Below are 144,179 nucleotides of genomic sequence, written 5' to 3' on the forward strand. Positions count from 1 at the left end.
TCCTCAGTACCCACGTAAAGTCAGGCACACAAGATAAATGTAATAAGTAGATCCTATTCACATAAGATAATGAGTTTAAGATTTTCTAATACATCTTTTCTGAAACCAATTCCCCCCCTCTTTTAGCATCTAAAAGGATACCCTATAGAAGATAAGCTCCTTCTTTACAAGGAGGTAGGACAGAGAGACCGAGTTCTAGCCCAGAGGAAAGGAGGATTAAGGGGCAGTGAGCGTATTGTGCCATCCTTCTGGCTCCTCCTGGAACTGCTCTTGTCCTGCTCCTGGTAGTGCACCAGGGCGTGGTGGGCCTTAGCCTTCTTATGCATGTTGAGTTTCTTTGTTATGAAAATCCCCCAGCAGCTGGTGTGACAGCTTCCCTGGCAGTAACATCTACCGGTGCATATTCTATTCACACTCTGACTATCCACTTTATGGCCTGGAAGTAGCGATGTTGGTCAGCTTGGTCAACTAGGGACATGGGAACCTGGTAGAGATGCCCCTTCCCTGCCGCTGGGGGTGGGGACTAGCCCAATCCGAGGAGCACAGTTTTTCATCCTGGTGAGAGATGGTATAGAGGCTGTGTTCAGGGGTTGCTTGCTCCTCTACAGAAGGGACACGGGCATTTCTCAAATGCAGCTTCTAGAGTCTGGGTCTTGAGGGACCTGGCTAGTACTTTCCTTCATCAACATGGTAGTGGATTTACTGATTACCCTTCAATCAACACATTGCTTTTTCCTGTCACGTGTGCAGCTCTGAGGAGCTGGGTTTTCTTGAGCTTCTGCTCATATTTCCCCTCACCAGATGATAGCATCTTGGGAGGCAGAGTCTTATTGGAGGAGGTGTGTCACTTGGGGCAGGCCTTGGGATGTTTTTGCTGCTACCTTCCAGCTACTGTGGCCAGATGTGACATCCAGCCTCTGCTCTGCCACGCTTTTCCCTGCTGTAATGAAACTTCTTCTTGAGACTGCAGCTGAAATGAATGCTTTCCTCCCCTAAGCCACTTCCATTTGGGTGTTTTGTCCAAGCAATGGAAAGGTAAGTGTACTGCCACATAAACAGCTGGGTATGGCCATACACGTCTGTAACCCCAGTCTTGTGGGGTGTGGAGACTGGGACATCATGCTCTGGAATGAGTAAGAGACTCTGTGTTGAGGAAAACAGGCGTTGCAGTCCGGTTCGCATTGCTGGTAGAAATCACCCAACCAAGAGCAGCTTCTGGGAAAAAGAGGTTTATTTGGCTTACAGGCTCGAGGGGAAGCTCCACGATGGCAGGGGAAAACGATGGCATGAGCAGAGGGTGGACATCACCAACAGAAGATGGATCACAGCAACAGGAGGGTGTGCCAAACACTGGCATGGGGAAACTGGCTATAAAGCCCATAAGCCCGCCCCCAACAATACACTCCCTCCAGGAGGCATTAATTCCCAAATCTCCATCAGCTGGGGAGCTAGCATTCAGAACACCTAAGTTTATGGGGGACACCTGAATCAAACCACCACATTCCGCCCCTGACCCCCATAAACTGATATCCATACATGATGTAAAATACAATGCTTTCAGTCTGACTTTAAAAGTCCCCATAGTTTTTATCAATCTCAATGATGTTCATACATCCCCATAGTTCAAGATCTTTTAACTGAGCCATAATACCAAAATATAACCTCAAAAAACCCATAATGGCACAGAATAAATATTCACACTGCAAAAGATGGCATTGGGCATAGCAAAGAAACATTCAACCAATACAAGATTTAAAACAACCAGGACAAACATCAAACTCTGTAGCTTCAAGTCCAACAACTCTAGCCAGTGACAAATCTTCAAGTCTGATAATTCTAACCAGCAACAAGTCTCTGGCATTCCAATTCTGCCCCTCCAGCTAGGCTACTCACAGTCCTGGGAAACTTCATTGGGACCGGCAGCTCCTCAGCAGCCATCTCATGGTCCCGGCATCTCCACTGGGTCTCCACTGCAAGCCACGGTTCATCCTCATGGCCCCATGGGGTCTCCATGCAGGCAACAGCAAACCTGCTTCACACTGCCCATGGCCATTTCCAAAGCACAAAACCGTGTTGCAAACTCAATGACCCTCTTTCCAGCATTTCTTATACTCCATGATACCAGGTAGGGTGTCAATTTGTTAATCCAGGGGGGAATAAAGCAGACTTTGAAGAACAGGACACTCCTTGATCACTCAGGCCCCTTCTAAAGAGTCGACATTCTTCCTGTTGCCCCAGCGCAGGTCAGCTAGCCCAGTCTCAAAGGTTGTAATCTCTCAGTTGCAGCTGAACGGGCAGCAGTTCACCCAAAGATTTTTCTTTCTGTGCCATATCCCTCTGTTCACACCAGTTCATTTCTACGCAAAGCAACCCTGCACAACTTCTCAGGACATGGGCATAAGAGCAAGCTTCTCACACAAACTGCTAGCCCAGTCCAGGCAAAGTTCTTTCTCACCCTCATAAGCCAAACCTCACAGTCCATAGTTCTTACTGCCTTCAGGTCTTTCAGCTCTGACCAGGATAGACCATCAAGCTGTACTTACAGCACTGCAAAGCATCTCTTAGGCCATGGTTTCAAATCCTCCAACATTCCTCTTGAAAATCAGCTCCAAAAGGCCAAAGCCACACAGTCAGGTGTCTAGCAGCAACCCCACTCCCGGTACCACTTTACCGTTGCAGTCCGGTTCGCATTGCTGGTAGAAATCACCCAACCAAGAGCAGCTTCTGGGAAAAAGAGGTTTATTTGGCTTACAGGCTCGAGGGGAAGCTCCACGATGGCAGGGGAAAACGATGGCATGAGCAGAGGGTGGACATCACCCCCTGGCCAACAGAAGATGGATCACAGCAACAGGAGGGTGTGCCAAACACTGGCATGGGGAAACTGGCTATAAAGCCCATAAGCCCGCCCCCAACAATACACTCCCTCCAGGAGGCATTAATTCCCAAATCTCCATCAGCTGGGGAGCTAGCATTCAGAACACCTAAGTTTATGGGGGACACCTGAATCAAACCACCACAACAGGTATGCAAGTGATGGAGTGATGTTCTTTTCTAGCCACACAGAAGGTGAGTCCAAAGAGCACTGCAGGTGAGCACATGTCATGCAGCCATCAGCTCATACACACACACACATGCACACACAAACACACACTCACACAAATACAGGGCACCACATGGGGCATGACATCAGCACATACATGTGTACATAGCACACACACACACACATACACACACACGCATGCACACATACTACATACTGTGCACATGCCAAGAAAAGCAAAGACTTTCAATGGGTACTCATCTGTTCTTAGCAACTAGTAAGGTGGCTGTAGATCCCTCCAGTCATATCTTTGGATACAACAGGCCCTTCTTGGTGAGTCTTTCTATCTGTGTTGACATATGCATTGCCACTTTATGAATCTGATTTTATGTGGGTATTGGGGAATCAAACCTGGGTTGTTAGGCTTTGCAGAAAAGCACCTTAACCTCTGAGCCATCTCTCCAGCCCTGAACACTTTTTTTTTTCCCTGGGTGGGGTCTCACTCTAGCAGAGGATGACCTGAAACTCACTCTGTAGTCCCATGCTGGCCTTGAACTCACAGGGATCCTCCTACCTCAGCCTCCCCAGTGTTGGGATTAAAGGAGTGAGCCACCATGCCCAGCCCATCTTTTAACACTGTCACAATAGCAGTTCATTTTCAACATGGTTTTTGGAGGAGACAAACATCACATCATAGTAGGTGGGCACAAGAAGGGTCAGCTTCACAAGTACACAGCCTGTTCTCAGCAGAGCTCCATACTAGGTTTGATGCTTGGCTCTTCCCTCTTTTATATGAGTTTTTAGCTTCTCCAAATTCTGTAGGAACTTCAACATTATAATTGCTCTGGTACAAGGACCCAATTCCTTTGATACTCTTGAGCAGCTGCCTAATAATGATGCCTATTTCTGAAGATTTGAGTGTAAAATCTATCTGAAGGAAATATGGGAATTGCCATGGTGAAAATAGGTGATACTGATAAGTGCCAGAAAAGTTAGGATATTCACAGAATCTAAGACAATGTGTCTGAATATTATACATCCATTTTTCATTCTTTCAATCTACAAGTAATTATTGAGCATTTCCTGGGAACTAGGGATGCAGCTCAACGAAAAACTGGCCAGAAGTTACATGAGTTTAGAAAGGTATCCTATAGCCTTTTGGGCCGTGTGTATGTTGGATATAAGTATTATATACTTCTAGAGACTTCCTCCCAGCAGCCACTTAGCCATTTTCCCCATCCTCCACAGTGACCACCATACCTGCCTGACTCTTTCTGGGTCTCTGCCTGAGGCCAACTAATCTGTCACTTTCAGAGTTCTTAGTCTTTTCCATTGCTCTTGCCATGTTGCTTGTCAACCAGCCAATGTGTTCAGAGTTCCTGGCACTTTATGGAAAGTCACCTTTTTAGAAAACAGCAGATTTATTTTACTGTGTTCATAGTATTTTTGTTGCTTTATTCATTCATATACAGTCAACAGCACAGCACATAGTCTGAGGATGCATTTAGGCTGATTATACAGATAAATGCAAACATCTGATCACTTCATTGGTTCTGCATTTCCAGAAAATAGTATTTTGTTATAGATTATCTTTATCTCTTCTTTATGTTAACTTTACATTAACTCAATACTTACATTTATGAGCACATGATATTACTTGCCAGTTTCATTTCAGCTCAAGATAATTATAATTTTATTTCAGAATTTTTTTTTTGAGGTAGGGTTTCATTCTAGCCCAGGCTGACCTGGAATTCACTATGGAGTCTCAGGGTGGTCTTGAACTCACAGCGATTCTCCTACCTCTAACTCCTGAGTGCTGGGATTAAAGGCATGTGCTACACACACACCCGGCTCCTCATTTCAGAATTTTTATTTTATTTATTTATTTATTTATTTATTTTTATTTTTTTTTCTTTTTCAAGGTAGGGTCTCACTCTATCCCAGGGTGACCTGGAATTCACTATGGAGTCTCAGGGTGGCCTCGAACTCACCGCAATCCTCCTACCTCTGCCTCCCGAGTGCTGGGATTAAAGAAAGGCGTGCACCACCACGCCCGGCACATTTCAGAATTTTTAAAACAATTTTTATTTATTTGGAAGTAGAGAGTGAGAGAGATAAAGTGAAAAGAGACAGAGAGAGAATGGGTGCACCAGGGCCTGTAGCTACTGCAAACTAACTCCAGATGCATGTGCCCCTTGTGCATTTGGCTTATGTGGGTCCTGGGGAATCAAACCTGTGTCCTTTGGTTTCACAGACAAATGCCTTAACTGCTAAGCCATCTCTCCAGCCCTCATTTCAGAATTAAATTGTTTTAAATTAATTAGTTTTATACTTAGTGAATACAATCAAGTTGGTAGCATTGTTAGGCTCGTTCATGTCCTACCCCCTCCCCCTGGCCCCTCCTTGTTGAGGTATATGGGTCATGGATTGTGGAGTTAACCCACAGTTATGGGTAGGAGGAAATGTCTCTGCATATCATGACCCAACGTGTGGCTCTGACATTCTTTCTGCCCCCTCTTCTGCAAAATTTCCCTGAGCCATGTTGGGTTCATTTTGGGTTTGCTTCAGTGATGAGGTGTTGGGAGCCACTGTGTCTCTGGATATCTGATTTGGTAGGAGTTGATTGTTCTCTGTGTTGATCTCCTTCACCCTTGTGCTGGTACCAGGTTCACCAAGAAAACAGCACCCTTGCTTGTTTTGCCAAATATGCTTAGTTTCAGCTGGGGCCCTTTTGAGGTATGATGGGGTGGTTCTTTCCTTAGGATCTGCATCTATCTGAAAAAGAGAAGCAGATTCTCCAATGGAGAGTAAAGTTAGCACCAGATTAATGGGATAATCCTTATTATTATTTTTTTTTTAGAGAGAATTTAATAGGTGTAGACCCTCTCGTAGCCCACAATTGGTGGTAGCTTGATAATGGAGAAAGGGCTCATGTTTGGATATGGTTCTGACTTGTTTCCCAGCTCCCGCTATGGTTCCATTGAGCAGATCAGTTAGCCAAATCAAGAGCAGTTGGTTTCCCACCATGACCATGTGCCACTATTGCACTTGTGTGAGTATAATGATAGGTTATTTGTTGCTAAGTAGGTTAAACCATGAGTTTCTTGGACAGATATTGGTCATTTTCCCCCAGTCACCCATGTAGCACCTTCTGGCACTAGACATGCTGTCTGGGGACTGACTTTCTTCCAGCTTCCAGCCATGTCATTCTATTTTACATGTCAACCGCATATGGTGTCTTCAGCAGTTAGGGTCTTACCACTAACCTTTGGTGGGTCACCAAGTACTCTGAAAGAAATCTGTCTTTCTTTTAGGAAACCTTGTAGCTCTCTCTGATCAAAAGCTCATTGTGGATGATAGCCACTTGGTGGTACTGGGAGTTGCAGGTCAGTGCCCACTAAGAGAAGGAAGAAAAAGATAACTAATACAAAAGAGTTAGAGAGAAGAGAGAGAGTGAGAGGGAGCTGTAGAAGATTAAGCCAGTCTTCATGGTACCCTCTCCAGTGCCTTATGACTCAAGTGTTTCCTCTAAGGGCCTGGTGAAGGTTCAACCATTTGGCCTTTTAGGATGTAGAATTTTATGGTACCATTGCTGTTTGGGTCTAGCTTTGTGTCTCCTGCCCCCTCCATTGCCCTCTCTTCCCTCCCCATCCACCCTATTGTATAGTCCTACAGATGCTTGCTGGGTATGTGGGCATCTTGGGTAGATTCAGGTTAGGTGCTATAGATGAGTGAGACTATGCGGAGATTATCTTTCTGTGATTGGGTAAGTTCACCGAGAATGATCTGGTCCAGGTTCAACCATTTTTCTTCAGATTTCAATGTGTCATTTTTTTCTTACTGCTGTGTAGAACTCCATTGTGTAGATATACCACAGCTTAATTATCCATTCTTCTATGGTGGACATCTGGGTTGATTCCAGCTTTTAGCTATTAGGAATTGAGCAGCTATAAACATGGTTGAGCAAACCTCTCTGGAGTGAGGCTTGCAGGTTTTAGGGTACATGCCCAGTAAGGGAAAACATTTCAGAATTTTTATTAAATGAGACATCTGAAGTCTGATAGGCTGAATTCAACTAGGTTAGAATCACCATTCAATAAGATCGATTTCAACACCCACATAGGATCTACCATAAATATTTTGTTTTGTTTTGTTTTGTTTTGTTTTTCGAGATTGGGTCTCACTGTAGCCCAGGCTGACCTGGAATTCACTATGTAGTCTCAGGGTGGCCTCGAACTCACAGCAATACTCCTACCTCTGCCTCCCAAGTGCTGGGATTAAAGGCGTGCGTCACCACACCCGGCTCATAAAGATATTTTTATTATTAATAACCTTTTTTTTTTTTTTAAAAAAATATTCTTTAAGCATGTTTCGGTTGTGACATGACAGCGCTGTCGGGATCTTTCAGGGGTGGCTCCCTTGCAGGCCGCGGTCTGCCGCGCGCCTACCGGAACCCGGACGCGGTGACGCTGGTTTCCGGCGGGCTTTTTAGAGTGACGAACCGCTTGGGGGCTGAGAGACCATGAGAGGGCCGGAGCTCGGTGGCCCCGAAACTGCCATGGAGGGGGACGTGCTGGATACCCTGGAGGCCCTGGGGTGAGTGTTCTCCGGGACGTCCCACCAGCCCCCCGAAAGCGAGACGCGTCCCTGGGTCTCGGGGCCGCGGCCTGCCCCCCGCCGTGGGCGTCCCCCGGGCCCGCGCGGCCTCGGGCCCCGCTCCCGCCGCCAGCGCCGACGGAGTTCAGCGCGGGCCGAGGGGCGTTCGCGCTGCGCCCGGCCCCAGCGGGACCCCGACCCCGGGGCCGCCCCTCTCCCATGCCGCCTGCTCGGGCCGCGGGGTGCGCGCGCGCTCCGCCACGGCCCTGCCCGGGATGCTGCGCCTGGGGAGCGCGCCTTTGCACCGAGGACAGCCCGGGGGACCTTTGGGGGCGCCCCGGGGAGGAATCCCTGCAGCTTCATGGACCCGTGAAAGTGTTCGAGTTCAGAGCCTCGCCTTCCATGTGGCCATTCTTTAGGGCGGGGAGGAAAAAGACCGTTTCCCGATTTACTGTTAGCTTGCCCCGTCGTGGGAGCGATAACGAATACCCTGGCTGTCTCTTGCTGTTGGCAGTTCAGGGTGCTACGTGCTAGGAGAGTCCCTGGGGTGGAGGTGAAGTTAGTACTTTCACGGGAAGAAATCTAAATGCAAACCATGTAGCCTCCCAGCCCTCCAGCCTCATCCTGTCTCTTAGCCGTAGCCTATTACTTTAATCAAAGTAGGTAATCGTGTCCATTTATTTGTCATGGGGTGTGAACTTCATTGTTTCATTTTCTCCCTCACCCCTAAGCCAGCTCCTGGCGAACAGGTATCTTGCCTCATTTGTTCACTTGGTACATTGCTGGCAGCGTCCTAGGATGGGGTCTGTTGCAGTAAAATAACAGCTGAGTGGGTAAATGAATGAAGATAAATTCAAAGGTGGGTGCATAGGAATAAGCATGCCAGATGGTTGAGGGTCAAAGGGCTTGGCGTCACCTGCTCAGTTACTCGCCTTGCTACCTGCCAGTGTTTTCGTAGGGTAAGGTGAGTTTGTAATTCGCTTCTGAAGCTTGGAACCTTCATGTCTCACCCTTGACTGCTGTTTAGAAGCCGCATTTGCTCCTTTAGCAGTGTTTCTTTTGTTGTATCCTAACACATACTTCCCAGTTGCTGTTACTATCCACTGGTGCTGAGCCTTGCACTTAGTAGATCCTGAATAAATGGTTGGGAAGTGAAAGAATAGAGCCCGTGGCTATTTCAGGGACATTTGCAATAATTCTCCTTCAACTTGACTGAAGAACTGATCAGTACCAAAAAAAGAGTACCTTGAAGCATTTAGGATCCAGTGTGAGCTCCCAAGTATTCCAGATAAAAGTTTTGGAATTTTGTAAATCGTTTATGAAATGGAAAGACAATGCTTTTTTCCTTCTTCCATTTCTTAAATTTGTTGTTCATATTATAGTGTTTTATAAAGTGAGGTTTGCTATAATGATAATTTTTATCGATGAAAAAATGGCTTCAAATTATTTAGTATGGAAAATAAAACAGTTTGCATACTATAGAGCCAGGAACTACCTAGGACAAAGTTTTGAGGTTTGAATTTTCTTAGAGTAGTAAAATGTGAAAAAAGTTATTTACCATATATGTCTGATTTTGTCAGCAGTGGATCTCAGCCAGTAGGTCTAGTTGTACGTACACGCACTCATGTATGGAGCTGGTGGAAACTGTACCTCTGAAGATAATGAGTTGTTATCTTCAGAAGTAGCATAACCTTGCCAGTTTCACAAAGCTTTATAGTCTGGGTTGAGAACCACTATTATAGAAGGAAGTTTATTTCAAATATTGATGGAGTGGAGCACAGAAGAGTCAGTGGTGAGCCAAATAGACATGGTCTCTATCCCTATGGAGCTTGCAACTAAGGGCAGAAACAGACATGGTCATGCAGTTAAGAGCTGTAGTAAGTGCTTCAAAATGGGGGGGAGGTAGGAGGAACAGGGTACTATAAAAGTAGGCATATGAACTAGTGGTAGATTCATGAAGTAACATTTGAATTGAAGCATGAAGGATGAATAGAAATTAACAGCCTGGCGGGGCGTGGTGGTGCACGACTTTAATCCCAGTACTCGGGAGGCAGAGGTAGGAGGATCACCATGAGTCTGAGGCCACCCTGAGACTACATAGTGAATTCCAGGTCAGCCTGAGCTAGAGTGAAGCCCTACCTTGAAAAACAAAACAAAACAACAACAATAACAACAAAAAGAAATTAACAGCCTGAATGGGAAAGGCAGACAAATGTGTTCTCATAGTGAGAATGAAATATGACGACTCTGAATTAGGAAGGGGAATGCTACCGTAGAAGAATAGGAGGGAAGAGAATGTGGTTGGAATGCAGATGTGTGAGGACCAGAACAGCTCCTTTTAGGCTGTTTTGTGGATTTTATTCTTAATTTAGAACTAGGACATGATTGAAATAGTTTATTGTTACCTAATAGTGTGTTTAACAGACCACTGCTCTATAAACGATTACAGAGATAGATGTTTTGCATCGTGGCTTTTCAGTTAGAGGTTAAGAACATAGCATCTTAGAGAGATAGATTATCTGGTTCAGGACCTAGTCACTTGTTTTCCAGGATTGTGACAGTTCTAGATGAATTGTCTATCTGTCTGGTGTTCAGTTTGCTCATCTGTAAAATGAGCCCACTGGTGACATTTTCCATGCAGGGTATTGTGGGAGTTAAGTGAGGTGATGTACACACAGCATGGAGCACAGCCTAGCATGCAGTGAGCACTGTACAGATGTTAGTCATGATGATGATTGTGTTTGTTCATATTCATTCAGGTTTGTAAATGCACTTTTCTTCTTTTACTTGATGAGCTAAGATATTGAGGGTTACGATTTTTCTTCTTTACCCTGAATTCAGTGTTTTTGATGATTTCATCAGCTTTTGTTGACTTTTCAAAAACTTTTTATTGACAACTTCCATAAATACAAACAGTATGTCATGATCATAATCCCCTCCCACTCTTTTACCCCTCCAAAATCCCCCTACCATTGAATCCCTTCTTTTTTTCAACTAGTCTCTCTTCTGTTTTGATGTCATCATTTTTTCCCTCCTAGTATGCAGGTCTTGGGTAGGTAGTATCAGCTACTGTGAGGTCATGAATGTTGAATTTTATAACTGGCATTTCAATGAAAAATGACTTAGAACTACAAATATAGAGTCAATTGTTGCCTTATTGTCAAAATGAACGCAAATTGAGGGAACTAAATGTGTACTATTAAATGGAGACCTGGAGGGCAGGGTAACACAGAGGAAGCCATCCTGAGCTGGGGGTATAGAGATAGTACCAGCTGTAGGCCACATTACTATTGCAGGTGTTGACCGACAGGGTTAAGAGTTCTTGTGGAGTGTTTGATGTTAAATACTAAGGTTGTCTGTCACCTGGTTACTGATCCTTTAGTACTATAAAATTAGCATAATATCACTTCAGAGCATTGCTAGGAAAAAAATGAAGCATGCGTGTGTGTGTGTGTGTGTGTGTGTGTGTGTGAGAGAGAGAGAGAGAGAGAGAGAGGTAGAGAGAGAGGTGTGTGGTATATGCCTGTGTGTAGATAAATGTTTGTGTGCTCTGTACATTCATGTGGCTTGAGGCTAGAGGAGAACTTCTGGTGCCCTTCCCTGTTACTCACCACATACTTCCTTGAGACGGGGTCTCTCCGTCAACCTGGAGCTCTTGTTGGCAGTCAGTGAGTTCTAGCCATTCTCTGGTCTCCCTCTCTCCTCAAAGATTGGGGTTACAGGCATACATGACCATATCTGGAAGTGGGTCTGAGGAATCAAACTTGGGTGGTCTCAGATCCTCCTAGGCCCTCATGCTTATGTGGTAGGCATTCTTAACCACTGAGCCATGTCCCCAGCTCATGTCTTCACTTCCTTACCTGAAAATTAGGGATTTAAAAATATTCTTCATAGAATGTAACTCATTTTTGACTCAATAAGTAGTCAGAAATACAAAAGTTTGGCGACTTTTGTGGCTTATAAGGGAATAGATACTCTTGATATCTTGATATACAACTTCTGTAGAGAAAAATTTAATACCTAGAAAAATTACTTACTACCCTGTGATACAATAATCTCACCTCTAAGAATCAATCTGCTGTGCACAGGTTAAATTTGCCAAAGTGTGATAGAAAAATACTGGAAACAACCCCAGAAGTCCTTCATAAGAAGCTGTTTAAGGAATGGTACATCCAGACAGTGGAGTATCATACAACTTTAAAAATGATCAACTTGGGCTGGAGAGATGGCATAGCGGTTAAGCACTTGCCTGTGAAGCCTATGGACCCCGGTTCGAGGCTCGGTTCCCCAGGTCCCACGTTAGCCAGATGCACAAGGGGGCGCACGCGTCTGGAGTTCGTTTGCAGTGGCTGGAAGCCCTGGCGCGCCCATTCTCTCTCACTCTCTATCTGCCTCTTTCTCTGTCCCTCTCAAATAATCAAATAAATAAATAAAAATCTTTTTAAAAAAATAAACCTTTAAAAAAATGATCAACTCATGTCTCTGAGTACTAATATCTAGCACCAAGCATTATGGTACTTCACTGCAACCTTGGTTCTGAGCATATAGCTTGCACACTTTGCTTCATGTGTGCCATCACACCATGCAATACCAATGCACACTGCCTAAAAATACTTTGGCTCACACTGGAGACTGTTGTAAAGAACTGCAGCATCTTTACTGCACATAGAAACTTTATGCTTCTGTAGAAAAGTAGTGGCTTACTTATGGAAACCCAAGGCAAGATTTTCCTCTTGTCATGTTATTATCAAGTAAGTGTTTCTTGGGATTGCACTGTGCTAGTGTTAGACCTTAAAAATTGTCATTTGAGTTGCTGACTTGTCAGAAAAATTATTAAATTAATTTTGGCTTGGGTAAGGACAGAATTTCCAAAATTTCCCTAAGCATATGTATGCCTTTTTGTACTGCGTATTTATGTGGAGTAGCTTTCTTACCAAATCAGATATCACCTCTAAAAACATTGAAGATGCTCTGTATCCTGCAGCATCAGATATTTAGTCAGGACTTAATTCTTTCTGTAAAAATTAACAAGCACATTCCTGTTTATTATATAAATTTGCTTTTGTATTTAATAAGTAAAATTATAAATATAAGATTCTGTTAATATATAGTTTGTTATTAATAAGTATTTGGTTTGTATACCTGTTTAGCATTCGTGTGTACCAGAGGTTGTGTAAAATTTTTCCAGCAAAAAAGGGTCAGAGATATGAAAAGTTTAAGAAGCCCTACTCTGATAAAAACTAATATGTATCTACATAAGCATGTATGTGTTTAAGGAAGTTTAAGGAAGGAATAGAACAGTATGTCACAGGCTACTTTTTATCTCAAAGAGAAAAATATGTTTGTATTTATGGTAAAAACAATTGTACAGGGAAACCCTAAACTACCATGCAGGATGGGGATAGAATAGAAGAAATAAGGTAAGATTAATATTGCAAATCAGAGGTATGCAAAGCCAGCCTGAGCTACACAGTGAGACCCTGTCACAAAACCATCAAAATGAACAGTGCAAATGAGATTGTGAGAATGTACCTCATTTTGTGAAGTGGACTTCCATACTCACATTTTACATAATTATAAGGTAAAATTAAAATGAAATCAAAACAAAAGGAAACATTCCAAAAGAGTAAAAGCAAAATGAAACAAAACTATTAAGTACATTGGGTAGGTGAATTTGTTTTGCATGGGAATGAATTGTTTTTCTCTATATTCTTACTGGAATAGTGTTTTTTTGTTTTGTTTTGTTTTTTAAGGTAGGGTCTTGCTCCAGCCCAGGTTGATCTGGAATTCACTATGTCATCTCAGGCTGACCTCAAACTCACAGTGGCCCTCCTATCTCTGCATTTGTAATTATTTTGCTTATTTTTATTTATTTGAGAGCAACAGACAGAGGGAGAAAGAATGAAAGAGAAAGAATGGGAGCACCAGGGCCTTCAGCCATGGCAAACGAACTCCAGATGCATGGGCCACCTTGTGCATCTGGCTTACATGGGTCCTGGGGAATCGAGCCTTGAACCGAGGTCCTTAGGCTTCACAGGCAAGCACCTAACTGCTAAGCCATCTCGCCAGCTCCCCTCCCCCCATTTTTTAATGACAGAGAAGGTGGGAGAGAATGAGAGAGAGAGAAAGATAATTGGCACATCAGGACCTCCAGCCACTGAAATTGAACCAGACCCATGTGCCATCTGTGTATATGTGCAACCTTATGCACTTGCATCACCTTGTATATTTGGCTTATGTGGTACCTGGAGAGTTGAACATGGGTCTTTAGGTCTTGCATGCAAGTGCATTAACCACTAAGCCATCTCTCCAGCCCAAACTTGGTACCTTAATTTAGTTTTTTAGTTTTTATATTTTGGTTTTTTGAGGTATGGTTTCACTCTCGTCCAGCCTTACCTGGAACTCTGTAGTCTTAGGGTGGTCTCGAACTCACGGCAGTCTCATACTTCTGCTTCCCAAGTGCTGGGATTAGAGGCATGTGGCACTTTTATTTTAAAATGTAAAAATATGTGAAAAAGTCAAATATTAGTTATATAGAACAAGAATTAGTCATTTCTGTGACAGTCCAGGATGTTAAATTTATAGGCTTTTTTGAATGTTCTCTCTGTTACAGCTACTCACCTCAGTCATGAAAGTAGCTATGGTTGTAAATCAATATATTTACTGGCTATATTCTGATAAAACTTGATAACAAAAATGGGCAATGGACTTTTTCTTCTTTTTAAACTCTTTTTTCCTATTCTAGGTACAAGGGACCACTGTTGGAAGAAGAGGCTCTTTCCAAGGCTGCAGAGGGTGGCCTGTCTTCACCTGAATTCTCTGAACTCTGTGTTTGGTTGGGTGCTCAGATCAAGTCTTTGTGCAGTTTGGAGGAAAGCATCACTTCAGCTGGTATGCTGCTGTGCTGTCTCAACTTCCTGTGCCATGGCCCAGTGAATGACAGCTAATGAGTTTTAGTCTCATCAATAGTGTGATTACTGTAGAAAGAAAAACACTAATGTTACGAAAAACCCCAGTGTGAGTTATTAAAAAATATTTGTATTATATTTTGCTGGGTGTGATGGCACATGCCTTTAATCCCAGCACCCAGAAGCAGAGGTAGGAGGACCACTGTGAGTTCAAGGCTACCCCAGGACTACAGAGTGCATTCCAGGTCAGCTTGGACTCTGTGAGACCCTCCCTCAAAAAAACAAAAACAAACAAAAAATTTGTATTAAATTTCATATTAATCCAAAATCAATTTTATTTGCCATAAAATTGTAAACCATTATTAATTATGTGCTGTCATCACTTTTGTATTTTATGGAAAAATAATCTGAATTGGTTAATTTAAAAGTTACAATACTGAATATGACTCATTTTGAATAAAGTTTTTTTCAAATACGTGCAATCTGTAATTTAATTAATATTCTCAAGCCTATAACTGAAGACATGGATTTATATAAAAATCACTTTACGAAAAGTATCTTAGCATCTCATTTGATTCACCAGAATCTTGGTGACTGGACCTTCTGCATTTCTGATAGGATTTCACATATGATAAAGAGTGAGCAATTATTTGGCATTTGTTAGGAAATAAGTTTTCTTTTCCCAAGGCAGTCTTTTCTACCGCTTTCCTTGTCAAGCATAACAGAATTTACTTGACACCAGGTAAAGTCTCAAAAGTCAAACATGCATATCCTTCCATGGTTATATTTGACTTAAAAGGACACAATGAGGCCCATGACTGCATTTACTATCTGGATGAACAGAAACAGAACTGGATCAAGCCAATTAATAATTGTAGCTCTAATAATAAGTTTAATGTTTCAGTCACTAATACCAAACATTTTCCAGTTTATCTGACTGTGTGGAGAATCCACTGGGAGAAACTTAACAGCTTTAAATGGAAAAATATTCACAATTTCATGACTATTTATATTCTTAAATTGCTATTTGTGTTATTTATTTGTATATAGACATTGCCTAGTTGTCTTAACCTGAACTTGGCAGTTGCATATCTAGAGAATATTTAGGACTAAATATACCATATCGACTTGTAAGCTTGATTATAGTAGATTGGGTGGAAAATGCTTAGTAACTGTCATGTCTTTATCACTTAAAAGGGAAAGATGACTTGGAGAGCTTCCAGCTGGAGATCAGTGGTTTTTTGAAGGAAATGTCCTGTCCGTATGCAGCACTTGTATCAGGAGATGTTAAAGACCGTTTGAAGAAGAAGGATGACTGTCTGAAACTACTCTGTAAGTCATCTTCCCTTGGATGTTATTTTCAAATCCAAATTTATGCAATTTCAGTAATGAAATACTAGACATTTTTTATTACAAAGATTTTAGTTTTTGACTTAAGAAAGGACAAGCTGTCTTAGATATGATTGCATAAATGTAGTCTAAATTCTGTTATACCCATCAACACTTATAATAATATAGCCAATATAGAATGCTTTGCACTTGTACTTTATATAGTAGTTTATTATTGTTACCTTACCTAGTTATCTCTTACTTTATGTCTGAATACCTGAAGGTGATGATCTGCAGAGACCTATTTATCTTTAAAACTCTTTGGGAAACCAGGCTGTTAAGCAGTTCTTGAATCTTTTCAGTGACAGGCATTGGATGGTTGTTCAGAAACATTTATTTATCACTTGCTCTTGGACCAAAAACTGTCCCAAGTACTAGGACTACACCATTTAAAAACCCGCCACTACTACCATCACTAACATCAAAACCAGATGAAATCTGTGTCTTCTGGGTTCTTAGGAGTGGCCTGTTTTCATCTGGGAATATTTGTAGCATATATTAATTGTATTCAAATAACTACAATAAATAATAGATCCACTTAAAAATGTATTTATTTATTTATTTGAGAGAGAGAGTGAGAGAGAGAGAGAGAGAGAGAGAGAAAGAAAGAAAGAAAGAAAGAAAGAAAGAAAGAAAGAAAGAAAGAAAGAAAGAAAGGGCTTGCCAGGGCTTCCAACCTCTGTAAATGAACTCTAGACGCATGTGCCACCTCATGCATCTGGCTTATGTGGGTCCTGGGGAATCAAACCAGGATCCTTTGGCTTCGCAGGCTTAGCCTTAACAGCTAAGCCATCTCTCTGGCCCAGGTCCATTTTTTTTCCTTTGGTTTTTTTGAGGTAGGGTTTCACTCTAGCCCAGGCTGACCTGGAATTCACCATGTAGTCTCAGGGTGGCCTTGAACTCATGATGATACTCCTACCTCTGCCTCCCAAGTGCTGGGATTAAAGGCATGCACCACCATGCCCGGCTCCAGATCCATTTTTTTTTTAAATTTTTATTAGCATTTTCCATGATTATAAAATATATCCCATGGTAATTCCCTCCCTCCCCACCCCCACACTTTCCCATTTGAAATTCCATTCTCTCTCAGATCCATTTTTTTATATTAAGTCCTCTCAAAATGTTATACTTTATTTGAACTTTATGCTATTTTTAAGGTTCTATAAGCAGTAACCATTTGAAATAATTCAGCATGGATTTTATTTATTTTGGCTTTTTGAGTTAGAGTCTCACTCTAGCCCAGGCTGACCTGGAATTCACTATGCAGTCTCTGGGTGGCCTTGAACTCATGGTGATCCTCCTACCTCTGCCTTTCAAGTGCTGGGATTAAAGGTGTATGCCACCATGCCCGGCTGGCTCAACATGGATTTTTGAACATTTCCATTATTTTTAGGTTATATTATTTATAAAAGTGACCCATGTGACATATTCCTCATAGGCTCTATTATTAGCATTTTTGTTAGAGAAGAAGCTGTGCCTGGGTTTTTAATTGTTAACAATAGAAATGCTGTCATTTGAATGGCCTGTGTGTGTTGGGTGGGGTGGTTATTGTTCTGTGATCCCCACTCCCAGCACTCCCAATTCTTACACTCTTCCATCTTCTCTCTTCATTTGATAAGCCAGTGTTAGTAGTGGGAGGGCACACTAACCCATAAGTGTGGCAGCACAGAATGGAAACCAGGAAACATTGGCCTGGGGAACTCACCTACTCTTGTGTTCAAAAAGACAGGTAAAAACAAGAGATAGAAGGGAAGTTGGTGTAGTTTTTTGTGGTTATAAAAACCTTTGCTCAGGAGAGCAACCACGGGAAGTTAGTACTTAGTGTTTCTGGGCACAGAATGTCAGTGGAGAAGAGGGGAAGGTTCTATAGTCGGATGGTAGTGATGGAAAGTACTTACTGCCACAAAACTGAACACTTAAAATATTCTTTAAATGTTCAAAATGATAAGTTTTTAAAATTGCATTTTCATCCTATAAGTCTTTTAGCAGATAAAGTTGTAAAGAAGAAAATCATTTAAAAGCCAGGCATTGTGGCTCATGACTATACTTCTAATGCTTGGGAGGCTGAGGTAGGAGGTTGCCTCAGATATGAAGGCAGCCTGGGTTATATAGTGAGTTCCAGGCCAGCCTGCATTATAGAGTCAGGCCGTCTCAAATGACAATAAAAATCATTTGTAGTCTTACTCTCCAGAGAGAATAATCTTTTGATTATGAATGAATAATCTTTTGGAGTATTTTCTTTCTCTTTTTTCTTGCCTGTGTGTACACACACACACACACACACACACACACACAGAGAGAGAGAGAGAGAGAGAAAGAGAGAGAGAGATTTAAATAACACTGAGAAACTTAGAGATGAGTCCCTTTTCCTTTTCCCCTTCTTTTAATGCATCATCCTCATTGCGTTATCAGTTGTTGCTAAACTTGTATTTATTTATTTGTATACATGTGTATGGGTGAGCGAAAGCTGTTGCCACTTCAAATGAATATCACTTGTTTATACTACTTTTTGCATCTGGCTTATGTAGGTGGCTTGAGGATTGAACTTGAGCTGGCAGTTTTTGCAAAAAAACCAACTTTAACAGCTGAAATATCTTCTCAGCCCTTCTACCAGATATTTTTTTTAAATATATTTTTTATTTATTTGCAATCCGAGGGGGATAGAAGAGAGACAGATAGAGAGAATGACTGCACCAGGGCCTCTAGCCACTGCAAACAAACTCCAGATACATGCATCACATTGTTCATCTGGCTTTATGTGGGTACTGGGGAATTGAATCCTGATCATTAGGCTTTGCAGGTAAGCTCCTAAACTGCTGAGCCATCTCTCCAGCCCTATCAGTTATTTTTTAAAAAAATGATTTAAGCTAACTACATTACCTTCTGTTGACATGTTTTTATTTATTTATTTATTTATTTATTTATTTATTTATTTATTTATTTATTTATTTTGAGGAAGGTCTCACTCTAATCCAGGCTGACCTAGAATTCACTTTATAGTCTCAGGGTACCCTCAAACTCATGGTGATCCTCCTACATCCTCCTAAGTGTTAGAATTGGAAGCTATGCACCACTCTGCCTTGCTCTTGTGCTTTATTTAATAGATTGCAATTTTGGAGGTACTTGAATTTTTTCTATCTTTAAATAATTTTTTTGTTTATATTTTTGTTACTTTACTCTGAACATTTTTTAGAAGTTCCTGGTTTTAATATATATATTGCTATATTATATTATAGAAAAGTCATACCAATTTATAATTTTACTAGCATTTATTCCTCTTTGTTTTTAGTTTAAATATTTTAGTCAAAATTATGTTAACAATCTCATTGACAGTCATAATAATCTTCATGTTCTTTCTGGAAGTGTTTGCGATATGTGTAAAATAAAAAGAGCCAATTTTTTTTTGTCAAGTGAAGATTTGTATGACTCTGAGAAAGATTACTAGTGGGAAAATGTGTAGAATAAATAACACATGGACATGTATCCTGCAGAAAGAATTTTTAACTTATAAACATGAAAAGATGTACAGTATTACTCAAAATTTAAGTGGCAGGATACCATTTTTCACTTACTATATTAGCAAAGGCCTCACCTCGACCCAGTCTTAGCATATAGGTTTATAGGAAAGCACATGCTTATACTCTGTGGGGATGGGCTTGGTTGTAGAATAACTGGTATGGACCCTCAATAGGACACAATTTCAAAGTAATAATTAAAATGCACCTATCTTTTGACCTGGAAATTCTAATCCTAGGAATTCATAAAGACAGAAACATGAAAAATATGTTTATTACAGCAAAAGAACCAGAAACCTAAGTGTAAGTAAATAGGAATTACATTACATTACATTACGTTAATGCAGTGGTATCACCACTAGGAAAAATTAAAATAGATCAAATGTGCCAAGATAGAATAATCTCTTGAGATATGTTGGCAGTAAGTAATGCAAACATGTGTAGTATGCTCTTGTTTGTATAAAAGAGACAAAAATGCAGGGCTGGTGAGATGGCTTATCAGTTAGGATGCTTGCCTGAAAAGCCTTATGACCTGAATTTGTTTCCCCAGTGCCCATGTAAAGCTATGTGCACAGAGTGGCACATGCATCTGAAATTCATTTGCAGTGGATAGAGGCCCTGGTATGTTCATTCTCTTTCTGTTTGCCGAGTGTGGTGGTGCACACCTTTAATTCCAGAGTTGTGAAAGCAGAGGTTAAAGGAACTCTGTGAGTTCAAGGCCATCCTGAGACTATATAGTGAGTTCCAGGTCAGCCTGGGCTGTAGTGAGACCCTAAAAAAAAAAAAAAAGCAAAGGTGGTGAATATGTGCAATGAATATACACACTTCACTTATGCGTAAGAATATGCCATATGCCATTGACACTAATAACAGTGGCTGTCCCAGGTAGGAGGAAGAGTTTTTGATCTGTGGTGGAGAGATGGCTTTTCTTCCCCTGCATTGTTTATCAGATGCATAGTTTAACATTGTAAATATTATATTGAACTCTTGATTATGGTGCTATGTGGAAGAAAGCTCATTCCCTTAGAACAAAGGAAGACCTTAGTTTTACCGAAAAACGTTTCTGAAATATGGTGATCTGTGTTAATGGGGTTTTAAGTCACAGGGATACTAGCATAGTCTTTGTAGGCGGTGTTTGTTAGGTAATTGTCCTTACTTTTTGAAATGTGGCTCTTTACATGGATATATATATGTTGCATAGAACAATCATCTAATTCTTGGCTCTTAGTCTTGCTTGCCCATAAGGATCACCTTGGTTTTAAATCATGTAAATACCCAGCTTCTATTTCAGAGCCACTGGAGGATGCCATCTCTGAGGATGCCATTCTGCCACCTGTACTATTAAATAGTTTCCAAGATACTCTGCCCAGTTGAAAATGCTGTCATAAATTGGTGTGTGTGTGTGTGTGTGTGTGTGTGTGTGTGTGTGTGTGTGTGTGTGATTTTAACTAAATAAAACCTAAAACAAAAGTCTTTAAGTACTAGTATGAAAAATAAGTTAAGCTAAGGCTGCAATCACCTAAGTTTTTTGAATAAGTTTTTAAAAATATGACCACTGAAAGGATTGAATAAAATGATAAAAATAAAGGAGAGGTGAACAGCCTGGAGGTCTGTCCTGACTCAGATGGTTTGGTCTGCCTATAGCTCATTTAGAGCTGTGTGTTCTTTCCTACATGCACAAAAGAGAGTGTCTTTACTCATTCTTAAATTGTTGCTTTGTTGTGGGTCTTATATATTGGACTTGAAACTCTTTGAGGGTAGACGTTCTTTATTATTTGGCATTGCACCTCCGTATTTACATGGTGCCTGACTCAGATATAGGCCCTTGGTAAATGTGTACTTATTAAAATAACAATCTGAAATCATTGAATATATTAATTAAAATATATCTGAGCCAGTTAGTATAAAAACTAAGACCTAAGTAAGCCATTTAGTCCTATTTTGCCTGATGATATTACATACATTCACTTTAGTGTTGTTCATTTTTAGTACTCTTTGTTTTTTGTATTCATCATTTATTGCAAACTAAATTTTAGACTAACCTGTACAGGTCAAGTAGATGGAAGGGAAGTTGTCCTGTTGCAGGGCTTAGGCCCTTGTCTGCATAACTCCAGCTGTAGTAGCTCAGACTTCTCCAGTGTGGAAAATGTCAAGCATTTGCAGGATCAGAAATTTCTATGGGTGTAGGTAGTGTGTGTTTTATCATGCTTAAATTGAATTCTACAGATCCTGCTGCTGTTCTTTGGTTCTTTGTTAGTATTTATTTTGGTATTATTGATACTTAATTTAGCAAAATACTCTGAGAAATTTTCATGCTTATGTTAATATTATTCTTCTTAATCTTTCTATTGTAGTATTCTTAAGTACAGAACTTCAAGCTTTACAGATACTGCAAAACAAGAAACATAAAAATTCTCAATTAGATAAAAACAGTGAAATTTATCAGGAAGTTCAAGCTATGTGTGATATCCTTGGTGTACCCAAGTCAAGCTCTTCTGACATTCCACTTATGCTAAACCAAGTGGAATCAAAGGTACAGTATTTGTTTTGTTTTGTTTTTATTTTTCACAAAATTAACTCAATGCTCAAATAAATGCTGATCTGTAAAATCTGATTGTTCCTGATCATTTCCTTTATTTACCTTATGACCATGAAATTGATGGATGCTCTAGTTAGGCAGGTGAGCACAGCTGTCAGAGAACCTGACCATTGTTCGGCAGTCAGCGTCTTGAGATGAGTCAGTATCATTAGAGTGACCCCTGGTAGTGGGTTCAGCAAAAGTAAATGTCTGGTCTGGTTTGCCACATAAAAATGTTCCAGGTCATGTAAGTCAGTGGCTTTAAAAAAAGTAGTAAAGATGTTCGGATAATGACTGTAATGAAGAGAGCTGTTTCTGGGTTGTGCTGCTGAGCAGTGAAACTGGAATAAGTATAATGGGGATGTGTACATGTATTTATTTGAGAAAAATCAATGTCATTGCTAAATGTTTTACTATCCTTCTTGAAAACTTGCCAGGAAGTAAGATAATATGATATGAAGGCATTCTAAAATTATTTTATATAAAGTATAGATTCACATGATAGAGCCATTTGACATTTCATTTGGCCTTTGCATGTTGTTCTTTTTTTTTTTTTTTGAGGTAGGGTCTGACCTGAAATTCATCATGGAGTCTCAGGGTGGCCTCTAACTCACGGCAATCCTCCTACCTCTGCCTCCCGAGTGCTGGGATTAAAGGTGTGTGCCACCATGCCTGGCACTTTTAAAGATTTTATTTTTGTTTATTTATTAGAGACAGAGAGGAGAGAGAGAGAGAGAGAATGGGTGTGTCAGGGCTTCTAACCACTGCAAACGAACTCTAGATGCATGCACCACCATGTGCATCTGGCTTATGTGTGACCTGGAGAATGGAACTGGGGTCTTTAGGCTTCACAGACATGTGCCTTAACTCCTAAGCTATCTCTCCAGCCCTCTGTACATTGTTTTATTCTTGAAAAGAAGATGTTCTTTAGCTTGAATTAATGTACCTGTTACCACATATTTTGCATTGTAATGATACTATTGTCTTAGTATGTACAGCATATTTAGTTGTTTCACTTTATCATGTTTTTTATTATCTAGTGTTCAAAGCATCACTTCAGGTACTGTGAGATGGCTCAGTTGGTAAAGGGCTTGCTGTACAAACATATCCCCAGCACCTACATTAAAAGGTGGGTGTGGTGGCACACCTGTAATCCCAGTGCTGAGGAAGTAGAGATAGGAAGATCCTCAGGGTGTGCTCCTAGCCAAATGGGTGAGGTCCAGGTTCAGTATGAGATCCTCTCCTGAAGTAAGATGGAGAATGATAGAGGGAGGCACTTAATGCCAACCTCTGGTCTTCACAGACATGTGTACTCAGGTGCATGTGTGCACACATGCACACTGCATATACAAAGCACACAAGGACAAGGTTGTTTTAAATTTGCTATGTATAGTTTTGTAATTTCAGGTATTCATATTTACTTTTAGGTGAAGGATATTCTCTCTAAAGTCCAGAAAACTCATGTGGGAAAACCACTGCTGAAAGCTGATTTAAATCCTGAACAGGCAGTAAGTGTTCTTATTAGTTTTACATGGTTGGATTGGTGCACATGTTACTATATACACTGTTACTAGAAAGAAATACCTGAGGAGACTTAACATTGTAATGAGATTTATTTAGCTCACAGTTTTAGAGACAAAGTCTAAGCCACACCTCCTGATGGAGGGCATGGTGTGCTGTGTATGTGCATGTGAGAGAGGGGGTGGGGGAGAGAGGGAAAGAGAGGGTGGGGGGAGAGAGAGATTGATTGAGGGAGAAAGCGAAAGAGAGAGAGAGAGGGAGGGAGAAAAGAGAGAAAAAAGCACCACATGACCAAAAAGGCAATCAGAGAGGCTGGGGTCCCACAGTGCCTTTCAAGGGCACACTTCCAGTTAATATAAGGGCTTTCCATTAGGTCCTATGTCTTAAAAGATTCTCCCTCTCCAACTCTTGTTACATAGTCCTAATACCTTCTCCTTGTAAGACCATGCGTCCCACATAGAACTTTCAGGGGGTGAGCAGTATTCAATGAATAACAAGGTCTTTATAAATGGGTATGTGGAGAATGAGAAAGGATATTCTAGAATAATATATTCTACCACATTATACATTCAAATTATTAATGTAAATGTAGTTAATGTAAAAATTAACTGACGAGAAATATTCACAAATATTTCCCCTCTGCTGAACATTAGTAGAATTGTGATTTGAAAAGGATAGTGGCTTCAAAGCCAACAATATAAAAAATACATCTAAACATGTGTGCTTAACTGAAGATAAGATAAATTGTTTAATATCTGCTGGATGCTATAAATGTATCAAATATTCTAATAAATAATTTACTAGGTAGTCTCATGGGATCATAGAAAATTGTCATACTACAGTATCCTTGGAAACAGTAGGAAGTACTAAACTTTTCAAATGTCTTTACAAAATTAAAGAGTCTAATTTCAATGTTTTTTGTTTCCAAACTTTTTAGGAAAAACTGGAAAGAATTAATGATGCTCTTTCTTGTGAATACGAATGCCGAAGGCGGATGTTAATGAAGCGATTAGATGTGACAGTGCAGTCCTTTGGGTGGTCTGACAGAGCAAAGGTAAGGCTGTTTTCCTGTTTGCATCCTGCAGGTGGCAGTCTGGCAGTTCATGAAGAGCTGTTCTGCTATTACATAACTGGGCCACATTTGCTCTTCTTCACTAATCAGAACCACATATGGCATAACTACAGGCCTTAGGGAATGGTATCAGTCTTGTACAAACTCTAGTTTGTAAATAATTTCTCTCAGGCTTTCACATTATTTGAAATTATATGTATTCATATTGATTTATGTCAGAATATACATAAAAGAATATTTCTATGAGAAAATAAGGTAGAGGTAGCAAGCAATTGATTATCAAGGTAGCAGAGCCTAGGAAAGGTTCCAGTTGTGCCAGTGCTGGGTCAGGTTTACCTGAGGTTATTTAAAGCTGGGTACACAGACGTGTTCCAGTTGAGAAGAGGGTTGTGCGACAGGGACATTTCCAACTGTGATTCCTTAGATAGCTTTTTAGAGAGTTCTCTTTGCTCCTGACCATATTGTGCCTTTAATCTGTGCCTAGTTTTGGTTTGGGATCTTCCCTTCTACCTTGCATCATAGCTTGGAAATTTTGCAGGAAGTAAGCAGGACAATCATAGGAAGACTTTCTATCTTTCAAGGAGCCTGGACTTTTGGTGCTCAGTGGATTACTGGTTCCTACTATTTGTCCAGGTTTTTAGTTGCTTTAGGTCTGAGGGTAAAATCTGTTTCCTCTTAATCTCTTTCGACCACAGGCAGAGTTAGTTGTTATTATTCTACCTAATCAGTGGTGATGGTTTGCCCCCAAAGTTGTAGCAGTTTTTGTTTGTTTGTTTTAGATACGGACTCATGTATCTCATGCTGGCCTGGAACTTGGCATGTAGTCAAAGATGACCTTGAACTTCTTATCCTCTGGCCTCCACATCCTAAGTTGTGATTACAGGTGTGTGCCACCATGTCCAGTGTATGCAGTGCTGAGGCTCAAGCCCAGAGTTGCATGCTTGCTAGGCAAGCACTTTACAAGGGAGCTACATCTTCAGCCCAAGGCAATATGCAGTAAGCTTGGTTCCCATCACGGTGGTGTCAGGGTGGTGGAGCCTTTACACAGTGGGGCCTAGTGAAAGGCAGGTGTCCATGCTCATGAATGGATAAGTGCTTGTCTTGAGGTTTGGTCTTACAGGAATGAGTTTTTGCAAGAGTGGGGGTTGCTGTGACTTGAGCTCTCCCATGTACTCAATCCCTTTTTTTTAGTTTTTTGAGGTAGGGCCTCGCTCTAGCCCAGGCTGACCTGGAATGTCTCATGGTGGTCTCGAACTTACTGCAGTCCTCCTACCTCTGCCTCCCAAGTACTGAAATTAAAGGCTTGCGCCACCATGCCTGGCTTGATCCCTTTTTAACATAGCCTTTTTTGCTTCCTCACCACACTGATATCCACAGGTCCCTTGCTAGCATGTTGGTACTATGCTGTTTGAGCCCTATAGTCACTAGAATCATGAGCCAAATAAACCTATTTATAAGTTATTCAGCCTTAGGTATTTTGTTATAGCAACATAAAACTCACTGATATCAACTGTTTTGTTCAGCTGGTGTCTAGGCTGGGCCAGAACATCTAAGATGCTTGCTTGCCTTACATTTTTCTGATCTTGGATTCTCTTACTTGAGCTAGATTGTTTTCAGTGGCTATCTTTGGCTGCTCTGCTATTTTCTGGATCCCATGGTCTGTCTTTTCATTGGCTGTTCCTTCTTTCTATTATAGTAAACACACAGGTAGCCTTCTAATAAAGGCTTCATGATAAAGGACATATATGGTTTTGTGACTTGAGTCCTGCTCCCAAGTTTCTCTTCAAAAAGATTATATTTGTTTATTAGTGAAGTTAACAGAATTTTTTTTCTCTCGATTTTGCTTAGCACTGAGATAATACTGTTGGTATAGTTTTATAGTTTCCCCTTTTCACAACATAATTATGACCATTGTCCTATTTCCTAAAGCCTTCTTAATAGATATAACACATAAAATAATCATTTAAAAGTATACAGTTTAGTGGTATTCTGAATATTTACTGTGCTATAAAACCAGTGCTATTAATTCTAGAATATGTTCATCTCACAGAATAAAATATGTACCCATTAATAGTCATTCCCAGTGCCCCCTGCCTTCATTCCCTGGCATTCATTTTTAAAATAGACCTCTGTCTTTATGGACTTTATTTGGTAATGGAAACATACAATATGTAACATCATATCTGGCTTCTTTCCATTAATGGGCTATGTTCAGGGTTCATTCATGATGTAACATAAAAGTATTTCATTCTGCTTAGTATTATTTGTATGATTGCAGCATAGTTTTTCATACATTGCCACAGTTTTCTTAACTGTAATTTATATATTTTTCTATATTAACTAACATGCAATATTTCTATGTATGATTTTTAAAATAAATTTTATGACACTGCAAATTTCAAAAAGTATATTCCTGTGATAGATTTCTAAGAGTAATTTATATGAGAGAATATAAAATACTGTTAATTCCCCTGGCCAATTTTTTTTTTTTTTTCCTTAAAGAGTGTATAAATTTAAGCCAGGTGTAGTGGCACATGCCTTTAATCCCAGCACTTGGGAGGCTGAGGTAGGAGGATTACCATGAGTTTGAGGGCACCATGAAAATATGGAAAGAATTCCAGGTCAGCCTGGGCTAGAGTGAAACCCTACCTCGAAAAACCAAAAAGAGAAAAAAAAAAGTGTATGAATTTAAACTTTTCAAATAAATGAAATTTTGCTTTACTTTAGCCTAATAGTAGAAATATTACCAATTATTCTATAACTTTATGGCTAATAGAGATGAGCATTTTTGTTGTTTGTACATATTTAGGACCACCTGTGTGTGTGTGTGTGTGTGTGTGTGTGTGTATACACACCCTGTTTTTTTTTTCGGGGTAGGGTCTCACTGTAGCCCAGCCTGACCTGAAATGAAATTCACTTTGAATTCTAAGTGTGGCCTCAAACTCACGGTGATCCTCCTACCTCTGCTTCCTGAGTGCTAGGATTAAAGGCGTGTGCCAACCACGCCTAGCCTATCTACCCTCTTGGAGATAGAGTCTCTCATTGCCTGGATCTTACTGATTAGGATGGACTAGCTGCCAGTGAGCTCCAGGGATCTTCCTTGTCTTCACCTCTCCAGTGCTGGATTTTCAGGTGCATACCTCCATGCTTATCATTTATATGGGTCCTGGGGTCAGACTCAGGTCCTCAGGCCAGTGTGGCAAGCTCTTTACCAACTGAGCCATCTTTCTAGCCCAAGATTAAATTATTTTGGATATTATTATTGTTTGTTAAGCTTTCTTCATCATGACCTTTTTAGTTAGTAGAATTTCTTCTTTTTACTATTTATGTCTTGTCATTTTTTCTTTTTGATTGAGCTTTTTTGTGTTAAAAGTTGGTAGTTAAGAATATTTCCCTCTGTGTCCTATTGATTTGTGCTCTTTGATATCTAGAAATTTTAACTATTATAATGTGCTATTTTAAAGTTAAGATAAACATTTTTTGTATGTGCACATGTATGTGTGTGGGGGGGTATGTGCATGTATGTGTGTGTGTAGAGGCCAGAGGTTGACATTGGTATCTTCCTCAATTGTTCCCTACTTTATTTACAGAAACAGTCTGTTACTCGAGCCCAGAGCTTGGTAATTTGTCTAGTTAGCCATCTTGCCCCAGGGATTTCCTATCCCACCTCCTGAGTGCTGGCATGACAGATGGCCAGTATTGACTCTGGTGCTAGGGATCTGAATTCTAGAATTCATACTTACACGGCAAGTGCTTTATCCATTGAGTCAGCTCCGTAGCCCCACAAATTAACTTTTTGTTTCCCTTTGGAATTTCCTGTGTCATATGTTATGCCTTATTACTGTTGTCGTTATTAATGTCTTTGCAACTATCAGCTCATCCTAGCACCAGACTTAATCTTCCCTTTTCTTGCTGATCTGTGAACCCTTCTTTATCATTTACTGCATCCCTGCATTTATGAGGCCTTGAATGTCGATTTTCTGTCTTGTTTGATCAATCTATTTTTTCCTCCAAAGTTCTAGTTAATTATCTAGAAGTAGGGTAGTGTATTGTTATCTGCATGTCTGTTCTTGGAGTGTAGTTATGCCTTTATTAGTTGGGGCAGAACATGGAGTTTTCTCTGTAATTTGGGAACAATAACCTAAGTTAGCTTCTTCCCTTCTTTTCCTCCTTCCCTTCCTTCCCTTTAAGCTTTCTTAGCCCCCATCCCCATCTGCAGAAGGGGATAATAAAATCAACTATTCTAGAATGATGGTTTGAGGTTTAAAAAAATATCACTTAGATTAAAAGTATACTGGTACATTAAATAAGTGTTAAATAAATGTTATCTTTTACAACAATGATGATAATTTCATATTACATATTAGTATCTGGTAGGACCCTCAATTCTTTAAGACATTCTCATATATTTAATTTCTGGATTAACTTTAGATAAGTCTGTTTCATTCTTCCTCAAACAATTTATGACAGGACTGTACTAAATCTAACTCTGTCAGTCATACTCAGTGTCCTTAAGTAGGCATTTGTTATTTTCTCACTATTTATTCACTTAGCTTGTTTTTTTTTTTAATTTTTTTTGTCTATTTTTTATTTATTTATTTGAGAGTGACAGACACAGAGAGAAAGACAGATAGAGGGAGAGGGAGAGAATGGGCGCGCCAGGGCTTCCAGCCTCTGCAAACGAACTCCAGACGCGTGTGCCCCCTTGTGCATCTGGCTAATGTGGGACCTGGGGAACCGAGCCTCGAACCGGGGTCCTTAGGCTTCACAGGCAAGCACTTAACCGCTAAGCCATCTCTCCAGCCCTACTTAGCTTGTTTTTACAAGATTTTTTTATATTTTATTTTTATAAATATTTACTTGTATCTGATGAATTTTAGGTATTCTCTTAGTTGCAAGAAGCTTTGTTGTCTGTATTGCTTAATAAGTTGCTTTTGGCAGCTGATTTTCCCTTTAGTATCTGCTGGTCTGTTTAGGTGATTATACACACACAGTCCTCAGGTATTTGGATACTTTTGCCTTTATTTTTTTGCTTGTATATTACCTCTCTTTTTCTTTCTTTCTGAAGATTATGATTATTTTTGCTTTTTCATTAAAATTTACTATGTTCAGTTTCCCCTCTAATTTTTGTCATTTAGGTAAAAACAGATAATATAGCAAGAATTTATCAGCCCAAGCGTTATGCCTTGTCACCCAAAACAACAGTTACATTGGCACATCTACTTGCTGCTCGTGAAGATCTGTCTAAGATCATTAGGACAAGTAGTGGCACCAGCCGGGAGAAGACTGCATGTGCCATTAATAAGGTAGGTTTTTCTTTCTGGGTGGTAGACACTGATTCATAATTTTCTAGTTTGGCGTTTTACAGGTTGTCAACCAGTTTTCACTTTGTTCTGGTGAATGTAGTAGAGTGCTTAAGTCCATTGAGGCTTATTGCTTATGTGTGTGTACATTTCAGTTTTTCATCTTATTAGAAGAATTCATATTGCTGTTACTAGTAATTTTATCAGGAATTACTTGCTTTTTTTCTATTTATGGTAATTTTTGGTCTGTATGAATCTGGAGGAATTGTTGCAGATACTGACATTTGATTGTATATTTCTGGAAGAAGAAGAGTATACCAGTCTGGGTTCACATCCTAGTTCTGCAGCATGTACTTAGAGAAATCTTTGAGTTTTGGTTTTCTGATTCAAGTATAGGTCTATTTTTCTTTCAATAGCTATAAGTTCAGATTTGAATTTTGTACTGTACAATAGCAGTAACACTAGTAAATAAATCTAGAATGTTGATGTCACCTCACATAGCATGTCTTCTCTTTGCTTAGTAGAGACCTCTATGGCCAACTTCATGATGAGACAACAAAAAACAAAAGGTAGGGATATAGGTAATTTTAAAACAGTTCAGCTTGAGGTAGGATTTCTTACCAGAAGCATATGGTTCCCTCTTATCCCAACTCTGGGGATAAAACCTAGAGCCTCATGCATGCTGGGTAAGCGCTGTACCAAAAGTACATCCCGATTCCGAGGATGGTTGTTTTTAAATCAGTCTTTTCTGAGTTTTTCTTCTATTGTCTAATGATTTGAGGGAAATCTGACCTGGTTTTAGAGTATCATCTCTATATGCCTGTCAATGTATGTTTGTGGATGTCATAAGACAATAACAAGTAAGTGGTTTTTTTTTTTCTGTTATTTTTATAATTTAGTAATTGGGGCATTATTCCAGAGAGATAAACATTCTTTTAGTTATACTTGGAATCTTGTTGCATAGTTAGAATGCAGTATTTATGACATAAATTCCTAAATATGTCATGTAGGCATATTTAACTTGTGGTTAGAGGCTGCATTTGGCCCAGTATAACTGTGAATGTGGTCCAACCCAAAACAATAAACTTAAAACATTATGTGATTTTGTTTTTTGCTTTTTTTGTATGATTTTCAAGTGTGAATTTTGTAGATGATAATATCTTGTCAAGGTTTCCTACACCTGGGAAGATGAATGGAAGTGAAATCCACATGATTCATAGGCATTATGGTTGTGTGGTAAATACTTTGCCGCTTTCTGAAAAGTACAGGCAGGAGCTGTTGGACTGCACTTAGCTCTGGCAGGTGGTTGATGTCCTCCAGAGTTAGCTTTAACTGGTTATGAGCATGTCAGAGTAGTTCATTCTGCAAGAGGGAGAACTTCCCTAGTGTAGCATGGCCAACTAAATGCATGATCTCTATTTTCCTTACGTAGGCTGAAGAACCCTTATCCAAAATGCTTGGGACCATAAGTGTTCAGATTTTGGATTGTTTTTTACAGTTTAGAATATTTTTATATGTATGAAGAGATGTTTTGGGGATGGAAGCACTGTTTAGACACAAAATTTATCTCATGTACACCTCATAGGTTCATGTGAACCCCATACCCATAGGCTAAAGGTAACTTTATACCATATTTTTTGTGTATCTCTGCTTTGTGCAACCAATGGTGACAGGAATGGAATTTGTCATGTTGGTGCTCAGTAAGTTTTGAGTTTCGGAACATTCCATGTCTTGGATTTTAGTTAGGGATGTTTAACTTGTAGTATTATAGTAACTGTCAACATTAAAAGTAAGTTAAGTTTCCCCAAAGAAAGGAAGAGTTCAGTGAGAATCCTTACCTCTTTGTAATGATAACCTGGGACTACATTCAACTCAACCATATTGCATCACCATGGTTTGTATTCTTTATACTTTGTTGAAATAAAATGTGCCTTAGGAGTAGTCTTACTGGATAATCATTTACCAAGTCAGTGCCAGTGGAAAGTCCACAGGCATTGTACAAATGAATATGAAGTTAATTAAGGGCTGTGGAGGATGGTTTGTTAAAAAAAATTCTTAGTAGGATGTATACCACATTTGTTAGACAAATAGGTAAACAAACTGAAATAAGAAATTAATGAGCTCTTAAGTTTCAGAAATGCTACATCAGATAGTTTAAAAATGCTACTACATAATATTGCAGTTAGCTTCTCATTGCTGGATAAACATCTGACAAAAAGCAGCTTATAAGAGGGGAGGATTTATTTCAGGTTTACAAATTCCAGGGAAATGCCATCAATGGTGAAAGAAGCTGTCTTGCTTCCATAGATCCAAGCACAGAGACATCACCATCAGCCAGCACCATTTAAAGCAGCCAGAGCTCCAGCTGCTCTCTACACACCTAGGAGGACTGACTACAAGATCTGCCCCTAGTGATACCTCCATTTGGGCTGCTGCAGGCTCAAGTTATAAATTCAGCCTTGATCAAAAATCTCTGAGGCTGTGCTGGGGAGATGGTTTGGCAGATAAGGGTACTTGCTTGCCAAGCCTGATGGCCCAAGTTCAGTTCCCCAATACCCATGAAAAGCCAGATGCACTAAGTGGCACATGCATCTGGAGTTTGTCAAGAAGTCTTATTAAACACATCCATTCCCTCTCTCTCTCTCTGTGTATGTGTGTGTCTCTATATATGCCTTTTTGTCTCTGTCTCTCTTGCTCAAATAAAAAATAATCCTTGAGGCCTTGGGAGACATACATTCACATTAAAGCCATCACAACACACTTTGAAGAATTTGTCATACATCATATATATATTTATACCATGAATATTAATTAATACCATTAATATTAATGCATACCATGTCCAGTGCTTTCATGCCATTAAAATATCTGGCTTTTGTATCTTAGAAATAACATTAATATCATTTGCAACCTTTATGTCACTTTTTTTTTCAACTTATAAAATGTTAGAAACTGAAAAAATGTCTTTCTACACAGGTCCTAATGGGAAGGGTACCTGACAGAGGAGGACGGCCTAATGAAATTGAACCACCACCTCCTGAAATGCCCCCTTGGCAGAAGAGACAAGAAGGCGGTGGAAGGGGTGGTTGGGGTGGTGGTGGTGGTGGTAGAGGAGGTGGTGGAGGTGGAAGAGGTGGATGGGGAGGGGGAGGGGGAGGAGGAGGAGGTGGAGGATGGGGAGGGGGTGGGGGAGGGGGTGGAGGGTGGGGAGGAGGAGGTGGAGGAGGTGGTGGTAGAGGTGGTTTCCAAGGCAGGGGAGATTATGGTGGGAGGGGGGGCTATGGTGGAAGAGGGGGTTATGGTGGGAGAGGTTATGGAGATCCATATGGAGGAGGTGGTGGGGGTGGGTATAGAAGATATTAAAAATGAGAAATTGGAGAGAAGTACTTGTAGTTAGATGCATAGGCTTAGTGTTCTAAATAACATACTTGAGTGTCATCTGTGAAGTATATCATGTTAGATTCCCTGGTAATACCACACGTGAATATGTAAGAGCATTGTTTTATGCACCATTTGAGGGTAAAGTCATGATTTTTCCATACTGTATGTATTCTTGAGCATGTTGTGTCTTTTTAAAAGAAACAAAAACTATTTTTAAAATTGTAAATATTTATTACCGGCAAACTTGGATAATAGAAAGTATTTTATTGTCACGATTGAATTTAGACTGTTAACTGGTATTTTTGTTCAGGGTTGAAATACATAAATGACCCCACCTGTAACAGAAAGGAAAGAGAGTCTTTGACTCATTTGTTTCTCTGTGGATATGTCTTACAGTTGTTAGTTCTGTTTTACAGATAGAAAATGTGTCTAATACTTGTGTTCAATAAGTGGTTGTCATTTTTTTTAATAGGACAAGATTCCTTTGCCCAGGTTTCTATTAAATTTCCATTAGCTGAAGTCCATGTCTTCTTTTTTGCATATGAGATCTATTTTCCAGTTGGCTTTGAAAACTATGTGATTTACTGAATAGCTATTTTAAAAATTGAGGTCCGAATTACTTCAAAGGAATAAAAGTTGTACCAATTTTACAAGACAGTGTGGAAAATATTCCTATAAACTGATGTCTTCATTTGTGTCCTCATTTCTTAAGTATTTATTTGACACTTTCATACATGAAGATAGTGTATTTTGAGCCCACTTCTCCCATGTCTTTCCCCTACCCTCCTACTGAACCCTTCTTCTCATTAGATCTCCATCCTATTGCCATGCCTTACCTTCTTTTTTTTTTCCGAGGTAGGGTCTCACTGTAGCTCAGGCTGACCTGGAATTCACTATGTAGTCTCAGGGTGGCCTTGAACTCTTGGCAATCCTCCTACCTCTGCCTCCTGAGTGCTGGGATTAAAGGTGCACGCCACCATACCCAGCTTGCCTTACCTGTTTCTTTTTTTCTTTTTGTTTGTTTGTTTATTTTTTATTTATTCGAGAGCTAGAGAGAGAGAGAGAGAATGGGTGTGCTAGGGCCTTCACCCACTGAAAATGAACTCTAGATGCATGTGCCACCTTCCTTGGGCATCTGGCTTACATGGATCCTGGGGAATTGAGCCTTGAACCGGGGTCCATAGGCTTCATGGTAGGTGTTTAATGGCTAAACCAGTTCTCTAGCCTTTACCTGTTTTTTTGACCCACTGATTTAAATTCAGGTCTCTTGCCTAAGCCTAATTATGAGTTGTATTTTTTTTCCTGGAAAGTGGGTAGTATTCCAGTGGCTGCATCATTAGAGGACATGACTTCCCCTCCCCCAGCAATCTGTTATCTCTGGGAGGTGTGGGGTCTCATGGATCCTTCCCACATGTGTGATGAAATGTTGACTGGCTCAGGCATATGCAAGAAACTGTACCTGCTGTGAGTCTGTAAGTGTAGTGGACTTGCTATATCTAGAAGACGGAATTCCTAGGCCCACTTCCCTTATCATTCTGCTCTTATCACTCCTCCAGTTTCCCTGAGCTTTGGAGAATGTGATTTAGATGTCATGTTTAGGGCTGAGCACATACTAGTCCCTTTTTTTTTTTTTTTTTACTAACTAGCATCCATTCATCTCTGTATTCACCTGTCCCTTTGCATAAAGAAACTTGTGGTCAAACCTGAGAGCAGGAATCTATGGGAACACACAGATAATTTAGCAGATAGTTTGATATGCTAGCATATCCATAGTCTTGAGTTCCACCCTAGATCACTGGCCAGACTTTTGGCTAGATTTACAGTGTCAGGCATGATTTCTTTTCTATAGCACAGGCCTCAAATCTAATCAAAAAGTGGTTGGTTAGTCCCGTAACATTTGTGTCACTACTATACCAGTGGACATATCTTGCCTGGTAGGTTAGTTGAATACATAGCATACACTACTGGGTAGGACTACTGATGACTTTTCTGCCCCTGCAGCTTGCATAGAACCTCTGGTACAAAGAAAGGTAGTCTAAGGTTATCTTTCCACCAGCCCTGTCCTCCTCAGTCCCTATCCCTGCTTAACCTTTTCCACTGTTACTCCCCTCTTCTTACACGGTCCATGTATTTGACTATCCCTCAGCATAAACTTCCCTCCTCCGCTCAACACAGGCCCTTTTCTAGCTTGCTGGTTGCTATGGACACTCATGTCTTATACCTACTCATCTAGAAGCTACAATCCATACATGAAGCAGAACATGTAGCATTTGTGTTTCTGAGCCTGTGCTACCTCACTCAGTATGAGTTTTTCCAGTTCTGTTAATTTTCCTTTAACTGCCTCCTTTAATGTTAAGCATTTTGTAGACTTAATACTTGGAAATCATTATGTCATTATAAGATGGGAAAAGATTGGATGTTCCTATGCTTTTACTTCCCTGTGGTATGAAAAAAAAGATGGAAGAAATTAGACCAAATAAACAAATAGTTTCTTTGCTTTTCTTCCCAGGGAAGAAAATAGAAATAGAATAGAAAAGGGACTAGTTTGAGTGTGGATTGTAGTAAAAATTCAGATGGAGTTTCTATATATTCATGAAGAAACACAGGACATTCAAGTTGTCGGGACCCTAATATCTTTTATCATATAAATATCAGACACAGAAAACTTATATTAGGTATCAAAAAACTTTACAATCTGTACAGTCACTTTTTCACCTTGTAGTTCTTTTATATGATACATCTTTAGACAGAAATTCACAAGTGCTCAGTAAAAAGGGGAGTGAATTACTAGAATACAAAGTGACGTTGCTGTCGTGAACGTGAACTTGTCCTTGTGACCCAACCTTTTTTCAGGTCAATGTGAGAAACAGCTTTGCTTCGTAAGCCAAACCTTTGTTAGGATTATGTTTGCTGGTGGCACCAGTTCCTGTGGCTGCATGCAGTTAATCCACTCCGTGTCTTTTGACTTGGTGGATGTAAGAACATGTGGTGAAACTGCTGCTTCCTGTTCATCTCAATACTGAGTTCTGCTCTGCTCGAGACCATCTAGCCATGGGAACTTGACCAATGGAGGAGATTAGGACCTTCTGGTTTCCTGTGATGCGGATTATTTATGTAAGAACTAACTTTAGCTTTTGGTTTGAGGGTAAGAAAAATGGAATTTGTGTTATCTGATGACATTAAAAAATAGATGTATTCCTGTCCAGGTCTATGTCTAAGGAAAGTATGAACAGGAAACAATACACACTTCTGAGTATGTCATCACTCACACTTGCTCCATATGCAGCAAGTAATGCTGCTCCTGTACATGTCTGTATCTGGTAGTAGAAACTGCTTTGCGGATTTCAGAGTTTGGATTTAGAAAAAGGGTAAATCTGTGTGTAAAGCAGTCCTTTGCCATTTATTTAAATATTAGCCACAAACGAGTATGTCACTAAAACTCAGTACAGAGAGGTATGCCAACAGGAAACGGTCTTTCACATGAACTTCCTAGATGAGCTGAATCCGTCAAGCAGACCACACACAGTTTGCATTCTCGCAGGCTTGGTGCTGTTGGTGCTAGATGTTGAATTGATTTTGTTAGACTCTACTCTTGACAGTTGGTCAACTTACATACGAATCACAAGTCAGCATAGTACCAGACTTTCCAAGCATGAAGCTGTCTGTCTCAACAGAAAACAACCAGATGAGGTTCTTTCAAAGGCTAAAGAGGCTGACAAGAGTTGGTGAATAGTTTCACACACAAATTGAACCCACTAACCTTCATAATAAATTATTTACATGGCTGTTACTTGTGCTTTTGCAAAACAACACAGTTTACAAGGTTCTGAAGAATGCAAGAAGCAGTTTGTCTGTCTTATAACAAATATAACTACCCTTGTAAATTTGTATAATTGACTAAAGTTGTTCAGTTTACTTCCACATTTTATGGAGAAAATCCCAAGCTACATGCATGCCTGATACTGTATATACATATGTACATATGTACATGCTGTCAGCTACTTAAGCCATGATTTAGTTAGCTTATTTCTAAATGATGGTATCAGTGAAGATCATTTAAGCACAAATTCAGTTCAGAAGAGAACCTTAAAATAGTTCACTTCAAAGTGACAAGTAGAACATGAAGAGTTCAGCACTCTTCACAGACTGTTTCAGAGAGCCATGCATTGATCCTGGGCTCTGGGCCTTATGAGTACAAATGTGTTTACACTCTTAATTACTTAGCCAGTCACTATGGGATGTCATAAATATGTTTTTGGTAGTCAATCTGATTTCATATTTTAAGATGACTTTTAAGACTTAGAACTATGGATAATGTTGTAGGCTGTCCAAGACCTCACTATCGGGAAGCTACAGTCACACTTTACCTCACTTTTGGTACTGGTTCCAGAAAGGGTAAAAAGACATTTTCATATGAATACCAAAACTTCTGTATTCTTCAGAACCCTTTGAGGCACACTGAAAAACAATGCTGCACATTATAAGTCTTTTAAGTAAAAGTGCCAACAGTAACTGGCTTTTCCTTTTTAAAGACAGATGATGTAAGGTTGGTATGTTGTATCTCTTATTCCACGTAGGGAAGGAGCTCTCCAAAGCGCTCAGTCCAGAGTGTGCTCTTTGGCTTGCTGGGCTAGGAACAGTCAGCCTGCTCCATTTGTGCCAAGACATGATTGCTTTTCTCAAGCTGAAGGGATTCTATTTTCTTCTGTGCATATTTCAGCTGGATCTTTAGGGCATCATTATCTGCTTTCAGGGTATTTATTTCCTAAAGGGGAAAGAGAATATAGCATGTTAATAAAGTAGCAGTGAATAACAAATCAGTTACAGTCACAAGAGCACTTGACATGTCCTATTTATTCACTGTGGTTGAGAATTAAAAACTATTTTAAAAATAGTTGTTTGGCCCTGAATAGAAAATAGCATGTTTAACTATCACATGAACATGTTCAAACAGCACTTAACTCGTAGCACATCATAGTTAGTGGCTCACAAACAGAATAAGACAAAGGCTGTGGATGTGGTTAGGTAGTAGGCAGCCTTAATATGGCAAAAACAGAGTCTCTGGTTTGCTCTGCTCTGAGCCATGAACACAGCACTTAAGAATCCTGTAATGTGGGCTGGAGAGATGGCTTAGCGGTTAAGCGCTTGCCTATGATGCCTAAGGACCCCGGTTCGAGGCTCGATTCCCCAGGACCCACGTTAGCCAGATGCACAAGGGGGCGCACGCGTCTGGAGTTCGTTTGCAGTGGCTGGAGGCCCTGGTGCGCCCATTCTCTCTCTCTGCCTCTTTCTCTCTCTGTCTGTCACTCTCAAATAAATAAATAATAAACAAAAAAAATTGAAAACAAAAAAGAATCCTGTAATGTGGTGTCATGATTAATCTAAAAATCCCCCAAGTTATTGAAAAGTAGTGTGCTCCTTTGGTAAAGATAAGAAATTTGCTGCACCCCTAAATTGTGATTTAGTGATCTATTTGCAATGATTTAATAACAGAGCAATTGGTTGATTTCTAGACTTCTGATTTTTGAGGATAGTGTTCTTAAAAATTTTATCAAACTTGGGCTGCAGAGATGGCTTAGCAGTTAAGCGCTTGCCTGTGAAGCCTAAGGACCCCAGTTTGAGGCTGGGTTCCCCAGGCCCCACGTTAGCCAGATGCACAAGGGGGCGCACGCGTCTGGAGTTTGTTTGCAGAGGCTGGAAGCCCTAGCGTGCCCATTCTCTCTCTCTCCCTCTATCTGTCTTTCTGTGTCTGTCTCTCTCAAATAAATAAATAAATAAAAATTAAAAAAAAATATTAAAAAATATCTTGGCTGGAGAGATGGCTTAGCGGTTAAGCGCTCACCTGTGAACCCTAAGGACCCCGGTTCGAGGCTCGGTTCCCCAGGCCCCACGTTAGCCAGATGCACAAGGGGGCACACGCGTCTGGAGTTCGTTTGCAGAGGCTGGAAGCCCTGGCGCGCCCATTCTCTCTCTCTCCCTCTATCTGTCTCTCTGTCTCTGTCACTCTCAAATAAATAAATAAAATATTTTTAAAAATCTCTAAAAAAAAAATTATATCAAACTTAATTACGTTAGAAAGAGTATCTGGCCATGGTCTGGTTAACTGGGATACACTGGGTTGTTTCTCAGACTGCCTGACTTAGCCTGCTGTCTACTAGTCACCATGTACTACTGAGTACTTGTAAGCCTGATACAGTACATGATGAGAGCATTCTGATCCTCACACACACTCGGACAGTAGATAGTAGATGTAAGTTTATAGAAGCAAAAACTGTTGACATACACTGACATTTTGAACCTAGGTATATCTGAGGCAAAAGCCTTTGCTTATTAATTAATTAATTAATTTTTTTGCCCCATGCTGATTTGGAGATATACATAAACTAAAGTGACATTGCAGCAATACCTATTACAGGCTGTTCACAATACTGGTTTAACTTGACTAGCTCACTGTGGGCAGAGCTGTTGAACTGCAGACATATCATTGCACACAGTAACTTCTGATTTTGAGGTTTATGACACTGATAAAAGTAAAGAGAAGTGACTGGGGATGTGATGAAAGGTTTTCTGGCTCTTCATGACTTGGCTGGCATTATTCTGTAACTAATTTATCTCAGATCTTTGCTGCCTATTTCTCACAGCATTGTTGGTAACTTATATTGATACTTTTCACAGGTATGTAAAATGACAAGATTTGAAGCCGTAGCTTGGAATTTTAGCCCTGTATTATACACAGGCTTAAACAGTTTGTAGCTCTAAGAGCTGGCATAAAAACGTCAGGCTGGGAACAAAGCTTTACTCTCATGACCAAGGCCCTTTCTGCCATGTTTCAACTGCTCTTAAAGATGAATTTGGCAGTTTTCACTTCTGAAGAGAAAGGACATTCTGTAACCCACATTTGATTAGCTTGTTTCCTAATGTACATAATTAAAATGCTTTGGGGGCTGGAGAGATGGCTTAGCGGTTAAGCGTTTGCCTGTGAAGCCTAAGGACCCCGGTTCGAGGCTTGGTTCCCCAGGTCCCACGTTAGCCAGATGCACAAGGGGGCGCACGCGTCTGGAGTTTGTTTGCAGAGGCTGGAAGCCCTGGCATGCCCATTCTCTCTCTCTCCCTCTATCTGCCTTTCTCTCTGTGTCTGTCGTTCTCAAATTAAAAAAAATTTAAAAAAAATGCTTTGGGACCTGAGAATGTAGTTCAGTTTGGTAGAGTGCTTGCCTAGCATGAAGTCTTGAGTTTGATTTCCAGCATGACATAAAACTGGGTGTGGTGGTACCTGCCTGTAATCCTAGCATTCCGGAGGTCAGACTTTGCTGCATAGCAAGTTTGAGGTTAACCTGGGATACACGAGACCCTGTCTCAAATGAAAACCAAACAAAAAAAGTACTTTGGGTAAGAGAGATCCTTTTATCTAGAAAAGCTGTGGCTTTTTTTTTTTTTTTAATTTTTCTTAACTGTGTTCCTCCTAATTCTATGTTTTTCATTGCAGGCACCAAATTAAGTTTCACACATACTTGTTTTTTCCAGTGTTTCTCTAATTCCATTCCTGGGAGTGTAGCTGGGAAGGTACAGAGCTGAGGCCAGTGCTGAGACTACTGCGACCGCACAGTCTTTTCACTAAGTCACTCGCTAGGTGGAGGCTGACTTGTATTTTTACTGACAGACCTCCAAACACAGTACAAACCTTGATGTTTGGGAGGGTAAGGTAGGAGAACTACCTTTAATAAAATGAATGGTAATGTTAAAATGAATGTACCCTTGCTTCCTTGTCTCTAAGATGCTTGTTATCTGTAGCACATGCACTCTTCCTCCTCCTCTGTTTTTAACCTACTAGTAAGCAACTTGATTTTAATCTTCCCAGTCTTCAGTTCATGTTTTTCTCTTAGCTTCATGTCACTAGGGGAGCCAGAAAAAAAGAGATAAGTGAAAAGGAAGGTACCTGCTCCAGCTCTTGGTAGGTCGGGAGTCTGAGGTGACGGAGCTCCTCTTTTGATTTTATGAGGGATTCTTTATTTTCCCACTTGACAAAAGCCCGCTTCCGGACCAAGACAGGGCTGGGACAGGGAGATGTGGGGCTCGGAAGCACATAAAGAGAATCCTGGGCTGTCTTCCGTGGGGAGGACAGCATGAAGTGACCAGAAGAGGGTTCACTGCTTAGCCAGGGTAGCGCTTCCGTCTGGGTGGTCTTGTGGGCAACAGTCCTCTTCAGCCGAACTGAAATCTTCTGTGAGGACACTCCCATCAGCATGATGGTCCGGTCCTTACTCTCCTCACTGTGCTCCACGGCTTCCCCATTTTGGAATGTAAAAGGTCCTTCCTCAGGTGCTGTGGGGAAAATAAGATCATTTGTTAGTACTCTCAAAAATACCTAAGAGTCTCAGAAGCTTCAAATGAGACCTGTGTAATTGTTGCAGGAGCTTAGCTCCATTTCCAAGCTCCCCATGTAAGAGGAGAAATCCTGGGGTTTTGCTGACCAAACCACCAGACACGTGTCGGGCTGCATCCATGCTAAAGAAAAGGCATCTTTATCTATGCACAAAGGTTGCCAAAAGACAACTTTCTGTACGTAGTCTGCCTCAGTACAGGATAAATGTATCGACAGAAATGTTCCTTTATAGTTCCTGTGGAGTTTGGGGCTTGAGAACTGTCATCACTCATACCTTGGTTTGGGCCCAGGTCTCTAGCAAACAGGGACTCTGTGAGACATATTGTACAACTGGTGAGAGGTGGCAGTCTTAGTTTTGTGGAAGCATATGCTATAATATATTGCCTTTATTTGATATTAATGGAAAAAGGACAAACCAGCCATCCTGGTTTTCTTCCTTTAACCCTTGCCAGTACCCCTGTCCAGTACCCATCCTAGAAATACTAACAACGAGGAGCAATTTGCCAGAAAAGTAGAGTAACAGTGGCTATATATGAGATGGGTGATAGGCTTTAAGGTAAAATGAAGATCTCCTAAATTTATTTTCATAGAGTACTAATTCTGACCATGTTGCATTCATTAGGTATTATAGATCACTTATTTATAAAGGTTTTGAATTTTGTTTATTTCATTCAATGAAGTTGAGAAATATTCTACCTTCCAGAGGCTAGAGGATGAAATGAGAAAAAAGAAGGCTTTATTTTTGAGTGTCACTTGATACTAAACTTTTATATTTTGTACCTAAGATTGATAAAGTCAGAATGTTAAAGCGCTTGCTGTGTAAGCATGAGGACTGAGTTTGGATCCCCAGCACCCTAATAAAAATGTGGGTGTTCCTGTAATCCCAGTACTGGAGAGATATAAACTGGAGTGTCCCTTGGGCTTGTTGAACAAATAAGGTGCAAGGGAAGATACTTGACATTCATCTCTGCCATCCACATGTGTGTGCACATAAGCATCTAAGCCAAACAAAAACAGTTATCTGACTTAAATCCATAGTTCCAATACCAAAAATTGTGAATGCAGGTGTTTCTCTTATTTGCAGACTTCATTTTCTTTGGATTTATAGCTGAGAGTTTCCCATATTATTGTCCATAGTGGCTGTCCTAACTGACATTTCCATTAACAGTCTTTAAAAGTTCTTTATTCACCAGGAGTTTTTTAAAAAACAACACAGTAACCACTATAGTTTGTACAGCAGCTTTTGATTTATGTTGTTCTCTTTTCCTTTCCTGTCCCTGATCTTTCTTTTATTTGAGAGCGAGTATAAGAATGAGCACACTAGGGCTCCTTTTCCTCTGCAATCTCCAGATGCATGTGCTACTTTGTGCACCTGGCTTTACATGGGTACTGGGCAAATAAATCCAGGCCAGCAGTCTTTGCAATTGAGTCCTTTTAGTGGTTAAATCATCTCCCCAGACCTGTTCATTGATTTTCGACAGTGTTACTCTGTGGCCCAGACTGGCCTAACACTGCAATCCTGCCCTAGCCTCCCACATGCTGGGATTAGAGGACTGAGATAAAATGCCCAACCTGACTTATGTTTGATCTTTTTTTTGTTTGTTTTGGTTTTTCGAGGTAGGGTCTCACTCTGGTCCAGGCTAACCTGGAATTAACTCTATAGTCTCAGTGTGGCCTTGAACTCATGGCAGTCCTCCTACCTCTGCCTCCCAAGTGCTGGGATTAAAGGCGTGCACCACCACGCCCGGCTAATGTCAGATCTTAACATATTTATATCTAATGTCAGATCTTGGTATATTTATTGGTCATTTGTAATCATTTGAAAAATGTCTGTTCAGGTCATTTCCTTATAAAAGATTTTTTTTTTTTAAGTTCTTTGTATATTCTGGATAGTAACCCTTTGTTGGATGAATAGCTCACGGTGTTTTCTCTCCCATCCTGTAAGCTGTCTCTTCACAGCACTGTTTCCTTTGCCATGCAGAATCTTTGTTGATTGATAGAATAATCCCATTTGTCAATTATTGCTTGTTTTCTGGACTTTTGGGGTCTTAGCCTTTCCCAGCGTCTTTAAGTATTTCCCATTCCACTATTGGAGCTTCAGACTTTTGTGGTTTATATTAAGGTTTGATACACTGTGGATTTTATTTTTTATTTTTTTGGTTTTGTTTTGGGTTTGGTTTTGGTTTTGGTTTTCCAAGGTAGGGTCTCACTCTAGCTTAGGCTAACCTGAAATTCACTATGTAGTCTCAGGGTGGCTTTGAACTCACGGTGATTCTACCACCTCTGCCTCCCGATTGCTGGGGTTAAAGGCATGCACCACCATACCCGGCTGGATAGGTTTTTATACAGTATGTGTGTGGGAGGGTAAGGTTTGTTTGCTACACATGAAAATCCACTTTTCTTAGTACCAGTTGTTGAAGAAGCTGTCTTTTTAATTTCATTTGTTTATTCTGTTGAATGTCATTATGCTTTTAAAAATTGTCTTATCAAATATTTTCTCCATTTTTTTTTGTCAAGAATCAGTTGGCTCTAATATGTATGTGCTGTTTCTGGGTCCTCTATTGAGTACCAATGTTCTATATGTCTATTTTGATAAGCATACCATGCTGTTTAGGTTACTACAGATCTGGATGTAATCTTTTTGCTTGGATTTTATTTTGGAAACTGTGTTCTTTACTTCCTCCCTTAATTATGCTTATTCTTTGGTTCTTTTCTAGTTCTCTTTTGAGTATCTCTTTTGGTGGGATTCATATTCTTACATGTGGTCATGATGGTATATGGGGCATCCCAAAGGACCTTTTGTAAGGCTGATCTGCTGACCCTGAATTCCCCTGGTTATTGCTTATCTCAGGAAGTCCTTCCTGAAGAGTAGCCTTGCTGGGCAGAGTAATGTAGGTTAGAAGATAATTTCTTTCAGGACTTAAGCATATGCCATTTCATTCCCTCCTGCCCTGTAGGGTCTCTGATGAGAAATCTCATGTCAGACTAGCAAAGGTTCTCTTAATCATGTCTTGCCACTTTCTCTGTGCAGTTTTTAAACCCTTTCTTTTTTTATTTATTATTTTTTTATTTTTTTTACCATTTTTTAAAAATTTATTAGCATTTTCCATGATTATAAAAAAAATCCCATGAAAATTCCCTCCCTCCCCCCCCCACTTTCCCCTTTGAAATTCCATTCTCCATCATATTACCTCCCCATCTCAATCATTGTACTTACATATATACAATATCAACCTATTAAGTACCCTCCTCCCTTCCTTTCTCTTCCCTTTATGTCTCATTTTTAACTTACTGGCCTCTGCTACTAAGTATTTCCTTAAACCCTTTCTTGGTCTACAATATAACATGAAAAGCCCTTTGGGTCATGTCTGTGGGTTCTATTAGCATTGTGTATGTGGATATTCACGTCTTTCCCAAGATTAAGGAAGTTTTCTATGCCTTAGTCTTTATTTGTTTCTGTATGCTTTGATCATTTAGTGATGCTCCACAGGGAACCTAATGTTCTCTTTATTCTTTCTTACCTGTTTCAGTATGTCATTTCAAAATAAACATTATTGGGACTTTCCACTCAATTATATTTGCATTACTGTGTTTTGCATTATAATTTTCACAAACTGTATTTGGCTCTTAAAAAAAATTCTCATTCATATCCTGTATTATCTTCCTAATGTCTTTCTTTCTTTTTTTTCTTTTTCACGGTAGGGTCTCATCACTTTATCCCAGGCTGACCTGGAATTTACTATGTAGTGTCAGGGTAGCCTTAAGCTCAAGGTGATCCTTTGCCTCCCAAGCGCTGGGGTTAAAGGCATGCACCACCATGCCTGGCTTGTCTTTCTAATTTCATTTGTTTATTCTGTTGAATCTCATTAAGCTTTAAAAATAGTCTTATCAAATATCTTCTTCATTTTTATTTATGGAATCTGTTGCCTGAAAGCTATGATCTTTAGGAAGTGTCATTATTCCCCTGTTTTTGCATATTTGTGTTTTTACACTGAAATTTAGGTATCTGGTAAAACAGATCTTTCTGCCAATTTTATGGAATGTCTTAGAAAGCAGCCAGTCCTGTTATGTGATCATTCAAAGTGTGGAGAAGGCCAGTGCTGGAAACCATGAAGGCATGATGGAGGAATTTGTTCCTCTCTGCTATTGTGGGTATGTACAGCCAGGAACAGGGCCTCAGGTATATATCTCTGGGAATGGGTGACAGCTGGGGCTTTTCTCACTCTCCTTTCAGCTGTAGTACTCATCAGGGAGCAAGGGAGAAATGGCTGTGGCTCGAGCTGTGTTCTTAGGGACAGAGTAACAGGACTTTTCCTCTGACTCTTGTTGGAGTTTGTGATAGCAGAATGCTCTGGGCTGTTTCTCTCCAGAGCTCTTGGGTCTTATATTGTAGGGTGAGTACAGATGGAGTGTTGCACTGTGCATCTTGCCCTAGCATGCAGCAGTGAAAACACTGTGCTTCTGTGCAGCCTTGCAGGGAGTGGTGGTGGGTACCATGTAGGTGACTGCAACTGCTGGAACTCATAGGTTCCTGGTGTCTTCCAGGGCAGGGTTCCTTCTTGCTTTGCTTTAAAGGTTGGAGACCTCCTTTCCTTTCCATGTGGCAGCATCTATGCCCTCAACGCAGGACCTTCAGCAGGCGTGAGTCCTAAGCACTCTACAGAGCTTCCTGCTGAGCCAGTTCTGAGAGATGGGAATGTGTAGGGACTTCTGAGCCCTTGAACCGAGCAAGTTGAGACCACAGGTCCTGTTCCCAGAAGGTTTCTGACCATACAGCACCTGAGGTTCAGTAGGTGATCTGAGCACTTTGAATGACTATGGAATTCAGGTTATGAAGCTATGCTGTTAGCCCATGAGGGTTTCCAACTACCAGGCTTGCCAGTATCTTGCTAGTAAGAGCTTGCCAGTACTCTTACCCTCACACTCCAGTGAGGAATTCCGTTTCCTCTGCTTGTGGGACTGGAGTGTCAGAGGTCAAGGTATTTTCCTTGTCTTCTTTTCTTACTATGTTGTTCTAGGACCCTAAGTCTTGCACTATTTCCCCTTTTGTCCTGCTGGTTCCTAGTGTTCCCCTATGGTCAATCTCAAAATGCATCTAGATGCCTGGATCCTCTTTGTGGAGGGGCAGATGAGAGCTAGATGTCTCTATTCAGCCATCTTGAACTCCCACCCACTTATTTTCCTACTTTCCTTTAATATAGTTGTACTCTTGATTACAACTGAAATTATAAACTATGAATGAGTGTTCCCTTCTATTGTTTCAGTGGGATTCCTAGACCTGGAGTGAGCTGGGGAGAGAATCTTGGACATTCTACCTTTTGGGAGGGAAAATGATGGTAATTAACACTGAAACTGCAATAAGAGTTCTAAGTCATGACTACCATGGAAGAAATTACTGGAAACTTCAACTTGACGGGCAGGTGCCATCTCAGAGAATAAATACTGGCACAGATGGAAGTGACCTGAATTGGTGACAGTATGGAACAGTGATACATCCATTATGAACACCTTGTGGTATAGCAATTTCCATTTGCTGCCCATGATCCATGGCTGTTTATGTAATGCCTTGGTCTGTTGCCTGGGGCGGAGATGGCCTGGATGGTGAAAGAGTAAGCCCTAGGGTGCATCCCCCTAAGGAATCCTTTGAGAGGCCTCAGCATCCAATTTTTCCTGGAAAATTTGAATTTTATGTGACAGACTGATGCCTGTGTGATATGTAACTCATATAAAGTATAGGATGCATAGTGTAGGGCCATATTTTTCTCAGTGGTATTTGCATATTTCTGTAAAAGTGGAATGCCAACTTTTAGTTCATTAGCATATTCTTTGGGGGGGGGCGTCTCCTTTTCTAGAACAAAGCATCCCAAAAGTTTGAACTCCGTCTGTTCATGTGGTGTGGGAAAGGATTCAGGGGGACAGCAAGAAATTGAAACTTGGAATTTGCAATTTTTACATGCAGGAAAGCAGTATAGTTCTGATCTACTTTATCATTAAATACTACTAATACTTAACCATTAGGTTTTTAAAGTAATCAAAAGCTTTCTGTAGGCATTTGTGACTCTAGTGACCTCACTACTTCAGGGAGTCCATTTCAAAAGAGTAACGATAATAGTGTATGACACTTACTTTGTGTTGGACTCAATTTTAAGTACTTGATATAAGTAGATTGCATGCAGGGAAAAAGGTCATTGGAAAGGACACACATTCTTGCCTCCTGTCAGAAATGAACTTTTCCCTTTGGTTCTAATTAGAGGTCATGTGGCTTCTTGTACCGTATAAGTCCACTGACCTGAGTTGGCCCAAGGTCCTTGTGTTCTTCAGCAAGTGAAGGGGATGGGTGTTTTGCCATGCTGCCTTCCTGTCTGCACAGAAAGCAGGGTCCTGTCCCCAACCAAACCCCTAGATGTATTGGCTCTCATCTTTTTTAATAGTCCTTGTTTTAGAGTGTATGGTGTGTACACACACACACACACACACACACACACACACACACACACCACTGGTGCTTTCTGGCACTTAAGACTCTCTAAATGGACTCAGGTTTCTATGTCACCTTTTACCTATACTGTCACCTGTGCCACAGCACTGAGTCACCATCCCACAGCACTGTAGCTCTTCCGCTTTAGGCCTTTTGCCTCTATTGCTCCTCTTTGGAGTGCTCTTCACCCTACTCTTGACTCACCACCCCCCTTTAACACTCACCTGACATTTTGCCTTCTCCAACACATCTTTCCCAATAGTGCTCTACAGAGAGCCTTTTATTCTTTATGCTTGTCATTTGTCACTGTTGAATAGGCTCTAGGCATACACTTTCCCTGGACTGTTTGTAACCTGTTCCATGTTTGTACTGTATTTTTTTCTCCTGACTAGAGAGTCCTTCCAGCTTCTTTGCCCTTTAGACTTGGGAAGTCTCCAGTATATGTAATCTAACACAGCTTCCTTATTGTACTGTTACTTGCATTTTGCTGTGAACAGATCTGCCAATTTGTCTTCCCAGTTTTGAACTCTATAGTTTAGTTCTAGAGCTTTCCTTGAATGGCACGATTTTATTCTGCAAACTTATCTTGAGTTTTACTCCTTCGTTCTTTTTTTTTAAACTTGTTTATTTTTATTTATTTATTTGAGAGTGACAGATAGAAAGAGGCAGGGGGGGGGGTGGAGAGTGGATGCCCCAGGTCTTGTAGCCACTGCAAACGAACTCCAGATGCGTGTGCCCCCTTGTGTATCTGGCTAACGTGGGGAAATTGAGCATTGAACCGGGGTCCTTAGGCTTCACAGGCAAGTGCTTAACCGCTAAGCCATTTCTCCAGCCCTCCTTCATTCTTTTTACCCTTCTGTTCCTAGAATTTCCAGTTTTTCCCACCTGGCACTCATGGTTCCCAAACTCGGGTTTGGGGCTTTTCTTATGGAAGAAAATGGAGATGTTTAAGAAACAGGAGTTCTGTTTTCAGGCAGTCAGGGTCAGAGGCCAAAGAGGGAACAAAGTAGATGCCATTCTGCCCATTTTGGCAAAACTGAAACTTGGGTCTAATCCTGTCTTTTCAAGATGGCTGCCAGTGGCATGCCAGGCAGGAACTTCCTTCGTCAGGTCCTTGAGTCCATGAACCAATCAGATCATGTCCCTCCTGTCAGCCACTTGAATCTGAACCAATCAGGTTTCTGTTTACATACAAATCTGATGACAGGTAACCCTGGTTAAATATCTGAACCAAATAAAAGGAGGTTAACCACAGGGCCCAACCTGCTCTCTCTTCCCTTTGCCCTGTGACCTGGACTGAGCATCTATCCCCATGAGTCCTTCCCTTCTCCTCAGCCTTGCTGGTATTTTTCTTCTTGCCTTCTGTGCCAAGCTTTGGGGCTACCTTCTCATTTTGATTCCATGTAAGATTTATCTTTGGGTCCTTCACTGTTTGTGGTCTGTTATTTGAAGGGGCTTCTGTGTCTGATCTTCCACATGTGTGTGGAACTGCTCCAGCCTTTTCTGAGGTATCAATTTTCCCTAAATAAACCATGAATTATGATTTCTTTCTCAATAAACTAAATAATTCATAATTTATCCTTCTCTAGTCATTTTATTAATTTATTATTATTATTATTTATTATTATTTTATTAATTTATTAATATTATTAATTCTATGTTAAAATAGAATACGGACCCGAAATTGGGATTCACAAGTTTTGGAGACCCCCTTCATGAACCACAAAATTCTGCATCAGTGGCACAGCAACTGAACAGTGAATTATCTTGCCAGTAGTAGCTAAGTATACTTCCTGCTACTGGCCAGAAGTGACAGGCACTTTTTTTTTTTTTTGGGGGTCAAGTTTCTTCCCTCAGTTTTTAGCTGTAAGTATGGTTGTGGTTGCTTCCTGCATAGGTGGTCTCTGTTACTCTGCAGAATTCAAGCTTTCAGCTTCCTTGGGTGCCTCTTTCTGACATGAAGCCAGAAAGACCTGTAGTTTGTGGTTCTACTCATTGTAGTATGTTTTCAGTACATTTCTGAGATACGGAGATGGTAATCTTTTTTTTTTAATGCAGCTATCCTTTGTAAATTAGTCTGCCATTTATGTACCATGTATATATTGTCTGTATATACATATGCATACACTCCTATCATTGGTTTGGAGATGAATAATAACTTAGGCCACTTTCATGGTCACAAATCAGTAACTAAAGGTACTCAATAAATAACTGCTAGATTTGATTTCCAGCTTCCACTCAGTTATTACAGGCACTCTTGGGTCTGAGGCATTGGCAAGGAGTTGAAATCCAGAAGAATATTTGGGGTAGGGTACATCAGTCATGGCCTAGCAGTTGAGGCCAAAGTTAACTGGAACTAAGAATCATGAGGTAATTTGTTCCTTCCCCTAAGCTGTACCTTTCCCTGTACACATCCCAAGATGAACATTCCCAGTGCCTACTTACCTTGAAGGAGATCTTTGGTCACCAGTGGACACAAGCTGGATACTGACCCCATGGAGGTGATGTGCTCTGCTGGAGCTGCAGGGTTCTTGCTTCGCTTCTTGCACTCAAACACTACCAGATCTTTGCACTGTTTGTGGCAATTCATCCCACAGTCTGTGAAGAAGACACCCTTGTCAGTAAGTCTACACTTTCTTCTCCAGGGATTTCTCACAACTAATTCCCACAGTGCTGTATGGTCTAGCCCAGGTGTCCTAGCTTCGGGGGCTAGATATCTGGGACCCCCTAATGAGCCCAGTGGTCTTCTCACTGGGTAGACCCTGGAGCTTATCATAGCCTGTATCAACGAGTCTCAGAACCACAGCCAAGATGCTTCTTGTTCTCATGGAGGAAAGTGATGTTGTCTTAGTCACCCTGCATGCCTTGCCCACTCAAAGCTGTTGGGTCTTACTTTTCCTTTCCTGCAGAAAAGGGTCTGTTCCACATGGTAGTTGTACTAGTCACAAGCAAGAACACTTATGTTGTTAGGTATGCACTGATAAAACAAAAACTGACTTGGGCCTTTAGTAATTTCTCTTGAGGAACTGATTCTGCCGACTACTATAGCACAGCCACCCCTATTTCCAGGGCAGCTGGGGCACAGAAATTGCATAACCAGGTGTTCTTCTCTTACTCTGTGTGGACCTGTGTAACTACTATGGATTTAAGAAAAAAATTCTTCAAGGAAAACCCCGCAGGCCAGGGAAGACAGCAGAGCCAGGTCTTACCTTTACACCGGTACCCTTGTTTGATCACTCCCCAGAGCTACAAGGCAAGCGAGACAGTGCACTGCATGTCATACATCAGAATTGCAAGTGGCGTTCCTCTTTATTTTCTCTCTCTACTAGGCATCTCCAGTGGGGAGACACCCAGTTTCTCTCTCATATCTTAAACTGAAAACAAGAAACTGCTAATCAGTAGTCAGCTTATCACCAGAAGCCTGCTGTAGTAGCTGTGTTATGATCCAGGCCATCTGCATGGATGAAATGCATGCAGCAAGAGAAATAGGCAACTGCAGACCTCAGCCTGGCAGAGAAAGAAGTCCTGGGTCAAGAACATGGATTTGGAGAAAATACTTGGTGGGGAGGGGCAGGGGGTCAGCACTAAGGTGATCTGTTAAACTCAAGTTCTTTGAAAGTGGAAGGAAGGTATCTCATATTTCTTAATACCATGTTTTAAAAAATATTTTGATTTATTTATTTGAGAAACAGAGAAAATAGATGCACCAGGGACTCCAGCCACTGCAGACAAACTCCAGATGGAGGTGCCATCATGTGCATCTGGTTTACATGCATATTGGGGAATCAAACCTGGGTTCTTAGGCTTCACAGGCAAGTGTCTTAACTGCTAAGCCATCTCTCCAGCCCATTTTAATAGCTTTTTAAAATAGTATGTAATACTAAAAACATATATCCAAATTGCACATTTCTGTACCATTTACCATCCTTCCTTCTGGGAGGAAAAAAAAAAGCAGAAGAAATCAGATAAGGTGAGTGGATGTCAAACCCACACACTTGGATTTCTGTGTCCTTCTGGGTGTTAGGCTGTAACCTGTGGTGAGTTTGTAAGAATTGTGAGGTTGTGCCTGTCTTACTCATTAAATTGCTCCGTCCTTCTCCCCACCTTCAACCCGGACACATTCTAAGAATAACTCACAAAGCCGGCACAGTTGTCACAGAAAGTGGGCTTCAAGTAGGTGGTCTCCTGGAAGTTGTGAGGAAATCCCAGGCCCAGCTTGGAGTAGATGGAGCTGGCCCTCATGAAGTAGGCTGTGATCTCATCCCTGCTGATGAGGCCTTCCCTGAAGCAAAAGACAGGCAAGGATGAGCACACGCGCGCGTGAGAGAGTGCACACGCATGTGCAAGTGTGTGTGTGTGTGTGTGTGTGTGTATGTAGAGGATTGGTGGCTTCTAGCCTTAGAAACTCATCTTTTCTTTTGGTCTTGGTGGGGGGGGGGGATACAGTATGTATTACCTGACAACTGCTTCTATGAGCTCTCCTCAGTAAGGGCATAAGGCAGCATGTAACAAGAAGTGAGGCAGCCTGACTTATGTCTACACTTGTTCTTTGGTCAAACTCAGTTTTCCTAACTAATTTGCCTACTATCTACAAGACTTGAAATCATGTAAAGTTTGTGGATAGGAAGGGCTTTATGTTAGAAACTATACATTTGGTTTTCCATAGAAGAGAGAAAGATTTTTCTAGCCATGATAAAAAGTATTGAATCTAGCTGGGTGTGGTGACACACACCTTTAGTCCCAGTACTTGGGAGGCAGAGGTAAAGAAGATCGCTGTGGGTTTGAGGCCACCCTGAGACTACATTGTGAATTCCAGGTCAGCCTGGGTGGGAGTGAAACCCTACCTTGAAAAGCAAACAAAAAAATTGAATCTTATTAATTTAATATTTTTAATAACTAGTAGCTGTTTTCAGGATCTGTATGGACAAAGCAAGAAGGGAGACTAAATGTTTTCATGTAGTTAACTCCTAAGCTAGCCACTTTATGGAGCCTTTATGGAGTGTGAAGTATTTGAAAAGCTTTAGGCCTTAAGTTAAATATGGCTCTTTAGCCCCCAAATTTACTAACAAGCATGTTAGCAGTGCATGTGAGTTTACAGATTGTCCCACTGACACCTTTAAGCTTGTTCTCGCCAACCAGCCCATGTGATCCTACACACATTAACTTACCGGTCTTTGTCCATCACACAGAAGGAAAATGGAAAACTTGCAGCAATCTTTTCAAACTCCTCCTGAGAAATGTATCCATCCTGGTCGTGGTCATAGTTCTTGAAGACAGACTGGAAAAGGAGTTTATGCAGTTTACTAAGGAGAAACCAGTCATCCATCCTTTTAACCACGTGGCAAAGGGACAGATAAGTGACAATCTGTCAAAAGCCTCAAAGAGAGGAACATGGACCCACGCTCCCTAAGCTGTGGCCCAGTTGTAGCCATTTACATCTGGGCCTCTGTTGCACCAGTGGCTAGAGGGGGCCCAGGTGTACTTAACTGTTAGCACATCGATTGTGCCATCCCCTTACTGCCACATACCACTGGTCTGCTGCAAGGAGTGACGTTTTCCCCCACTCTGCCCTTCTTGCGTGGTTGAGCACCTTCTCTGAGAAGCTCCCTCCAATAATACAAGGTGGATGTGTTCTCCTGTGTCAGCCCTCTTCCTCATTGTTCTGCTCCGTGGTTACATGGGATTGGCCCACCACAGTGATGGAAAAAGGAGGAGGATATATACCTCCCCTCAGCAGTTTGCCAACTCTTCAGTTTTAGATTCTCCTTGTTAACATTCCCAGACTCAAACATTTCCCAATACCTCATTACCCCCTTATCCAGTGAGGAAGACCACCCATCATGGGATCAGTGTGTTGGCAAGTTGTACCTCTTGAAACATTCCACAGTGACAAGAAGAGCAACGGTTCCTCATGCTCCCCAGAACTTCTTCACTTTCTGTTTCTATCTCTGTGTTACCCTCTTCTTTCACCCAGGAAACTAAAGTGGTTAGTGCCTTTGTTTTGTCTGCTAAAACTGCAGTACTTACATCCACCATTCTCTGGACATGTTTGCTGATGGTCTTTGGGTCAGGTTTGGGAGATACTCCAGAGGCCCAGTCCACTACCACTGGTGGCTTTGAAGGTGTCAGCGGCTAAGATGGAATGTTCAAGAAATCCTTGTGACTCTAATGCAGCATAATTCACAGTTCTTTCCCAGACAGTTACTTCTGTAGATAACCTCACTGTATGCAGTGACAGGAAGCAGAAAGCACACACACCACTGATAACTATAGTTAACCTCGGCTGACACAGTGGATAACTTAAAATGCTCCCTGTGCCTGACTTTCACTTCCTATTCCATTAAACCTCTGTCTGAGCCATCATAAAAAGGGGAAAGTCGAGACTGGGGAGATGGATCAGTGTACAAAGCATTCATCCTTCAAGCCTGAGAACCTGAGTTTGATCCTCCTCGGACCCCAAATAAAATCTAGAAGCTGTAATGTACTTTATTTCTAGCATACTGAAAGCAAGATGGGAGGCAGAGACAGGAAGATTTCCCAGAAGCTCACAGGGGGCAGAGCCAAGAGCAGCAGCAGAGTGAGATCCAGAGAAAGCCAGTATTCAATGAGGTGGACAGGCAAGGACTGAACTGAAAGTGTCCTCTGACCGCCACATGCACAGCAAGGCATCCATGCACACATGCACACACGCACCTGCACACACACATACCCACAAACCACACACACATGTACATACACACCCACATGAAAAAGTTGGTAGCTATATAATTTTTAAAAAGGGTAGGGCTAGAGAGATGGCTTAGTGGTTACGCACTTGCCTGTCAAGCCTAAGGACCCTGGTTTGAGGCTTGATTCCCCAGGACCCATGTTAGCCAGATGCACAAGGGGTGCACGCATCTGGAGTTCGTTTGCAATGGCTATAGGCCCTGGCATGCCCATTCTCTATCTATCGGCCTCTTTCACTCTTTGTCTGTCACTCTCAAATAAATAAATAAATAAAAATAAAAAGGGTAAAGTGGAGCATTTAGATTTTGTCTGTTCTCTGTTCACATTTTAATAGAAAAACGGATGAGAAAAAAACTAAGATAGCAAAACCCAAAAGAAAAATTTAATCTAGACATGCTGAGATAGAATCCATTTATAAATATTTGAAACTTGGTCCCAATTAAGATGTCTTCTAAAAACAGAGGTTAATTTTTCCACTGACATGCCTCTAATACCTTGAACATGGAGCCTGCCAAATATTTCCAGAAGGTAGAACTTCATCATTCTCTACAGACAATTAAATTCAACCAATAAACCAATAAAGTGGATTTCTTGTGTGCAGACAACTGTCTTCCCTTGAGCCCCTCTGTTTGGGAATTGGGAAGTGTGTTCCAGGGGATGGAAATGACTGCACTTGCCTGTAAGGGAGGCCAAGTCAAGTGGCCTGGAAGATCCTGCTTGGCAATGCCAGGGCTGGGCACTGCTAGCACTTCAGGGCATGCAGGCAAAGGACCCAGCCACTCCTCTTTGATGCAGAACCTCACAGGCTAATGAAGGTTTTCTCCCTACCACACTGGAAATACTGAAGTTTTGCTTCTGATTAGTATGCATACTGTCTTCATCAATACATCTTAGGAAAAAACGTTGGGGCTCTCTTTAGTAGGAGGGAGACATCACTGTGGTGCATAGCACTATACATTCTCTAATTTGTGAGCCACTGGTTCCACCGCTCCTGACACATAAGGTATAGCCGTGTGTTGCTGACAATGGTCCATTCAGCTAAACCACAAGCTACTGATGGGCAGGAACTATGCCACGCATGGGTGGAGAAGCTTTCTCTGTGCCTAGCACAAAGTTGAGCACACAGTAGCAGCAGTGTGCTGTGCTTAGTAAACAGTGAAGTCAGTTCCTTACTGTGGAGGAACAGCTTTTAAAGCACCTGCCCTTCACAGGAGTCCTTATAAGACACACTCACCGGGGCCTTGTGGTTCCTCGGTTCACGAGCATAGGAAAGCTCATAGATCTCATCTTCTGTGTAGTACAGATCAAGGGATAGCTGGCAATTGAAGCAGAACAGGGTTAACTGATGCTGTTTGCCATTCTGAGGACTGATGCTCTTTTTTATTATTATTCTCAAAAGTTGGTTCCTTTTTTTTTTTTTTTGCAGTAGGGTAAGCCTTATTATTTCTAGTTTAAATGTTGGAAAAGCCTCAAAATGTCCTCTTTTTTTTTTTTTTAATTTTATTTGAGAGCGACAGACACAGAGAGAAAGACAGATAGAGGGAGAGAGAGAGAATGGGCGCGCCAGGGCTTCCAGCCTCTGCAAACGAACTCCAGACGCGTGCGCCCCCTTGTGCATCTGGCTAACGTGGGACCTGGGGAACCGAGCCTCGAACCAGGGTCCTTAGGCATCACAGGCGAGCGCTTAACCGCTAAGCCATCTCTCCAGCCCTCAAAATGTCCTCTTAAAGCTCTGATTTCCTATCCAAGACTATATAATAGAGTTGATGTTGGTGTTGTCCACGGTAGAGACATTAATCACGAGGTGACAGGGTTGGACACCGCTGGATATATATAAACCTTGGACACCGCTGGATATATATAAACCTTGGACTCCATGAGAATGCTCTGTGGGGCAGGAAGTGGCCATGGCCATTATTTCTCCTTACACAAAGAAGCATGTTTAAACTTTTATTATTTTAGAACCAAAGTTGGCCCAGAAACTCACCCTTCAGAGTTTACAGGGGAAACCAAGACTGTAGGCCCACAGTCACACCTGGCAAATTACAGCACCACAAGTTTGGAAGGAAGTTGGGTTGCACTCCCGCCACATCCTCTACAGATCCGAGTTTGGTCTCTACTGACCTACCATTAGTACACATCATAAGCTGATGGTGGCAGAATCCAAAGAATAAACCTAGCTTTTTTTTCTGTTTTCAAACTCACTGCCTTGCTATATTTTATGAGATCACACTGTCTCCATCTGGCCACGCCTTCCACCTGGCTTGCTCTTCCTAGCGAATGCAGGGATTAGGGAAATGCACATCAAAGTCCACAGGGCACACTGCTTAAGAGAAAGCCACTGACATTTCCCCACTTGGGTCAAAATTCTGCTACCTAGTACTGTGGGCTCCTTTGGCAAGCTGGTCTCTGTACCTCAGTATCCCATCCATAAAGTGGAGATGGAAGCAGAGAATGAGTGGCGCTAACATTTGGCGAGGCGACTAGAATGGCTCCTGGCGCACCATGCGCGGACACTGCTCTGTGTGATGCTCACCGTCAACAAGTGCACCAAGTCTTTGTTGGCCTCCAGTGGCGGGGCCATCTCCTGTAGCTGGACCAGTTCGTTGATATGGGTGTAGAGGGCCAGCAGCTTGTGGACGTTCACCTTCCCGTCATCTAGATAGTCAGGCATGGCTTCGTACAGCGAAATGAGATCCTTGAGATGCACTCCCAGTATGGGGATCTTGAAGTGGGTGCATTCCCCATAGGCACGCCGGTAGTTGTCATAGTTTCTGCAGGAGGACAGCAGCTCGGTCATCTCACCCAGAACCTGCAGAGCAGAAGAACAGACCAGTCACACGTACTGGCCTGGCGGGTGCGCTGTCTGCCGCAGGCACCTGCTCACTCTCAACTCTGCCAGGATCTCATTCCATCTCTCACTTATTGGTCAATGGATGAAGCATCTGAAATGCTGATATTGAGACTCTGAAATTTAAAACTTCAACGAAGTCGAATGCCAAAGGATACTTACAAACAAGATGTGCTTTACTCAATTGCACTACACAGTTTAATGGGAAGTCGGGTTTTGTTTTTATATTAAAATTTATTTTCAAAAGGAATATAAGAGGACCAGGGTAATAGTTTGATGGCTAAAATGCCTACGACACAAGCATAAGGTCCTGAGTTCCAATCCCTAGCATCCACACAAAAGATGGGTGTGCAGATGTGCACCTATAAAACCAACACTGGGGAGACAGAGATGGGATTCTTGGGGCTTTCTGGCCAGCTACTCTAGCCTAACTAGTGAGCTCTAGTTTCATTGAAATACACTCTCTCAAAAATAAGAGTAAGTGGAGAGTAATTGAAGATGTCTGATATTAACTTTAGGCTTTCATACACACATGCATATGTACCTGCACACACATGTGCACCCACTTACAGACACATACACACATGCGCACATGCGCGCGCGCACATACACACACACACATGCACAATACAACAAGTAATAAAAAGATCTGACAAATAAAGGTTCAGGAGCATATGGTAAATAATACCCATCTAATCCCAAACCATGTGGTTACCTTCCCTAGTATCTTCTGGAAGCTTCTAGAGACACTGCATTCCCTGACACCTGGAATGTGATGTCAGCAAGTGCTGTCTTTAGCTACTGCCCTGGGGAATGAGTGCATTTCAGGTAAGTGCTTTCACTTCTGAGCCACATCTCGCCAGCCCCAAATGAGCTCCAGCATTTCTTTATTTCTTTTTGGTTTATTTTTATTTATTTATTTGAGAGTGTCCCCCTCCCACACACACACAGATTGAAAATGGGCATGCCAGGGCCGACAGCCACTGCAAACGAACTGCAGATGCATGTGCCACCTTGTGCATCTGGCTAGCTCCAGCATTTCTTTATGGAGCTGCAGTGACCTGCTGCATCATGCTATGCTATGAGCATACTTCTCTCAACAGTCTTAGACTCTGGATTGAGCTCAATCTCTCTCTCTCTCTCTCTCTCTCTCTCACACACACACACACACACACACACACACGACATAGAAGGAGGGGGACTAGTTGGGAAGAAAGGGTTAGCAGGAATGAGAGGAAGACGAGAAGATGAAGGGAGTTAGTATAATCAAAATCCATTCTATACATACATGAAAATTGGCTAAACATTAATTCGCACAGAAGCACATGAGAGGGAGAGAGAGGAGAAAGGTTCAAAACAAGCCTGTGTCTAGGAAGCATGTGGTAGTCCACTCATGGCCGGCAACCCTGAAGAGACTGAATCGACCAATTCCCAGGAATAATCCTCAGAGCCCCACAGAAGACAGTGGCACTGACCTTATTGATCTCATGCGGGACGTGTGAGCTGGTCTCTTTCAGCCTGGAGATGGAGCTGTGACACAGCCCGCCAATCACAGCCATCAGTGTGTTGAAGTTCTGAAGCTGGTGCAGCTTCTGTGATACAAGACAAGGCAACAGGGTCACCACACAAGCCAGCTGCATCAGTGTATAGGGGTGGACTTGACTGTCTTGTGAGTCTGGCAAATACTGATCAGACTAGTCATCAGCTTATAATTTTCTCCATATCCACTGAATTCCATACCAGATCCCCAGTTGGAACATGTGACTCCCTCTACTGTAGGTAATGTAGGACCACCATCTAAACATGTACTTTCCACATGTCATCTGAGAACTTGATTAACAAAGACTGCAGGACACAACCTGTCTATGCTCTGAGTCTCTGGATCTGGGTAGATTCAAGAGTTCTGTACTTCTTTTTTTAAATTGTTACTTATTTATTTGACACAGAAAGAGAGAGAATGGGCACATGAGCATGCCAGGGCCTCCAGCCATTGCACATGAACTCCAGGATGCGTGTGCCTTCTTATGCATCTGGCTAATGTGGATCCTGGGGAATCAAACCTGGATCCTTTGGCTTTGCAGGCAAATGCCTTAACTGCTAAGCCATCCCTCCAGCCCAAGAGTTCTGTACTTCTAATGCACTTTGAGTGAGTATCAGAGCCGGTGGTTCTGATACCATACCAAACTTTGAGAAGCAGTGGTCTAGACCATTTAGAGCTATAAAAATATATTAAACTTAATCTTTTTTTTTCCATGATCCCAAATTCACCACACTTATTTTTGAGGTAAGGGCTTTTTTTAAAAAAAAATTCTCCTGGCAATACCTATGCCTGGAAAGGGAAGTTTGGATGAAGAAGCCAGAATCTCCATCCCTCAAACATCAAACTCAACCATTTAGCAGAGCATCAACCCAAAGACCTAAGACAATTCGGGTTGGTCTGGCCTCAGCGTAATTTAAAATTGTCCATCTGTCTGCCATACAGACTGCTTGTGGAAATATATGTGTCTCTTGCATGGAAAACAAAAACATTGCCACCACTAGACCTGAAAGCAACTGAAGACACAAAACCCCCACTGAGGGTCAAGAGAGAAAGTAACTCTAGTGGAGGGACTAGGCAAGGGGCAAAAGGAACACAGATGGGCTGAACATCTTAATCCAGTCACTCACCTGAGCCACCTGGATGAATTTGATGAAGACTTCTGCTCGGAGCTGTGGAGTGGGGCGGCTGAGAACCATCAGCTGCACCCACTGGGAGATGCCATTGCATAGTGCAATGGACCGCTCCATGGTGGGGTTCTCCTTCACACAGCTATTTACGAGGTAATTTTGATAATCAGCAAACTGGGGGGAGAAAAACAACCATCAAGATCACATGCTGGTATTCTGGGAGGTCCGAGGGGCAAGTCAGCTCTGTTCAATCATGGCTGGGAACTGCTACTAGATCCAAAAGAATGATGGGAGGAAAATCAAATCATGACCCTCCACATCATTAGGCACATGAGGATGGCTGTACATACTAACTCACCCCACTTTGAGTACATATTGTTCCTGTCCTTTCTACAGAACACAGCATAACAATGCATTAGTATCAGTCTGATGCTACAGTTCAAGAAGACACTTTCTCTCATAGAAACAAACCTCTCTCTTTAGCTGCTAACCTTAAAAATGTGGTAAGAGTGCTGGAGAAATGTCTCAGCAGTTAGAGGTTTTCACTTGCAAAGCTTGATAGTCTGGGTTTGATTCCCCAGTACCCATATAAAGCCAGATGCACAAAGTGGCATATGCATCTCCAGTTTGTCTGCAGTGGCAGGAAATCCTGGCATGCCCATATTCTCTCTGTCTTTCAAAAAAATAAATAAAAGAATTTTTTAAATGTGATAATAAAAGCTCCCTGTTTAGGACATGGACTTGTTATAAACATCAAAAAAGATAATGTGTGAAAGCATTTTCACTTTTCACAGAGATATGTAAGTGTGAGGTAGTGCTCATGGGAAAATGATTACCTTATGGTAACAGCAGGCTGTTTGGATTGCCTTCTGCCCTTCACTGTGAGACAAGGCCAACTGAGCAGGATGCATGATATTTGGCTAGCTATATACTCAGTGGCCATGTTTTTCCAACTTAACTGTGGCTGACAACAGAACTGCATATGTGATGCTGAGACTATCCTGCAAGGTCTGGTCTAAGTGATGGTTTTAGCTACTGTGCTCTGGTCACCAGCAACTCTCAGCTCTAACAGTACAGCCAAGAGCAAGTGAGAATCTCCTCTCCTTTGACACTCTTACAGGAGGCGCTGATGACTCAGGACAGACAAACCTGAGAGGCAATGCACGACTTGCCACATTGCCTTTCTACTGATGCAGATGAAGCCTCTATCACTAGGTACCTCTGACCCTCTTCTGTAGACCTGTGTGTGGTGGTCTGGATTAGGTGCCCCTGTAAATGCATGCGTTCTAAGTGCTAGGTCCCCACGCTGGTGGCATTTTGGGAACTGGAGCCTCCTACAGGCGTATTATTGGGGGCAGGCTTATGGGTGTTATAGCCAGTGTCTGACACACTCTCCTGCTACTCTTGTCCACCTGATGTAAGCCAGGTGGTGATTTCCAGCCTCTGCTTATGCCACCTTTCCCCCTGCCATCATGGAGCTTCCCCTTCAGTCTGTAAGCCAGAAGAAACCCTTTCTCTAAAAATGTAGTACTGTGCCTACTTGTCTTTTTTTGTGGGATGTGCATGTGGGTGGGGGTACGTCTGTATACGTGTGTAGGCAGAATATGCATGCGGAAGCCAGAAGTTGACACTGAGTGGCTTCTTTGATTGCTCTAATCTTTTTTTTAAAGTTTTATTTTATTTATTTATTAGAGAGAGAGAGAAAAAAAAAAAACAGGCAGAGAAAGACAGAGAATGGGCACACCAGGGCCTTTAGCCCCTGCAAATGAACTCCAAATGCGTGCACCACCTTATGCATCTGGCTTACATGGGTACTGGTGAAATTGAACCTGGGTCCATAGCCTTTGTAGGCATGCACCCTAGTTGCTAAGCCATCTCTCCAGCCCAACTGCTCTAACCTTTATTACACTAAGCAGAGTTTTTGGGTCCAGAGTTCATGATTCAGTTAGTCTACCTGGCCAGCTTGCCCTAGGGACCCTGTCTCCATCTCCTGTGAGCTGGGATTATAGGTCTTCACATGGGTGCTGAGGAGCTGAGCTCCAATCCTAATGCATGTGTGACACTGAGCCATCTACCTCGCCTCATCTTTGTAGAGGATTATCCCTGTAGTCTCATTCCCTCCTAAAGTGCTATAACAAACAAAAATATCTCAGCAGAGGTAAATCTTCCTCCAGCTTCATGTTGGAGAGAAAATTATTGTTTGGGAAAACTGTTTAGAATCATGTAGGAAAGGAAACCGCCTCCCTTGAAGGTATTATGTTACTTGAAAGCTAATGAAGTTTCTAGCTTTCTCTGCACATAGAGCTCTGCCCAGGGCCGGGAAACAGGCGACCATTCCTTGCTCTGCTCTGATGTTTTCACTTTTGTCTCCCAGCAGCTGAGTCTGTCTGGTAGCTCTGCTTCTTCTCCAGTACAGCTCTAGGATTTCCAGTGTGATAATGACTCTTTTCAGTGGCTCTCAGCTGGCTGGTGTCATGTCCTGTGACAGGGGAGGCCTACTAAATGGACATGGCCCAGGCAGAGCCTCACACTGACAAACCAGCGTTCTGTCTGAAGGGTACCTGTGAGGAGACTGGGGACTTAACGCAGGTCAATCCTTGGAGACATTCTAAGTAGCAACTCACTGGTTCCTGGCTGGGTGGCCAAACAGCTGTGTGGTGACAGGTTAGATAGCAACATTATGGAAGAACATAAGAAATGATCTCTGTAACTTTGCTGCCCACCCCAACACACAGCTAGCCTCTCTCACTTGATGCTAAGTGATGGAGAGACAGGAGTTTCTAGCCCCACTGCACACTGTGGTAAGCCATGCTGACCTTCCTTAATTCACCTCTCTGGACCTCCATCCTATACTTGGGCCTCATTCTAAGGAAGGTTACTTGGTACTCACTAACTTCAGAGCAAAACTGAAGGCTGTTTCTGCTGATGGAGGTGGAGCATGAGTGGAACAAGGGTATCATCTCTCAGGAAAGCGCAATGGTCTGTGAGGATGTTGATGTCTGACATGGTGACACGTTCTCTTGTATGGAACCAGTGTTTTCTGGTGTCCTGTATGAACTTGTGAGGACAGGACATACTTGTATGCTCTCCCAGTTGCAAATGGGAAATCGAGGCCCTCCCCTGAACCTCTCCACTTATGCTCTGCACACAGACACCAGCCGCAAGGTCTAGGTCAGCACAGTTCGCCTCCAAAAAGGAGGCACTGCCGAGCCATTTCAGGAACTTGGGTCTGTTTTAGAAGAGGTCAGTAGCTTCTGTTTTGTGTTGTGATCTCTGACAGCCATTCAAAGCCCACCCTAGAATGAATTTAAGGTCCTAAGTATCACCACGTCTGATTTTCTTTGAGGAAGATAACAACATACTGTGGAAGCCTACTGATGATCAGGGCTAAGGGTTGTGTGTACAACCCTGGTGTTACAACTTGATGTGTTCAGTGCGTGATGGGGTAGGGGGACACTGAGGGTGTATGGTGGGGAGCACGGAATGAGCAACCAAAAGAATTCAGATGCATGGGCTTTCCAAATGTACTGGGGAAGCTTCGCAGCACCAAGGGGCATCTCGGTCAGAAGGGAGTCAGGCTTGGAACTGCTCTGCTCATGTTCAGCAACTTCCCGAAGGAAGTTTTATTCCTGACTCTTGGGTACTTACGGATATCCTTCGAAAGGACTTGAACTCAAGGTAGGTGAGGTGTTCTGATAGCTCTTCTGGCTCCAGATGGTCAAACAGCAGGGAGACTTTCCGTTTCTTGCTAGTATTTGATTTTATCCTTTGGGTGAGTTTCCTGGACCAGTCACGGGCATTGCTTTTGGGGAGAAAATGTGAGGGGATAAAAAGGATGAACTGCTTTCTCAGCACTCAGGAAGATGAGGTAGGAGGGTTGCCCTGAGTTTGGAGCCAGCTTGTGCTACAGAGTTAGTTCCAGATCCATTTGTGTTACCCACAAGAACAGACAGTTCCCGGCACTGGTCACAGCTCTTTGCCTATGTTCTTGGCTACTCTGATGTCTCCGTGCTTCCCATGTGTCCCTTCATTCCTACAAAGGTGATGGAACTGTCTAGTTAGAAACCTCAAGGCAGTGAGACAGTTATTGTGCCTGAAGAGCTCAGAGAACCACAGTAGAAGACATCATGTGCATGAAATCACGGGTAGGAACATGTGGTCATTCTGGGAAGAAATGAATCATTTTCCTCAAAGGTTCCCAGCTACTAAAATGACCAAGTTAACTTAGCTGACCGTAGCATGACCCACCTCTTGTATTTCCTCACAGTCAACATATGTGTCTTTTCCCCCTCATTTTAATTTCTAGCACTAAGGAAGCAGAGGGAAGTAGCTGACATGAAAAGGCAGCACTCTGTATTCATGAGTGTCCTGATTCTTAATACAAGGCTCTGTGACTACTAAGATGCTACACATTTTATAGACCTCCACCAACAAGTAATTTACAGACTTTGAAATGCACTATATAGGAAATTAACTCATTATTCCTTAACTATGTCTGGTCAGATAACGTCCCATATATTAACAACTCCTAAAGAGTACTGTGAAAACAATGGAAAGGAAATTCAGTTAGACACTACTGGAACAGGAGGTCCAGGTTTGAGAGTTACCCTGGGCTCTGGGTACTTTGAATATTTTCTTTAGGTTTATGCTGTATAATGATAAGTAGAGAAGTACAGAGATCCCTCCCAACTACTGGACAGATTACCAAACAACTTGCCACATGGTTAAAACCCAAACATGCAATGTGTACTCTCTGCCCCCAGTTAGGAAGGACTCATTTTTCAGAGAGGGCCACTGCATGAACAAGGGACCCCAAGAACATTTGGGAATGTTCTTGAATTTCTTTCAAGTCTGGAAGTCAATGTCTTTCACAGACAGCCATTGAGGTTACAAATCTCTGTTTAGAACTTTAATCAGTACTTGTGTCTCATTTACAAGTTCAAGAGGACCTGTGGCATCAACCACTCCAGAGGCATGAGCCCATCACTGAACTCTGAGATTCTCCTGGTCTGGTATACTAATTAAGGTTTGGCCACCTGGTTTCTGACTAGGGCTGATGAATTCTGATCTTGCCAGGCCACCAGCAGCAGCCTTCTCACAGGGCCTTTCTGCTAGTGTCTTTTGAGGGTGGTCTGACCAGGGCTTCACAGGAGAGCCAAGTCTGCACACTGGTACTCACATTTGGGTTGTGTCAATCAGGCAACAGTGTGACTCCTCGCCACGGGCTCTCAGCAGCTCCTGGAACTCCTCCACGGTGCTTGTCAAGGCGGCATCCACTTTGAACATGATCCAGAACTCGGTGATCCAGTACCTATGGGGAAGGTGAACAGCACTAATGCTGAGCCCACAGATTCACATTTTGTAGGGTTCCCAGAGGAACCTGAGGCTACAAAGATGACTCAGGGACAGAGGCTGGTTTGCCATATAATGAAAGAGCTGGTGGGTTTTGGGAGAGAGGAAACTATCAAGAAAAGTCTAGTGTCTACACACAAAATGCTGGGACAGGGCAAGGCATATCATAACCAAATAATCTAGGCATGATCATGTATCTTATTTCATTACAAGGGGAAAACTGTAGACAAAATATAAAAAGGTGAGCAAATGTATCTGCAAAGTATGCTGTATTACATGTTAGCATAATGGCCATAAAAATGCTTATAAAAATTTAAGAACCAGACTGTATCTTTTCAATGGAAAATTAAATGAAAGCTATAGAATATATATGCAACTATAGAATATATATACAAGCTGATATATAATCAACTACAGAGACTAGCTGGGAAGAAAGAATTAAGAGGGGAAAGGTCAAGAGAAGGGGATGGGATGGAATTATGATCAGAATATGTTACATACATGTATAAAAATTACCAATAAATGAAAAAGAAAAAATATAAATTTTACTACTTAAAGAAAAGAAGAAGCAAGAGGGGGCAGGGCAGGGCAGGGCAGGGCAGGGCAGGGGAAGGTAGAAAGTAAAGAGGAAAATGGATGAGAAGGATGAAGTTTTATGACAGATATGTATGAAAATGCCTTATGAAATCCACTGATTGCATGCTAACTTAATAAAAATAACAGAAAAGAAACAAAAGAAATATATCAAACAGGCAGTTGTAACTGATTACTATTATTTTCTGAATTTTCAAGATGGTCAATGAGCTAAAGTACTTTGATAATTAGGAATAAAAGTAAACAACAGAGGCTGTTCATTGCATGGCTTTGCACCTCTTCCTTATGTCATCTGATTACAAAAATTCTAAAAGCTGATTAAAAACATAAAAATCTTAAGCTCAGGTACGCCAGAGGAAATCCACTGCGCTCTTGTGGGAAGGCTTGCCCTCTTTGGTCTGGTCAGAGGGGTTCTGTGGAAACAAAGGCAGGAGAGCCAGAAAGCACTGGAGTTCCTCACAGCAGCCCTTCAACTCCCCCACCCCAAGCTGTCTCCAGCCATGCAGATTACCTGACGAAGTAGCAGATCTTCAGGCACAGCCCTGGAGCGCTCTTGTCCAAGGCCTCTTTGTATGTAGGGCTGTGGTTAAGGGAAACGGGAGCCAGGGTCACAGAGGTGGGACTTCCACCTTTGGAAGCATCTGATAAAACAGTTTCCTGAAGTGAGGGGCAATGCACTCCTCGACTGTGCCTAAGAAGACACAAGTAGTCCACCTGAGCAAGACTAAAGGAGGAGCAACGTTAGCTTCATATATGCTTCCAGAACTGACCTATATGCTAAAAGCCTGGGAAGTTGCTACCAGTTATGAGAGGAATACATATATTCAAACAGGTAGATAATTAATAAGAACAGTGTGAAAATGACAACCTGTATACACCTAGACTATGTCAGTCACCTGACCTTGTGCACTGCTAGGACAAATCAGACAGAGCCAGGAGAACAATCCAAAATGCGATGGGAGATCCCCACAGCATTGTCATTCTGAATATTTCAAGAAGATGAAAGAACACAGGAATGTCACTATGTTTTCATGTCCTAGAGTTATATGGAAAGGAAACTTGTTTAAGAGTTAAAGAAGTGAGGAATGAGCCAGGCGAGGTGGTGCACGCCTTTCATCCCAGCACTCTGGAGGCAGAGGTAAAAGGATCGCCTTGAGTTCGAGGCCACCCTGAGACTACATAGTGAATTCCGGGTCAGCCTGAGCTAGAGTGAGACCCTACCTTGAAAAACAAAACAAACAAACAAACAAAAAGTGAGGAACCCAATGCGGCTAAGGTCCTGGGTGGATCCTCGTGTCTTCCTCTCTCCCTACTTAAAGAGCAAGCTCCCTGGCCGCATGCAAGTCCTCACCCTCAACCCCTCCTCAAGACTGTGACCCAAGGCCTGGAATACAAGTTTCCCACTGGACACCACAGCCAGCCCAGTAAGGAGAGCACATCAGCTGGGTGGATATGGTACTCTCACAAGGATATGTGTATTTTCATCCTTGGAAAATTTAAGTATAGAAAAAGAAAAAGATAATCAAAATCTGAGTGCTGATGTTGGTCAGGAAGGGCCCTGTGTCTTTTGAAATCTTTAACAACCCTGGCCTCTGAGAGTTGCAGCCTTGACACTTCAGTATGGAGCATGTGATTAAGTGCTGTACACTTGTGGTTTTAAGTTGAAGTCTTACTAATTTTATGTATAGCGAGGATGATGTTAGGATCACAGTTATAAAGTTATTAGAGTTATAAAAACTAATTACAACTCAAGGTATTTGAAAATAATATTTAAAGTATAAAATATGATGTTGTAATTTAAAACTACTGTTTGATTGGCATTATGCCAATTAACCATTTTTTCAAACCCCCTAAAATACCTTGCTAAAACATGCTAGACTTATATCAAGATAAGACAGATCTGCAACCTACACCTGAAGACTCAAAGAACTATGGTTGTGTTATCAATTTATAATTTTAATAAATTGATAAAGTTGAAACTTAAATACTGATAGATTTACGGCCATTGAAATCTGTTTTTGAGGGGCAGGAGAGATGGCCTGGCAGTTAAGGCACTTGCCTGCAGAGCCAAAGGACGCAGGTTCAATTCCCTAGGACCCACACATAAGCCAGATGCACAAAATGGCACATGCTTCTGGAGTTTATTTGCAGTGGCTGGATGCTCTGGCCTGCCCATTCTCTCTCCTTCTCTCTCTCTGCCTTTGTATCTTTCAAATAAATAAATAAATATATTTTTAAAAAAATCTGTTCTTGAGGGGCTGTAAATATGGTTCAGTGATTAACAGCACTTACTTACTGTGTAAGCATGAGGGCCTGCTCGATCCCCAGGACCTACATAAACATCTAGGTGTGGCGAGTCTTGTGGGAAACAAAGACAGGAGAATCACCAGGGCTCATGGAAACAACAACAACAAAAAAAGCTGGCAATCTCTGAGATCAGTAAGAAACTCTAGCTCAAACAAGAATGAAGCAGAAGGATGGAGGTGACACTGGAGGCGATACCTAAGGGTCTCCTCTAGGCACTGCAAGAGAGTGTACCTAGTAGCAGATGAACACACAGGTTATCACCTGGGCACATACATATGCATACACCACAACACATGCGCGCGCACACATACACACACACACACACACACTACTAGCACTACATTACACATACACATGTGAAAATCTCTATTCCTGAAACCAGGGCACCCCTCCAAAATAAATCACTCCTCCCCCCACAAGGTTAATCAAAATGAAAGTAAGTCCAGGCCACTGGCAAAACTGAAGCCTACCTTTCCCAGGCATGAAGCGTGGCGCTGAGGACCACTACACATTTACAGCACATCCATGGGAAGACCCTTCCTTCAATGCAGACATAGGAGCACATGGCACTTTCTGGATAGTTTTCAAGTTCTGTATTTTCATCTTTTTTTTTGTACTTAATGAAATGTTTATTCTGTCTTAAAAGGAGAAAGTCACTTCTCTTTTCAACCAGCTAAGATGATATGTCAAATCAGACATGCCAATTTACAATGTGAGGTCACTCCATGTCCTTTCCTTCCGATGCTGCAGACCATGGACATGGGCACATATGGGTCCTGTCATCTGTTCAGAGTGAGGTGCTTTGGGAAAGATGGGAGCCTCAGTCCTCTGGCAAAGGCAGTTCAGGGATGAAGCAAACACAGAGCACATGCAGGCTCAGTGACGGGTCAGGGGCGAGCGGTGACCGCTAGGAGCTCCAGGCTCCCTACCTTGGTCTCTTCATAGCCAGCATGGCGGCCAGGAAGCACTACTGCAGATACCTGAACTACTCAAAGCATGGCTTTACGTCAATCTTAATCTCCTTCCTTCTCTCTCTTCCTCCTTTCTTCCTTGCCTCTCTCCTCTCTGCAGTAAAATAAAAAAATAAAATAAAATAAAGTATTTCAATCTATTTAGCTAAAAATTCTATTACTTTCAGGTCAAAAACAGTGAAACTGAGCCTAAAGAAAAAAAACATCATTTTGCCTTCAGTGGTCAAGCTGGCTCTTTTTCATACTTCCTCATAGAACCCTCGTCTTTACCGTAAGTGACTTCTTCGCCTAAGCAAAGGGCACACATATGACTACAGAAAAAGTTATTCCAATGTTTTGTACTTGAAGCCACCCAATCTGTTTCATATCCTACCGTGAGATGTCTACTAAGCTAATGGAAACAAAGATAAGTAAGCCATGGTCCCTGTCCTGGGGGCTGCTCTGGTGGAGAAGATGAGATACAAAGAGGTAAGTTACAGCACAGTGTATATACTTTTAGAACACACTTATGGAGTTGGGAGGCAGCTCAGCAGTTAAAGGGACAGTACAGTTGTACACTGTTGGAGTACATCTACGGGGCTGGGGATGGCTCAGTGATTACGGGCACTTGCTTGCAAGCCTGCCAGCTAGAGTTCAAATCCCCAGAACCCACATAAAGTTAAGTACAAAGTGGTGCATTTGTGTGTGATCCCAGTGTGCCTGTGACAGGAGACTCTGCAAGTTCCTGGGCCAGCTACATACTAAGAGAAGCAGCAAAAACAGAGTAACAAGAGAGACCCTATATCAAACAGGATGGAGGGAGAGCACAAACACACCAAGGCTGTCCTCAGACCTCCACACCTACCCTGTAGTCCATGCACGTCTCCTCCACTCACCCTAACACATACACACATAATATAAAAATACTATTCTTGAAGTCATTTGCAATTTATTTCTATAGAACCTTTGCAACTTTTTATATGACCAACACAATGCCAGCTGTAGCAGCTGCACAGTCTTGCAAAAGTGCTTACCCACGAAGGCCAGCGTGTGTCGCCACACGCTGCACACCTCACCCTCGGGAGAGCAGGCAGTTACCTTTAGTTACCCAACAGCAGTAGCCACAGAAGCTTCTCAAGCATCTTACATCTAGGCTACACTAAGGGGCAGCACACTTTGACTTAAGCAATACAGGAGCAAAGTCAAAGAACCAGGTGGTGGATTTCAAACTCTTAGAGGCATTTTTGCAAGATGGGGGGTGGGGTGGCGGGAGAGGAGGGCTGGGAAGACTAGGGGAGGATCCACAGCCAAGTCCCCAAAGCAAGTTTGTCAGGCAGGAAGAAAAGGCCTCCTGACCCAGGGATCCCTGGAGGCCTAGGATGCTGAGAGTGAGGCCAGGGGCATCAGGAAGTATACCTGGGGTCACTAGGTGGAGGGTCTTTTCCTGGTTGAGGAGTCAGACTTTAACCCTGTCGTTCCCAGAGGCACTGAAGAAACAGTAGGATTTTTTTCTTTTTCTTTTTTTGGAAAAAACTCCAGGCAAAGGATCAGAAGTAAAGTAAGAGTTATGTAGATGAGAAGAGGGGAAAGGCCTGTGAGAGCCCATGGGAACTTGGACGACGGTGGTGGCATAGGATAAGAAGAAAAGAGGAGTAGGAGTCACTTGAAACAGAAACCCTGGGATTGGGTGGGAGACAGGGGTGGGAGACGGTAAGAGGTGAGGGGCAGGGAGGAGTCATGGCTGAGCCTCCTGTTTCTGGCTTAGACAAGCATTGCCTGAAATGGAAACTGAAAATAGAGAGGTCGGTGTAGACTTAACGAGGTGTGGACAGGTGGAGTTAAAAAGGGTGTAGGTGAGCTAATGAATGCATCTGAACATGTTAAGATTGAACAGTTGGCAGGACAAACAAGTCCAGATCTTCAAAAATGGCATGCCTATTTTCTCTCTCCTCTCTTTCTCCCTCTCTATCTCAAATAAAAATAAAAATTAAAAAAATAGTATCAACAAGAAACATGAATTTGAAAGCATGGTTAGCACAGAGAACACAGTGGTGCGAAGCCACCACAGAAAGGCCATGGCATGGACAGGAAGTGGGTCCGTCAATGTGCTCCGAGAAGCCATCATGGGAGTCTCTGGGTAGGAGAGCCAGGAGGGTGCAGCTCTGGAGTCCGTCAGAACTGCCTGAGAATTCATCGCGAGCAAGGACGGGAAGCTACCACTGTGCCTGTCACCTGGGAGGTCACTCACTGTGACAAAAGAGGAAATTCTGAGTGTTGGGGTTGGAGCTGCAATGGTGTCAGAGAGTGAGTAGGTGTACAGAGATTGGAGATTGTGAGGGCAGACTATTTTAAGATGATTTTTTTACATCACATTTCTAACCCTAACAACAGAATGAAGGGGAAACAGGGTTAAGAGTTTATTTTTAGGGTATAGGCATTTGAATGTGCCATGGCTGGGGAGCAAGTGCCACAGAAAGGCAGAGTTTGCGGGCACAGGAAAGAGGGCAGAGGAGATGCACTGAATCTGTGAGATGTGGAGGAAGACCCAGGTGCTTTCATCCTGAGGCCAACACACATACATGATCACTGACACTGTCTACAGGTACGTGGAGTTAATTCAGAAGCAGACAGAATGAGTTGGTTTGAAATTCCCTGAGGACAAAGGAACTCAACTTATCACCTGTACGTCTCATTATAAGGTGGCCCTCCCTACGTTCCACCCTTGACATGCCCCTGAGAAAGTTATTTCTGAGGTAGGTGATAGAACATCACAAGTTTAGAGGAGGGAGTCAGTCCTTATGGGACTGCATTTTTTTTTTGTTTGTTTATTTTCATTTATTTATTTGAGAGTGACAGAGAGAAGAAGGGAGGGAGGGAGCGGGTGGTGGGGGGAGAGAGAATGGACATACCAGGGCTTCCAGCCACTGCAAACAAACTCCAGACACGTGCTCCCCCTTGTGGATCTGGCTAACGTGGGTCCTGAGGAATCGAGCCTCGAACTGGGGTCCTTAGGCTTCACAGGCAAGCGCTTAACAGCTAAGCCATCTCTCCAGCCTGGGACTGCATTTTGTTTTTTTGTTTGTTTTCATAAGTTATTTTTTTCCTGGTAAAGAATTTGAGCAGTCACATGCTATGACCCATCCCTAGGGACCTCGGCTTCAGGTGCTAAGCAGTCTCACCTCGCCTGCAGCACTTTTCTCTTGGGGACACAGTCCTCGTGTTATCGACCCTCTGAAGGAGAACACACACGTGCATTTTCCCCAGCCTGCTCCCATCACACCCACCAGGAGGCTACCACCCAGCGGGGTCTGCGGGCCGTGGTCAATGCCAGTGCCTAGAGCAGGGAGGTATTGGCATATGCTCCAGATGCTTCTGTCTCATGAACCTTTCCTCGGCATCTGGGGAGAGCTGAAGAACTGGGCGGGAAATCCAGTAAGAAATGCATCGCTCCAGTCATGCTGGTGCTCCTGTCAGCTTGTGTAGGATGGCTGTGGCTTTTTGACTACTGATTGAGAAAAGTAGTTTTGATTGGCAAGAGACACCGATGGACTGTCTTTATATGTTGATTTCTTTGACCATCCCATCACACACACACACAGGCACACTCTTGCATACACCATACCTCTAAAAAAGGACAGGTGAACTCGTTCACTGCTCAGGTTTATCCCAAACTAATCAAAAATAAAAGCATGCTTCTAACAGCAAGCTACTTTTTGAAGGGGGCCCTCTTGGGGGGTGTCCCCCTTGGCATGCTCAAGGATATAGGGCCATGACTTTCCGCAGCAGCTCCGCAGAGGGGATGATGATTCGGTGCATGGTCAGCATGACTTGCAACAGCTGGTTACTTCGACAGAGGTTTCCATCTGCATCTGAAAATACACAGAGCAGCATCTGAGATGGGTCCAGAGAGAAATCTGGCAGCTGGCGGCTCCCCTGACAACCCTCTGCTGAGCCAGGGGTCCTGGGTGCTGTTCAAAGACAGCTTTCCTGCCACTGCACAGCGGTACCTCACAGCCCTCCTCCCCTGACTTCTCTTATCCTCTGGCTACATACACTCTCCTGCTCAATCAGTCTATCCCAAAGCAGGATACAAAGGGAGATCTAGAATCCTTCCCGGAAGCAGAGGCAAATCCAGGATTTGTGGGGCCCAAAGTTCATTCAATAATGGGAGGCCAGTGTTTGGCACACCCTCCTGTTGCTATTGTCCACTTTATGTTGGCCAGGGGGTGATGTCCACCCTCTGCTCATGCCATCATTTTCCCCTGCCATCGTGGAGCTTCCCCTCGAGCCTTTAAGCCAAAATAAATCTTTTTCCCAGAAGCTGCTCTTGGTTGGGTGATTTCTACCAGCAAGGCAAACCTGACTGCAATAGTAAAGTGGTACTGAGGAGTGGGATTGCTGCTAGACACCTGACTGTATGCCTTTGGCCTTTGGAGCTGATTTTCAAGAGGAATATGGGAGGATTTGAAACCTTGGCCTAAGAGATGCCTTGCAGTGCTATAAGTACAGCTTGATGGACTATTCTGGTCAGAGCTGTAAGACCTGAATGCAGTAAGAACTATGGACTGTGAGGTTTGTCTTATGGTGAGAAAGAGCTTTTCTTAGACTGGGCTAGCAGTTTGTGTGAGAAGCTTGCTCTTATGCCCATGTCCTGAGTTGTGCAGGGTTGCTTCACGTAGAAATGAACTGGTGTGAGCAGAGGGATATGGCACAAAAAGAAAAATCTTTGGGTGAACTGCAGCCCATTCTGCTGCAACTGAGAGATTACAACATTTGAGACTGGGCTAGCTGACCTGCACTGGGGCAACAGGAATAATGTAGACTCTTTTGAAGGGGTCTGAGTGCTCAAGGAGTGTCCTGTTCTTCAAAGTCTGCTTTATTCCCCCCTGGATTAACAAATTGGCACCCTACCTGGTATTATGGAGTATAAGAAATGCTGGAAAGAGGGTCACTGGTTTGCAACACGGTCTTGTGTTTTGGGAATGGCCATGGGCTATGTGAAGCAGGTTTGCTGGATGCCTGCATGGAGACCCTATGGGGCCATGAGGATGAACTGTGGATTGCAGTGGAGACCCAGTAAAGATGCGTGACCATGAGATGGCTGCTGAGGAAAGCTGCCAGCCCCGATGAAGTTTTCCAGGACTGTGAGTAGCTTAGCTGGAGGGGTGGAATTGGAATGCCAGAGACTTGTTGCTGCTTAGAATTATCAGACTTGATTTGTCACTGGCTAGAGTTGTTAGACTTGAAGCTACAGAGTCTGATGTTTGCCCTGGGTGTTTCAAATCTTGTATTGGTTGAATGTTTCTTTGCTATGCCCAGTGCCATCTTTTGCAGTGTGAATATTTATTCTATGCCATTATGGATTTTTTTGAGGTTATTTTTTGGTATTATGGCTCAGTTATGGGGATGTAGAAACATCATTGGAATTGATTAAAACTATGGGGAATATTAAAGTTGGATGAATGTATTGCAAAAATAATAATGGGAAGAAAAGGAATTCTGTAGGGTTAGAGTGAGAAAAGTTATAGGGTTCACAGATCACAGCTAAACTATTTTTCAAAATTTTTGACAACAACACGTATCATTGAATGCATGTCTAGGGCTGTCTCCTGGCCTTGGAAGGGGCTCATTAAAGTGAGGGGTGTGGTGGGAAAGCAGCCCGAGCACCACAGCCAGGCAGAAGCACGACAGCAAGAGCGGAAGCAACACGCTCCGTCTGAACACTGTCTGTGGGGATCACAGCAGAGACCACGGTCAACTGCACCTGCCACATCCCGCTGGGTACCAGACACTAAGATGCATTCGATCCGCTCGCCTTGAGCATCAAGCTACCCCTTGGAACGATTTCCAAAACTTGAGTTTATGGCGTGAAGGGTCAGGGCTGTGTTGATTGTTCCTGCCAGACCTATTCTCTGACCTTCGCCATGAATCACATGACCCAGGATCCTTTGCCAACTGGCTTATGATTTGATTGGATTTATCTTTTGGGAAAAATCAGCCAGAGGCTGGAGGAGAGGACCCAGGATACTTCTTCCTTGTCTCTCTCCACTTTGGGAGCACTCCTCTGTCTCTCAGACAAAGGGCCACACTGTTGGTCCTTTCTCGAAGTTACAGCTCTCACTGGCATCTCCCTTGTGTCAATGTCTTTGAGTCTTTTGGTCCTCAGGATGGTAATGGCTTCTGGTAGGTAGCTGGCTGTGGTGTAACATCTCTTGATTTCACTCTCACGTCCATAAGTGTCCTTTTGTTAAACTATCTTCATGTAGAGAAACCAAGTAAGCTCAGTTTCCAGTTAGGAACTTGAATGATCAAAGCAGAAAGTCTCAAATGAAAAACCATGTGCTTACACTCTCTGTCATCTGTCACACTCTTGAGAACACATCATAAAAGGGCATTGTCATTCTCACTGTGAGTTTAGGTGACTGTAAACAAAGGACACAGTGTATGTGCGCCCCAAAGTCCAGGCTCCATAAATGATGACTTGAAGTCACAGCCACAGGTGGCTTCCCTCAGCAGGCCCGCCCGCTCACCGCTGTTCCGCAGCCCTCGCTGCTCGCCTCTACCTCAGCGCGCGGGACGTGCTCTTCTCGGGACCACTGTGTGTTCCCCTTCTTGCCTGCACTACCAGCCTTTTCTCTGTTGGGTTACTTCCACTGATCTTTAATTGTGCCCCTGGGTCTCCTACTTAGTATAAAATAAAATAAATCACCCCTTGAGCTCTGTGTTTCTCTACTCCCCTTTTCAGCAAGACTTCAGTGTGGCCCCTTTTCTCCCCTCCCATGTTCAACCATTCCACTTTGGTTCTACTGTATCTTTTCCTTTCTTTTCTTCCCTTCTTCCTTCCTTTCTTTTTCCTTCCGTCCTCCCCTCCCTCCCTTCCTCTCTTCTTTCCCACCTTTTCTCTCTTCTTTGTTTCTGTGCATAGCCTCGGTTGTCCTTGAACTCAAGGTCCTCTTGCCTCAGCCTCCCAAGTATTGGGATTACAAGGTGTAAGTGAGCTGCCACCCCCAGCCTAAGCTTCTTCTTCTCGAGGTTATCAATCACCTCCCCACTTCCAGTGGCTGCTCTGTCCTCATCTTTTACTCTGTGATTCACTTATGTTCAACCAGCACAATCCAAGCTGACAACTCTCCTTCCGGGAACACTTTCTTCCCTTGGCTTCCGTCATATCACACTTTCGCTTTTCTCTCAGGCTCTTCTGTCTCCTCTTTCTCTGCTGAGCTTTTAAATGTCACCATGTTTGATGGCTTAGTCCTCCCACTTCTTTCTGCTAACAATTTTTTAAAATTTAAACTTCTTAAATTTAAAATTTTTAAAAATTAACTTTTTTTTTTCTAGTGGAGTTTAGACCTTTTTTAAAAGTACAGTTATAGACCATTGGCTAAAATACCATATCTAAGTTGATGTCACCCAACTTATATCTTCAGTACTGACCACTAACTTTGTGCATTCATGTCCAGCACATTCTATGGACAAGCCCATTTAGAGGTCTACACTCAAGCTGAGCTTGTCCATGATACTCTGAACCTCACCTTTCCAGTTCATTCCTCCTTCATTGTTTCTCTTCTCTGGAAATGGCACTAGCAACCACAATGAACTGCCCCAACAAAACCCCTAGAGTCCTAATCAATTCCTCACTCCACCCCCTCTGCCTGACATGTAGTCCATTAGGAAGCCTTGAATGCACTTCCAACATGATCCTCGACCTGTTCATCTCTCTTCAGCTGCATCAGTTACTGTCTTGTGCTGGGAAAAAAAAAAATAATCAGAGCAGCTTAGAGAAGGCAAGGGCGTATTGTAGTTAATGTTTCCAGAGGGCAGGACCATCATGGTGGGAGCAGCATGGCAGCAACAGCAAGCTGGCTCATATCAGCACATCAGCAGAGGCAGCAGAGAGTAATGAATGTTGAATGTTAATCTAGTTTCCTCATACACACGCGCACACACACACACACACACACACACACACACACACACACACACAGAGTGCAGGAGTCCAGAGCATAGAATGTGTCACTCATAGTGGGGCTCCTTCCACCTCAACTAATCTAATCTAGAAAATGACTCGTAGACATGACCACAGATTTATTTCCATAATGGTTCTAAATTCTGTCAAGGTGACAACCAGAAATTAACCATCACACCAGCCTTGCTATCATCCTAGTATAGACACCATGATGCAATGACCTAATTGATTGCCTTCTCCCCTCTCATCTACCCACAACGTATTCTCCACACAGAAGCTCCCAAAGCCTGCTAAATCAGGTCACATCCTCAATACACTTCAATGGATTCATTGTCTCTTGTGTAAAACTGAGCTCCACATGCCTGGCCTACTTCATTATGAACCGTATCGTTCCTTTCCACACCCATTTCCACCTGGAACACTCGGAGCCCACTCCTCGCTCACAGCCTCTGCAGTTGCTGTGCCCTCACTGTGGTCTTTATTCCCTTGGAGTTTTCAAGATATGCAGTTCTCATCCCCTGAGAGGTCTTCCTCAAACTTTCTACAGCAGCTATTAAGTGCCCTGAATTTCTTAAGAGTGCTATTGATCTGAAGTTAGTCCATCTATTTAAAAAAAGTTAAACTTTCCAAATCTCTTATAGCATATAAAAGTTACGCGACTTGAGCCTTGTCCATTTTTCCACAACCTATTTCTAGGGCCAAGAACAGTACTGACCCGCAGTGAACGCTCACTACAAATGAGCTGCACACAGAAACCCCTTAGTTCTGTGTCTCTGGAAAATGAGCTTGCTATTGTCATGCATTACGCCAGTCATGCCGTCTAATGCACATTTTTATTTTCATCTTTGCTACAGCTTTTTAAAAACTTCAAGTTATAGTTTGGTGAAAACATTTCTATGAAATATTCATCTTGTCTGGGTATAGTTCTGAAAACATCCCATTAGTTCTTCTGAGCTTATAGTCTGATGAGGTTGGATTAGTATTGTCTTCTGCATGTTTTCTGTACATAATTTCTGCAATAATTGTCCCTTGTTACAGAAATACTATGTAACTGGTGTCAAAACTTCACGATTTAAAATAGTCCCACTGCTTTTTTTCTCAGGAGTCTGTGAATTAGCAAGAGGGCACCTAATAGAGATGGGACTTTGCTGGAGATCCCAGTCCACATGTCTCTTATCTTTCTTTTGGCAGTAGGCCAGTGACGATAGGTGTGTCTCATGATGACAGGCCACAAAAGTATCCATGGACTCTTAAGCCCAGCTATAGGAGTGGAATGCTGTCACTTCTGCCTCAGCCTGTTGATCACAGAAAGTCATACTTCTGAATGTAAAGCTGAAGGGCAGAAACTTCCAGTCACATTGAGAACATCAGACATACAGACACCAGGCTGAGGGCAATGATGGAAACCTACCACCGCTACAGTGAATAAGTGACTTGTCAATGCAGCATGTGACAATCTGATTTCCACAATGTGCTTTTCTTCGAAGGGGCACAAGAATTCACATCATGTAGTATTATAGTGAAAGGCATGAGAAACTATGAGGCCCACTTTCACTTGAGCTATGTACACAACCCAGGCATGGTTACTCAGGATGGACCGCCCCTAACACATGCTGGCTCCTTATTTCTCTGTGGCTGGGCAGCCTTTCTATGGATGTTCATGGAGGGAGGAAGGGGATTCAGAAGTATCCTCAGTGAGACCAACACTACAGCATATAGGAAAGGGTTCATGATTCTCAAAGGGATCTAAAATGGAGAACATTTGGGAAACATTACAATTGTCTTCCAGCACTTGACTTGATTATCACTTGTCGGGAGAAAGTTCAGACGTCTTGAGGGGCCACAAAGGCAGCACCAAAGCGGACAGATGGGGGTTTCAGGAAATACAACTGTGCACAACATGTGTCCAAAAAATTCTAACCATTAGGCCTGTTCAGTAGTGAAAGCATTCCCAGCACAGGGGACTGAAGGGGAGGAGGGAGAGCGACAAGCCGAACTGGCAGAGACTTATTTACTGAAACTCCCCACCTTAATGGTATTTCCGATTCTCAGAACAACCCAACAACACTGGCACAATTTACAGGTGAGGAAATTAAAGTATCGCAAAGTTGTGTGATTTATCTTAAGGTTTTTTTTTTTTTAACTTTTTTTTTAAAGGACAATGACAAATCTAAAGAACAGAATGGGGGAGATACTTCATGTGTGGGAGTAGTTAGTATGGGGGGGGGTGAGAACAGGAGAAGGGCGGGAAGCAACCCAAACAAACTGTACTGAAAATGCCAGGATGAGTGAGATCTAAATCTTTTCTGTGTGCCAACAAAAATTCGAAAACTAAAAAAGTCACTGGGTGGGGTAGACAGATGTGGCCCCGGGTTTGCTTGATTCTTGAATTCCTGCTCTCCCCACCTCTGCTTGTGTGATGCATGGCCATCTGGCAGGATAAGGGACTCAGTATTGAATGAGAAGCTAACAAAGGTGAGCTTTAAGAACACTGTCAACAGCCGGGTGTGGTGGCGCACACCTTTGATCCCAGCACTCAGGAGGCAGAGGTAGGATGATCGCTGTGAGTTCGAGGCCACTCTGAGACTACAGAGTGAATTCCACGTCAGCCTGGACTAGAGTGAGATCCCTACCTTGAAAAAAAACCCAAAAAAGAAAACAAAAAAAGAGAGAGAGGGCTGGAGAGATGGCTTAGTGGTTAAGCACTTGCCTGTGAAGCCTAAAGACCCTGGTTCAAGGCTTGCTTCCCCAGGTCCCACGTTAGCCAGATGCACAGAGGGGCGCACGCATCTGGAGTTTGTTTGCAGAGGCTGGAAGCCCTGGCGCGCCCATTCTCTCTCTCTCCCTCTATCTGTCTTTCTCTCTGTGTCTGTCACTATCAAATAAATAAATTTAAAAAAAAAAAAAAGAGAGAGAGAGAGAGCACTGCCTGGTCCTACGGCTACAAGTCCAAGAGGTGACCCTAGGATGCCTGGTTGGAGCCAATGCACATTTGACAGAATGGCTTTTTCACTCTGGAGAGTTCTAGAAGACTCTTGTAAGCCTTAGTTGCCTGACACTGAGCTCGACTGCTGCCTTTAGAGCCTGGGGTGCCAGGCTCAAGCTTCCCAGGCACTTCACGCTTCACTTCTCCCTTGCACCTCTTCTTCCACAGGCTTGCAGAGCTCCCATGCTGAGGCCTTTGACTACCACATGTTCTCAGTGGAGTGCGTGCCAGCAGTGGTAGGGAGGGGGTGACTCACACTGAGCAGAGGAAGGCCGAGATGGGGTGAGGGCAAGAACCGAGTAAAAGAGTCTGTCTCCACACCTAGTCGGGAGTCCCATTTCCACACCCTTTGCAGTTCTCTCTTTCCACCCAGATCGGCTCAGGGGAGTCTGCTGCCCTCAAGCGCACCTCATCTCCTCCCTCCCGGCCCTCATCCCGAAGAGCACGCGTGTCTTCCAGACGTGGGTTTGGCTTCCAGGGTGCTGCACTGTCTTTTGATATTCTGATATAATTGCTGCAAGCTGATTTAAATATGTCAATGAATAATTCCATTTTGTTTTCATCTTCAAGCTTTTAAGATGCACGGTGTCATACTGAAAATTCTAATAAGTAAAATGTGCAATGTATAATAAAACATACATAATTTTCGCTACCATCTGCTTCTTATTCTTTAGAGGGTTGGAACCTCAGTGGAGCACAAGGGGTCAGTCTTACCTACTCTGCCACTTGACATGGGCTATGATCTAACCTGTGGACCATTTGCTCAACAGAGCCAAGAGAAAGGCCACGTGGGTTCGGGGGAGTCATCAGTCTGTGAGCCAACAATGCATCTCCCACCATTCGTCTCAGAGTAGACAGTAGCTGTACTTTAAGGAACCAGAGACTCTCAGGGCAGGAAAGGTCATGTTCCAGCTCTACTTTCTATGTAATGCAGTTTCCTTCTAAAAGCATCATGAGTACATGCGTACTTGTCTGGCACCAGCTGGTTCTTAATGGAGGGATACAGCTCACAGACCATTCTTTACAGCAGTTCTTCACAAATGAGGGCGTGAGGATAAGCTCACTGAGAGAGTACAGCTTGCACAAAGCCCGGGATTCAACAACTTGCCCTAAATAAACATTTTCTTTGCACCATGAGTCAATATTGGTCATGAATCTACCCTGTGGGAAGCACTGTCCTAGGTACTAGAGGGGGCGGAAGAGCTGCAAGAAATCCTTGTCACAGTCGGAGCCCCGAATGGTACTAGGCAGTGCATGTTCAGGAGAAGAGAGACCCGATGCAGCATCAGTGGCAAGGAAGGAGCTCATGTGGTCACTGGCAAGGTCACTTGGAATTTGAAGGTGCCAGGACCATCTGGCCCAGCTGCCTCTAGATTGTCACACAAACTCTTTTCCTCTTTTCCTTGGTTTAGACTTGAATAAGCTCCTTGCTTCAGACAGATGAACTGCTCCCCCCATGGCCAGAATGCCGTGAGCGAAGACAGCGAAGGCTGCATTCCACGCTCACTCCTTGCTGTCAGGGGTGTGGGGGTGACTGCCCTACAGTGAGGCTTGCCGGAGGACAAAATGAAAATGCCATGCCACAAGGCAGACACAGAATACAAAAACACAGGTTGGACACCAGACTTTCTTGAGCAGAGCATTTCCACGGAAATCTCTTGACAGGTGAACTGATTTTTGAGGGTACCAAAGACAGAGGTCCTATGCTGGTCTGCTGAGGATTAAGACGCTGGCAGCACGGGACTTCACATGAAATAAGGGGGTGCTGCAACCAGAGGCCAGAAATGTGAGGAGCAGACAACCATGGGGCAGGACTGAAGCTGCCATTGGAGGTTAGGAGCCCAGAAATAGGTGTAGACTGGATCCAGGCAGAGCCCAACAGAGTCTGCATGTTTGGCATGGGTTCCAGAGAAATAAAACTTACTCAGCAGTGAGGCAATAATGTTCTCTAAACTCCAGAAAAGTTGGCAAGCAGATAGTGAACTCATTGATTTTGTTTGATGAATTTAGTGCCAAAAGTGTGGACAGTAGCAACTAAGAGTGCAAATGTGTGTGAAGAAGGCATCTGGTGATGCCGGTTTTAACTTGCAGCTTCTACCACCTGAGCAATGAGGAGAGGCCAAGTGGTTTTCTGGAGGACCGGGGCTCAGGCAAAGCTTCAATGTCAGTGTGGCTGCTCTCAGGAGTGTGCGTGTACAAGTTTAACCAACAGCTCTCCTGAGGGGGAAGGGGACTCTGCTCTGAATGTTGGCACATTTTGTGTGGTATACCTGATCCCAGTGCGGCCAATCTAGTGCCAACATGGAGCCAGGCACATGGAGCTGAGGAGAGATGCTTACAGCCAGCTCTCGGGACACGTGTGGGCACATCTGGTCAGGAACTTGAGGACACAGGGCTTGTTCTTGCTGGGATCCTTCTGTGTTCTTTCCACCTCACCTCCTGTTCCCTAGGATGACCATGGGCTCAATTTAAGGATAAGCACACGGGGGCAACATGCCTCCGCCATGGTCACAGGCCTGGTGAGTGGAGCACTGGGGCAGGAAGGCCCTTTTGTTCCCAGCCCTGGCTCTTTCTTTGACACCTGTTTCTCCTCAGGGATGGTAAGAAGGGCCTGGGGAATGGATACCATTTGCCCATCCATGCTAAAATGCTAGACCTTCTACCATTCCTCTCTTCCCTCTCCTCCTCCCCTCAGGAAGCCCTATGCCCACATAGACCAGCTTAGCCCTCCTCAACAAAACTGTGTTACAGTCTCTAAAAATCGCCCTGGAGATTGTAGCACTTAAACCCACCTTTTTTTTTTTTTCATAACAAACAAGACAGCTACTCTGGGCATCTTTTACCTGGGTTAGCTAGAGTGTGGTCAGCCACTGGGTGGCCGCTCTGAGCTCCCAGTGCTCTCTGCGGTCAGTGGTCACTCTGTTCCCACAGCCACGCCAGGTACCAAGAGAGATGTTCCACCCCAGGCAGGCTGTCCTTCCGAGGCATGAAGCTCTACGCAAAGAATGACCTAGATTTCTGGATGAGCGACTGCGATCTGCAAATGTCTAGCCAAGTGTACGGATTGCCTAAAGTGAGAAAGAGCTTTTAGCTGCACTGAGCAAGACAGCTAGCTTTCCTAGGGGAGTCTCGGCCTGGTCCCATCATGCCAGTGGAATCAGGGATCTGAGAAATTTTGAGAGATGCTGCCCTTGGAAATGCTGCAAACTGGACACAGTTTTCGCACACAGCTTGATAGGGGGGCTAAAAAGTGAAGCCCAGGACAGAGGCAAAACTGGGCAGGTTCTGAAGAGAACCGGTGAGCTGACTGCGACTCTGGGACAATGCCATGACTTCAGCATTTGTTGGAAGATAGTGGTGGCTTCTACTCTCAATACCCATCCAACTGCTTGGGACAAGTAGTCTGCAAGTTCACTGGACAGCTTGTCTTTGGTGCAGCCTCTTCATCTCACAGGCAGTGACCATGTTCAATGCAGTCCCATAGGAATGTACCTGGTCAAGGAGAAGCAACAGCAGGGCCAGGTGCCAGCTTCCCAGAAGGGCTCAGAAAACGGCCATCAGGTTGCTGTAGGGAGGGGCTGGCAAGGGACCCAAAGAAAAAGCCACAGATGCAAATGAACTGGAGAGACAGTCTCAAGCTTTTATCTTACCTTGTTCTTAGAAACTTATCCCATCACTTCATTCTTGTCTATTAAATTCTAAGCCCTTTATCTTTTTTCTTTTTTCGGGGGGCGGGGAGGGATCAGGCCAAACAGGTACTAAGGAGGGAAGTTCCCACATACTCACACAGTCAAATGATGTATGGCCCATGTACGAATTACTGGCTAGCCATGACCTCAGCATTCTTCAGAAAATCGTTCTGAGTGTGTAACTTGACTCTATCAGATGCACGAGTGTAGATAATAGACGCTTCAGTCCAGCGCCTGGGAGCGTTGCAGCAGCAGCGTATGCACAGCAACGCACCACGCGCCGTCTTACCGCAGCAGATGCTTCTCACCACAGGAATTACGTTTTGCTTATAATACTCTGCTATGAGCAGTTCTGTACAAAAACAAATCTCATTATCTCCATACCACATGTGATAAAAATCACTAAGAAAAGTCGTTATCATCAGCAACTTCTCTGAGACACTCCTCCTCTTTCGTTGGTCAGAGTCTTACACATGTTATTGAATTCTCAAAAATACCTACTAAACTGGGAAGCATTGTAACAATTCAAAATTGTTCCTATTTTTCTTGCCAGGTTCAGAACATTATTTTGTTTTCTTTCTCCACTTCTATTGGTCCTTGGCTATTTCAGATTGGGACTGGGATTTTCAACAAACCCTTAATGGAAACCAAACTAAAAGATAGCAGCTGTATTCTGTGGTCTGTCACACTGACTGTGCCAATGAGATTTTCCATGCACCTTCCTCTCTAAGACCTCTAGGCTGGTGACTGTCCGAAGTGCCGGGGAGAAACCTTCATGAGATTATAGGTGTTGCAGTGAGGTTCGCATTGCTGGTAGAAATCACCCAACCAAGGGCAGCTTGTGGGAAAAAGAGGCTTATTTTGGCTTATAGGCTCGAGGGGGAAGCTCCATGATGGCAGGGAAAATGACGACATGAGCAGAGGATGGACATCACCCCCTGGCCAACATAGTTGGGCCATAGAAACAGGAGAGTGTGCCAAACACTGGCATGGGGAAACTAGCTATAACACCCACAAGCCGGCCCCCAACAATACACTCCTTCCAGAAGGCGTTAATTCCCAAATCTCCATCAGCTGGGAACCTAGTGTTCAGAACACCTGAGATTATGGGGGACACCTGAGTCAAACCACCATAGCAGGAAGCCATTTTGAATGAGAGAACTGCACGGTAGACAGAATCTCTTCCTTCAAAAGGAAGATACTGGCTTCTACTCAGTAGACAAAACCAGGAAGAGTGAAGTTCAAATCATTCCATCTGACAGAAAACCCTAAAAGCCAAAAGTAAACTCACACAGGTTTTATCAATTGTTAAGATGACAGAGACCAGGAGAAATATTCGGTATTGTTGCAGGAAATGCAACCCCTGCCTGTCTCTCTGCTGCTTGCTTTCTACGTTCTTGTGGGCCTATCTGAAGTGCCTCCTATGGGCTGTTCCCAAAAAGCCTTTACCTGTTAGCCCTGTGAGGGAGGCAGTGTTAATGCCATGCAACAGCAAAGAAACTGAGACGAAGGAGTCAGTCACAAGCCCAAGTGTACACAGCTAGTAAGAGAAGACCTAGGACTCAGCCCCAGGCTTCTTGGACCCAAGACAGTCCTGACCATTTCTCAGCTTCCGTTTGCTCATTTGCAGAAGAAGAGACCTTGACAGTGGCTGCCTCCAACCCCTCTCAGCAGAAAGGTAATGAGATCGGTTTATGTAAGGGAAGAATGTTGACATTTGGTGGGCTGAGGGCAATGAAGGTCTTGGAGTGAATTCAAGCCACTGTGATATTGCCTTGACTTGTGGGTCCCAAGTGCCTAGGTGGCTTAATGGCTGTTACCCAGGCACACAAAACACTCATGTGCTGCTGAGGCAATAACAACCTACACTGATGAGAAAGGATTGCTGTCGCTTGCATGCACCGCCTCTGAATCACAGCTGTGCTATGGGTACTGTATGCATTATTTGCAAGTGAAGAAATTGAGTGTAATGGCATATGACTTGCCTGAAGTCACATGTCTGATGAGTGACAGCTTGGAGGTTGGAGTTCCTGGTCTTTTGACTTAAACCCTGTCCTTCCCACCACACCCCCTGCCTCAGTCTGAGTTGAGAACTTCCTTCAGCCCAGACCCGCAGAGCTTCTGGACCTGACCTATCTACTACATGAACATAGTCATCGGCACCATGGATGGATGGGCCTCAGGCTCTGGCCTGGACACTCTGCAGTTGTTACCACAACACTGCATGTGGCACCCATAAAGGATTGAGAGCAGTCATTAGCACCATGGGCGGATGTGGGCTAGGCTGTGGTCCAGCGACTCTCTGCAGTTGTTACCACAGCACTGCGTATTGCACACATGCAAACAGTGAGCACACTCATCAGTAGATGTGCACCAGGCCCCGGCTTGCAGGCTCTGCAGTTGTAAACACAGCACTGCATGTCGCATCTACAAAGGAACAGAATGGAGAGTGGCAAAGATAACTTGCCAAAGCTATGAAGTCACTGCACACTATTGCCCAATTATAGGTTTTTAATTTACTTATATTTATCAGAATCCAGTGCTACCTTTGAAGTGGGACTCCTTCAAAAGTAAGGAAAGGAGATATCTACTTTCTTGTTAATTCCCTATTATCTCTAGGACCCTTCTGTACACGTTACACTAGGGCCGGTTTCTACACTTTATCCCAAGTATACAAGAACAGACATCAACTGGCCAATAAATACCAAACAGCCACAGAGCACTTAATAGCAAAGAGTCTAATGTCTTTGGGAGGGGGAAATGCTAAAGATTTATATTCCCAGAATGGGAGGAGATACACAGAAGATACGATACTGAGAGAACTATAACAGATTTCAAGAATGAAAAGGTTGGTCTGGAGAGATGGCTTAGTGGTTAAGGCATTTGCCTGCAAAACCTAAGGACCCATGTTCAACTCTTCAGATCCCAAGTAAGCCAGACACACAAGGTGATGCATGACATGAGCAAGGTCACACATGTGCATAAGGTGGTGCATGTGTCTGGAGTTTTATTACAATGGCTGGAGACTCTGGCATGTCAATTCTCTGTGTCTTTCTCTCTCTCACTCTCACTAGGACTCTCACCATTTCTCATTAAAAAAAGAATGGAAAGGTCAGAGGAGGAGACTAAAAACTCTAAGAACAAAGTAGAACTAGAATCAAGATTTCCCTTTGATCCACATACAGACCTAGGCAAGCAGCCCTGATGTATTGGAGACTTCCAAACATATTTAAGCATCCCAAATCTTAAGGCCACTAAGCAACAGAAGATGGTAAACTCAAGCGGAAAATATTCACACTAAGGTCTTAGTCTGCTTAATCTTTTGATTTTTATTAGATTTACCAAACCTTATCTATTGAGAAAAATGCACACCCTCAGATCTAAGCAGGTAAGAGGTCAGGTTGGAGAAGATAGTATTATGAGTTCTGGGAGATCTATCAGATTGGTTCCAAGATGTCTCAAGGTTGTGGTGTTCTGATAAGTTGCTCAACAGCTCACGGGTGGCTGCTTGGAGTGAAGTGGAGCCACAGTCAAGGCAATGTTGAAGGGCAGAGAGCTGACACCACACGTGGGCACTGGAAATACCACCTCACAGCCTTGACTTGCATCTGCCCAGTGCTGTTCACTCACGAATACTTCCTCACACACATTACCTCATCTGACCGCCACAACAACCTTGTGAGGCAGGTAAGGACTACGTCCATCTCAATCCACTTTGTGGAAGACAAAAGCCTTACAAAGGTGAGATGCACTCCTTATCCACTGCCATTTGTTCAGACCGACAGGGGCCTATGCTGTCCCAGGTACTAACTATTTTGAATGCCCTCTCTGGATACATAACAACCTACAGACTGTACTACCAACAAGCAACAGGGCTGCAGTTCCATGCTTGGACTTTCTCATCCCCAGTCCAAGGCTCTTCTCAGAAAATGCTGTGACAGGGACTACGGCTATAGCCTTGCATAGACCTGGCTGCAGAAAGAGTCAGCAAGCTACCAGCAACATGGCAGTGCAGGAGACAGCAAAGACCTTTAGGGAGGTACAAACCAGACATTAGGGCATTTCAGAGGAAGAGAGAGAGCCGAAGGCAGAGTTGGCTGCTAGATCTTCACAAAGAGAGTGGCATTTGAACTTGGCCTTGAAGAAGGGGCCATATTTTGACAAGAGTAAGATGCAGATAAGTGCAGTGATATGCAGATACAGAGAGAACAGTATGTTTGTCTGGATTATAGAAAGTGTTTATATGGAGGGAAAGATAAGGGTCATGGTGTTGGGGACCTCACAAGATAGACTGTGGAGTTGTGCTTTGGTATTTTTTTTTTGTTTATTTTTTATTTATATAGTTGAGAGCAACAGACAGAGAGAGAAAGAGAGAGAGAGAGAAACTGGGTGTGCCAGGGCCCCTAGTCACTGCAAACAAACTCCAGACACATGCGCCCCCTTGTGCATCTGGCTAACATGGGTCCTGGGGAATCGAGCCTCGAACGGGGGTCCTTAGGCTTCACAGGCAAGCATTTAACTGCTAAGCCATCTCTCCATAAGCTACCTCTCCAGCCCGCTTTGGTATTTCTTTTAAGCTGTGAAAGCAGATGGTTTCTGAGAGAGGCAAGCAATACCCTTTGACCTGGCAGCCTGTTAACACTGCCATGCTGGGGGTATGCTCAGACACCGTAAGGTGCCGAGTTGGATCCCCAGCACTGACCGTTTCAAAAATCAATGGGGCAAATGAAAGAGATCTTCAACAGGCGATTCTGACCCATGCTACAGACACCTGGGTGGGACCTGGCTAGTTCTAAGTAGAAACACATCAGAACTCAACCAGATGTGAGCCAGAGAACCACAGATTCACCTGGGGACTGGGGCAAAGCGTACTAATAGATCACTTGCCTAGCATGGATGGGCAAGGCCCTGGATTTGATCCCCAGCTTTAACAAGTAAAATAAAAACTCCAAGAGTAATTTATCCAGCTACAAGAAGTGTCCTATTGTATGCTAGCATGAGCAAGCTCTCTTGTCATAGATATGTACCTATTCATTTACTCAGTGGTAACTACTGATAAACAGAAGTTTTTGGTTTGTATGAAGTTCAAGTTGCTAAGTATAGTATTTGGGGTTATTTCATGTCCCCTCTCAAAATGCCTACCTACCCAAATCTTTCATACATAGTCTTCTAAATTTTCTCCTGGAAATTTTATCTTTGCATTATTCAAAATACTGGATTAAGCTCAAGTTATTTTGTATGTACAGTGATACTATAGGTCAGAGGAGTGTGTGTGTGTATGTGTGTGTGTGTGGTGTATAATTTGGCCCGTGATCATTTGTTGAGAGGACATTCTTTTCTCCAATGACCTTTTTGGTATGATTATTGAAGATCAATTAACCATGTCTGCAGGTTTCTTTCTGAGCTTGCTCTTCTGTTCCACTTATGTATTTGTTCTTTCTTGTGTCTGTTCATACTCTTAATTAAACTGGATACTTATAGTGATCTTGAGATCAGCAAGCATAACATTTTCACTTCATTACTTTTACGATTGTCTTAGCTATTCCAGGTATTTTTGTTTCCATACAATCTCCAGTTACATTACCTGAAACCCTAGCTGCTCTTTCCCCCATCCTTTCCTTTCAAAATATGACATGAGCTGGGCAAGGTGTTCACACCTATAATTCCAGCATTTGAGAAGCTGAGTGAAGTAGGAGGATCACCATGAGTTTGAGGCCAGCTTGGGCTATGCAGTGAGTGCCAGGACAGTTTGGTCTACGTGAGACCATGCCTCAGAGACCCACAAACAACATAAATAAATAAATACCCATTTAGCATTTTTTGACATATTTTATTTTTCAATTCAAGAATTTCCATTTCTCTGTTGTAGATGTCCATCTGCTCATATTACTTTAAACTCTTCAACATATTTGTAATAAGAGCTACTTAAAACTCTGTCTCCAAAAGTGTGCCATCTCTGAGTTTGTTCCCATTGACCTTTTACTCCTCTAGCAATCACGTATTTCTGCATTTGTCTGGTTTTTGAGATAAGGTCTCTTTCTCTAGGTCAAGCTGGTGTGAACTTACTATGTGGCCTATATTGGCCTTGGACTCATGGAAATCCTCCTGCCTCAGCCTCCTTAGTGCTGGTATTATAAGTGTGAGCCACCATATTCCACTCTATGCTTCTTTCTTTAAAATATTTTCTTTTTATTTATTTATGAGAAAGAGAAAATGGGTACACCAGGGCCTCTAGCCACCATGTGCATCTGATTTATGTAGGTTCTGGGTAACCAAACCTGGGTCCTTCGGCTTTGTAGGTAATGGACTTAACCACTAAGCAGTCTCTCCAGCCCTCTGCTTCTTTTTATGTCTTGTAGTTATCTTTAAATTACATAATGGGTAATTGTGGTCACCATCTCGAGAACTGGAGTTATATTCCTTTATAGAAGCCATTAATTGATTGGAGCCTTAGCCTGCTCCAGTCAGAACTAGGATTTAGGCTTTGTGAGAGTGAGTGAAGAGTAGCTATTACTCAAGGACTAAAGTAGTCCAGCTCAATTACACATGTCCTGCCTGAATGCCCAAGTATTTTGTTGTTCCACTTTCTGGTCAGAAGTGCACGATTCCCTAGCTATGAGGCTCCCTCACCTTTCAGATCTGCAGTGAGTATTCCGGCTCAGGAAATGGTATGTACATACAATTCAGCAATGTGGTCAGGACTAAAGGAGATACCACCTCTTCTCTCTACATTACCCCACGGTTTCCTGCCTTTCAGAATTCCTGGGCACTGCTTCCTCTTCAAGGAGCCATGCTCCTCGCTGCACTCCTGATCCTGCACATGCTTGTAAAAGAAGCTGAGTTTATTCCCATCGACATATGACCCTATCCTGTCCTCTAATCCATGAAAGCAGTCGCCCTGCGTATTTTGTCCAGCTGCATAGCTATTTGAAGAAGAAAAAGTAATTCCAATACGCAATAGTTCCTTGTGATCAGAAATGGATGTTCCTGATTGACATCTATACCTCTCCACATGGGAAGTCCCAGCTCTTTGCCGAATTGCAACCCACTGGTTCCGTCCCTGCCCTGGTTGAGATAATAACAAGCACGAGTGCTTACGTGGGCTCTCGGCTTATTTGTGCTGCATTTCATCCCGACTTGTCCCCTCTGCGCTCTCTAGCCTTTCCAGTCTTTTCTTTTTCTTTATTTTTCTTTATTTATTTGAGAGTGACGGTGGGGGGGAGGGAGTGAGAGTGGGAGAGAAAGAGGAAGATAGAGAGAGAATGGGAGCGCCAGGGCTTCCAGCCACTGCAAATGAACTCCAGATGCGTGCACCCCTTTGTGCATCTGGCTAACGTGGGTCCTGGGGAATCGAGCCTAGAACCGGGGTCCTTAGGCTTCACAGGCAAGTGCTTAACCACTAAGCCATCTCTCCAGCCCTCGTTTTTCTTTTTGAGACAGGGTCTCATGTATTCCAGGGAAGCCTTGAATCAACTGTGTAACACTCAGGATGACCTTGCACTCCTGATCCACCTCCAGAGTGCCCGCATTACAGGCATGTCCAACATTCTAGCCTTTCCACTCATATCTTACATTCGTATTCTAAAAGCCCAGAGACTGAATTTGAACCTGATCATACTCTGTGCTGCAGTGCTTGGTCAGAGCTGGGTGCCACAGTCAGATGTTTTATGTATGTAGCACATCAGCCTTCCTTGAGGAAACATTCCTCCCCCAAAGTCAGCCCTTTCATTTAGTTCTTTCCAGATGACTCCAATCCTGTGACCATAGCTGAACCAAACAATTTTTTTTCAGGCCATTTTAAAATAGAATTGAAGGGTAGTAGGAGGAAACTTAAATCTCTACAGGTAAGAACTAAATGATACTACCACATTTCTTATCCATGGAGAAAGTAGATCTTCAATGAAAAAGAAAGATACAACGGTGTGCAAGGGTGTATGTCTGGGGGAGAAGGGAAGGGAGGGAAGCACACAGAGACATGCTAGAGTTGTCCACTGCTATTCCAACACCGGTTTTAGATACTCCCCAGGCCTGCAGGCATCTCGTGCTCTTCCCTTGCTTCATCCATATTTCTTCTAGCAATTTCCATAAAAACAGTACACATTGGATTCCTGCCATTATCCTAATATTTTTAAAAATGAGAAACTTTTGGGATCTCATTTGTACCAAATGTATACAGTACAACTGAATATAACACTGAAATGATCAAACAGCTTCAGAGGCTCATGTCTACTGAACTTGTACTTATGATGACAACCCAGTCATTCTTTTTTAACACAGGCATTCCCACAAAACACCTCCATCTTGCATCTCCTGATGTGATTTTGGCAATCTGCTTTACTAGTCTGAGGGAGTGCTAACTAACATTCACCAAGCCCACGGCAGTAAGGACTGCCTTCAATCCCAAGCATCTGCTACGTGATACAATTATGATAGCATTTCACAGAAATTCCAGCTTTCTACTTCACAACAATTCAAGGAAAATGTGTATCAACTTTCAAGCTAATAAAAACAGCCTCAGAAACATTAAGAAACATGTGAAGGGCACAAAATCACTGTGTCCCAACATTAGGACTGGACCTTGAAATACAATAGGGCCAAGTATTAAGTATTATCTTAACATTGGAAGCATTTCTACTAATGCTCCAGAATATTCTTAATTTTCTGAGAAGATACATAACACTTTTGTTGGCTCAGTTAACAAAAACAGAGGCTTGTGGTTAAGTTGGAGGAAAATGTCCACTAAGTGAAAATGTCCACTCCAACACTTGCCAAGCATTTACTGCTGGACACTGTAACAGAGCCAGTTACTGTGCATTCACATACGCCTAGTGTGTATCATTACAGTGTACGTGACCTAACTTCTACCTGCCCGAGGGGTTTCTGAAGCCCTTCATACCCACACTTGCAAGACTAGATAGATGTGTTGGGAAATTCACATGCTCTAGAAGCAGCCCTTAGCCAATGACTGGTGGGCTTGGTACCCACTCTTTGACAGATGCCTCTAGCCTTGGATCCCAGAGTTGGAGCTCTACTGATAATGTAGCTTCATGAGCAAACCTTCCTTGTACCACACCCGCTTTTCTTAGGACATCTTCCGAAGAAGACTCAAAGAAACATTTAATTTTCATTCAAACTAAAACAACCTTTAAAACATTGTACCATTCTTAACCATTCCTGTAGATGAGAAAACTACAGCAAAATAATTTGCCAAGGGCAACATTTGGTAAATAGCAGAGTCGGGATTAAAGTGCAAAACCCACAAAAAAACTCTGTGGCCTCCCATGGCCTCCGGCTGCGATCTGTTCACTGTTTTGCTGAAAGCAGGCTGCGCCAAGGCCATGGCATTTCCATCATCCAGCCCTGGGTGTGTGGGGAGGACAGTGCTGCGTGTTTTTAAAGGTAATTAAGAAAAAACAAGTGAAACCTATATCCTCTCATAGGAAAACTAATAGTAAAGGTTCCAGTTTCTTTCCTTTTACTCCTTGTGAGTTCCTAGGAATTCAATTCAGTGTTGACTAGAAAATGGGCACGTATGACACGGCTAAGTTATTTCCTGGTGTATGTCCAAAATATTCCATTTTAAGTCTTTCCCTTCTTTATGTTAAAATTAACATACAAAATAATTATATAAAACAATACATTTCAGTATGATATTTTTATACATGTATATAACATACTTTGATCATAGTCACTTCCTTATTACCTCTTCTTGCCCCCCTCCTCCCATTGGTCTCATTTCTCTTCTCAAATAGCTCCCCTTTATATTCATGTCTTTTAAAAATATACATTCCACTCATAAGAGAAAACATGCAATATCTGTTTTTGTGAGTCTGCATTATTTGTTTAGTATAATATCCTCCAGTGCCATCAGTTTTCCTGCAGAAAAACTCATCCTCTTTAAAATGAACATGGACTTCATTTCACTGCCCCTCAAAATCAGAGCAATAGATTCCAGAACAATGCTGAAGGCACCACACCTGATTACAAGATGAAAGACACAGAAGAGCTACGCTGTGGCTCAGGCAGGTGATTGCTGTGAGTTAGAAGCCAACTCTATGCTTCACATAGAGCTCCAGGCTATCCTGGATTAGTGTAAAGCTGTGTCTCCAAAAAAAAAAAAGTAAGACAGTACTATTTTAATCAAAACAGTATGGTACTGTCATAGAAAACATGCACGTATACTAATGGAACAAAAGTAGGCTTCCCAGAAACAAACCTACACATCTACAGTAAACTAATTCTTGATAAAGGGGTCACAAAAAACACACTGAAGACAGGACAGCTGTTCAACAAGTGGTGCTGAAAAAACTGGGGATCCACAGACAGAATACAAAAACTAGATCCCCATCTCTCACCCTGTGTAAAAATCAATGCAAAATGGATCAAATGGCTAAATGTAAGATCTGAAACTAAAAATACTAAAAGGAAACAGAAAGCACAGTAAGAGGGTTGGTATAGGTAATAATTTTCTGGGCAGGGCCACAAAGACACAGAAAATATACTTGAAATGGACAGACAATATTCCATCGTTAACTGAAAGCTGTTGCACAGCAGAGAGGCAGCTAACAGACTGCCAGAAAATCTGTGCTAGCTATTCATCCGACTGTGACATTATCCACAGTATATAAAAAACTCAAAAAAAAAAACCCAACAACAAAAAGAAATTCACAGGCTGGCAAGATGGCTTAGTGGTTAAGGCATTTGCCTGCAAAGCCAGAGGATCTGGGTTCGAATCTTCAGGACCCATGTAAACCAGATGCACAAGAGAGCACATGCATCTGGAGTCTGTTTATAGTGGTTGGAAGCCCTGGTGTGCCCATTCTCTCTCTTTCCTTCTGATTCCCCCTCTCAAATAAATAAATAAAATATATTTAAAAAAAAGAAATTCACTCACATCTTTAATCTCAGGACTCAGAAGGCAGAGGTAGGAGGATCACTGTGTGTATGAGGCCAGCCTGGGACTACAGTAGTGAATTCCAGCTCAGCCTGCATTAAATTGAGATCCTACCTTGAAAAAAAGTTCCCCAAAACAACAACAACAAAAAATCCAACTTAAAAACTGCTCACATGAGCTGAATAGACCCTTGTCAAAAGAAGAAACATAGAAAGCCAACAAACATGAATGCCATCAGGGGAATGCAAACCAAAACTACAATGAGATTTCACCTCATCCTAGTTAGAATGGAGATTAGAAAAAAATAAAAAAAGAGTGAATGCTATGTAGGATGTGGAGGAGAAGGAACTCTTATACTCTATTGGTGGGAAGGTGTGTGTGTGTGTGTGTGTGTGTGTGTGTGTGTGTGTGTGTGTGTATGTATATGTGTGTGTGTATATATATATTAGTCTAGCTACTCTGAAAATCAGTTATCCTAGAAATTAAATCAGTATTCCAAAGAGTTACCCACATGCCCTCACAATACTGTAGCACTATTCACAATAGCTAAGATATGGAACTGACTTAGGTGCTGATTAATAGACAAATGAGTGAAGAAACACTAGTATACATATAAAACAGAATATTATTCTGCCATAAAGAATGCAAGCCTATCATCTGTAGCAAATGAATGATGAAACTGGAGACCATTATTTTATGCAAAATAATCTAGGCAAAGAAAGACAAGTACTGTGTGTTCTCTTTTATACATGCATGCTTAAAAGTAAAACCAATCTGAATGCCGAAAAATGATACAGGCTGTGAAGAGTAGATAAGGGGTGAAAAGGGAGGTTGGATGTTATCAGTGTCTGCTTGGTGGAATATTATACCATCTATACCTAATGTTAGCAAAAGTTAAAAATAAAAATAAAAGATGAAAAAGTACTTGAAACAAAACCTTTGGCTGGGCATGGTGCCACTCTCCTTTAATACCAGCACTTGGGAGTCTGGGATAGGAAGATTGCTGAGAGTTCAAGGCCAGCCTGGCCTCGAGTGAGACTCTACTTCAAAAAAAAAAGAAAAGAAAAGAAAAGAAAGAAAGAAAAAAGAAAAGAAGAACACTAGTGGTTTCTTAATACCGAATATCCAACCACTGTCCAAGCTTCCAAATACAACTACAGCACATGTCATGAGTTTCTGTGTGTGCATATTCATACACACTTTTTAAGGGTCATGCACTAGGACTGGTCTCGTTTAATCCAGAGTCTTTCTTCATATTTTTTCTTACAACTTTATGAGGGTACACTTTTTTCAACTTTTAGTTAACTGAAGTTGAGTCCTTTTAGGTTGACACTTGTGGTTTACGGCAAGGTAATGGGATTCTATGCCTCTGAGCACAGAGAGTGTATGGAGACCATGGCGGAATATGTGGGAGAGGCTTAAGGGCCCAAGTGTTCATCCTTAGCAGTAACAGAAGACAGCTCAGTGGCCAGCAGTGTGGGTCCTCTGACTGTCTTCTGGGAAACGTGTCAGAAGTGGAATGACTCACGGTGTGGCCCGAGCGATGCTGAACTGGCAAGGCAGGCTTAGATGGAATAAAGCTGGAACGCACAATAAGGAGCAAAAGAGGGGACCATTAGAAAGTCCCTATGCATATGCATTAGGTAAATAAATGTGAAAGTAATCAAACAATGTGATGAACTGCTCATCAGACTTAAGGATGTCCTGTGGGGTGTAGCTACATTCTAACAAGTTAGAATTGTGCATTAACTCTAGAACTCAGTGCTGTTCACAACATTAGAGAGACAAATCCTATGACTGTGGTTAGAAAGACCACTGAAGTGGAGACAGACAAGCTCTCTTCTCCTCCACTCAGAAATTCTCACTTGCTGATTTAAGGCTATTCCAGTCCCGTGTTCCCAGATGGCTTCATCCTCAACTGTCTTTCTGCTCTGTTGATTCCATTTTCTCCTTCAGCATGCAGCTGCCAGTCTCTCCTCTCCTTTCCCTACACTTGCTATTTCGTTTGTCTCTCTCCTTGTGGCTCCAACCTAGCAACTTCTTCCGCTGGAAGAATCTAACAGGAACCTCGGTCATCTTCCCAGGGTCCCTGACCCTGCTCTTGGGAAAGTCCAAGTGTGCAACACCACTTCCCAAACTGCCTTCCACCACCTCTCCTCAAGGCAAAGAGGGGCTGGGTGACCAAACTGAAGCCTCACCCAGTTCGGCTGCCAATCCCACCCAGTTGCTACTTAAGACTCCCTTGGGGATTTGTTTTAAGAAAGGCAAAGGATTTTATCCTCTGCTTCTGTTAGCAAATTTCCAACCCTCTTTCACTACACTGAACTGAAGGAAGAAAGGAAGGGAGGACTGAAAGATTTATACAAGCATGCAAGCAGGCAAGCATCTATTCAAAATTTTCAGTTACTAGAGCATTTTTGTGCATTTACCACATCGAACCATCCTGGGGTTATTAGAATTAGTATTTAGCATTGGGAAGAATAAGCACTTTTCTCTCCTGCTAATGTCTTACTTCTTAATTGGCATCATTTTAGTTACCAGGCAACCTTCACTTCTATGTCCCATATTTGATGGAATATGCCAGAATTACTTTTTAAATGAATTTTAGGATAGGAGAGCAACCTTGTATGTTGGCATACCTCTTTATAAATACTAATGTTGATTAGAAATCATAACTGGTTAAAATGTGAATTACAGAAAGCAAAAAGTTACCGAAAATCTATCATCAAAATTGCACTGTAATTATAGTGTTTGTTAATATCCATATGAATCAATCTAGAAGACATGACAGGATGTTGATAATGCTAATTTTGCTCATGGGGACATAAAGATGAATTTTTTAAAAATACTGAAGTTTAGCATGTCTGAAAGCTAGGTTACAGACTTTAGAACTTTGTAAGTATAAAAACAAGAATGTAAATTAAATGATATATATATAAAATATTAATATAAACTGCATTATTCACAGTAATCATTCAAAAATTAGTTGTTACTAAGATAATATCTTGAAGTGTTGTTTATTTTATTCATTTATTTACTTGTATGCAGAGAGAGACAGAGAGAAGGTGGGAACAGAATACGTGCATGCCAGGGCCTCCAGCCACTGTAAATGAACTCCAGATGTGTGTGCTACTTTGTGCATCTGGCTTTACGTGGGTACTCGGGAATCAAACCTGGGTCGTTTGGCTTTGCAGGCAAGTGCCTTAACCAATGAGCCCTCTCTCTGGGCCTGAAGTGGTTGTTTTTATGTTTTGTGTGCCTTATCAGAATGGAATGAAAAGGCCTAGGCAAGAGAGTAATATAGATTCAACTCATATTAATAATTTTAAAAAACAAACTGGATTTCAATTTGTTTGTGCTTCTAGGTCTTCACCCTGAGAATAGGAGCTCTCACATAGCTGCAAGCCCTTTCTTAAATGCACAAATTCTGAAGGGTTTTGTTCAAGTTCACACTTAATATCACAATTGAGATCACGTTATACCTTCCCCCAGACACTTCCGGTTTCAGAACTGATTTTAACTGCAGTTAAACAGTATCAGGGAAACAAGGCTCTGAGTTACAAAATGATCTGTCTGCAGTAACCTGACCTTAAGCCAATCTTGGATTCTCAGCAGTAAGTTCCACGCTTCTATTGACCAGCTATAGCCAAGCATGGTTAGGACCGTGCACTGGGTTTAAGAAGATGCTGGTCTGAGTGAAAATGAGATGCTACCCAAATCTTTGGAATAAGTGCTTCAGAATGAAAGACAACTGTAGCTACATACAAGTGTATAAATTCTATATATTATGATAGCAAAAGCAGCATAAAATGAAAACAAGAATAGGAAAAATGCATGTAGAAAGTGTTATTCAAAGAGTTAATTGCCTACATATTTAAAATATTAATATAAACTAACATAGACATATATGCTTTTGCAAACCTCAGGTACTAAAGAGCATCAGGCAGCAGGTGACAACAGGCAAGAGGCAGGAACGGAGTCATGGCCCAGGGAGCAGTGAGCACACACGCTCAGGAAAAGTCCCTCAGCCAAGCTGGCTGGCATGAAAGAGTGGTGCCTGGACTGTGCAGTGGGGGTGAAGACAAAGACAATTCAGGCGGGACGGAAACGCAGAGACAGCATGGAGTACACAAAGGACAGAAGTCGGAAAACTCGAGAGACAAGGGATGGTTTCATCCTGGACACTTTTTAGAGGGTAATTTAAAAAAACTAGAGCATTAATTTCAATTTCAAGTGAGAATCTCGGTTTTAGTGTCTGTTCCATTTTTACTTTACTACTGTAAGAGAGCTTCCCAGCCTTGCTGATCTTTGGTTTCCTCAGCTTTGGGCATGTGTGGAGACTTCGTTTTCTAAGACATGCAGATGAAAGAAGCAAAACCATGGCAGAAGTACCCCTTTCTCCTAATTTGACAACAGGCCCCTCCCCCTAAACTCTGCTTTGTACCCTGAAGAGTGGTGTCCTGGGCAGAATTAAAACAGTGGGTTCTCCAGAGCTGGGGTTGGAAAGCTCTGAGCTGGTACAAGCCAGTCCAGCATAACACTTTTAGGAGATAATACTTCTGTTCCACTGGCCCCTCCCCCAACTTTTATATCTCTCAAAAAGAAGAAAACAAGACATAAACAAACACACACACACACACACACACACACACCATAAAAACACACATATATAATCCTTCTCTGTATTTTCAGTACATGGAAAATTATTTTCCCCTTTGGACTTGTGGTTCTTATATTCATGACTGGCTACATAGCTTTTAAGACCCAACTGCATATGAAAATGGTGGCCTCTTGTTCAATAGTTATTAAGAATTTTGTTCTTGGGAGATGGCTCAGTGGTTAAAGGTGCTTGCTCGGCAGGCTAGATGGAAAATGGCTTGCACGTGTCTGTAATCTTGATGAGCCTACGGCCATGGGAGGGGAACCCCAAAACTCACGAGCCTGCAAGTCTGGCCTTCCCACTGATCAAGCAAGACAGGCTCTGCCTCAAGCAAGGTGGAGGGAGAGGACCAGCACCCCGAGGCCCTCCTCTGACCTTCACATGAGTGCGGTGCATACGTGTGCACAGACACACCCGCACCATACACGTGAACATATGTGCACACACACACACACCCGTGTCAACGTTAAAGCAAAAGTTTGTTGTGTCCATGAAGCTGGTCCTGTCTGCAGTCTTTCTGCTTACCTGGGCCCTTGCGAATGCCCATTCTAGGGTGGGAAGCTCAGCTGGGTTGTAGCCCAAACTCGCTGCAATGCACGGTGCCTGCGTTCTGTAACCGCTGCAGGAGAAAGGTACCAACTGAAGGCCAGGAGTCAGGGGTGCCTTTGAGATGCCCTTTTACAGGGCTCTCAGAGGGGGATCTAGTTACTACTGTCCTCTGTCAACTACAAAGAGGACTGCTTTTGGGTTCACACTGTTTCTTAATGTGATTGCGTCACCACCGTAGTAGTCTTCAGTAAACACAAAGCCTTAGTCTACTGCAACGTGGCACACAGGACGATCTCTGAGGGAGGCGCCTTTCAGTCCCTCCAGCTAAGTCACTGTTTGAAGGCCTCTGACTCCTGGGGGATGGGTGTTAGCCTGACAGCACCACAGGAAATAAGCCTTCACAAGAAGGCAGAAACGTGCACTACAGGATATGCCTTTGAGAGTACAGGGCCACGCTGTACGCATGTACCTCCATTCTGTTGGTTCCATGACCAACAATTGACAGGAGGAATGTTTTTGGAGTTTTACAGCAGTTGAGATGAGATGGAAGTGCAGGAAAATGTTAGCAGAGGCCCCGGGTTCAGAATCTGCTCACAGGCAGGCCTTGTCTCTGTTTAAAAGCTGTCCATATTGTTGTAATGATCCCCAAGAGGCTAGTTTCCTCATAGGCTTTAACTAAAAAACCTTTTTGTTCCACTGTTTCTCTACAGAATTTTGTCTTTTAATTCTCCCTAGTGAGCCTGAGAAAATGCTTTGCTTTGTCCAGGAAGCAAGTGGGCTACAGGGTTATGGTATTCAAAGTCAGCTTATGGTGCATCTCCATAGAAAACACATCAAGAGCTGGAGAGATGGCTTAGTGATAAGGCACTTGCTGGTGAAGCCAAAGGATCCAGGTTTGATTCCCGAGACCCATGTCTACGTAAAACCAGATGAACAAGGTGGCAAACGCATCTGGAGTTTGTGCACAGTGGTTAGAGGACCTAGTGCACCCATTCTCTCTCTACCTGCCTCTTTCTCTCTCTTTCAAAGAAATAAATATTTAAAATAATCCATGATGAGTGCTGGCCAAATGAAAAGCTCTGAAACATGAAAAGTTGACATTCTCCCCTCATGGCAAGACACTCTCAGAAAGCGGAAGAACACAAGCCTCAAAGACGCACTGACCAGAAATGGGATCTCAGCAGCTTACCTAAATCCCAATTCCCTATTAGTTAAGAGAGCAAAATATGACTCACCTCACGGAGTTGTGGAGAAGCCCAATGGGATAAAGGCTCCATAACCCACCGTGCATCCTCACTCTCTCTCTGTCTCTGTCTCTCTGTCTCTCTCTCTGTGTCAGGAGTAAGGTTCATCTCTCTGGGTACATCTACTGATGAAAAGTATCTAAACTTCTGAGAAACTACAGAGCTTCTGCCCCAGCACTTGAAAGGCTGCCAGCACACAGGGAGACCACTGTCCACAGCGCTCACAGCACAGTGCAGGGTGAGGGGAGAGTCTCATCTGATTCTCCCCTGGCAGACACTGGAACTCACACTCAGGACAGGGCAGAAAGCCATTTGCTGTGGGGCTGGGGAAGACACTCTGTGGTAGGATGGCTGTCTAGCATCAACCTTTTGGTTAGGGAAGAATGGGGGAACAAAATGAATGTCTTTTCCTTTCTTTACTTCTTGAGCTGGGGATTAAACTCAAGGCCTTATGTGTACTAGGTAAGCACAGAGTCCCACACCCAGCCCTCCCTTCTTCCCCAAGACCCCCAAATTAAGAAGTCTATGGCTAAAGCAGTGGTTCTCAAAGCGAGGTTCTAGCAGCAGAGCACTATAGAAATGCAAATTCCTGGGCCCCACCCTGCCCAGACCTACTGGAGCAGAAACTCTGGGGGTGAGACCAGACATCTGCCTGACTAAAAACAATCTATCTCCACGTGATTCTGTAGCAGGGATGTTTAAGAAGCACTGCCTTAAACCAATGTTGAAATAGTTTAAAGAATTCAAGGTTGCACTAAATGCATCTCCCTCAGATGCCAAGTCTCTTCTCAGTTCTCTGAATAATCCTTACAGTCCCCACTTCAGAGGTGCACGCGCGCGCACACACACACACACACACACACACACACACACACACATACACACCTGCTTCTCAGCAGGAGACGCAGGAACACAGAAATCCACACACAGGGGCAAGTGAGGCTAGAAATCAAAGATTTCACTGAAATCCATCAATCTTAATTCTTTTCTTTTTGGAGCGAAAGCGAATAGTTGGTACTTTCAAATCACCATTTCACAAACAATCATCAAAAGAAAGACCTCATAAAGTTGAAGAGAAGAAAGCCTTTCCAGGAAATTGCTTTGCTACTGTCTTACACCGCATGTCCTTTCTGGTGAGAACAGGTGTGTGGACTGAGCTAGGGTCGTCCCTGGAGAGTTCACCGCTGCTGCGATGTGTGCGCCCATGCTCATTCCCAGTTCCCTGCCCCATCAACACCGTGTTTTTTAACTCATATCTTTCCGTCAAAAAAAAAACCCAAACAACAACAACAACAACAAAAAAGCCAAGGAACAGTTCCAGATTGTAAGGACAATTATTGAGACTTCATTTGTCTAAATGATCTTAATACTTTCAAATACTGTTTAGCAACAACTGACCCAAGAACTGTAGGACAGAAAGCGTCAGGGTACCAGATGCACAGTGTCATTTTATGATCTCTCTTATCACAGAGACAAGCCTCCGTGCTGAGGAAAACGCCAACTCTGCTTGGTGGTAACTTTTCTCACTCTCGATCGCGCCTATCCTCACGACCTGTTACACCCACATAGTCATGTGCACTGCAGACTCTCCAACATTTCAAAGGCTCAAACCTATTTTTAAAGCCAAAATACAATCTAGGGTGCTCTTGTATAAAGCATTTTTTTAAAGGAAAGAACAAAGTAACAGAGCGAATTCTATGCACGTGGGCACTTAGTTAACTCACCGAAAGACTGAATGCAGCTGTCAATTAGATCGTCCAGGCTAGCTCCTTTGGCCAAATGTCCCAGGGACACCATCATTCGGAAGTGAGTGATCTGGGCCAGGCTGGGATGGGTGGAGAGAGGACCGCTGGCTGGTTTGGCCTCTAGTCTTGCTTTGGGGGCAGCTCTGGAGCCATGAGGAGGTTTCCTGGGGGAAGAGATAAGGCTGTGAGAACAGGCACAGTGGCTATAGGGGATGAACCGGCAGCTCTAGGCTCAAAAGGCAGATGGAAGAGAAAAGGAGTGGAGACCAGACAATGAGTCCCTGGGGCTGGGCTGATAGGAGGCCTACCCCTCCCTCTTGGCAAAAGCACCAAACGGACTGCTTGGCTGTTAAAGCGACATCTTCCCAGCAAATGACAAGGTGAGATTTCAGGGGTGCAACCAGAGCTCTTCACCCTGGTGTGAGGATTGCTCTGCCCTGCTGTTTCCTTTTCAGAATGGAGGGGGAGGAACAGAGGCAAGACTATCCTGGTGGTCCGTAGCTTCCAGTAGTGACTTAGTTTACAGCCCAGTGACTTGGGTCCTAAGAATTGGTTTAGTCAGCGTCACCATCAGCTAATTCATTCACTTGAGCAATACCTAAAGGTGATGAAGGCCAGGAGGCCTCAGGAACACCTTTAAGAACCACGCAGGAGAGGGCAAAGACTTAAGGGTTTGCAGGGTGAGTGGTGACAGAAGGTGGCATGCAGATTTTAAGCTAGCTCCGCCTTTCTTTCAAATCATGGTTAGTTTTAAGAAACTGTTTCATTATCGATGCCACAAGTGATCACTATTATGAACCTGCTTTATCAGGAAACGTTATTTCATTAGGTCCTTACTTGGGCTTCTACTTGGGCAAGAGAGGCGGGAGGTCTGCTCAAGAAAGAACTGTACAAGCCATTTGGATCTGGGCACAGCTCAGGAGTGCAGGCGACCTTCGTCGACCCACACTTACTTTATGGTTGTTCATGACCTCACTGACACACATCAATTGGTGGTGATTTATGCATGGTATTTCATTTTCCTCTTGATTAAAAACACAGAGATAAGCCAGGCTTGGTGGCACATGCCTTTAATTCCAGCACTTGGGAGGCTGAGTTGGGAGAATGGCTGTGAGTTCAAGGCCAGCCTGGGACTATAAAGTGACTTCCAGACCAGCTAGGGCTATAGAGAGATCCTACCTCAGAAGTTTAAAAAAAAAAAAAAAGTGAAAAAGGACCTGAGAGATGGATTAGCAGTTAAAGCATTTGCCTGTGAAGCCCAAGGACCCAGGTTCAACTCCCCAGTACCCATGTAAGCCAGATGCACATGGTGGTGCATCTGGGGTTTGTTTGCAGTGGAAACAGGACCTGACACATCCATTCCCTCCCCACCTCCTCTGGCTCATAACTAAATAAAAATAAAAAATAAAAAAGTGAAAAAACAGAGGCAGATCTATAATCGGAGAGGTTTCTGCTAACATTTGGGGCATGTAGTTAATTCTCTTCTCCTTACTGCAGCTTTGCCTAATTCACAGTTCACTACCAAAGAGAAAAAAAAAAGACAAGGGGAGAATGCACTCATGATCTACAAGTTTAGCTCCTCAGTGCATATTATAAACACAAAATGGCATCAATTAATTAACAAGTTCTTTTCTATGAGTAAGAGATCTGGGGGACTACAGTGAGATAAGTCTCCAAAATTTATTTTGGAAAATGTGCAACATGTTAATTGTTATGGTGTAAAGGTCCCTAGAAGTTCCTCAGCACACAACATGTCTGGCTAGAGAATGAGACAAGACAATAAAATGACAGCCTCCTGACAGAGTGAGTGTCATGTTAGCCAAGGCTAAGAACTGTGATGCGCTCAGAGGAAGGAAAAGCAGGTTCTGGTTATGTGTTTGGAAGAACTTCTCTAACAAGATAAACTCTGCCCCCAGAAGGAGGTAAAGATATATACTTAGGTCAGAAAACATACCAAGGCTGGGCATGGTGGCACACGCCTTTAATCCCAGCACTCGGAAGCAGAGGTAGGAGGATTGCCACGAGTTTGAGGCCAGCCTGAGGCTATATAGTGAATTCCAAGTCAGCCTGGGCTACAGCAGAACCCTACCCTGAAAAAACAAACAAAAAGAGGCATAGTCCTAATTCTGCTCTGCTGACTCCAGATTTTCGTGGATGGCTTAATGGTTAAGGTGCTTGCCTGCAAAGCCAAAGGACCCAAGTTCGATTCTCCAGGACACATGTAAGCCAGATGTACAAGGTGGCACATGTGTGTGGAGCTTGTTTGCCACAGCTGGAGGCCCCAGAGTGTCCATTCTCTCTCTTTCTTTCTTAAATAAATAAATAAAAACATACTAGACACATCTGGGTTTGGGGAAACCAGTCTTCAGAAACACAGTCCATGGAACATGGTTGGGCTCTCAGAGGAGACACCCTGGCACCTCCAGTTCTGTTCTAACTCCAGGCACTGGTCAAAGGGCTCTGTCCCAACTTAGGATGGAACCAATGAAATCCCATCACCAATTGATTATTGAGCATCGCTAACCCAAGGCAGTGACTCCTGAAAGACCAAGGTGATTCTATGGGACACCATTACATTTCTGGCCATCACCAAATTTACCCAGGCCCTGAGAGATCCTTAGAGTCAGATCACTATCTGAGAACAAAATGTTATCTGAATGCAAAACAGTGATAGCACCAGTGAAGTGAGAACCTGCGTTCCAGAGGCCTACAGCCCAGAAAGAGGCTCTTTCTGCTTCATGACGCTGAACCCATCAAAGGCTGAGGTTCAATGGTTCATATGGCTAGCTCTGGGACTAGTACCTAGAATCACTCTGCCTTAAACTGTGTGTCTTTCCCTGCACCAGGAGGGGCTTAAGGGGCTACATGTGGAACAAAAGTCAAACGCTTCCAAAGGATTGCAGTTAACATAGAGGCTGCATTTCAGTCCCTGTTTCTTCCACAGGTCCCTGGAATTGGCCTTAGGAGCCCAGAGCTGGGCGGGCTCTTCACAGTCCCTTTCCAAAGCCCTCATCCACAGATGAGGAGGGGCAGGTTTGGAAGGGTGGTATATCTGGTCACTGGTGCAGTGCAGGCTAGCAACAAGCTCTGAAGCCCCCAGGCCACACTTCCCATCCTAGCTCTCTTCCCTGCCTGCAAGCCCTGACAGCTCTCAAAATGCCATCTAGCATTGGGGCTTGTCAGCTCTCTGTTGCAGCTGCACCTGCTGCTGTTGGACCACTTATAACTGACGCCAAGGGAAAAGGCACAAAAAGACCCCCCTTCATGAAACACATCCCTCTCTCTCGGGCCTCCTTAAGCCCTGAAGAAAAGAGCATGACACCTAGCGCTTCTAGGCTTGGGAAGGAACAAGATCCAAGAAAAATTCAATTTTCTCTCTCAGCTGGTGGCATTGGCAATCCAGGACTGTTTAGCCTGACCTGTTCTAGTAATGTGTCCTAGTGTCCCCAGTAAGGAAGAGCACTTTGGGTCATGTGACAATTCTCAGAGGCTGATGCTTTTTTTTTTTTTTTTTTAAACCAGAATTAGAATGGCCTGGGGGTGGATTTAGGAACAAAGATCTAGAATGGAGGGTGAAAGATGCAACTGGGAAAGTGAAGTATAGAGGCCAAGGAGATTCCAAGAAGGCTCAAGTAATCCAGGGAAGAGAAAGCAGTAAGGCTCAAAGATACCCTAAGGGTACCCTCTTGACAGGCGGTCTCTTAAGTGGCTGCCCTGGAAAAATACCCTCAAATCACTCCTCTTTTCATCCCCCGCTTTTTCTCTTTTGCTTTCCTTCCCTTCCCCCTCCCTTTCTCTGAGAGAGGCTCTTCCTCCGTAGCTCAGGATGCTCTGAAACTCCCAGTCCTTCCACTTCAGCCTCTGGTTTGCTGTGTCCACGGGCAGGGCACCATCGCACATCACTAACAGAGAACTACCCTATAACCCAGGATGGGAGGCCTCCACTCCTGGATGTATATCTAAAGGAGATTAAAGTAGTATCTTGATTTTTTTTTTTTCTTTTGTGGTGCTGGGGAATCAAACCCAGAACCTGACACCCTCTTCACTGAACTTGCCCCTGCCCTGTCCCCTTGCCAGTTTCTCCCTCTCCATCACCCTTTCTCCCCTCCCCTTCCCTCCCCCCCATGTTTCTCTCCTGGTGAAATACCTGTAGACGCTTTGTTATAGGTAAATTTAAGGGCATTATAACAATACCTAGAATGAAAAGCCTAAAAATCTACACAGGCATATGTTTACAGGACAGTGGACAAATGTTTCTAGTTTACTTTGTGAATTAAAAACAAAACAGAAACAAAAACCCTTGAGAGATACTCGTTAACTTGAGGGCCTTTGCTGGGCCCTATGGTGGCCAAGGCTTCCAGTGCTTGCTAAGGGAAACTTAGAGCTCTGAACTGGGTTTGGGTCAGTTCTTCCCCAGGCACAAGTATTCCCAGGGGGTCCTGGTTTCAGCCTAAGCTTCATATGAAATCCAGCCTGGGGATGAAAGGTGGGAGAGTACTGGTCCTTTCACAACCAGTTTTCCAGAAAAGGTGACTTCAGCTGGCTTTGCTTAAGGATTTCTTCCAGCCCTGCCCAGAGCTCCGGGGGTGAGAGACTCAATTTAATTGACAGACCCCCTCCAGTTATCTCAAGTAAGGAGCTGGGCCCTCAGGGAATGATACAAGGACAGGCTGGGAGTTCGAGAACCTACGCCTAGTTGCAAAGGATTAGAAGCGAATGGACTCGCCCTGCCCTTTACTGAGGAGAAATTCTGTCCAGGTAGCTGCCCAGTTCTGGTCATCTGAAGGCAAATGTCAAAGTTGCCTGGTGGCCCTCCAGTTCCTGCCATCAAGCCCAACTTTTTTCCTGCCACTCTTCTTTCGTCCTACGTCATCCCAAGACCCCTGCAAACATGTCTCTGGAGTCTCACGGGGGGGAGGCGAGGTGTGCAAGTTCTCAGACCACGGATTTGGAAACTTAAGGCAACCAAGCAAGGCCACCTCCGCCTGCCGGTAACCGCGGAGGGTCCCTAGGGCAGGGCCGGGAGAGGCCGCCAGGTGACGCTGCCGGGCCCGCGCGCGCGGCAGGTGCGGGGGCCCGGGGTTGGGGTGCGGGGGTCGGCGAGCAGGAGTCCGGGCTGGGGGCGGGGGAAGGAAGGCGGCCGCGGGGAGGCTTCAAGGAGGAGATCCAGCAGGGATGGAGGAGTAGCCTCCGCCGTTCCGGGTCCGCTCAGGCCGCCTGTGGCCTCGCGGGCGCCTTTGCCCCAGCTCGCTCTTCCTCCAGCCTCGCCCGACGTGCAGGGCGCACGGGACGCGTCCGCCTCGCGCGTCGATCTTCCGCGTCCCGCCACCCCCACCCCGGGAGAGGCGCCCCGGTCGCCGGCCCCCGCGCCTGTGCCGGTCGTGGAGGCTCCCCGCTGCGCCCTCCCCGAGGTGCCCTCGCCTCTCTACTCACCGTGGAGCGTCCCTCGCCTTGCCCAGGGTGCCCATGGCCGCGGCGCTCCGGTGCCGCTGGGGCTAGCGCGCGCGACGGGGCGGACTCAGCGGGGCGCGGCGCATCCCTGGACCGCCGCTGCCGCGGGGCCTCTCCGCCCCGGGGCCTTCGCCGTCTCCCGCCGGCCACTCGCCGAGCCCCGAGAGCCGAGCCTGGCGCCCGGCACCGCGGACACAAAGTTTGTGCGCGCGCCCCCTCGCCGCGCTCGCGCACGAACCACCTGACAGGCGCAGATGCTATCGGCCGCTGCAGGAAACGCGGGGCGCTCTCAGCGCTTCTCAGAATCGGGCCCTCTTTACGGGGCAGAGCCCCGGGGCCCGCGCAGCCCGCCTTCTCTCCCAGCCCAAGGGTGAAGTCCTAGGGGTGGAGCGTGACCCTCCGAGCCAGAGCCCCGCGAAACAGGCTTCTCCAGGGGCATCTGGTGGGGCCCCTTCCCCCTCCCTGTCTTGTATAGATCAATCACAGCGCAGAGGCAAACCAGCCACACTTGGTTCTATTGGAAGCAGTTTCCGAGACCCGGCGCCTAGATGTGTGTGTATGCTGCGTGCGCGCCCTGGAGGAGGCAGCCGGGGTGGAGGTGCGCTCCGGGGGGAGGTGTGATCCTTATGGGGCAAGAGACAGCTGCCTGGTATCTGTAGGTGTGGGAGACGTGGGAAGAACAGCAGAGGTGGAAGGGTGGAGAGAGCTTGCTCACAGAGCCACGTGCCAGTAGACCTGGCCAAGAGGGGCGGCCTACCTACTGCTTGTCCAAGGCATGGCGAGGATCATAGCTGCAGCTAGTGAAGATGGAGTTGTCTTCACACATCAGCTCGTTAATCCAGCCCTCCAGATGCAAAGAGGTCACTGCTTAAGAGCTGAGAAAACTCAGACTTAGAGAGTACCATGCCTCGGGTCACCTAGCCAGTACACAGCATCTGTTTCCTCATATTTATGTGCCATGTTGTCTTGAAAAATAATGAAGAGTAACCTACAAAAATGAATGTGAAATGAAAAGTAAAACTCATAAAAATGGAGCCACAAATAAGCACTTGAAAATCATGCATCAATACACATGTGCACATTTGGAAAACATAGACTCCCATATACTCTTGTTTCTTCATGTGGGCTCAAAATTTGTGTTTCATTCCAGCAGTCATGCCCTAGAGGGTGGGCAGCCTGGTTTAAAATGCATTTCCTGGCATAGGTGAGACAAAAAAGTTCTGCTTTAAAAAATATTTTATTTATTTAGTCATTTGACAGAGAAAGAGGGAGAGGGAAGGAGAGAGAGATAGCGAGAGAGATTGAGAATGGGTGAGCCAGGGCCTCCAGCTGCAAACGAACTCCAGATGCGTGCGCCCCTTGTGCAGCTGGAGTGCAGCTGGGTCCTGGGGAATCAAACATGGGTCCTTTGCCCTTTGCAGGCAAACGTCTTAACCGCTAAGCCATTCCTCCAGCCCCCACCTTTTTTTTTTTTTTTGTTTTGAGGTGGGCTTTCACTCTAGCTCAGGCAGATCTAGAATTCACTATGTACTCTCAGGGTGGCCTCGAACTTGCAGGGATCCTCCTACCTCTGCCTCTCTTCAGAGTGCCGGGATTAAAGGCGTGTACCAACATGCCCAGCTAAATTCTGCTCTTTTTGATGTGAAGACCCACAAGAAATTTCTGTAGAGGACACTTATGCACATTGGGTCATGGAGATCAAGTCCTCAGTCACACCCACACAAGAGAATGGACGGGCAATGTCAAGTTATTATCAACAAATCTCTCCCTCACAATAGGGCTGTAAGATTCACAAGTTTCTTGACTTCTTGTGAGTCTTAAAACCTAAAAATCAGCTTAGATATGTGAGGAGAGTGAAGACTCCTATCAACAAGAATCTATCTTCTATCACTTTTAGGCTTTGGTTTTATTCAGAGTTCTTCTCTAATAGCCAGATGCAGTCACCTTTCACTGATCTCCTCAGAAACTTAAAATCCATTCCCTATTATGGTGGTTTGAGTGCGCTTACATGTCCCCCATAGCCTGAGGTATTTTTGATTAAGATTAAGCTTTTTGCTCAAGTCTCCAGCAGTCAGAGCCCTGCGGAAGGAGGCATGTCATTGGGGGAAGGTCTTGAGTCCAGTCCTACTGGGTGTAGAGAGTGTTTGAGCTCTGGCTGTTTGTGCTTGCTGGTGTTGATATCTCTGTCGCTATCAGGAATATATGGAAGCCAGCTAGCTTCTTCCCCTAGAAGCTGTAAGCCTGAAGTGAACCCTTTCTTCCCATAAGCTGCATCTGGCCAGATGTTTGTCCCAAGAACGAGAGGGGTAAATATGACATCTATGCTGTATATTGTCATATAACATTCCACATCCTTACTAATTCTACAACCAAACTGTAAGTTATTTGAGATGAAAGGCCAGGTCTCAGGCTCCTTTAACTTCCATAAACCGGCCGGCTTGGCTAGCATGAGTGGGGCACCACCAATAAATTGCTGTCGATTTGATTTTGAAATGTTGAAATGAGGACTTTGAGAAAGAAATTAGACCCTTCACATTTTATTTAAAAGCCCCTTCTCTACAGAAAATTGGTAAGCTTGCTGGAATTGTACCCTCTGACCCTTTACCACTTCTCTATTGCTCCTATGGAGAATCTCAGAGACCCTCTGATTCAGTCACTGTGCTTGGGTGTGGCAGGGGAATAATCCATTCCAGTACTGGATATGCATCTTATGTAGAGTGATTAAGCATTTTCCTTTATGCCACTGTGTGATAATATTTATGTGACAAATAGACTATTAATATTAAATACACATGTACATACTTACACATCTTTACATACCTGAAGTTTTACATAGGAAAGTAGAAATTGAAGTTATTAGTTCATTCATGTCACACTGAATTTTTTATTGGGTAAAACATAATAATTTGATTGTGTTCCCATCCCTTTACCATATTTGGTCTCTCTTCTCCTGCCCCCATCTCCTGAGTACCTTTCTCTTTGAAGGTAGTCCTTCCTCTGTTTTGTTGTCTTCTTCCTTTTGCCTTCTTCCACCCTCAATATCAAAATGTAGATGTGCTCAGGACCTTACTGGTCTTGTGGGTGTATTGGTAACCACTGTGGTGTCATAAATGTATCAGTCACTTCATGATGGGAGGACAGTGCTTTTCCTCCAGATACGTATGTGTCTCCCTCTTACTGCTTTCTTCAGGTTTTTGCTTATATGTTAGCTGAAAGATCACCTTTCTAGCTTACTGGCCTCTGCCGCTGAGTTTTATTCTAACTCACATAGAAGTCCTATCATTTGTAGCTAGGATCCACATACGAAAGAGAACATGTGACATTTGGTTTTTTGGGCCTGGGAATAATCACTAAGTATAATCCTTTCCAGATCCATCCATTTCCCTGCAAATTTCATAATTTCATTTTTCTTTTTGTAAAAAAATTTTTTGGTTTATTTTTATTTATTTATTTGAGAGTGACAGACAGAGAAAGAGGCAGAGAGGGGGGGGGGAGGGAGAGAGAGGGCGTGCCAGGGTTTCCAGCCACTGCAGACGATTTCCAGATGCGTGCGCCCCCTTGTGCATCTGGCTAACATGGGTCCTGGGGAATCGAGCCTCGAACCAGGGTCCTTAGGCTTCACAGGCAAGCACTTAACTGCTAAGCCATCTCTCCAGCCCAATTTCATTTTTCTTTACTGCCAAGTAGAAGTCCATTGTATAAATGTGCCACATCTTCATTATCCACTCATCAGTTGAGGGACATCTAAGCTGGTTCCATTTTCTAGCTATTGTGAATTCAGTAGCAATAAACATGGTTGAGCAAGTATCTCTAAAGTAGTGAGTCCTTAGGATATATCCCTAGGAGTGGTATAGCTGGGTCATATGGTAGAGCTATTTTTAACTGTCTCAGGAACCTCCAGCTGACTTCCATAATGGCTAGACTAGAATGCATTCCCACCAACAGTGTAGAAAGGTTCCTCTTTTTCCACATCCTTGCCAACATTTTTTGTCATTTGTTTTCATGATGGTAGCCATTCTAACAGGAGGGAGATGGAATCTCAAAGTAGTTTTAATTTGCATTTCCTTGATGGCTAAGGATGTAGAACATTTTTTTTTTTTTTGGTTGTTTACATGTCATCTGTATTTCTTCTTTTAAGAACTCTCTAGCTGCATAACCCATTTTTAAAAATATTATTTATTTATTTATTCATTTGAGAGAGAGAAAGAGGCTGGGGGTGGGGAGAGAATGGGTGTGCCAGGGCCTCCAGCCACTGCAAATGAACTCCAGATGCATGTGCCCTATTGTGCATCTGGCTTACATGGGTCCTGGAGAGTCAATCAGGGATCCTTTGGCTTTGCAGGCAAACACCTTAACTGCTAAGCAATCTCTCCAACAACCCGCCATAGCCCATTTTTTAATTGGGTTGTTTGATTTCTTTGTGTGTTTTTTTTTTTTTTTTGAGTTCTTTGTATATCCTGGATATTAATCCTCTGTCAGATGTATAGCTGGCAAAGATTTCCTCCCATTCTGTAGGTTGCCTCTTTGCTCTATTCACAGCTTTGTAATTTCATGAGGTTCTAGTGTGTGATCAGTGGTTTTATTTCCTGAGCAACTGGGTTATCAGAAAGTCTTTGCCAATACCAATATGTTGAAGGGTTTCTCCTACTTTTTCCTTTAGCAGTTTCATGTCTGATACTAAGGTCTTTGATCCATTTGGACTTAATTCTTGTGCATAGAGAGAGATAAAGATCTATTTTGATCCTTCTACAGATACATATCCAGCTTTCCTAGCACCATTTGTTGAAAAGGCTGTCTTTTCTTCAATGAGTATTTTTGGCATTGTTGTCAAAGATCAGGCAACTTACATCTGGGTCCCTATTCTGTTCCATTGATCTACCTGTCTGTTTTTGTACCAGTACCATGCTGTTTTTGTTAACTATGGTTCTCTAATATAGGTTAAAGTCAGGTATGGTGATGCCACCAGCCTTATTTTTGTTGCTCAAAATTGGTTCAAATTTAAGGATTTTTGTCCTTCCAAATGAGTTTTTGGATAGTTTTTCTATTTCTGTGAATAATGCCATTGGAATTTTTGTGGGAATTGCATTAACTATGTAGATTGCTTTTGGTAAGATTGCCATTTTTATAATATTGGTTCTTCCAATCCAAGAACAAGGGATGTCTTTCCATTTCCTAGTGTCTTCTGCAATTTCTGTCATGAGTATTTTAAAGTTTTCATTGTAGAGATCCTTCACTTCCTTGGTTAGGTTTATTCCAAGGTACTTCATTTATTTATTTATTTGTCGATGCAATTGTGAGTGGGAGTGATTCTCTGATTTCATCTTCTGTGTGTTTGTTGTTAGCATATAGGAAGGTTATTGATTTCTGTGTATTTTGTCTCTTGCTACATTGCTAAACATTTTTTTTTTATCAGATCTAACAGTTTGCTGGTAGAGTCTTTAGGGTACTTCATGTATAGAATCATATCATCTGCCAATAATGATAACTTGATCTCTTCCTTTCCAATTTGTATCCCATTTATGTGTGCCTTTTGCCTTATTGTTATGGCTAAGACTTCCAGTACTATAATAAATAAAAGTGGGGACAGTGGATGCCCTTGTCTTGTTAATGATTTTAGTGGAAAAGTTTCCAGTTTTTCACCATTTAGTACTATGTTGGCTGTAGGGTTGTCATAAATAGCCTTTATTATGTTGAGATATGTCATTTCTATTCCCAGTTTCTGTAGGAATTTTATCATGAAGCCATGTTGGATTTTGTCAAATGCTTTTTCGGTATCTATTGAAATGATCATGTGATTTTTGTCCTTCAGTTCATTTATATAATGTATTACATTTATCAATTTGAATATGTTGAGCCATTCCTGTATCTCTGGGATAAAGCCTACTTGTTCAGGATGAATAATCTTTCTGGTATATTCTTGTATTCTGTTTGCCAATATTTTGTTGAGAATTTTTGCATCTATGTTCATGAGGGAGATTGGTCCTTAATTTTCTTTCTTGGTTCTATCTTTGGTTTTGGTATCAGGGTGATGCTGGCTTCATAGAAAGTGTTTGATAATATTCTTTCCCTTTCTATTTTATGAAAAAGTTTGAGATGCATTGGTATTAGTTCTTCCATGAATGTCTGGTAAAAAGTGAATCCATCTGGGCCTGGCCTTTCTTTTTATAACTGCTTAGGTCTCCATAGTTGTTATAGGTCTATGTAAGTGGTTAATCTCATCTTGATTTAATTTAGGTAGGTCATATAAATCAAGGAAATCATCCATTTCTTTCAGATTCTTTCAGATTGGAGTATATGTTCTTAGAGTATGTCCCTATGCTTTTAAAAAAATTTCTCTGGTATCTGTTGTGATGGTGCTTTTTCATCTCTATTTTTATTAGTTTGTGTCTCTTCTCTTTCTTTTGGTCAGATTTTCTAAGGGTTTATAAATCTTGTTTATCCTTTCTAAGAACCAACTCTTTTTTTCATTGATTCTTTGGATTTTTTTGTTTCTATTTCATTAATTTTTGTTCTAATCTTTATTATTTCTTCTCATTTACTAATTTTTGGTTGGCCTTGTTCTTCTTTTTTCCAAGGGATTAAGGTGAAGCATTGTTTACTTGCAACCTTTCTAGTTTTTTAATATAGGAACTTAGAGCTATAAATTTCCCTCCTAGGACTGCCTTCATTGTGTCCTTTGATTATATGCATTTTTTAAATTTCCTTCTTGATTTCTTCATTGACCCATTCATCATTTAGGAGTGTATTGTTTAGTTTCTATGATTTTGTGTATGTTCTATGGCTTTTCTGGCTATTGATTTGTAGTTTAATCCCACTGTGATCAGATAGAGTGCAAAGAATTATTTCAGTTTTCCTGTATTTGGTAACATTTGCTTTGTGTTCTAATATGTGGTCTATTTTAGAGAATGTTCCATATGCTACTGAAAAGAATGTGTATTCTGCAGCATTTGGGTGAAATGTTCTATAAATATCTGTTAGGTTTATTTGTTCTATGACCTCATTTAATCCAGATGCTTCTGTGTTTATTTTTTGCCAGGATGACCTGTCAATTGATGAGAGTGGGGTGTTGAAGTCACCCACTACAATTTGGTGTTATCTGTGACCTTAATTCTAATAGTGTTTGTTTGATGAAATTGGGAGCCCATATGTTAGGTGCCTATATGTTTAGGATTATAATGTTCTCCTTTTGGAGTGTTCCTTTAATCAATGTAAAGTGATCTTCCTTATCTTTCCTAACTAATGTTGGTCTGAAGTCTACCCTGTCAGGTATTAGGGTAGCAACCCCTGATTGTTTTCTAGGCCCATTTGCTTGAAACACCATTTTCTAACTTTTCATCCTAAGATAGTGTCCATCTTTTGTGGAGGGGCAAGTTTTTTGGAGGCAACAAATTGAAAGTTCCTGCTTTTTAACCCAGTCTGCAAACTTGTTTTGATTGCAGCATTGAGGCCATTGATATTAAAAGTTATTAGTGAAAAGTATGTGTTCATTTTTGCCATTTTTCTTATTTTGTAGTTCTTCTGGTTTTACCTTTGCTCTCTAGTATTAACTAGTATTTGAATATGGTTTGTTTTTTCCAGGTTCCTTATGTGTGCACTTTTCTTTCTCTTTAGCATGGAGGATCCTTTCAAGTATTTTCTATAGAGCTGGTTTGGTCTTCATATATTCCTTTAGCCTGCTTTTGGTGTGGAATGTCTTTATTTCTCTGTCTATTTGAATGGGCAGCCTTGCAGGCTGGATAAAATAATCTTGACAGTTATCTTTTAGAACTTAGAATACATCATTCCAAGCCCTTTTGGCTTTTAAAATTTGTGTTGAGTAATCTGTTGTTATCCTGATGGGCTTGCCCTTGTATGTGACTTGACTTTTCTCTCTAGCTGCTTTCAATATATTTTCTTTGCCTTTGTGTGTTTTGTAGTTTAATTACAGTATGATGGTGAGAATTTATTTCCTGATTTTGTCTGTTTGGCGTTCTATAGGCTTCCTGTATCTGTATTAGTATCACTTTCCCTACTTGGGGGAAGTTTTCTTCTATGATTTTGTTGAAAATACCTGTTATGCCTTTGGAGTGAATTTCTTCTCCTTCTACTGTGTCCTGAATTCTTATGTTTGATGTCTTCACAGTTTCCTGAATGTCTTGAAAGTCCCATGTATGCCTTCCTATTAGTTTGTCTTTCTCTTTATTGGACCAGATCTGCCATCTGGTCTTCTAGTTTAGATATTCTGTCCTCTCCTTCATCCATTCTACTGGTGAGACTTTCTACAGAGTTTTCTATTTGACTTACTCTGTTTTTTATTTCTAGTATTTCTGGTTAGTATTTTTTTTTTCATCATTTCTATTTCCTTACTTATGTTTTGTATTGACCTCCTTATTTCATTAGGTTGGTTTCCTGTGTTCTCCTTCAGGAGTTGGTTTTCTTCTTTGATTCCTTTGATTTCTCTGCACATATATAATCATTTTTTTTTAAATCTTTGTCAGCCATTTAATCTGAAAGTCATTTCTGATGGATTTATAGTTTTTGGTGAGATTGTATTGTCTTGATTTTTTTTTTTTGTGTGTGTGTGTGTTTCTTGTATTATAAAGCACAGATTTTTGTATCTTGAGTTAATTTGATGTTTGGGTTTTCTAATTATCTGCAGTGTTCTTAGCCATGTAAATCCAACTTTATGTATCTTCAGTGTAGGAGCTTAAGGTGCCAGGTGTAGCTCTTATACTCCAAGATAAAAAGCAGAAGTGACCCTAGGTATTGAGTTTGTCTGTTATTCAAGTATTGTAGTAGACTGGACAAAGAAAATTACTGGCAAATTCTAAAATTCAACTGAGAAAGATAGACATTCAACCAAAACCAGCACAGAGTATTTATACAGGTGTGGGGATTAAAATAAACAGATAATCTAGTAAAGCCAAAGTCCCTAAGGGAGTGTGTTGCCCTACACTCTTAATCCTGTCAACTAGGAAGTTGAGATTTCTAGTCTGAAGTGGGTTTCAAGTCAGTCTGGGGCTAGTGAGTCTCTGCCCCAAATAGTAACAGAAGAAAAAGACAAAGGCCGTAAAAATCAGGAAACATCAAAGGCAATACTAGTCAACACCAAAATACAGCTTATTTGAGAAGGGTAAAGCCAAGCAAGAATATATCATTCAAATGTAATATGTGATCTTTCCTGACATAGAAAGAGAGATTAGCACTTCAGTGCAGGCCTATGTATCTGGCTTTGTGGAAATAGGCCCTGTTACCTTTTGGGATGGCTTTCAATCTCACCAAAGCTGAGTGTACACTTTGATCTCTCTCCTTTGTTGGTGCCGGGAGGCTGGAGCTGAATGAGTTCTTTGGATGTTCAGGGCCCTGGTGGTTCTGGGATGGGAGACTTTGCAAAGTGTCTGAAGCTGTACCAGAGCTGCTTGGCTGGTCCCATTTTTATCTCCTTCAGCAGCTGCTCCGCTAGTCTCTGCCATTCTTCATGTTTCTTGCTTTTGTAAAGTGGCTGATGTGAGTGGAAAATCCCCTGACTTTATTTCTGCTCCTGCCACTCTGTGCCACCAGCTGAGTGGGTGCGAAAATCGTGGCTGCTGGTACCTTGGTGGGATTCTGGCCATTTTCACCTTTCTGGAAGATCTTGGTCTCTCCTGCTTCTGCTTCTCTGCTGTGGTTGATAATTACTTATACATATTCACTTTTCAGTAGAAGACTGTATTTTGCTGTGTTTATGTTTATTTCCCTCACTAAGCTTCCTTTAGTCCAGCTAGTAGGACACCATCTTACCCGGAAGTCCCTCAGACTTTTTCTTTTTTTTTTTTTTAAGAGAGACTTTTTTATTGAAAATGGTACAAAAGAGATTTAATCAAAGATACCAAATCCTGGGCTGGAGAGATGGCTTAGTGGTTAAGCGCTTGCCTGTGAAGCCTAAGGACCCCGGTTCAAGGCTCGGTTCCCCAGGACCCACGTTAGCCAGATGCACAAGGGGGAGCATGCGTCTGGAGTTCGTTTGCAGAGGCTGGAAGCCCTGGTGCGCCCATTCTCTCTCTCCCCCTCTATCTGTCTTTCTCTCTGTGTCTGTCGCTCTCAAATAATAAATAAATAAAAAATGGACAAAAAAAAATTAAAAAAAAAAAAGATACCAAATCCTGTGTCACCAACAGACTACTCAGGCTCTACTCGAATAGCTGTCTTCACATTCTCCTAAGTGGGGCAGGAACAGTGGAGGTTCAGAACCTCCTCCTCATCTACCTCCTAGGCCTGCAAGGGGATGAGGTTTGTCCCACGGGTACCAGCCAGCACCTTTGCATACAAGCCAAGCCAAAGAAGTTCAACATTTACTATAGCTGCTTAAACAAGAGCATTGATCTTATTATGGTTATCTCATGGTCATGCAAGGGTGAAGGCAGAGAACACGCTGGCCAACTTAGAGATGAAGGTCATGTGCAGGCTGGTCTGCATGGATGAAGTGAAGGTCTCACCCTCGTTCAGCCTTATGAGAAAAGAGCTCACCTGAGACTCCCAATGTGTTTCCAGCTGCTTTAACCTGAGCAATGTGTCTTTCCTGAACAAGTAAAACTTAGAAGTTAGCCTTGTCTTTCTCTTCAGCTCCTCCCATGTATTTAGTCTCCTCAGTGTGAGATAACTCTTAACCAGAGAACAACATTCTTGTTCTTTCACTTTATCCTCTCCTGCTTCTCTCGCCACTCTGACGGGAAGTAGATGAGTACTTCTGTGACAGCCCACTAGGGCCCATTCAGTCCTTCTACCCACTCCTTGCTTGCCTTAGGTCATTTTTCCTCTTCTCAATCATTTTATGTTTAGTTTTTTAACACTTATTTGAGGGACAGAGAAAGTCTGATACAGACAGAGAAAATGGGCACACCAGGGCCTCTAGCCATTGCAAACAAATTTCACATGTATGTGCCACCTTATGCATCTGTATTATGTGAGTGCTGGGGAATTGGACCTAGGTCCTTAGGCTTTGCAGGCAAGTACCTTAACCACTAATCCATGTCACCAGCCCTCAATTTTTTTGTGTGTTTAAATACATCTATATTGCCTATGTGCATGGGCTTGTGCACATGTGTGGAGGCTAGGCATTGATGAAGAGTGTCTTGGATCATTCTCTACCTTTTTCCTTTTTTTTATTGGAGACAGGACCTTATAGAACTCAGCACTTACTGATGTGGTTAGACAAGCTAGCCAGTAGGCTCCAGGCACCTGGTTTTTACAAGGTGCAGTATGTCCAAACTCAGGTTGTCATGCTTGCACAAGTACCTAACCAAGAGAGCCATCTACCTAGCCTTCACTCATGCCATTCTTACTTACCATCCCTGGACCTTTCCCTTAGATGGAGGCAGTACTGTGTGAAGCTTCTGAAATCATACCCATGTTTGTGTCATTTTTTTCTCCAGATTTTCTAAATGATCCACACTCAAGTGAGGTCTTTAAAATTTTCTTCTCTGGCTCCTGAGTATCCACCCTTGACAACTAATACTCAAACTTGGGTTCTGACCACTGCCTCCTTTCATTGTCCCTGGGCCTCCCTTTCTAACTCAAAACCATGTACTGACGTGGATCTCCATCATCTTCTCCTGAACATGTGACTCATAACTGGCCTTGTGGGATCTTTTTCTGGTCCATCATGGTGCTTTCCAAGTTACCTCATATTGTTTCTCTGCTTCCAAACTTTCAGGAACCCCTCTGTTGCCTAGAGAATAAAGTAAAAACTTCTTAACTTTATGTATTTCTGTGGATGGACAGTCTTGTGTAGTCGGCCTCCAGCCACACCCTTCCAGGCACTTGACCTCTTTGCTTGCCCCTTGGCCACTCCTGATAATTGCTGCTCGCTGTGCTCACCCTGGGATGCCTCAGAGTGTTTGCTTGTGCACTTCCTTTCTCCTCCTGTCTCTTCCATCTTCACCTGGTAAAGGCACAAAGGTGGAGTTAGAGCAAGCCCACCTAAGCCAGCAGGTCACCCTAGAGGGCACACCTGGGCAGCTTCAGGCTTAGTGGATACATCCCTCCCTCCAGAGCTGCCTGGTTCTTGTGCTTGGGGACCTCCACGGCATTGCTTAATGCTTACCCATCCTCCTAAGATGTAATTACTGGATGCCTTCCTCGTGTCAGGTGCCATTACTGCCACTGAGTGTCTGGAAGAGAACAAGACAGGCAGGGTTCTCAAGTACATGAGTTAATGTGCTGAACTCACAGATAGCAACCAGGTCAACAAAGACATGAATATATAAGCACATCATGATGCTATGACCTGCTGTCCAGGAGCTCCTGTGCCATGTCTTCATAGCCGTGACTCATGAGAGGTATTGAGGTGTCCCGGGTGAGGCCTCCACCTGGCCCTGTAAGGACCAAGCCAGCACACACCAGGATGCCCCGCTCCAGTGCAGAGTGAAGAGGTAGAGGATGGAGGGCTATGGTGCCACCCTTTGCTGTTTTGCTGAGCATTGCTTCTGTGTCAGGTACAGGGAGACTTGGTCTCATTATTTGTGAGTGTGATTGGCTGTCTAACTGCATAGGTTTCTTTTCCACCCTGCGTACTTTTATTATTTTTGACGATTTCAAACATGGGTATATTGCATTTTGATCAGATACACTCCATTGCCCTCTCTTATCCTTACCTGAGAGAAGTTGACGCAGGAGCAGTGACAACCTAGTGCTTTGAGTGCTTCGCCTTCCCGTCACTTCCAGTGACGACACCACAGGAGAGAATGAGCCCCGCCCCTGTAGGGTCTTGTAAGTCTCTCTTCCATCCGTGGAGGAGAGAGGACTGACTCAGATGCTGCATTTTAAACACTATGCATCCCTGCAGCAGCTGCCCTGGCACCGAGGCTATGAGGTCATTAAACCCCTTCAGACATGGGTTACAGTCGGACTCTATCCTCAGCATCTTTTTGTGCTCATAGCAGGCCTCCCTAGGACTCTTTTTTTTTTTTTTTTTTTTTTTTTTGGCTATGCATGGTTCTGGTGGGGACTCTGTTGCCCTTAGGTACCCTCTGGATTCTTCAAAGGGGGTTTTCTAAAGATCATTAAACTGTATTTTGTTTTAGATCATTTCTATTAGATCACTCCAAATACAAACCCTATATGTGGTGTCCATCCTTGTTTTCAGCTGATTTGAAGAATCTTGCCTGATAATTCCTTGTCCAGAGCTCCTCCAAATCATTGTCATTTCTCCCATAGAACTCGTGTTTTCACTCACATTGGCCTAGTACTGTTAAAATTTGATCCAATATGATACTGGTATTTATTTATTTTAGCATGATAACACAATAAGTAAACAGTAATATGTGATTCATATACTGCAATACAACTGTAGTAATACAATATAACACAATGCAATACAACCATACAATACAATAGAAAAGGTCTCATGACATTTATTCTTAGAGGCAGTATTCTGGAGAGAACAGAGCAGAGGAGTGTTGGGCTCTGACTTCTGTTTCTTTTTTTGGATTTTATTTATTTGAGAGTGACACAGAGAGAAAGAGGCAGAGAGAGAGAGAGAGAGAGAATGGGCGCGCCAGGGTCTCCAGCCACTGCAAACAAACTCTAGACGCGTGCGCCCCCTTGTGCTCTGGCTAACGTGGGTCCTGGGGAACCGAGCCTCGAACTGGGGTCCTTAGGCTTCACAGGGAAGTGCTTAATCACTAAGCCATCTCTCCAGCCCTGACTTCTGTTTTAACAGGGGCATACTGGCTGAAGAGAAGTACAGGCAGAAGAATCTCGGGATCACTGGCCCTCATTGTTTCCAGCTGTGTGGGTCTGCAGGAGTCTGGCTTTCAAGATGCTTTGAACATTACTATATACAGAGGAAGCTATTTTACATGGAGACTCTGTCAGTTGTAAATATGTGCTGCATGAACACCTGAAACGGGCTGCTGGAGACGTGTGTTTCCACAGTGTTCACCCTTAACACGTGTCTGTTTTCATGTGTGCTTTTCAGCATCTGATCAGAGCCCACTAAATAGTTGACATCATAGTTTGCAAAATAGAGTTTTAGGTCTACTACACCTCAAGAAAGCAGTAGGTATCAATAATTACTGCTAGGAAAGAAAGTTGGGTGAATATGAAGAGCAGTACTAACTTTTTACTGTCCATTCTTTACAACCTTTATTTTTTTGTTACGTGTACGCATCCATTTGATTTATTTATGCTATTTTAAATCATTCAGGCATGAACATCTTGCTTTCTGACCTGACCCGAATGGATTTAGAACTACCCATGGCTGCATCTAGCAAAGGTAAGTTGGGCAAACGGTATTGCTTTTTATAGTATGTGTTTGAGTAACACAATGGCTTATGTAGTTGAAAGTGTGAGCTTTAGTACTAAACTGAGTTTGAATCTAAGCCCTAATGCTTCTTAGTTAAGGAAACTTAAGCAAGTTCTTTTTTTTAAAAAAAAAAAACTGTTCATAAAATGGGCAAAAATAATTCTTACCTCAGGGGAGTTTGCTAAGATCACACAGCATAACCCTCGTCACAGAGGCAGTTACAATGGAGATGCATCAGTGCTCCGACTCCTGCCTTTGTGCTGGTGGCTGGTGCTGTCAGGGGATGGTTCAGTAACCTAGTGTTGTAGTCAGCTCCGTTTGCAAATTGCATTCAGTCCAACTTTATGGATTTTTTTTTTAAATGAAAGAGAGAGAGAAAGAGAGACAGAGAGAGAGATGGCATGCCAAGGACCTCAGCCACTGAAATTGACTCCAGATGCTTGTACCATCTAGTGGGCATGTATAACCTTGCACTTGCCTCACCTTTGTGTGTCTGGGTAGTGTAGGATCTGGAGATTCGAACATGGGTCCTTAGGCTTCACAGGCAAGTGCCTTATCCATTAAGCTGTCTATCCAGCCTTTGGTCCAACTTAGGTCACATAAGCTTTACCAACTTTGAGACTATTCCAAAGTCCCAAGTCTCATCTGAGGTTCAAGACTGTCTCTTAACTTTAAGTTCTGTAAATTCAAAACAAGTTACATGCTTCTGACACATAATGGCATGAAGTACACATTTCCATTGTAAAAAGGCATGACAAGGAGAGACTGGGCCAATGCAAAATCAGCAATCATCAGGTAAAGATCAAACATCCTTAGTTCAAGTCCAACATCCATAATCAGTGGTGATAGCCTCTGGAATTTCTGTTTTAGCCCCTCTAGCTGGGCTGAGTAGCTAGGGGAAAACCGTCATCCTGAGTCTGTAATGCTCCATGGTAGTCTTTTCACAGTCAGGGTATATCCAAAACATCTTCAGATCTCTACTGCAAACCATAGTCTGTCTTACAATGGCCTCACTGGTTTCTCTACCAGGGACATTACCCTGATTCACATGCTGCATCTCAGCAGTGGATCTTGGAAATGTGTGCACTTTGTGACCCACATCCATGCATATTTCATTCTTCCAAAGTCAATACCAGGTTTGTAGTGACACCACCAGTTTGTTAATCTAGGGAGGAAATAAGCAAAAACAATGCTCCTTGCATTTATCATTTTCAAACTCACAAGAATAGCCCATATAATTTGGCTTAGGACTCTGTGAGGCTTCTGCAGTCTCATGTACCAAGTCCATCCACATTCCTCCAGCACACAGGTTCCAAAAGACCAAAATCCACATGGTCAGGATCATCTCATCAACTGAAACCCCACTCTTCTGTGCCAAATTATGTTGTAGTCAGCTCCACATCACTGGAATGAACATGCAAAAGACATAGTTTATTATAAGAGGAAATGGTTTATTCCAAGCTTAAAGATCCAGGGAAAATTCCATCAATGGTGGAAGAAGCTGGCTTCCTTTCATAGGTCCAAGCAGAGAGAAACCACTGAACAGCCAGAGCTCAAACTGCTCTCTACACACCTTTAGGCCAGAATCAAGATTCACTCCCAAACATACCTTAGGGCTGGATCCCCTGGATCCACTCCCAGTAATGCTTCCTCCAGCAGGCTTAGGAGAAAGCTTAACCTTAATCAAAACTACTTGAGTCTATAGGGGACATACATTCAAACCACTACACCTAGTGAATGTCATGTTCACACCCATGGCTTAATTTACCTTAACTCTTGGCTGATGAAGGGCCAGCTTTTCAGAGGAGGTGATGTCTAGCTAATGATGCAAAGAGGAATGGGGACCATGAGGTCAACAGAAAGGAGGAGAGAGAAGATGAGGGGGCTTTAGAGAAAAGAAAGAGTAGCCTCCCCCTGCTTGTGCGGCAATATGATACCTACAGCTTGATGAGGTCAGGAAGGCTTCACACCTTGAAATGTCCTGAAGGCTTCTTAAATCCTTCTCCTATGGATATTATTCAATTAACACTGACCCTTGATTTTGCCTTTGGGCACCTAAGACAATTGGTTCCAAAGAGAGGTCTGAGTAAACCGCAATTCAATACAGGGCCTTTTTTCCAAAGGCTGGCTGAATAATAATTTCAGAATTAAAACTAGTTTTGTCATACAGCCACTATTTTTAAAACTCCTGCTGTGCATATAACACCTTGTAACACTCATTCTGCTTAATCACTTAACATTTACAAAGGTACATGGGCAAAATCTGGGGGGGGGGGAGCTAGCTCATAGAAATAGTAAAATAATCAGGACCAGCCAAAGGTCGTGGGTTTCCGGGTAGAAGACATGCATGCACATATGCGTGTACACACAAAACAGACTGTTCAACTTAATATGCACTCAGCGAGTACTGTGCTAAGCAGAGTCTTCAAGTGGAAACTCCTGAGAATTAAAAGAGCAAGGTGCACGTGAGAAGTGGAGAAACACATGGCAGATTAAAGTGGGTAGAGAGTTTCCTAATAGGGTTCATCTGCAGATAGAAACTCAGCTCTGAAAGAAATTGGCTTCTCTTTAAAGCAGATCTTGCTTTATTCTTGTTTCAGGGAACCTAGCATAGTCCATGTTGCATACAAGTTCCAAGTGTTCACTGTGTGTGTGTGTGTGTGTGTGTGTGTGTGTGTGTGTGTGTGTGTGTGTTTGAGAGGGTCTCACTGTAGCTCAGGCTGAAGAATAGCAGCTTACTCTAAAACCCAGGCTGGACTCACATCTACGATGATCCCCCTACCTCAGCCTTCTGAGTACTGGGATCAAATGAGTAAATCCTGGCTTACCACTTGATATTGACAGTCATCTACAAACACCCAATCCCATTGACAAGGCAAACTCAATCTTCCCCATCCCCATGGGCTTGAGATTTGATTTTTATTCAGTCTGGTTGTTGTCATGGGAACAGGGAATGAGAATAGCTCTATGAAAATATAACTTGGGGTCATGTAATTAGTTTTCTATGTCCCTTTCTTTTGTGCTCTCTGGCTTTAGAGGTGGGAAGCAAAGTTCTCTGAACCAGATTAAGTAGGTGAATCTCACCTCAAGGGAAACTTGTGTGTATTGAATCTGCCTTTCACAAATGATTAAGTCAGTACAGGACAGCATGGTGAAAATTGGAAATGCATTGACTGGGAAAAAAAAGTAGCTGAAAGCTTACTTAATTTTGCTACAAGGATAGACCAAGATTGGTGGGCATACCTGTCTAATTTATAATTGGATCAAACATCATTATCCATCATAAGCTAAAAGTTTGATTTTTATTCCCACTCCCTTATATAAGACACACACACACACACACACACACACACACACACACACACCACTGACTGAACAGTGTATGTGGCTGGAATAGCCTTCATTATAACTTCACAAAAAGCATGGACAAAGACCAAATCTTGACCAATGTCAACTAAGTCTTCAGTGATCGACCTTGAATTAGTCCGTCAGGGAGAAGTGTGGCCATCTGCTGTGAGCAGTGCAATTGGTGCCACTGAGGTGAGGCATGCTCCAGAACAGAGCTGGTGCATGCTGGGTCTTAACTTGGCCTGCACAGGGTGACCTTGCTGTGACATTCGCTTCTTTGACGTTGTTAGCTTGTATGTGGCTTGAGGTGTGAAAAAAATTGAGTTAGATTTATGATGTGTGTGTGTGTGGAATAAAAAAGTTGTATATAATCAATGTTGATGGTTGTTCAGAAACCACCTAAAAATCAAAGTCATCATGATGTGCCTTATACCAGTGAGAGGAACTGAATGGGTAGAGAGAGCTGCAGAAGGGAGGAGGTAACCCATTCATGCATCTTAAGACCCTCTCTTAAGGTGTGTTTAAGCCCAGTGATTCTCTTTTCTCCATAAGCATTGCAAAATACAGTTTTTTAAACTGCATTGATGTAAAGATGAATATAATTCAGGCTGAATTAGTTACTGCATATTCATTATTACCATATTTAATTTTTGTCTTAATACGAAGCATGAAATTGAAACATTCCTTTTGGGCACTGTGACAGCTGTAGGCCCTGAGCACTGGACCTCCTTGGCAAGCTTGTCCAATCATTTGACTTGCTCTTCCATGCTTCACCTGGGCTTGGGACAGGCAGCTGGCATGGGTGAGTTCACAGGAGTTCTCTTCCTGACCTTTTGGACACACAGGCAGGAAGGATGTGGAAGATCACCATCTGCGGGACGGCTGGTGGGACACAGGTTTAGAGATGGAGGTTTGCCTGGGAAGGAGCCATAACACATAATCATCTTTAGTTATTTCATTTTTTTCTCTCTCCATTTTATTTATGGAGGCAAGGTCTTGCCCTTGAACTCAGAGCTCATCCACTCAGCTAGTCTGACCAGCCAGCTTGTTGCCTCCGTGAGCCCTGACTTGGTTTCCTGACAGCTAGGATTATGGGCAGCCTGCTACGCCCATTTGACATTCATGTGGGTCCTGGGAATCTGAATTCCAGTCCTCCTGCTGGTACAGAAGCGCTTTATCCACTGAAACAATCTCTCCAGCACACTGGTTGCTACTTTGATGTGCTTTGGGGTTGATTTGGGGTAGGAGGTCAGCATTTCCATTGATTCATGTATTCTTTTTTTTGTTTTAAATTTTTAGAAAATTCTTTATTAATGCATGTACTTAGATTTGGTTACGCCTCCCTTTTCCTTCACCCCATCTCCCTGCTCCCCTTCCTTGCTTTCAATATTACCCTTTATCTTTAATAGAATTTACAGTTTGCTACCTTCTATACCCTTTTTTTGGTTTTATTTTTATTTTTATGTTTTGTTTTGTTTTGTTTTTTTTTGAGACAGGACCTCATGTAGCCAGGCTAGTTTTGAACCTACTTTGTGACAGAGGACGATCCCTTATCTCTACCTCCTAAGTGTCAAGATTATAGGCATACACCGCAACACCTGGATAATGATTCTTTTTAAAATTGGGGCTTTATCAGAGAAACTTTAGGGTGATGAACCCACTTTATAAGATAGTGTGGTGGTGGATACATGTCATTGAATATTCTTCTGAACTTGTAGAACTCCCGACCACAAATGTGAACCTTAGTGTGAAGTGTGCTCCTGGATGACAGGATCATGTCAGTGTGGGTTCATCAGCTATAACACGCAAGCTGTGCATGCGCAGGAGAAAAGGAAGGAAGAGAAATTGTCATTCTTCTCAGTTTTGTTTTATATCAAAAACTGCTCTAAAAAGAAAATCTATGGGCTGGAGAGATGGCTTAGTGGTTAAGCACTTGCCTGTGAAGCCTAAGGGCCCTGGTTTGAGGCTCGATTCCCCAGGACCCACATTAGCCAGATGCACAGGGGGCACACACGTCTGGAGTTCGCTTGCAGTGGCTGGAGGTCCTGGCACATCTATTCACTCTGTCTCTACCTGCCTCTTTCTCTCTCTCTGGCACTCTCAAATAAATAAATTAAAATAAACAAAATTTAGAAAATGAAAATCTATTAAAAAGAAACAAAATTAATCTCAGGAGGCTGAGGCAGGTGGATAGAGAGTTTTAGGTCGGCTTGGGTTACACAGTGAAACCCTGTCTCAAGAAACAAAGGGACAAACTATAGGAGTTCAAAGGGTCAAGGTCAGAGATTCTTTTGGAAAAGGCCCAAAGGAGTAGTACCTACTGTCCAGCAGGTGGTTGCCTTAGTGACTCAGAAGTGCTTGTCATGGACCACAGTCAAGTCCCTCTTGTTCCAACGTTGCACCCGAAGTTGGAGATTGTACATCCAGAGCAAGGACCTAGCAACCCTGGGGCCATTGAAGAAAGCTAGCTACACTATGGCAGGGGCATGATAAGAGACAAAAACAAATAAGCAAATCCCAAAGCGCTGGGCTGCATGATAAATTATGCTAAACTGGATTCTATGACTGAATAGAATTTTTTTTTCCGTTCCGGAAATTCCCCCATGATAGATACTTCATACAATCACAAACATGATAACAAGAAATATAAATCCATTATTTCACCTCATCCTCATAAAATACTTGTGATTAGCTGTTTTCACTGTCCCTTAAGACTTAAAAAGGCTATGTCATTTGTATAAGACTGTATAGCTAGTGAGACATGAAGCTAGGTTTCAGGTCAATGGGAGTCAAGCCTACAACCACTTTGCTACGCGACCCACTCAGAACTATATCTGATTTTGTGTCCAAAACATTTGAACTTATGGGTATTTGTCATTAGGAAGTGCTGGGCGAGGGACCAAGGATAAGAGAGCTCCTTTTTTTTTTTTTTTTTTTTGGTTTTTCGAGGTAGGGTCTCGCTCTAGCCCAGGCTGACCTGGAATTCACTGTAGAGTCTCAGGGTGGCCTTGAACTCACAGCAATTTTCCTACCTCTTCCTCCCAAGTGCTGAAGAGAGCTTTTCTAAGTGGACTGCAGGTGGTCTCGGTACAGGGCTAACCTCTACTACTTCTCATCCTCACGTTCTCAGCCCTCACAGCATGGGGTCAGAATCCTGGCTGGCTTACGAGCTGTGTCTCTGCCGGGCTTGGTCAAGAAAGAGGAGCCACCCACCCAGACTTCTGTTGGCTCTGCCCAGGTTTTCACCTTTGAGATATTTGAAAAGTGAAAGTAGGAATGTTCTTAATATGCTGTTAGCATGTTTGGCACCATGCTAGTTTAATGTGTCATAGGTCATAGTGCAGGTATCATATGTAAGTGTGTGTGTTTGATAGATTCAGTCAGGGACCTCTTTCTGCTACAATCTCTTCCCTGTTTATTTATTTATTTATTTATTTTAGCTTTAATAAGAAAAGGAGGACTGGAGAGGTGGCTTAGCAGTTAAGGTGCTTGCCTGTGAAGCCTAAGGACCCAGGTTTGATTCCCCAGTACTCACATAAGCCAGATGTACAAAGCGGTACATGCATCTGGAATTCATTTGCAGTGGCTAGCAGCCCTGGCACACCCATGCCCTCTCTATCTGCCTCTTTCTCTCTCTCTCTCTAATAAATAAATTAAATATTAAAAAAGAAAATAAAGTGAATGCAGGTGATTCAAGCATTATTGGTTAGGCCTTTCTAACTACAATCCAAGAAGTTTTATTTATTATGCTTGTCTTAACAGGATTTTAACTTATCTTTTATACTTTTTATTACTATGATAAAGCTATTATCTAGAACTGTGCTCCAATCTCAAAATCTACTTTAAGCAGGTAAAAATACTTTTTTTGAGTACAGACATTTGGTTTGATCTGGTTGAATTAAGAATTGTGGATAGGCATTGGCATTTTATTTCCCTTGTATGATTTTACCCAGTCCCTGAGTCCTTAGGTGCCATCATTCTTGCAATCGCTAAGAAATGCAGTGTTCCCAGTGTCTGCCTTTCCTGTTGCTCTAAGAGTAATTCTCCACACAGGGTGGGCAGGAGGCTCTAGAGTTACTGACTCAGGGCTTCTTAGTCTTCCGAGGCCCCTGTGTGACTCAGTGTCGAGAAACTCCACTACTACGAGACTCTAACACTGCCTCTGTGTTCCATTTTCATTCTTTCAACACACTCAAGTCCCACTTTAAAACATATTTTATTTATTTAGTTATTTGAAAGAGGGAGAGAGAGAGAAAGAGAGAGAATTAATCAGTGTGTCAGGGCTTCTAGCCATTGCAAATGAACTCCAGGCACATGTGCCACCTTGTGCTTATGTGGGTCCTGGGGAATCAACCCTGGGTTCTTGGGTTTTGCAGGCAAGTGCCTTAACCGCTAAGCCACCTCTCCAGCACTGAAGTCTCACTTTTTATCTCCTATTCATTGTGGATTCCAGACACCTCTGCCAGCCTTGAGAGTGCACACACTCCTTTTCTAAACACCAGCCTATGCAAAGGATGGTGGTGTGAAAAACCACCCAAGGGTGACAGTAAGCAGACAAGGTGATGCAGGCCGGCAGGGTGACCTGCCTACTTTCCCGCTTCGTTAAAAAGAAGCATGATCAGCCCAGCTTCTGAGGAATGACTTAACCCTGCCCTACTCTACTTCCTACGGTGACAAATTGTTTCTTCCACCCAGCCCTGTACTTTTGCCATCGTGAGTTGGAGCCAGAAGATTGAATACCTGAAACCAATGGTAGTCTCTGTATTTTGTATGCCGTAATTATAAGATTGAGGCTCCCCCAGACTGGGGACAAATTTTGAGGGGTGTCTTCAGAATCACTCTCAAGGACCAAAGATTTTGGCAGATGCAGCTCATTCTTGACAGTAAGTCATTGTTGAGCCTCATGAATAGGACCAGAGATAAAGAAAGTAAGGTTTCAAAAGATTGTCTAAAACAAAGGACCTTTCAGTGCATGGCATTCAGAATTTTGTCCCTTGCTGAAGCCAAGTTGCCCATTTTTCTGAGAGAAGGCATATCAAACTGCTGTTGGAATCCAGGGGGATGGCACTTGGGTTGGCAGGTCAACCACCATGCAGAGATGCCTAGCACTCATTTCTCTGCATAAAACCCATCTAGGAGCAGAAACGGAAGAATCGACCCTTCCTTCACTGCAGATTCCCATCCTCAGCTTCATAAGGGGCACGGCTGTAGCTCTAGGTACATAGCTGACAGAACCAAAGAAATATCATTCCAACAAGGAACAATACTTAGAGAAGTGACTGCAAGTTCACTAGGTTCCTCTCTGTCTGTCTCTCTCTCTCTCTCTCTCTCTCTCTCTCTCTCTCTCTCTCTGTAGTCATAGTGATCTAGCTGCTTCTTAATGAGGTTTAACTCTGATTACAGTCAGTGCTAATCTGTAGGACACAGGAAGGTCTTCTCGTTTTGGGTATTAACTTTAAGAAATGAATCCCGTGTTGGGTATAACTGGGAAGTTCTCAGCACTCTGAGCCTACAAGAACCCCATAGATATTAATGGCAGACTGCTCATCGGGGAATATTTGGGCTCCCGAGAGTTCTCTGGGAATGTAGCAGGCTGAACCTTTATCCCTGGGAGTGAGTACAACAAGGCACATCTGATTTTCAAGTTGGGGTGGGGAATCCCACATTTCCTAACTTTGTCCTGAGATTTTTTTTTTCTTTTGTAGACAGATGGCTAGTTCCCTGTAGGGCCCAGAGGAATTTCCAACCCTGTTCATTATTCACAAGAGCCCTTCCTAAGGCACAGAGATAAATGCCACACCAGGATGAGTCATTAAAAAAAAAAATTGGAGTTGCACCATGTCTTCAAAATCTAGCTGGGCTTTCTGACCAAAAGGGATTATGTCATAAGTGGGGAAGTGTGCATGTTTGCCCATCTTCTCACTTGTTTCCTGGTTTCTAGCAGGTATCATCCAAAAAGCCCTTACCAGAGTTTGCAATTGACCTTCATTCTGCAATTGGATTTTTTTTTTTTTTTGAAGTAGGGTCTCACTCTGGCTCAGGCTGACCTGGAATTCATTATGTAGTCTCAGGGTGGCCTTGAACTCTCAGCGATCCTCCTACCTCTGTCTCCTGAGTGCTGGGATTAAAGGTGTGTGCCACCATGCCTGGCTCTGCCATTGGATTTTTCATATGCTCACTCAGTGCTGTTATTTTGTCTCATCAAAAAAGGGCGGGGAGGGGCTGGTGAAATGGTTTGCGGTTAAAGTGTTTGCCTGTGAAGTCTAAGGACCCTGGTTCAATTCCCCAGGACCCATGTAAGCCAGATGCACAAGGGGGCACATGTGTCTGGAGTTCGTTTGCAGTGGCTGAAGGCCCTGGCATGCCCATTCTCTGTTTCTCTCTTTATACCTCTTTCTCTCTCAAATAAATAAAATACTTTTTAAAAAGGACAGGAATCCATGTCACTTTGAAAAAATTGCTTGTGGAAATTTTCTGTAAGTAATTTCCATTGTACCCTGTGCTCTGTGTTGTAGCTGGCCTTCCAGTGAGGAAGCAAGTGCTCACTAAACTTCTCAGAGGAGTTGTGATGTTGGCCTCAAATATGCCAGTTTTTAAAAATCTGGAATCTGGAACTATAAGCAGGAAATACAAATTAAAAAAAATTTACTTTGAATTTAAATGTCAGCAAGCTTTTTAATTGTGTGGCTTGTTTGGCTGTGAAGGTAATTTGTAAGAACATTCATTAGTCAAGACCATGGTGAATTTCTGGGTGGGGGTGGGGCTGGCTGGTCTCAGGCTACTGCCACTCTCTTCTTGTTCCTTGGAGCCATCCCAGTCAGGATGATCCCACAATGGTTATAATAGTAGTGGGACTTAGGAAGAGGACAGGGATCATCAGAATGAATTCTACAATTTGCCACAGCACTTAAGTCAACATTTTATATTCATGTTGTTAGTTCATTTCTGTTTTTTCTTCCCCCCAACACACTGAGCAAGTTTTATTCACCATGAGACCTTGGGCTTCTCAGCTGTGCTACGTCAGCATTTATCAGCATTTGGACCCAGACATATTTTAAATGCTCTTCAATTAGACAAATGATGCAGTCAATGTCACCCATCCACAGTCACCATTTGGAGACCAGTGATTCCAGAGATATGAAGTGAGGATTATGATGTTAAGTACAGGCATGAAGCAAGGGTTTATTAAGCCTAAGCATATGATTATAGGACAAATGGTAACCCTGCTATAAAGAAAACCACCTTCTAAGATACACATACTTTTAAAATGTGTATACTTGCAGGTAAATTTAGCAACGTAGGCAAAATTCTAAGAGTATTCCACTAGTGTAAATCTTAGGAAGTTAAAAATTACTGTAAAATTCACAACCTTAAAGATATTCTATAGATTTGATTTTTCAAAGAAATCTTTCTTCACACCAAGTGGCCCAAACCTAAGAAGTGTAACTAGATATCATGACGTTACTAGGCTTGGAGTGATGTGAATATGTGAGCCATGATTTTTTAAAAATTTTATTTACTTCTTTCTTTTTTTCTTTTTCTTTCTTTCCTTCCTTCCTTTTTCCTTTCTTTTGCTTTTTTTCCTTCCTTCCTTATTTTTGTGTGTATATAGTGGTGTGTATGTACTTTCATGTTTACATGCATGGGGTGTATGTGTGTGGGGTTGTATGCTTGTGTGTGTACACACACATGTGGTTGACATCTGTTGTCAGTCACTGCCCACTTTCTTTGCTGAAGCAGCCTCTTATCTGAGCTCGGAGCTCACTGACTTCTCCAGTTTTCCCTGGAGACCCTTTGTTTCTATCACCCAAGCACGGGCATTGCACGTGGGCTGTCTTGGCCTCACTCTCCCTCAGTATTTACATGGGTGCTGGGGATCCAAGTTCTAGTCCTCACCCTTGCACAAAAAGCACCTTAACCACTGAGCAATATCCTCAGCCCTGTACCATGAGTTTCTGTGGATAAACTAAGGGGCTTCTGGAGTTTAGGTATGGTGTTCCTAGTGCATGGCTCTGTTCAGGTGTCTGTGTTTATATGTGTTGTTGACTGAAGTGTATGTGCCATGATGGTAAATTTTCAGTGCTAAATGAGCTCATGGAAGCAGCCTAGGGAATCAGACAATGAGTAAAGATGTTGCCTAGATGAAAAAGGAGGGAGAAACTTGGGATTTAAGAAAAAGTAAGAGAAGCTTCATAGTGTAACAAGCAGAAAGGGAGCAAAGAACCAGTATGACCTCATCATAAATACTAAGGTCTTTGTCAGAATAAAGGTTGGAACCCACCACATAGAATTTCTGAAGCAGATGGTTAGTTTTCAATTTTCATAGTCTATTTTCTTTGTTTTTTTCAAGGTAAGATCTTACTCTAAATCAGGCTGGCCTGGAACTCTGTAGCCTCAGGCTGACCTCAAACCCACAGCCACCACCCTACCTCAGTTTCCCAAGTGCTAGGATTAAAGGTGTATGTCACCATGCACAGTGCTTAGTAGCTTTGTTTTAGGACTAACTAACTTCTAAAATGTGTGTGAGGTCCCCAAAACAAAGCAGACCATTTTCAAAGCACTCGGTTACTCGCCAGATCTAATTGGTAAGACCCTATTGCTGAAGACATTATAGGCTATGCGCCCAGGACCATGCTGGATCAGAGCCTGCTGGAACTGAGAAGGAAGTGAGCTCCCTGAAGCCAGCTCTCATAGCACTGGGAAGGGTTATCTGAGCTGCTGGGGGACAAAGGTCACAAACTGGATTCTGAAAACTAGAAAATCAACCAGCTGGGTAAGATGTACACACCTGTGAAATAGTGGCAAACAGGTTATAGGGATAATCAACTGCTCTTTGATTGCTCAGTGGGAGGGAATCCTTTCCTGCCACTGAGAACCAAGTCTGTGGATAGTAAGATCATAGTATCTGGAGGGAAGTTTCCACTGTTCTTTGACTAAGATGAGAGGGCAAGCCTGTCAGAGAGTTTTAAAATGACTGTTCTTTCCCCCTTTGATACATTCTGCTCTCACTCTTGATTGGAAAGCCAGCATTGTACAGATCACAGGGAAAACCGAAGAGACCCAAGATCCATCAGTAGGACAAGAAAAGAAAGCCGACTGCCTAGCAGGCGACGAGCCATCTCTGTCACGTCTGTCAGGTGGCAGGAGACAACCCAGAGGAAGAAGAGGCCAGTTAAACATGAGTGCTGCTCTCACTGCTAGCCTGGAAACTTCCTCCAGGGAGATGGTGGTGGACGCTGAGGAGACACACAAGTCATCAAAGCGGACAATCTGAGGATGCAGAGAGCTCAAGACTAAAGGGCCCATATAACTGGCTCTCCAAGGCTCAGGAAATATTGTGGAGGAGGGAGTGTTAAGAGTCACAGGATAGGAAGAAGTGTCCTGAGGTAATGTTCCTGCCACAGAAAGTAATGGTGCTTTCATGACCCCTCAGTAAATACCAATAACCCCACTAAGAAGGGCTCTCCATGGCATGGGGCTAATGCTATAACCTAATGGGAATATGACCAATATTCCATGCAGTAAAGTTCACAATCAACAAACTTAAAAAAGATTGTGTATCTTAAAACAAATGACCTGTATTTTCTTCTTCACTGTGGCATTGAACAATAACAACAAAACCCAGCATCATTCAAGTAGTTCTTAGGGAGCATTTATGACCCTGCTTTCCTTTTGTCTTCTGTTAGCAGAGACTTCCTCATTTGGTTGCTGCTGAAAATTGTCTACTCTGAGGCTAGGACAATTTTGGATGAATGTGCACCGTCAGTCCATCTCTGCTTGGTCTTCATTTCATTTGTTGGTGCCTTAAGAAACAACGCAGAACTGATTTTGAAAACAATATTTGGATATCACTTGGTAATACATAGTTTTCCAGACATTTGCAGACACTGATAAGTGATCCGCCAGATCGGTCTCCTGTGTGTGGCTGTGCTGAGGGATCCCGGGGTAGCCACACTCACAGCCGTGCATGCAATTAAATCAGACAGGGCACAGTGCTTTCCACCATGGATCTGGAGGGACTTTGGCTTCAGGACTGTGAAACAATGGAACTGGAGTTTCCCAAAACAAAAAGCTTTCTCACTTCCCAGCTCAGCCTGCAATCCTTCAAGAACGAACCTGTGCAGGGAACATGGCTGAAGGAAGAAGCGGGTGGAAAGAATGAAAGTGTTGGAGGATGGGGTGTGTGTTTGGAATGCTGCCTCCCAGGCGTGAAGTGCCAGTGCATTCATGACTTCACTGCAGCTGTCATTACCTGCGCCAAGACCTCCACAAGACTGGGTCCATCGACATTCCGCACATATTATGGAGGAGAACCAAAAATAATCCATATGTGAGAGGGACTAGTTAGAAAGACAAAGGGGTTCAGTGAAGGAGTAGGACAGAGGAAGAGGACAAAAGAAGATAATTGGGAGGGGATTATGATCAAAATATTTTTATATGTATGTAAGTATGTGTGTGAACATTGTCAACCAAAAAAGTTAAGAATAAAAGAGCCACCATATCCAAACATAAGTCCGCTCTCCATTATCAAGCTACCATCAATCGTGGGCTACAAGAGAGCCTACACCTACTAAATTCTCGATAAAAAAGTAAGGGTTATCTTATTTGTCTGGTGCTAACTTACTCTCCATTGGAGAATCTGCTTCTCTTTTTCAGATAGATGTAGATCCTAAGGAGAGAGCTACCCCATCATACCTCAAAAAGGCCCTGGCTGACACTAAGAATAATTGGAAAAACAAGCAAGGGTGCTGTTTTCATGGTAATGGGGTACCAGCACAAGGGTGAAGGAGTTCACCACACAGAAAAAATCAACTCCTATCAAATCAGGGATCCACAGACCCAGAGGCCCCCAACACCTCATCACTGAAGCAGACCAAAAATGAGCCCAACAGGGCTCAGGGAAATTTTGTAGAAGAGGGGGCGGAAAGAATGTCAGAGCCACATGTTGGGTCATGATATGCAGAGACATCTACCCATAACTGTGGGCCAAGGGGAGGGGCTAGGTCACAGATGAGCCTAATAATGGCACCAAACTGACTGTATTCGCCTCTGGAGTGCAGCAGCCTTGGAGAGGTCATGCAGGAAGTAGCTGTTATATAAGAGAAGGGTTAGGTGATAGCTGCAGGCCAAATAAACCATTGTGGGCACAGTGGTGCCCCATTTAGAGATTTTTAGAATGTACCCCTATGACACAAATGGGGAGAGAGTCAGAACAAATAGACCAATGTGTGTGTGTTCCACTTAACAATCTGTTGTGAATATTTCTCCATACAGGCGCACTGCAGTGTTCCATGTTCCATTCCATGAGGGAGGCAGTGTCTATCCAGTCACCACCCATTCTTACCAATGCTTCCAGTACCCCCCCCCAACCCTTTGTTAAGCCCAGTACGATGAGGTTCTTGACTTTTTCACAAATCTATCATACTTTCCTAAAGATAACTTACTCAAAGTAGAATTGCAGGATCTATGTGTATAGGGATTGTTGTGAGGTGGATATGATGAGAGTACTGATATTTATAATTTCTCTTTTCTTTCTAGCCAGTGGAGTCTTCCAGCAGAAACCTGAGAAGTAGATGAGCCAGAAGTGAATCTATTCTGTTGGAGTGGGGCTGGCCCACTTATTTCTGTCTATCCCTGTCCCACCCCTCGTGCTGCTGGGTCCTCTGGGGAACCTCCGAGCCTTAAAGAACACACTTGACAGACCACAGGGTCAGGTAACCTGACATTCTTTTTCATTGCCTTTTTGTGCTAATAATCATTTTGAACCTTTGGCAGTCTGACCTGGTCTGCTGCCAATCCCCACTGCCACACTTTCCTGAGTGGTCAGCAGGAACCTGTCTATCTTAGATCTCAGCCATTACACAGCACATCAGGGTCAGGAGGCATCCCATACCTGAAAGGGAAAAAAATGGAACTACATCCTGTTGAGGGAGAGTCCCTTGAGTCTGGAGGCAGCAGATAAATCTCATGGGGAATATAGATAGTGTATCATGTTCATAAAATACTTTATTTAGTTATTTATTTGTGAGAGAGAGAGAGAGAATGGGCACAGCAGGGCCTCCAGCTGGTACAAACAAATTCCAGACACATGTGCCACCTAGTGTATCTGCCTTATGTGGGTCCTGGGGAATCGGACCTGAGTCCTTAGGTTTCACAGGCAAGTGCCTTAGCCACAAAGACATCTCTCCAACCTTGCATCATGTTTAAAGGCAATTTAAAATATATACATTTGGAAAATATGAAGCTCAGCTTTCATTCTTATAGGTTACAAAATAGGATCTATGGGCAGGAGAGATGGCTTAGCAATTAAAGCACTTGCCTGCAAAGCCAAACGATGCATCTGGAGTTTGTTTGCAGCAGCTGGAGGCCCTGGTGTGCCCATTTTCTCTCTCTCTTTCTAGCTCAAATGAAAATAAAAGAAATTGGGATCCAGAAGAAAATCAACAACCCACCCTGGGCCATACACCAACTTCGTGGTAGTATTCACACACCGTGAAAATCATACACAAATATTCTTTTCATTTGACTATACCTTACCTCCTCCCTTTTTCTATAAGGGGGAAAAGACAGACAAAAGGAAGAAAATAACATTAAAAGCATTGATGTGCAATAAACAACACTTTTTTTTTTCCTATTCTTACTTCTTCTTTTTTTTTTTTTTGGTTCTTATCAGTATAGAGCATTTCTTTTTATTTTTACACAAGTGGATTTTGCCACAGAAGCCCAGTGCTGGGTCACAGGCATTCGACAGTGAGTGGCGATGCTGTGATTTTACTTAAGTGCCATCCTCTCCCAACTTGGTTCTGTTTTATGAATCTTCCTGATGTCCAGCTGCAGAGTAATCCAGGACTGGATGACGTGAATGCTGATGAGCAAGAAGCAGAACCCTTTAACCACCAAAGTGTCTTCAAACAGGATGACTACATACCAACTTGATGGAACAGAGCACACCAGCTGAGCTCGCCCAGGGCAAGGCTGTGAGGTCCTTGCTTAGCAAGACATTGATACACAGACATGATAGAGGGAGAAGTCCTCTTCCTCAAGTCAGATTCCTCTGGGAAATACAATCTGGTGTCTGACATTGGAAAGTGGACATGGCCTCTGACTAGGAAACACAGAGCTCTTTCCTAGGAATGTGAGCTCTGAGTGCAAACCTCCAGCCATGTGGAAGGCTGGGGCAGAAGGTGAGCATGGATCTGACCAATGAAGATTCACACATCATTGCCTGAGTCTGAACCTCAGCACAATCCTTCATCTAAAGCAGATCTATGAGACAGGTTCCCTCACTTGGGGCTGGGGAAATTAAGTTCTTGGAAGTTGGTAATAAGATCGGGCTCCAAAGGTCATAGATAAAAGAACTTATTAGCAAAATGACATTTTTCTAATAGGAATGGTCTTACCTGGTACAAATGTTTCTAACTCATGATCCACTGTGACTCAGTGCCAGGGGCCCATGGCTTCATGAATGAAGTGGTCTTCAGTTTCTATTAGAGGGGAAGGGTGGGTTCCACAGCCATGTTCCTTTGCCCAAGGCACAAGACAGTAGCTTTTGTTTCTGGAAGTTACATGATGCCACACTGGTATGGTCTGCTCTATACCACATTCCCAAACTCACCTCCCCACTCTCATACAGGGTCCAGACCCTGCCCTTCTTCTATATTCAGGATTCCAGTCAGATCATCACTTGCTGCTGCTTTCATGTTATTATTTTGTTTTTCTGTTGGGTTAATTCCATGAAGCCCCAAATTTATGCAGTTCTTGAGGTAAAAGAAGGAATGAAACATTGGGCTCAGTTCAGTACAGTAAATTGGAGTGAATGAATGCATGACAGGAGGACTTTGAAGCCTGAGTTTTGAATGCCCTGGCCAAGTTATTTAACCTAACTTTGGCTCAGTCTTCTCATCTATAAAATGGGTATAATAATAGTATCTAAGTTATAGGTCACTAACTAAATTGCCTCTTCAGAAAGTCAGCTGCTATCGCTCTCACGTGCCAGGCCAGTTTTGTTCACTATCTCACGCACCTAGAACAAGAGTGTGGAAGGACAGTGTGGACATGGCTGCTTGCCAACTACTGCTTCCTCTTTGTTGACAGAGCCTTGTACTTTCTTTAGGAGGTTCATGTCCTCCTCTGCCGCCTGTTCTCAGGGAAGGTGAGCTTGTCCTCAGTGAAGGTCTGAGGGCTGAAGAGTCTGTGCCAAAGATGGAATCTGTGTCCAGTAATTGGTCAGAGGTGGTCAAGTGACATAGTGGTGGTCAGTGAGAGATGAGCAGAGGCCCGGCTGGGGCCCAGGGCTTGAGGAGAGTTTCCTCCCTGTTGAAAAGGAGATGTGGAGGAAGACGTCGCCTCTTTCTTATTGTACTTCGTGGTGACTGCTTATCTGCATGGAATTGTGATAGCTATAAAAGAAGGCAGCGCAGAGGGAGGAGGCAAGAGCCCAGGAAATGGGGGGGGGGACACGCCACACCACTCGGCACACCCAGGCTTACCCAGGAGCATTTCTGCTGCGTGACATGGAGCTGCTCAGTTTGCTGACTCTCTCAAGCCATGCCTTTTCGGGGGACAGACAGTCCAAGAAAACGGCATCCTAGCTAATACAGTGAACTGCTTCACTCCTTACCTAGAGGAGGGACTGAACCTCCGTGGGATTTGTATGATTTACCCCAAGTCAAACAGGTAGCAAGTGGCCAGGCAGAGCAGAGCCTTAGAATCCCTTGTGGGCTTTGGTGCCCCAGGCATCATAGCATGAATACTTATCCTTTAATAAGTAGCCATCCCCTCAGAGACACATGATGCCGAGCTGCATTGCCACCAGGTACTCTAATAATCTGGGTGCCAGGTGTATTGCCACACAGCATGCTTCGGCAGTCTTAATGACTTTCCCAAGGTGCATGGCGAGTCTTAGGAGGTTTTATTTTTATTTTTATTTTTATTAGTTTTGTACTCAGTGAATGCAGTCATGTTGGTATCATTGTTAGCCTCTTTCCTGTCCTCCCCACTCCTCAGGGACCCTCCTAGTTGGGGAATATGGGTCGTGCATTGTGGGGTGACCCATCAGTTATGGGTAGGAGGCAGTGCCTCTGCGCATCATGACCCGACGTGTGGCTCTGACATTCTTGAAAAAGCCAGGAGAATGGTGATCTAAAGCGGTTCTCATTTCTAGGGCCAACTTCACCACCTTCATCTTGGTGACAAGCAATGCTTGCTCTTTACTGAAATAACAGATCTCAGTTCAGTTGTTACCACTTCCTGGTGCCACCTTCTTCACAAAAAACAAAACAAAACAAAACAAAACAAGAAAACAAAGAAAAAGAAAGCAAGATCCATGCTGTAAAAGTCAGGGGAGTGGATTTCTCCTCTTCCGTAGCCAATTGTGTTGACTTGATTGCAGCCTTTGTATGCACTCCACAACGCCTCTTAACTGGGTGCCTCGGAGGAAAGCTTGGGGGTGAGGCACACAAGAGTAAATCAGTTTGGGAAAGATATCCCAACTGCTTCTTCCCTAAGGAGCCTGTGCTGTTTGGTAGCTAATGCTTTGGTTTTTATCTGGGGAACAAGTATTAGAATATTCCTTTCATTCTGCTGGAAGCTCATGTCAGGACTCAAATGACATTTCCCCAAGACTAATGTGTTGCCATGCTGAGATATCTTTGATCGGACCACAGAACTTAAGTCTCTGTGACCCTCCCTGGTCTTTCCTGTTCTAATTCAGGGAGAGACATTTTACAAATGTCATCTGCTCCAAGCGTGGGCCCCCAAGGAAGAAAGAAATGACCTGTGTCCCTTCATGAACTTGCATTAAACTCCTATTTCAGGAAAGAAGGCTGAAGTCAGCATACCTGGACAGACTTTTGTCACACACTACTGTCTTCTCTGTCAGTCCCATGGAGAATCACTTACAAACTACTGTGTTTGGCTGGATAAGCAGACTTTATTCCTGGCCATTCTATGTTCTCAAAATTTAAGAAGGTGTGGGAATGCAGCTAAGTGGTACAATGTGAGGCTGGCATGTACAAAACCGTAGTTTCAGTCCTTAACACAAAACAAACATTCCTTTAAAACCTCCCAAAGCCACTGATAAGTTTCCCTAAAATCAACCCTGACCCTCAAATTTATCCACACTCCCTATCCTCTCCCTCCCCAACAGGGAAAGAAAAAAAGTTACCTCTTCAGTGGTGTGGCCATCTTTCTCTTCCTGGTGCATGCAGGGAAAAAGCCTTTTAAGCATGACTTCCTTCAGAGATGTAAGTGGCTCATTCATGAGGGCAACTTTTCAGTTTCTCAAAGTAACTAGCTCTCTGAATAATCAAACCTCTGTAGGGCCATGTTTGTGGTGGTGAGCTCTTTTGCCTTCAGCCGTATGTACTTTTGGGTGGTATGACCCATGCCCCTTCAGATGCCACTATTATGTAAAACTGAGGCACAGAAAGAGAGAATGTCCTGTTCAGCTATCCAGGTAGGAAGCAGCCAACTGAGAATTTAAATCCTGGTGTCCTAGGTCTAGAATACAAGCTTAATCACCACCCTATGGGGCCTTAATAGGCAAAATATTTCATGAGAAGAAACAGATGGTTTGAAGATGGTAAACAGATGGTAGAAAGCATAACATTTTTACCAAGCTGGTTTCATTTTTCCGTGTTCTCAGTGCCTAAGAGGTAGTGAAGTGAGGCAGGCTGGGCAAAGGACTATCTGGAGGCCATTAGGGCGGCCCTGACCAGTTGTTAGGCGATCAGTGGTGTGTGCCATTGATATTTGGACTAAAACTGATTGACTTACACACTATGGAGTACACACATATCACCAACTGCCTCAGAATCTGTAGGAATTGTCAGAGGATTTCTCTCTCTCTTTTTCTCTCTCTCACTCTCCTGCTCTCCTCTCTCTACAGACAACAAATTTTCAAACCTTCAGGCTCAGCTTCCAGAGCGCTGGGCTACCGGGCCTCGCTTAAGAATCTGCTCCTGGCAGGGGGCGAGGGAGAACAAGGAATTGGACCCAGGGCTTCATGCATCATAGGCAAGCGCTCCGCCACTTAGCTATATCTTCAACCCAGGAATATCCGTTTTCAACAAGCTCCCTCTGTGACTTGATGCAGGTGGTGTTTGGACCCTGCATTGAGGCAGAAGGACATTGGAAACCAGCCAATCTTTGGATCTCCTTTCTGTTCTGTATTTAATAACACCAGGCCATTTGCCTTTGTGGTGGTATCTGTGCTGTCTGTAAGGAGGAAGCAGGGGTTAGTGGGGCAGGTAAGGGTGACAAGGGGCCACCCTTCTTTACTCACTGCATCACACCCCACTTTTTCATGTAAAGAAGGATTAGGGAGAGACCAAATGCAAAGGGCTAGAATGGAAAAACTGCTCAGGTAGCACTGGTGGGCATCTACCTCCTTCTGATCGTTATAGCCCATTCTGGCCTATGTTACTGTGTTGAGATTAATAATAGTGCAGATAAAAGTCAGACTATAAAGAGTCCAAAATCCTTAAATAACTTAAGTAATGATAACTGTTACTACCTCTTGCTCAATTCACTTTAGTTTTCCCCATCCCTCCCTTTAAGATTAAGTGCAAGCTCTCCCAGTCCCCCCCCACTCTCTCTCTCTCTCTCTCTCTCTCTCTCTCACACACACACACACACACACACACACACACACACACACACGCACACCTCACAATCTTCCATGTACCTAGATGCCTTAGTTGAACTTTCTGGCTCACAGTCAAGAGGAGAGAGATGAGAAAGGATTTTAATATTATAAAATTGTGGAATTTCT

General features: G+C 43.0%; 2 protein-coding genes across 2 annotated transcripts; one reads left to right on the plus strand and one right to left on the minus strand.

Annotated features, from left to right (window-relative positions):
* The first annotated feature begins 7,492 nt into the window (after positions 1-7,492).
* Positions 7,493-33,953, plus strand: Fam98b (family with sequence similarity 98 member B). Its single transcript, XM_045156643.1, has 8 exons — positions 7,493-7,636; positions 14,382-14,527; positions 15,742-15,876; positions 21,803-21,981; positions 23,454-23,534; positions 24,485-24,601; positions 29,758-29,925; positions 32,899-33,953. Exons 1-8 carry the CDS (start codon positions 7,563-7,565, stop codon positions 33,283-33,285), a joined length of 1,287 nt encoding a protein of 428 aa, XP_045012578.1. The 5' UTR covers positions 7,493-7,562; the 3' UTR covers positions 33,286-33,953.
* A 2,731-nt stretch (positions 33,954-36,684) lies between these two features.
* On the minus strand, positions 36,685-108,862 carry Rasgrp1 (RAS guanyl releasing protein 1). Its single transcript, XM_004660767.2, has 17 exons — positions 108,778-108,862; positions 103,324-103,508; positions 73,375-73,480; positions 66,866-66,928; positions 65,588-65,719; positions 64,057-64,210; positions 60,409-60,582; positions 59,217-59,333; positions 57,427-57,702; positions 56,125-56,205; positions 54,192-54,296; positions 53,333-53,442; positions 52,302-52,446; positions 51,374-51,410; positions 50,610-50,762; positions 41,240-41,625; positions 36,685-38,068 (listed from the first exon to the last, which is right to left on the minus strand). The coding sequence occupies exons 1-17, from the start codon at positions 108,810-108,812 to the stop codon at positions 37,934-37,936; spliced, it is 2,394 nt and encodes a 797-aa protein (XP_004660824.1). The 5' UTR covers positions 108,813-108,862; the 3' UTR covers positions 36,685-37,933.
* Positions 108,863-144,179: the final 35,317 nt, after the last annotated feature.

This window comes from Jaculus jaculus, chromosome 8, assembly GCF_020740685.1.
Source record: "Jaculus jaculus isolate mJacJac1 chromosome 8, mJacJac1.mat.Y.cur, whole genome shotgun sequence".
In the NCBI taxonomy this organism is placed as follows: Eukaryota; Metazoa; Chordata; class Mammalia; order Rodentia; family Dipodidae; genus Jaculus; species Jaculus jaculus.

Excerpts from the sequence above, each read along its gene's own strand:
- Fam98b (XM_045156643.1), top strand. The coding sequence starts at position 7,563 with ATGAGAGGGCCGGAGCTCGGTGGCCCCGAAACTGCCATGGAGGGGGAC. Across the intron at positions 21,982-23,453 it reads TAAACCAAGTGGAATCAAAG|GTGAAGGATATTCTCTCTAA; the intron begins GTACAGTATTTG and ends ATTTACTTTTAG. Across the intron at positions 23,535-24,484 it reads ATTTAAATCCTGAACAGGCA|GAAAAACTGGAAAGAATTAA; the intron begins GTAAGTGTTCTT and ends CAAACTTTTTAG.
- Rasgrp1 (XM_004660767.2), bottom strand. The coding sequence starts at position 108,812 with ATGGGCACCCTGGGCAAGGCGAGGGACGCTCCACG. Across the intron at positions 56,206-57,426 it reads ACTTGGTGCACTTGTTGACG|CTATCCCTTGATCTGTACTA; the intron begins GTGAGCATCACA and ends TTCAATTGCCAG. Across the intron at positions 51,411-52,301 it reads GTGACAACTGTGCCGGCTTT|CTCTGGGGAGTGATCAAACA; the intron begins GTGAGTTATTCT and ends CTTGCCTTGTAG.